This window comes from Ptychodera flava, unplaced genomic scaffold, assembly GCF_041260155.1.
Source record: "Ptychodera flava strain L36383 unplaced genomic scaffold, AS_Pfla_20210202 Scaffold_83__1_contigs__length_492613_pilon, whole genome shotgun sequence".
Classification (NCBI taxonomy): Eukaryota; Metazoa; Hemichordata; class Enteropneusta; family Ptychoderidae; genus Ptychodera; species Ptychodera flava.
Genome location: NW_027248405.1, coordinates 236392 through 380570, shown reverse-complemented (window position 1 = coordinate 380570; position 144179 = coordinate 236392). Strand labels below are relative to the sequence as shown.

The 144179-nt window shown below is 37.5% G+C and overlaps 4 protein-coding genes and 3 long non-coding RNA genes across 7 annotated transcripts; 3 read left to right on the top strand and 4 right to left on the bottom strand.

Annotated features, from left to right (window-relative positions):
• Positions 1 to 11474: 11474 nt before the first annotated feature.
• LOC139128993 (uncharacterized) lies at positions 11475 to 12445 on the top strand. Its single transcript, XR_011551484.1, has 2 exons — positions 11475 to 11614; positions 11989 to 12445. It is a non-coding gene; the product is annotated as an uncharacterized lncRNA (long non-coding RNA).
• Positions 12446 to 17268: 4823 nt separating this feature from the next.
• On the top strand, positions 17269 to 19820 carry LOC139128996 (uncharacterized). The gene is made up of 3 exons (XM_070694672.1): positions 17269 to 17426; positions 17851 to 18987; positions 19364 to 19820. The coding sequence occupies exons 1-2, from the start codon at positions 17269 to 17271 to the stop codon at positions 18770 to 18772; spliced, it is 1080 nt and encodes a 359-aa protein (XP_070550773.1). The 3' UTR covers positions 18773 to 18987; positions 19364 to 19820.
• A 6467-nt stretch (positions 19821 to 26287) lies between these two features.
• Positions 26288 to 47488, bottom strand: LOC139128989 (uncharacterized). The gene is made up of 3 exons (XR_011551479.1): positions 47377 to 47488; positions 39104 to 39444; positions 26288 to 28107 (listed from the first exon to the last, which is right to left on the bottom strand). It is a non-coding gene; the product is annotated as an uncharacterized lncRNA (long non-coding RNA).
• Positions 35281 to 37076, top strand: LOC139128992 (uncharacterized). Its single transcript, XR_011551483.1, has 2 exons — positions 35281 to 36159; positions 36858 to 37076. It is a non-coding gene; the product is annotated as an uncharacterized lncRNA (long non-coding RNA).
• A 14727-nt stretch (positions 47489 to 62215) lies between the features above and the next one.
• LOC139128986 (rho guanine nucleotide exchange factor 12-like) lies at positions 62216 to 86883 on the bottom strand. Its single transcript, XM_070694663.1, has 9 exons — positions 86766 to 86883; positions 71065 to 71190; positions 70499 to 70616; positions 68870 to 69048; positions 66149 to 66224; positions 65089 to 65259; positions 63834 to 64077; positions 62638 to 62950; positions 62216 to 62330 (listed from the first exon to the last, which is right to left on the bottom strand). The coding sequence occupies exons 1-9, from the start codon at positions 86850 to 86852 to the stop codon at positions 62253 to 62255; spliced, it is 1392 nt and encodes a 463-aa protein (XP_070550764.1). The 5' UTR covers positions 86853 to 86883; the 3' UTR covers positions 62216 to 62252.
• On the bottom strand, positions 86884 to 119191 carry LOC139128987 (rho guanine nucleotide exchange factor 11-like). Its single transcript, XM_070694664.1, has 6 exons — positions 118822 to 119191; positions 118282 to 118463; positions 108428 to 108474; positions 90235 to 90318; positions 89580 to 89758; positions 86884 to 86989 (listed from the first exon to the last, which is right to left on the bottom strand). The coding sequence occupies exons 1-6, from the start codon at positions 119024 to 119026 to the stop codon at positions 86928 to 86930; spliced, it is 759 nt and encodes a 252-aa protein (XP_070550765.1). The 5' UTR covers positions 119027 to 119191; the 3' UTR covers positions 86884 to 86927.
• A 1267-nt stretch (positions 119192 to 120458) lies between these two features.
• Positions 120459 to 134321, bottom strand: LOC139128995 (flagellar attachment zone protein 1-like). Its single transcript, XM_070694670.1, has 3 exons — positions 134230 to 134321; positions 132958 to 133033; positions 120459 to 121174 (listed from the first exon to the last, which is right to left on the bottom strand). The coding sequence occupies exons 1-3, from the start codon at positions 134242 to 134244 to the stop codon at positions 120459 to 120461; spliced, it is 807 nt and encodes a 268-aa protein (XP_070550771.1). The 5' UTR covers positions 134245 to 134321.
• Positions 134322 to 144179: the final 9858 nt, after the last annotated feature.

The window sequence follows — 144179 nt, the reverse complement described above, 5'->3', positions numbered from 1 at the left end:
CTCCAAATATTAAAGGAATCGTACTGGCCGTTTTGAAGAAAAAGCTTGGGATGTAAAAATTTGAGGACGATGCCTCACATTCACCTACTAGATAAGCTCTGCGTCGCTAAAAGCAAAGCTAAAAACAGTAACAAATCGAGAACAAAAGACGTGTTGATCTACAATACAAAATAATCTAAGATTTGGTAGCAGGCTATGATCAACTAAATGTTACTGGAGCATAAGCCTTCAATGCAAAAGGGTGCAATGAAGAATTGAAGCAGAAAGCGACAGAAAATTCAGAGTGAAAATTTCAGAAAATTCAGAAATTCAGAGTGTACATTTTTCACTCTGAATTTTCTGTCGCTTTCTGCTTTAATTCTTCATTCCACCATTGCATCTGATAAGGGAGACTACACGTATTTGAAAACTTATTCTCCACTAACATTTAGTTGATCATAGCGTTCTACCAAAGCTTAGATAAACTCAGAACAAAAATACAGAAACTTATTAAAATTCAGTGTACACTGTAAAAATAGCGGACGCCAAACGCGTCTTTACGCGTTCAAAATGTAGATGTCGGTGTTCAAATTTGAACGGCTAGTGTTCATATTGTTAACACTAGTGTTCATATTATTAACAATGATGTTCTAAACCTGAACACGTAGTGTTAACAACCATCTCCTTCAAGTGTTCAAAAACTCAGCATGACAGAAATTTTGCAATACTGTAAAACAATTAACAATCTTTAGTGTTTTTTACTCTACTATGGCTATATTAAATTTACTACTGCATCGCTGTTAGGCAAACGTACACGGATTTTGATGTAACGAATTTCCCACTAAGTGAAAAATATCTCCGGTCTAAAATTACTGAAAGCATGTTTTTTCTAAAAAGAAAGTACACAAAATAATTTTACACGTTTATTACGGGTTGAAATTTGGAAATTTGGAAAAGAAAATCAGATAACCACCATGAACGTTTTAATTTTAACATCGGCGTGCAAGAGGCGTTCTACTCTTTAACACTTGGTGTTCAAGTTTGGTGCCTCTTCTTATCCCGTCATGCATCAAAAACGGAAGTTGCGACATTTTTTTGTAAACGCACGCTGAAGTCGTGATCGTGCGGAAGCAAGACCAGAAAGGGTAAGTTTTCTCTCCAAAATAGTAAAAGGTGTTGAATTTTGAAGCATCTGTATTATTATCCTTTGAAATTAATTGTATTGTACTTTGAAAAAGCTAAATACGTGAAGAAACCTTTTTTTCTTTCAGTGGCTTGTATACCATACACTAGTTGTAAATACGCAGCGGTGTTTTGGGCCATGGGGTATCGATCGCAGTCGGGTCAAGGGTCATCACCGCAAAACTGTGGCGATGACCCTTGACCCGAGCGCGATCGATATGCCACACACCGCTGCGTAATCACAGCTAACACATGTCTTTTAGTAATCACAATCGCATATAAAACATTAGTTAAACATCGCAGAGTGTACACTCTATTGTTTCAGCATATGAGAGTTGGCCTTTCTTTTACTTTTCATCAGTTGATGACAAGAAGAAGCCAATATTTTGTAACAGTATCGAAAAGAGGCACTGTATGCCAAAGTCACCCCTTTTCCTTAACCTAATAAGGCCATCTTGTCTTTCATTTAAAGTCTCATGTCGCCATATTACCTATTGTTGCATTATTTTCAGGATGTGAAAAGTTGGATTTACCTGGTAATCGAAGAGTTATTACAGAAGCTGATGGTATAGAAATTGAAGAAGATGAGTGTAGAGGTAGCTGTCTGGGAACAAGCTTGAAAACCTCAGTTCATCTCTAATGTAGATTTAAACTTCCGAGGGTCAGTAACTGAAATTTGATAAGTTTCTGTATCTTTGTTCTGAATTTATCTAAGCTTGGTAGAAACGCTATGATCAACTAAATGTTACTGGAGAACAAGTCATCGTTGATGACACAGTCCCCACTTGTTAATGGGTACTTTGATTACAGGTCCTCAGAGAGGATAGAGTCCTCTTCATTAGGTCTGTGATCAAAATACTTTTTAATAAATTCGCTTGATACATGTCTGAGTTGTGGTTCAGGACATGAAAAAATCGTAATAAAATGGCCACACGGCGGCCATATTGGATCTTATCACAAAACAATTCAATGTGCATGTGTGTGACATAGGTCAAAGTCCTTGTACAACTTTGAATAAATCGGTTGAGATATGCCTGAGTTATGGCTCTGTACATGAAAAAATCCTAACAAAATGGCTGCATGGCGGCCATATTGGATCATATCACAAAACAAATTGATGTGCATTGCTATAACATTGGTCAATATCCTTGTACCAACTTTGAATAAAATCGGTTGAAACATGCCTGAGTAATGGCTCTGTACATGAAAAAATTGTAATAAAATGGCCGCCTGGCGGCCATATTGGATTGTATCGCAAAAAAAATTGACATGCATATGTATGACAAAGGTCAATGTCCTTGTATCAAGTTTGAATAAAATCGGTTCAGATATGCCTGAGTTATGGCTCTGTATATGAAAAAATCGTAACAAAATGGCCGCATGGCAGCCATATTTGATCGTATCACAAAACAAATTGAGGTGCATATGTATGACATAGGTCAATGTCCTTGTACCAACTTTGAATAAAATAGGTTGAAACATGCTAGAGTAATGGCTCTGTACATGAAAAAATCATAATAAAATGGCCGCCTGGCAGCCATATTGGATCGTATCACAAAACAAATCTATGTGCATCTGTATGACATATGAAGTAATCAGGAGCTTGTACCAAGTTTGAATGAAATCGCTCCAGGCATCTCTGAGATATCTGCGTGAACGGACGGACGGACGGACGCACGGACGGACGGACGCACGCACGCACGCACTCACGGACGCATGCACGGACGCACGCACGCACGGACATGTCCAAACCTATAAGTCCCCCTGGACGGTGTCCATGGGGACTAATAAGCTTTGAAATACGTGTAGTCTCCCTTATCAGATGCAATGGTGGAATGAAGAATTAAAGCAGAAAGCGACTGAAAATTCAGAGTGAAAAATGTACACTCTGAATTTCTGAATTTTCTGAAATTTTCACTCTGAATTTTCTGTCGCTTTCTGCTTCAATTCTTCATTGCACCCTTGCATCTGATGAAGGACACGTCACGTCTTTGAAGGCTTATGCTCCAGTAACATTTAGTTGATCATAGCCTGCTACCAAATCTTAGATTATTTTGTATTGTAGATCAACACGTCTTTTGTTCTCGATTTGTTTCTGTTTTTTAGCTTTGCTTTCAGCGACGCAGAGCTTATCTAATAGGTGAATGTGAGACATCGTCCTCAAATTTTTACATCCCAAGCTTTTTCTTCAAAACGGCCAGTACGATTCCTTTAATATTTGGAGTACAGGTTTCCAGAGATTACCCTAATCATATATGTTCAAATTATGGTGAAATACGCAAATTTGTATTTTTGAGGCGAATTTTGCTTTTTTTGGCAAAAATCTTCTTCTCTCTTACTGGTGGTTCGACGTCTTCAATATTTGGTAAACATGTCCCTAAGAATGACCTTCGTAAAATTTGTGCTAGTTGTGATGAAATATTCAAATCTTTATTTTTCATGGCAATTTTTTCAAAAAATCTTTAAAAATCTTCTTCAAAACTACTTAATGAACAGCTTTGATATTTTTGACATAAATCTCTGCGGATAGCTTTTTCAGATTGTTCAAATTATGCAGAAATATGCAAATTTGTATTTTTGAGACATAAAAGACATTTCAGACATTTTTAAGACATAGGGAATTATCAGAATGTGATATATTCAAGTTATGATGAAATCTGCAAGTTTTTATTTTGGGGTCAATTTTTACCATTTTTGGACAAAAAATTTGTATCTTAAAATTACCCGTCTGGTAGCTTTGATATTTGCTACACATGTGTTTTGGGATGATCTCAATTTGACATGTCCAAATCATCGTGAAATCTTCAATTGTGTATTTTTTGCAGTGTTTTCCTCTGACAAACTTTACAAAGTGGCCATGTTTATTTTCCAATTTTACACTAAATAATTGTATTTTAGTCAACTAATTTTTGTAAATTTTTAGAATAAATTATTTTACTGAATATCAGTGGTCTGTTATGTTATTTCCAGGCTTGAACACCCCTGAACGCCAAAAGTTAATGTGTTCAACAAGTGCATATTATGTGTTCAATCCTTTAACACATTATCGTTGAACTGCGTCCATGCGATCAAAAAGTGTTACAGCCCTTTGAACGCGTAAATGCGTTCAATTTTGAACACATTTAATGTGCAACGTGTGTTCAGATATGGAACACCATGTGTTCAATATAATGTCTGATGAACACATAGCGTTCAAAATCTGCACACGTGTGTTCAAAAATTGAACGTTGGTTGAACACGTAGTGTTAATTTCTGAATGTCTAGACGCGTTCAAAAAGTGTTATAAAAAGGCGTTTAATTGGTGTTCTATCCTTGAACACTTAACTTTACAGTGTAGTTGATGTTGTCAAACAGTGCTTAAAATGTATAACCAAAGGTTTTCAGTTATATGAAGACACTTGGTCGTGAAAACAAGAGCAACATTGGACGAGCTATCTCACTGTGCGTCCTACCTCCATGACATGCGCATTGAAGTATAATTTATAGAAAGCCGAATATACTCCGACATCTGACTTTCTTGAAAGCTTTGAGAAAGTCATTGAATGCCTTTCATCGAAAGACAAAAATTGCATAATTGTTGGAGATTTCAACATTGATACGTCTTCATCGTCTCATTTAAATACTTCTTATTCAACACTTTTGAATTCGTATAACTTCCATCAAGTAATTAACACCCAAACCAGGATAACTGATAATACATGTACCACAATAGACCACTTGATTACCAATATAACAGATCACTTTTTTGAATGCGGTTCCATCGAAACTGACATTTCAGACCATCTCTCCATATTTGCAATTGTAAAAGGATTGAAACATGTTTTCAAACAGCATACGCAACACACATGTTTCGACTTTTCTAGTTACAGTCGTGAGTCTTTTTTTACTGTCTTGAGTAGCACTTCATGGCAGGAAGTGTATGATTGCAGTAACGCGGATGATGCCTACAATATTCATGAAAGTTTGACGTTATTGCGATTAAACATGTACCCTTGACAACAAAAAAAACCACCGTAGTAAGTCAATTCGGAAACCATGGATAACAAAAGGCTTGCTTATTTCTATCAAGAAAAATTATTTGCTTTTCTCAAAGAGTAAGAAGCATCCTATGAACGATAGTGTTATAATGATATATTGGAATTACTGTAATGTCTTAACCAAGGTTTTAAAACACGCAAAGAAAATGTATTATTGTAATAAAATTAATCTGTAAGTGGGAATTCTGGAAAAACATGGAATGTTATAAATGGAATTCAGTTATTCAAGCTATTATCCGTTTTTAGCCGCTAATAGCCGTTCTTAGCTAGCTATTAGCTAGCTACGAGCTAACCAGTGAGCATTCCCTAGAAGGCTCAGCTATTCAGCTATTCAAGCTATTATCCGTTTTTAGCCGCTAATAGCCGTGCTTAGCTAGCTATTACCTTGCTACCAGCTAACCGGGAGTCAGTCCAAGAAGGCCCAGCTATTCAGCTATTCAAGCTATTATCCATTTTTAGCCGCTAATAGCCGTTCTTAGCTAGCTATTAGCTAGCTACAAGCTAACCAGTTGAGTGAGTTGTGTAGAACCAGAAAGTACTATAAAGTTTTGTGGTTGTAATAAAAGTAAAATGAGTAACCGATCCGAGCGCAACTATTTATGTATTAGTCATGTTTTATTTTAATCGTTCATGCTAGTTTTAAATATTAAGAATGTATCCGAAACTTTATAGAACCATGGAGGTCTCTTTCTACCTAGAAAATAATATGTGACCTCAAAAAATGTGAAAAAGCAATAGTCATTTGGATAATTTTTTGTAATAAATAGAAGTTGGCTGTAAAACTGCGAGTTGAACTTCGAACGGAAAGATATTGTAAGAAATACAACAGCTGTCACTGTTCTTCATAATGGCAAGTCTAGCGTCCAAACGATTTTGTACACATCATATAGAATTGAATTTTTATGACAATCATACAAGACATATAGATCTCTGAAGCGTACAACGAAACGATTAACTGTGTGAGAACAACAAATTGAAAATTGCCATGATGTGTGTCGTTTATTTGTCAACAGACGATAACATAGTTTAAATTTCGAAGGTGTGATGACATTTCCCGCGGCCCGGTTCATTCAAGACTCGCTACTCAGCTAACCAGTGGATGACCTTTGAACCTAGAAATTACTATCGGGTTTCGTGGTGGAAATGAAATGAAAATGAGTAACTGACCTGAGCGCAAGTAATTATTTTCAACTTTTTTGTATTTAATAATGTGATGTTGAAATCGTAAAAGTTAATAAATGGTAGTTTTGAATATAAATAATGTATCCGAAATTTGGTAGAACCTGGAATATAATATCAATCTGTGGAGCTTGAAAACTGTGAAATAGCAATAGTCATTTGGAGAATTATTTTTCTCGTAAATAGAAATTGGCTCTAAACGGTAAACAATAGAGTTGAACTTCCGATGAAAAGATATTGAAAGAAATACAACAGCTGTCACTGTTCTTCATCAAACTGCAAGTCTAGCATCCAAAAGAATTTGTATTCCACAGTATGATGATCAAAACGATGAAAGCCATATAAAAGTGAGTAGAGGCGCCCACAGTGCCAAATGATCTGAATAGCTGTTAGCAAGCTAATAGCTTGCTACAAACAGCTAATAGCGGCTAAAAACGGCTATTAGCTTGAATAGCTGAATAGCTAGGGTTTAGGGAAAATTGAATAGCTGAATAGCTGGACATCTGCTAAATATCCCGCTCCATTGCTAATAGCTAAATATCCGCTAAATATCAAAGCTAATGGCTATTAACTGTTCTAGCTGAATAGATGCTAAATATCCCGAGTTAGAGCTATAAAGTATATTAGCTCAATAGCTGCTAATTATCCCGACTAATGGCTATTAAATATTATAGCTCAATAGCTTCTAAATATCTCGATTTTTTCTATTAACTATTATAGCTAAGTAGCTGCTAAATATCTCGGCCAATGGCTAAAAAGTATTATCACTAAATAGCTTCTAAATATCGCGTGCTACAGCTATAAATTATCTTAGCTCATTAGCTGCTAAATAGCTCAAATTAAGCTATTTTGGCAATCCAGCAATTCCGCACCTTTATGTCGTGGAGATGAACAATCTAATGTCTCCTGTATGTGAGTAGAGACGAGTCACATAATCTCTACATCTGTTATTTCAATTTTATTTACAAGAGATAACTGGTAAAAAATCCATGAGGAGCTGACTGATCGGCTGAGTGTTGTACTATAGACCACTGTAAGTTGCTTTACTTCAAGCCATCTGAGTAGAACCTATATAAATTTTGATCATGACAATGTTTATCGCAACGTAAACCATGAAATGGTTACTCAGGATGTAGTACAACAAAAGCCTTTCGAGGAACGAGTTTTGACCTGACTTTTGTTGTGTTCATATAACGAATACTGGCAAAAAGAAAAAGGACTTCCTATGTATTTTGCAAATGTTAGTAGCACCCCAAAAGGCCGCACCTCCAGAGATTGAGAGAATGAGAGAGTTAGATTTCTCAAATTTGTGACATTTTTCTTTCTTTGGTCTGTTATGATCATTTCGTTTTCTCAAGGCATTACTGGATCATTTCGTTTTCTCAAGACATTACTGGATCAGTTTTTGTTGCTTCTTCTTCACCTGCCGACAAGTTTTTAAAGTTGATGAAGCCTGCTACATATAATGATATGACAGATATCTGATTAATTGTTCTAAGAAGTGTACTACTTTGTATTGAACCTGTTTTAAACCATGGCACATTCAGTTCACATCTGGTTATCAAATCAAAGGTATTGGTATACGTAGCTAGTAGGTTGACAAATCATATTGTAAGCCACTCATTTGATGATCCATTACAATCTGCTTATAAACCTGGGCACAGTACAGAGATTGCTCACTTAAAGGTTACGAATGACATTGTATTAGCACTGGACGCAAAACGTGATGTTTTCTCAGTTTTACTTGATCTTTCTGCTGCGTTTGATACCGTAAATCACGGTATATATGAAATCGTCTAAGGGGCCGTCTTAGTATTCCAGGTAATGTCCTCAGCTGGTTCAATCTTATCTTTCAAATCGCACTCAGTGTGTTGTTGTTAATTCTACCAAATCATTGTACTATCCATTTGAAACTGGGGTTCCCAAGGATCAGTTCTTGGCCCCATACTTTCAATGTATACACATCTCCTTTAGGAGAATTGGTCACATTTTCAAAAACAGCTTTGATGTTGCACAATAAATAACCATTTCAAATATATGTAAACACAGCCAAGAACACATACACAGAAACACACACCCACACACACATACAGAAGTATGGACTGCGGACATGTGCACAAATGCAAAAACCATACTCACAAACTTAACAAACACAATTGAAAAGTTGCACATTAAATTTTGCAAGCACATACTTAAAAAAATAACAAAGCATCCAACATAGCATGTTTAATGGAACTGGGTAGATATCCTCTAATTGTTTCAAGCATAACACAAATGGTCAAATATTGGTTAAAAATAAGTAAGAAAGCAGATACAACACTGACTCGTGAGGCTTATGATCTGGGTTGTCAACTGGACAATGAACATACAGATAATTGGGTGTCAGGAATTAAACGATCGTTGCTGCTCGTAAATATTGGAGATGCCATGAATGTAAAGATAGAAAATGACAAACAGTTTAAAACTAATTTCAATGTAAAAGTTAAACAGCTATTTGAAAAATGTGCATTTGAATTGATTCATGATGATACCAGACAAGGGCACCATAAAAATAAACTTCGCACATACAGAGAGTTGAAAAAAGATTTCTCTCTCGAAAGCTACCTTCATGTTATAAAAAAACAGATCACAGATCAGCCCTGTGCAATTGCAAGTTACGCATTAGTGCACACATACTACACATAGAAACAGGTAGATATAGAAACCTTGATGTCATAGACAGAGCATGCCCAATTTGCCAAAACAAACAAGTAGAAGATGAGATACATTTTCTTTTTCATTGCAAAGGCTACACAGACATTAGACATGATTTTTTCAGTAAACTAAACATTTGTAAAAACGCATTCAGAGACACACAAGACCTTGTAAGCATCTTTTCAAGGACAGATAAAGCATCACTATGTGAATTGGGAAAATACATACATACATGTTTTAAACTCAGACAAGACAAAATGAAAAAGACAAAGTAAACTATTTATGAACCTTAAATATGTTGACCTCATGTATAGATATTTATAGTTATATATATATTATATATACTCTTTCATTGTTGTTTTTGCAAAACCTTTATTGTACTTTACGATCAAGATCACAACTGAATACGATTTCAATAAAGGCTTACTTTACTTTACTTTACACATGAACATACACAATATCAGAGTCAATAACCTTCAACAAAGTTGGTTGATTTGATACATAATTGGTTGATTTGATACGTCTCAGTTGAGTTGATACGTTATTGTTTCACTTGGCTACATTATGATTGATTTGATACACTCTCTATTTATCTATCCGTCGATCGATCGATCTATCCATTGAAATACATATCATATATATAGATTTATTATATATATATATATTTATATGTATATATAATATATAGATAGATCTATCAATCATTCTATTAGTCAAGCAATCGATCAATTCATTCAATCGAACAGAAAGATCGATCGATTGATAGATCAGTGCATCGATCAATCGGTCGATCTATTGATCATCAACGGATTGATCTACAGATCGAGGATAGATTTATCCTATGAATCTATTCCCATGAATCACTTAATCCAATACATTGATACATGATTTGATACGTTATTGGTTAGGAAAAATTACTACGTTATCTGTTAGAAAAATTTACTATGTTATCGGTTCATTACTACGTTATCGGTTGATTACGTTATCGGTACATTTTTAAAACGTTATCGGGTTTGATACGTTATTGGTTAGTTACTACGTTATTGGTTGTAACAAGGCCTTTCATCCAAATATTGACCTACTAAGTGGTTTTATGTCGGAGAAAGGTCAAATATATGCTTGAATATAAGCTTGCCATACAAGGAAAGTTGATTTTTGAATTTTGAGAGAAAAATGGCAAAATTAGGCCATTTGGTGACTTTTTACCTGCTCTGGCGGAGCCCCCCTTTTTGCCTGAGGTACTTGAATAACCAGAGTATTCTGCATGACAGGGAAATAGCAAATACTTGTGACACCTTGATGTCGAACCTCAGCGAAAATACAATTTGCATTGCCACACCAGACATCTGCCATTTGACTGCATTCTGTCTGGTAGTCATTGAGGACCCCTTCAAACTCCATGTCTAACCAATCAAGACATGTGTCGTGTGCTTTGCTTTAATTAAAGCTAATGATTCAAATAAATTGACCGTGAGCCACTTACTTTTGAGTGATATTGTCGGTGCGCTTGCTCAAAAAATGTACACCAAAGCAAATCACTGAAAATTTAACAAAAGCAGGGGAGAGAATAAAAAAAACATCAAGTTGATCATTCTCAATCATAGTCGAGGGGAAAGAAAACAGAAAAATTTATCTATGAAGTAATCCTAACAATTTTTAACCACAGTAGAATGTCAAACACCAAGACTGAGTACTGAATTTTGTTACTGTAAAATCAATGCCACTGTTTGCTGTAACACTGTCGCAGCCAGGATGCGCCCTTGTGACAATGTCCCCCAAAGTCTAACCCGTTGTCCTGCATTCCCACATACTGCTGGTCACCTAAGGCGCTACTGATAATAACCTTTTGTAGTGTTACCCAGTTGTTAAACTCGGTGGACTTACCAAGTCTTTGTTGTACTGGGTTGTTCATTTCATGATTATTTGAGGTTTATATTTCAATACTTCAGAGCTGTGATTAGGAGTAATTAAAATGCTGCACTTGATATTATAACTTGCTTGTAGTCTGCCTGAACTCTCTTATTTGTGGCAGATACAATACATTAGCTGATCAGTTGCCTGAAATTCAAGCATGGTGAAGTGGTCCTGTAGCTTGAATTTGTTTTGTGGAACTAATTTGTTACAAAATAGTAAAACATTTGACTAACGACAGACGCATGTTGTCCCAGAATGTGCGAAACGACCCAAAGAATAAATGGTAGGAGACATAGTGTCCCCTAGTTTAAATTCCTGGCTGTAACACTGCTGTCATGAAGAATCCAGTTTGACTCTGTTTCTATGTATCAGGCTTAAAAAGCAAAATGTCACAGCAAAAAACAAGGCAAAACAAGAGTATCAATCATTTTTTCTTTAATTGTATTCTCAGCCAGGTATATAATTGTGACGTGAGCAAATTAAAACACGTGCGCATGCGTATTTGCTATATGACATTCCGCCATTTTTGTTTTAGTTGGAGTTTGAGTTAGCTCCGTATTTACTTTTTATCTGAACCATCTACCATGGTCAGATGCCATCAGAGTTTAATCGATATGCAGATATCTTTGGTAAGATGTTGAACTTTAATCCATGTGATTTTGTCAGTTGTTTCCAAGTTATTTCTGAGATATTTACAGTTTTCCGTACTGTAGTATTTGCCTCAGTGAACTGCCATAGAAATACATAGCGTTTTCCAAACCATGTGACTTTGTATACATCGCTGCTGTGAAACTTATACAAACTTTTCTAGTTCATTGTTTGAGAGTATTTCAGAGTTTACTGCTAGGTTTATCAATTCGAGAAGTTCTTATTGACTCCGAGTACTTGCCGATTTGAGTTTTTATCATGTTTGATGGATTTGAAGAGTTCTATGCAAACACTGTATAGTTTGTGTGTTACCGCGAGTGCCATAGCTTTACACTGCATTTACCATTTGCTTTAGGTAAGACAGTCGATCGATTCAGACTAGAGTTGCTGTCATTCAAAGCCTTACCTGTCACAGTCAGGGTGAGTGTTTGTGAAATGTATTTTTGTATCACATTTTTACGAGTATTTAGCAGTGAAGTTTATTCATCTGTATGCCTATAGAGGTTATGCTATACATTTCCATATATACCGTGACTCGCCACTGAGGGCGCACAGTCCTTTGCTTGTCCGTATAGTGCATCTACCTGGTGTTTGACTTGTATTGTAAAATTCCTCTATGAGACTGATATCACTGTTGTGCTAGTGTCTCACAGCATGCTATATTGAAGTGATATTTATACAGAGTTTCTTTCTGTTTTTCCTTCAGGTTTTTTTCCTTTTAGTCTTATGTTATAAACTACTGTGTTTGTAAACAAACCAGTGCTCTGCCTTAGTTTCTGTGGAGTCGGAAATAAAAGAACGTGTTGGATTCAGTGATCGTGTCTGTGTCCAATAAATGAGCGTTACATTTTGGCGTAGTCGGCAGGATTTCCGAAGAATTACAGTGTGATCTCTGCAGCAGGCCCTGCACTGGACAGACTTATGTAACCCTGATTGTGGATGTGAAGTAGATATCAAGCCAAAGTAGATTATAGCTGATTGGTATTCTTGATCAACTGATACTGGATGATTGCAGCATCGGACGTACATTTTGAATTGGATATACGGACACTGAAATTCAAATTGTTGGACTATAGTCTCGTTTGCCTGCAGTTATTATACAGTTAGTATGGGATGTGATCCCTGTTACATTGCAGAACTGGCTCACAATTTTTATTTGAATTCTGTAGAGACATTGTATGACACTGTCATTGTACATTAAGGTTGTACATGCTTCATTTTTGATGAGTAGCATTAAGGTTGTACATGCTTCATTTTTGATGAGTAGCATTAAGGTTGTACATGCTTCATTTTTGATGAGTAGCATTAAGGCTGCACATGCTTCATTTTTGATGAGTAGCATTAAGGCTGCACATGCTTCATTTTTGATGAGTAGCATTAAGGCTGCACATGCTTTATACTGATATAACTGTTCACATAGATAACTGTTACAGTTGTATGTACTGCATTTTTGACACTATTGATACTTTTGCATAGACACTTTTAATAGTTGGACACTACTTCAGTGCAAGTGTTTTATCAGTAAGACTTCATGGTGTATTGCTGCCACTGTGCTGTGCCACTGTATTGTGCACTGTTGTTGTATTGTGTTACTCAATACTCTTGTGTTGCTCCTGGTGCACTAACCATGTCTGATGAGGAAGAGATTGCACAGTTGAAGCAGGAGTTGGATAACTTGAAAGCAGCTTTCTCCCGTAAAGAAGATGAAGTTGCTGCAGCGACTGCTGATGCCAAGGCAGCTGAGCAAGAGGTCAAGCGACTGATTGACAAGGATAGAGTGAATCATAATGCAAGCAGTGGCAATGCAGGTGGTACTCAAGGCAAGATGGTGTACATGGCACCAAGTAGAAAACTCGACAGGTTTAAAGGGAAACCAGAGACTTCTACAGAGCTTTCTGTTGATGATTGGATTGAGGATGCCAAGGCTATCATTTTATCCAGGAATTTGACAGAGAGTGAGCAAGCCGCTTTTATCATAGAAGACCTTGCTGGTAAGGCGAGACGTGAAATTCTTGGAAGGGGGAAGAGCGTAACTTCAAGCCCACGAGAAATCTTCACTGTGCTTTCCAGAGTGTTTGGTGACGGTGACAGTTTGCCTCAGTTGCAACAACGATTTTATTCCTATAAGCAAACAGAGAAGGATGACATTATTGCATGTTCACTTGAACTAGTAAATTTGTATGACCGCATCATACAGTTGGACCCTTCATTCAAGCCTGGCCGCGAGACTCAACTGAAGAATCGCCTTGCCGAGGCAGTGCATGAGGAGTCCATGCAAATGGAGTTGCGAAGACTTAACACTGACCAACCAGATCTTTCGACGCGAGAGATCAGATTATACGGCTGATGGGACAGAAAGGGAAATGCCAGAGACAGAAACGGGACGCAGCAGTTCGTGAAGCTACAGTGGAGGGTGATGTGTACAGTCTAGTCTTGAAACAAGGAGAGCAGATCGCCGCTCAACAGAAACAGATAGAATCACTCCTCTCTGTGCTTCAGAACAAATCTGGCAAGTCCACTGTCAAGCGACAGGTTGTGGCCACAGATGGGAAGCGTCACTGTTGGATTTGTAACTCTATGGACCACCTACGGAAGAACTGTCCCCAAAAGAAGTCACGTAGTGATCTGTCTACAGTTACAATTCCGTCCCAATCTGCACCAAAAGCCCAAGATTTAAACGCAGACAGCCTACTGCTGTGAGCCGCGTGGTAGGCGAGTCATTGATAGATGGAGGCTCACTCATACGCAAAGCTGTTGGGGATTGTCCTGAGATTATTGTCAAGTTGGGGCATGCTGAAGTTGGATGTTTGGTTGACACAGGTGCGGAGGTGAGCACCGTGACTGAACGTTTCTTCAAAGAGCACCTCGCTCAAGATGGAAAGTTAGTAGATGTCACGTCTTTTATCCAGATCTCAGCATCCCAAGGCTTGGAAATTCCTTCATCGGATATATCGAGCTTCCTGTCACAGTATTGAACCACACTTTTCATGATTTAGGATTTTTAGTTGTACGTGATCCTGTAAACACCCCAGTCGAAGCACGCAAGACACGAATGCCAGGTGTTATTGGCTGTAATGTGTTTAGAGATATGAGACAGACACTCATTGACAAGTATGGATATGACTACATGGACAAGATGTCAAAGCTTGTCAGACCTGATGAGCTTAAACTACTACACGCATTGGAAATATGCAAACCCTTAACAGTAAATGAAGAAGCTGTTGCAACTACCACAAGTTCAAGTGTCAAACCTGTACGCATCGCTGGTAGGAAGCCTGTATTACTCCCTGCCCGTTCTATCAGAGTCATTGAAGGATCCGTTCGATCAGCAGCAGCAGGACAGACATACCACGCACTGATGGAGAGACATGTAGCACATGTTGCAGAACTACAGAATGGTGTAGCTGTAGGAGCAGCATATGTATCTGTGGATGGTAACGGTAGAGTCCCTATGCAGCTGGCAAATTTCAGTGACACTGATGTATACTTATCGCCACGTACCCCAGTTGGTGTGATCAAACCAGCCGTGATGCAGCCCCTTATCAGGTTTTGCGCTGTGAACGAGAACAAGGTAGAGATCAAGGCAGCTGACACAACTGAGTTAGCGACACCTGTCATAGACAATCTTATTTCTAGGATGGATGTTGGTGACATCAGTGACACCGAATACGACGAATTGTACAAAGTTATTCAGAAACATGAGACTATATTTAGCAAGAACGAAGATGACATTGGTTTCTGTGATGTTGTGGAACATAGGATCATAACAATAGATGACAAACCAGTTAAAGTACCACATCGCAGAGTACCCCCACACCAGTGGAGTGAAGTGAGAGAGTACATTCGCAAGTCATTGGAAAGAGGTATCATTCGCGAGTCCTCAAGCCCATATGCCTCACCCATTGTTCTAGTGCGCAAGAAAGATGGCAAGCTGAGACTATGCGTTGATTCCCGTTCCCTTAACGCGAAGACCCACAAAGACGCATACCCATTACCGAGAATAGACGAGGCATTAGATGTAATGAAAGGAGCCAAATACTTCTGTAGCCTTGACCTTGCTCATGGATTTAACCAAATCCCCGTGGCAGAACGCGATATAGAGAAAACCGCATTCAGGACAGGCACAGGAGGATTGTACGAGTATACAAGAATGCCTTTCGGGCTTTGTAATGCCCCGGCGACGTTCATGAGATTGATGGACAAAGCTTTCGGAGATTTGAATTTTCAAACTCTCCTGATCTACTTAGACGACATATTGGTTTTCGGATCCACATTCGAGGAAACCTTAGCAAGACTTGACTTGGTTCTTTCACGCCTATCAAACCTTAACTTGAAGGTCAAGCCTGAGAAATGTCAACTATTCCACACCACTGTTCACTTCTTAGGACATTTGGTGACCAGTGAAGGGACAGGCCCTGATCCAGAGAAAGTACGAGCCGTACGAGAGTGGCCTCAACCGGAGTCTGAGCGAGAACTCCGTGGATTCTTAGGTTTGTCTGGATACTATAGGAGGTTTGTGAAAGGATATGCCAACATTGCAGCACCCCTGCAAAACCTGCTGAGGAGCCCCTCTGCAGATGAGAAGACCGGCAAGAAAGTCAAGCAGAAGCGTACTGCATGTGTGATTCGAGACCGCTGGGATCTGTCATGTGAAGATTCCTTTAATACTTTGAAACAAGTCTTGACTTCGGCACCTATATTGGGCTACCCGGATTTCAACCTACCTTTTATACTTGAGGTTGATGCAAGCCTCCAAGGTTTAGGAGCAGTGCTTTCACAGAAGCAAGGTGACAGAATTGTTGTCCTAGGGTACGCCAGCCGCAGTTTGAAGCCTAATGAACGCAACATGAACAACTACTCCAGTATGAAGTTGGAGCTGCTAGCATTGAAATGGGCAGTAACCCAGAAGTACCGTGACCTTTTGATTGGATCTGAGTTTGTAGTTTATACAGACAACAATCCTTTGAGTTATCTACAGTCAACAGCCAAGTTGGGAGCACTGAAACACGTTGGGCTGCAGAACTTGCACAGCTTACATTCTCTATCAGGTATCGCTCTGGTAAGAGTAACAGAAACGCTGATGCGCTCAGTAGGAAGGTCAGCCATGGTAATGAACCAAGATCTGTACGGTTGGAGGAAACTACAAGTGAAACCCTTGTTAACCATACTGCAACCATTAGACTACCTCAGCCTTTACCAGATGCTGTCAGACAACAGGTTCATCACACAACTACAGATGTGTTACTTGATGAGATACGTACAAGATCTGCTAAGATGGAACCAAAGACTGTTTCTACTTTCCCCACAGTTCCAAGGGATGAACTCTCCAGACTTCAGAAAGCTGACGACCACATAGGAAGACTATGGTACTATTGGGAGAACAAACACCCGCCAACAAATAGACAGCTGATGAAAGAGACCAAATCAACACGTAAACTACTCAGAGGTTGGAAGAGAATCAAAGAAGATAATGGTGTTTTGTACCGCATTGTACATGAAACCGGACGTGAAGTTAGACAGCTATTACTTCCTGACTCACTCAAGAGTAAGTATTGTTTGCTGTACACGACCAAGTTGGACACCAGGCGTCTGAGAAGACGATTGCCCTTCTCCGGAGTAGGGTTATTGGCCCAGCATGGTCTCTGATGCAACCGACTATTGTCACAGATGTAAACGCTGTACCTTAGCCAAAGCAGGGAAGAGACTCCACCCAACTATGGGATCCCTCACTGCTAAGAAGCCTTTGGAGGTACTGGCCATGGATTTTAACCGTTTTAGAACCTGGTACCAACGGTATCGAGAACGTTCTAGTGCTTACAGATGTATTTACGAAATTCACTCAAGCCATCCCCACGCGAGACCAGAAAGCCACAACAAGTAGCGCGAGTCCTGGTTCGTGATTGGTTTGTGAGGTTTGGAGTGCCACGTAGAATACACAGCGACCAAGGTCGGAATTTTGAGAGTAAACTCATCAGTGAACTCTGTAAGGTGTATGGCATTGTGAAGAGTCGCACGACCCCATACCACCCAGAAGGGAACGGGCAATGCGAACGATTTAATCGCACACTGCACGAGCGTTTACGCACTCTACCCCTGAGAAGAAGCGTAAATGGCCAGAGTTGCTGCCAGAGTTGGTATATGCATACAACAGTACACCCCATTCGTCTACTGGGTATTGGCCGCATTACTTTTGTAATATTTTACTATTCTTTTGTAGAGAACCTTCTCTCCCTGTGGATCATTTACTAGGAATTGAGGTGGATGCCGACGACAATAGTCAGGTGGAAGAGTGGATTGCTGAGCATCACCAGAAGTTGATGGATGCATATGATATGGCCTCAAAGAAAACAGAGCGTGAAGCCCTGAGGAGGAGAGCCAGAAATGACCGTAAGGCTGATAAGACAGACTTACCAGTCGGTGCTCGAGTGTTTCTGCGGAATAGAAATACAAGAGGACGGAATAAAATACAAGATGTATGGAGTCCAGAACCATATATAGTGGTTGATCGACTTGACACAGGTGGGAACACCTATGTTGTTGAGCCTGTCGATGGAGGACGACCTAAGAAGACTGTTCATCGTGGAGAGATGTTGGATTCCAGAAGCCTTGCAAAAGACATGGAACTTGACAGTACTCCCACTGATGTGGTTAAGTCTGAAGATACGTCCTGTAGTGAGTCAGATGATGATGAATTTGACTATGGCGTTGATTGTATGCGCTGGGAGCAGTTATGTTCCGCATCACCAGAAGCAGTACCTGATCAGACCGGAAATCCAGAGGAGAAAGTAATTTCAACCTGTGGTAGTGAGCCTAGTACTTCAGTCAAAGCAGGGAAGCAGCCCTCTGACAAGAATACTCATAGCTCTGCACAACCTGGTACTGAGGAAGTGGTGAAGAATCTTACAGACAAGGTGGATATCAGACAGAGTCCAGAGCCCTTGCCGACAGAAGAAGAAACTGTAGGACTTCGACGTACGAGTCGTGAGAATGCTGGATGTCATTCTAACCCTTTTCATTTGCCCAAATCTGCTGTGAAAGAATCTACTGTTGCTTTTCAGATTGACTCGCAAGTGTTGACTAATATAGCACAGTCAAATCTTTTGATTATGCACATGATTTCTCAAACTAAATGTAATTAGCTTGTAGCTTTTGCTTGGTTGTTGAGACACCAACCATCAAGCAGGGAAGTGTGTGACGTGAGCAAATTAAACACGTGCGCATGCGTATTTGCTATATGACATTCCGCCATTTTTGTTTTAGTTGGAGTTTGAGTTAGCTCCGTATTTACTTTTTATCTGAACCATCTACCATGGTCAGATGCCATCAGAGTTTAATCGATATGCAGATATCTTTGGTAAGATGTTGAACTTTAATCCGATGTGATTTTGTCAGTTGTTTCCAAGTTATTTCTGAGATATTTACAGTTTTCCGTACTGTAGTATTTGCCTCAGTGAACTGCCATAGAAATACATAGCGTTTTCCAAACCATGTGACTTTGTATACATCGCTGCTGTGAAACTTATACAAACTTTTCTAGTTCATTGTTTGAGAGTATTTCAGAGTTTACTGCTAGGTTTATCAATTCGAGAAGTTCTTATTGACTCCGAGAAACTTGCCGATTTGAGTTTTTATCATGTTTGATGGATTTGAAGAGTTCTATGCAAACACTGTATAGTTTGTGTGTTACCGCGAGTGCCATAGCTTTACACTGCATTTACCATTTGCTTTAGGTAAGACAGTCGATTGATTCAGACTAGAGTTGCTGTCATTCAAAGCCTTACCTGTCACAGTCAGGGTGAGTGTTTGTGAAATGTATTTTTGTATCACATTTTTACGAGTATTTAGCAGTGAAGTTTATTCGTCTGTATGCCTATAGAGGTTATGCTATACATTTCCATATATACCGTGACTCGCCACTGAGGGCGCACAGTCCTTTGCTTGTCCGTATAGTGCATCTACCTGGTGTTTGACTTGTATTGTAAATTTCCTCTATGAGACTGATATCACTGTTGTGCTAGTGTCTCACGGCATGCTATATTGAAGTGATATTTATACAGAGTTTCTTTCTGTTTTTCCTTCAGGTTTTTATTTTTGTAGTCTTATGTTATAAACTACTGTGTTTGTAAACAAACCAGTGCTCTGCCTTAGTTTCTGTGGAGTCGGAAATAAAAGAACGTGTTGGATTCAGTGATCGTGTCTGTGTCCAATAAATGAGCGTTACATAATATACAATAGTTTGTTGCTCTAGTTACTGTTCATCACTGAGCATTTCAATGGTTGTAAGGCAAATAGTTGAAAAATTGAAAACCATAGGTCATGCTTCTACTATATACGCTTTGACAAAAGAAAGATCTGTAAATACATCAAAGAAAGACCAAACTATATTAAGTTCAACATCTCAGTTTGACTGAAAATCTGCAGAAAAGTTTCCTTGATGAAACTTTCATAATTTTGAGTCTCCTGAATAAACTCATAAATTGCCCCTTATAAAGATACAGTAAAACTGTTTTCGAAGCAAAAGTGTTGATACAGTATGAACACATATTGAATTGGTGCATACTTTACAAATAAAAAATACAATTTAGCAAAAGAAACCTACACAACCCTTGATAACAACCAAATGCATTTGCTATTTTCCATATCTGCATAGTCAGGGGTACAGAAAACAAGGTAACATATACTTCAGTGATAAACTACCACAGTGGCAGGTATACCAGCAGACTGTGACAACACACTGGCAGGTATACCAGCAGACTATGACCACACATTGGCAGGTATACCAGCAGAGTTTGACCACACACTGGCAGGTATACCAGCAGACTATGACCACACACTGGCAGGTATACCAGCAGACATGACCACATTCTGGCAGGTATACCAGCAGACTGTGACCACACACTGGCAGGTATACTAGCAAACTGTGACCACACACTGGCAGGTATACCAGCAGACTATGACCACACACTGGCAGGTATACTAGCAAACTGTGACCACACACTGGTAGGTATACCAGCAGACTGTGACCACACACTGGCAGGTATACCAGCAGACTGTGACCACACACTGGCAGGTATACCAGCAGACTATGACCACACACTGGCAGGTATACCAGCAGACTTGTGACGACACACTGGTAGGTATACAGCAAACTGTGACCACACCCTGGCAGGTTTACCAGCAGACTATGACCACACACTGGCAGGTATACCAGCAGACTATGACCACACACTGGCAGGTATACCAGCAGACTGTGACCGCACACTGGCAGGTATACAAGCAAACTGTGACCACACACTGGCAGGTATACCAGCAGACTATGACCACACACTGGCAGGTATACCAGCATACTGTGACCACACACTGGCAGGTATACTAGCAAACTGTGACCACACACTGGTAGGTATACCAGCAGACTGTGACCACACACTGGCAGGTATACCAGCAGACTGTGACCACACACTGGCAGGTATACCAGCAAACTATGACCACACACTGGCAGGTATACCAGCAGACTGTGACGACACATTGGCAGGTATACCAGCAAACTGTGACCACACACTGGCAGGTATACCAGCAGACTGTGACCACACACTGGCAGGTATACCAGCAGACTATGACCACACACTGGCAGGTATACCAGCAGACTGTGACCACACACTGGCAGGTATACTAGCAAACTGTGACCACACACTGGCAGGTATACCAGCAGACTATGACCACACACTGGCAGGTATACCAGCAGACTGTGACCACACACTGGCAGGTATACTAGCAAACTGTGACCACACACTGGTAGGTATACCAGCAGACTGTGACCACACACTGGCAGGTATACCAGCAGACTGTGACCACACACTGGCAGGTATACCAGCAGACTATGACCACACATTGGCAGGTATACCAGCAGACTGTGACGACACACTGGTAGGTATACCAGCAAACTGTGACCAGTACACACCATATATGCATCAGCAATAACAAGTGCATATATTTGGAGTGAAATTTCAATGCTGAGAAACAGGAGAGGTCAACCAGTGCAGTACAACAGACAGGCTACAGGGCAATACCGATCACACGGAAATAAACAATATCAACATCGTCAAACAAAGCCACTGCATAACAGTACTGGGAGGGAAGATGCTGTGCAAAAATAAAAATGACCAGATAGTCCATTCGCTGATAACTCTTTTGAAAAATTTTGTATAAGTGTGCATGATACTGTTAAAACAACCATGTTACTAGTAGAGTAACAGTCGTTAGTTGGCCATTGTTATGTGTTTATCGGAGACTTATCGACAACAGGTGGATAACACCTTAACTTTTATGACTTGGAACATTCAAGGAGTCAAGCAGAAGCTGAATGACCAAGACTTCTTGAATACTATTAATTCTTTTGACTTTGTAGCTTTAGAAGAAAGTTGGTTAGATTCTGTAGACAATTTTTCCTTGTCTGATTTTAGTTATTTTCGTAGTGATAGGAAAAAAAAGAAAACAGCAAAACGGAACTCTGGTGGTACTATATTTCTGTTCAAACATAAATATAAAAGAGGAGTACAGAAAATCTCTACGATTATACCTGATACAATATGGGTCAAACTAGATAAAACTTTTTTTAACTTTGAAAAAGACATATTTATCTGTGCAACATATTTCCCACCAGATAATTCATCCATTTACAAAGAGAAGGTAAATACTCTCTTTGAAGATATTGAAAAGAAATAATCAATTACTCATCCGAGGGTGAAATAATTATTATGGGTGATTTCAATGCACGTACAGGAAGACTTGATGATTACGTTACAGATGACTCAAGAGACCATATTACATTACCAAATATGTATGCTATAGATAATTTCAGAGCAAGATTGAATAAGGATAATAATATCAATTCATATGGAAGGAAACTTATTGACCTCTGTTTATCAACAGACATGAAAATTGTCAATGGCAGAAAAATTGGCGACTTGTATGGAGATTTTACATGTTACACATATAACGGCTCAAGCCTTGTGGACTATGTAATTGCACAATCAAGTCTTCACTTTAAAATTCAATACTTGAGAGTTCACCAATTGACCACTTATCAGACCATTGTCCACTATCTTTTGCACTCACTGGGCAAGTCACAACTGAAAATGTGGACAACAGTACAGGTCTTAACCCCCTTCCCAAAAGATATTTATGGGAACAAAGTTCAACTGAGAAGTATCAAGAGGCTCTCCAAGCCCACCAGTCAGTTCCAAAATTACTCAGTATTTACACACTAATTATTTGACTGGTAATATTGATGATGCTGTACAAGGCTTGAATGATATAATTTACACGGCTGCAGACATGTCACTCAAAACCTGCACTCATAAAGTTGTAAAGAAAGGCAATGTGAAAAAGAAAACAGGTCGTCGATGGTATGACAAATCATGTTTTATAATAAAACGTGAAGTTAGAGCAATGGGTAAACTGATTGTGAAATATCCAAATGACCCATATGTGAGAGGTCGCTATTTTCAACTTAAGAAGGAGTATAAAAAGTTAATTAGAACTAAAAGAGAATGTACCAGGAGAATCTTTTAAATAATATCACGGAAGTGAATGGTGGTAACTTAGATCAATTCTGGAGTGCATTGAAAGAATTAAAAACCAACAATTCCTTACCAACAAATGATGATATCAGTAATAGTATAAGTGTTGAGGAATGGATCAAGCATTTCTCAAATCAAAATAAGAAATATAACCATAGTTCAAATTTAGACAAAATTATAAAGGAGCTAGAAAGTAAGGAAATTAATGAAGAATTGAATGGGGATATTACTTCCACTGAAATCATGAAGGCAATTAAACAGTTAAAAAAGAAAAAGTCGCCAGGTGATGATAAAATAATCAATGAAATGTTAATAAGTGGTCAGTCTGTCCTTCTGAAACCAATTACAAAACTCTTTAATAGTATTTTAAATTCAAAAAAGTTTCCAGACATTTGGCGCACTAGCATTATAAAACCACTTTTCAAATCAGGGGATAAAAATAACCCAAATAACTACAGAGGGATAGCTCTATCAAGTTGTCTCTCAAAACTTTTCACTTCAGTTTTGAATAACAGATTACATAAATATGTTGAGAGTCATGATATTCTAAGTCATATCAGGCTGGGTTTAGGCCTGGATTTCGAACAACAGACAACATGTTCATCTTAAAATCGGTTATTGATAAGTATATTAGTAAATCAAACATTGAAAATGCGAAGGATAAAAGGAAAAAGATAAATCGGTTGTTTGTAGGATTTGTTGATTTTAGAAAGGCATTTGATAGTATTTGGCGTCAAGGGCTCTATTATAAGTTACTAACACACAATATTAATGGCAATATTTATCAAATAATTAAAAGTATGTATGACGAAGTCAAATACAGTATAAACTTAATGGTGGAATCACACGACAGTTTCAAATCAATGCGAGGAGTTAGGCAAGGTTGCAATATTAGTCCCATTCTTTTTAATCTGTTTGTTAACGATTTATCAGGTTACTTTGATGATAGGTGTGAACCAGTTAATTTAGGACAGTCCCTGATCAATTTCCTATTATATGCTGATGATCTTGTATTAATTTCTGAATCAGAGGCTGGATTACAGCGTTGCTTTGATAAACTTCATTCATATTGTAATGACTGGAATTTAGAAGTCAACACTAACAAAACCAAAGTCATTGTTTTCAACAAGAATGCTAGGGTCCTTCGTCATAAATATAACTTTTATTATAGTAGTATGAATTAGAAATTGTTCAAAGCTACAAATACTTAGGCATAGACTTCAAATGTAATGGGAAGTTCGACATTGCAAAAGGACTCTATACAAGAAGGCACTGAAAGCGTTCTTTTATATTAGAAAAGTGGTCAGTTCATCAGCTAACATAAATATTCATGCATGGATTCATATTTTTGACCATGTTATTAGGCCTATACTAACTTATGGATGTGAAATTTGGGGAACTGAGAAATATTCAGATAGGACACCAATTGAAAAATTGAATCTTAACTTGTGTAAAATACTTCTCCAAGTTAATCAGTCAGCAACTAATTTAGCAGTGAGAGGTGAGATGGGCAGGCATCCTCTTTTAACTTTTATCAAGAAAATGATGGTTAAATATTGGTATAGAACATACACTAAGAAAGAAATACTTTGATCCATGAGGTGATGGTATTTTGTACTAACAATAACATGGCCTGGGCAACTGCAATGCAAGAAATTACAGGATTGGAGAGTGTTGGTAATTTTTGGCAAAATGATAAACATAGTGTGAAAAACTTAACAGATAAGATAAGTAATGACTACATTTTAAATGGAAAAAATGAAGTTAATGCAGAAAAGACATCATCAGAGAGAATAACAAATTGCGCGTTTATAGAAAGTTTAAACGGATTTTAAAATGGAAAAGTATTTAAGCTGTATCAAGGATAAAAATGACAGAAAATACATTACCAAGCTGAGAATAAGTGACCATAATCTGATGATTGAGAAAGGTAGACACATGAGACCAAAACTAAAAGCTGAGGACAGAATTTGTAATAGGTGTGATACTAACTCAGTTGAGGACGAATTTCATTATATCATGTGTTGTCCATGTCATACACAATCACGACAAAAATTGTTAGACTCGATAGCAGTCAACAATGAAAACTTCAACAACTGGGATCTGCAAGCCAAATTTTGCTACATAATGAGCAATACAGATAGCATGATATACCTCACAACATTTTATCAAGAAACAGATATTTTTTTAAGATTACCCAACATTTCATATTCTGCATAAAGTTATATCTTATATTTATATATATATATATTTATTATTTTTTGATAATATCCTTTTCTTATTTTGTAGTATTAGTTCTTGACTATGTTCACCTTTGAGGGAATAACGTCAATAAAGCTTATTATTATTATTATTATTATTATTATCCATTGCTGAGATGGATAATTGCTATGATATCATAACAATATATTAAAATTCTGGCGTGAAACATCAAAAAACAAATATTTCCCTAGCAAAGAGCTAGTGTGTGTTCCATCATGGTTATTTTCAGATGTCAACTAATTAGATCGATGGTTTTCTTTGTGCCATCAATATACTTTTATGATATAATGATTGATGAAGCATGAGGACCCTGGCTCTCCCCTTACTCCTTGGGCAAAGTGTTCCTAATGAAATAAACACACTTAATTAACCAATGCATAGAGGTATTTATGTATGTTTGCAGAGTGAAAATACTCCCAGTATTTCCTGACAATGAGGTCCCGCCTGATTGCTGCAAACTACACAATGTCAGAATTATGAGTAATACGGGGACAAAAGACATCTCTGAAAAAGACATTAAATCAATAAAGTTGAAAATAAAATCAAGAATTTAGTAAATACATGTTTCTAACTCCTTAAATGGCCATCGCCCCCTAAACAATTGCATAATTCAACAGCAAGAATGTTCAAATCAAATGGTTTGAAATATTCAAAATGTTCAAAAGTCATTACAACGTGAACCCCTTGCTTTGAAATAATGTATGAAAGCTTAGAAGGAGATGGAGAATTACATAATAAGATACCAGATGAAAATAGCATTAGTGTGTACCAATGTGTGATAATATCATCTCATTGACAAATTGGGCATTGCGATGGTTTTTAATAAACTTTAGTCTAAATAATTTGTTCTAGAATATATCTGCAAAACACATGGTAAAAATGTTACAGGTTCATTTTGACACATTCCGGCTAGAGATCACTAACTACCATTAAGGTAAAACTTTATGAACTGTAATCATGTTTTTGGATTTTGTCAGGCCTCATTGATTTTGGCAATATCTGTATTTCTATAGCATTTAAATTTCAATAATATTCACTGTATATAGATGGCACATAACAACAGCAACAAAACTAAAGAGATGGACCAAAAACTAACAGGGCGAGTACAGCACAGGAAGAGTCTCCGCTATGTGTAAAAATGCCATTGTTTTGCCATGAAATCTACATGTGGAATTTGTAAGAGAAACTTTCTTTGCATGTTTTATTCTCACTATTATTGTGTGCTACCTTGTTACATATGATTTATCCAGAAAAGTAAAATGAATGTCCAAATTTAGGAGTTTAACCCTCCAGGGCATTTTATAATTTATAGATCGATGAAGAGTTAAGAAAGTTACAGAGCATACATCACTTTGCAATTATTTTGTTTTTGGATTTTTCATAAAATTTCAAGGATGCGATGATCACTGCAACATGATGTTTTGGGAAGGTAGGAGGGTTATGAAAGGTTGACGGTAGAAGTATGGACCATCCACATGTATTTCTCTTACTATTTACAACTCTTTAGTGGGTGACGTCTTTGAAGCAAATTCCTATATACACTTTGAGAAAAATTGTGTACGAAATGCCTTACTCGCTTTGCATATTATTCATTTTTTGGCTACAAAGAACCAAGAATAATTTAGCAAAGTGATATAGTTAGCATTCTATAGTACTTGGCAAAACAGAGTTGGAGAAACAATATAGGACATTTTCTGTAATGCAGTGGTCTTGCAAGGGTCTCCCTGATTGGCCTTCAAACAGGTGAACATTAGAAGCATGAATGATATTACCAATGAGAATAGACCTTCCAAACGCAATGGACATAAGTTTTTCACAGCAAGGATGAGTCACAACTTTTCTTAATTGTGTTGAATTTCCAAACCTTTTCAGCTGTGTGTGCAAAGTACACACATTCTGATAAATGAAAAGGTGTGAAACTGAATAAGTGATAGCTGTTCACCTACTGACATAGATAAGATCACTTGAATATTGCAAAACTGACAATTTACGAATTTAAATTTCATGGTACATTACAAGTTTTGCATGGTCGTTCTAAACTGAATATTACCATGGTAACTGTCTGACAGGAATTATGCTATGGTATACACATTATCTTCCATTGTTGAAATGTTCTCAACATAACAATAACAAACATATATGGCTACAAACAAATGTTACCTCTTTTCAATGTAAACTCCTTTAATCTAACAGAAATCTAATTTGAATATGGACACGTTGACATTCAAATAGTCTGTTCAATAAAATTTTCTCAGAAAGTGTACCCTACATCTATGAATATCTAAAACAAATTACAATGAAATATTTCACTACATTTATCTTTTTGTCTTTCTCACACTTGACATAAAATTCAAGAATCAACAGCTATGAATGTCCATTCAAAAAAATTGTTTCGAAATTGTACATGATTATGTAAAGATCTGTCGTTTTTACTTCTCCTGCAGAATGACTATACAACCAATACACTAAGTACAGAAATGATTTCTAAAAATAATGGCACAAATGTTTGGAGTGTTTTATCACATCTTGGGTCTCCATGGATAAATAATGGTAAGAACAATCTCCAAATCACTCCACTATGGTGAATGGCAGTTGTGTCTTGCTCATCTTGTGGAGGGACTATATCACAACATCTGTCAAAAAGACAAACAAATGTACTAAAATTCTGATATGTTGATGCATACCACTGTAATGTAATGTCAAAGCTTACCAAATGCAATATATTCTTAGCTTGAAAGCTTATATCCCGTAGAAAACTGAACGACTTATCAAGTAGTTATTGTGTAGTGACTAGGTCTGTACCGACCCAAAACGACCTATTTTTTGGAAATAAGTGGTTGGAACTTCATACATAAGTTATTCTGACACATTTGGGTAACAATCAGCCAAATCCAAGGATTGGAGAAGAGCACATTCCAAAGAAATACACTAATCGAGGGAGAGAGTATAACACTAATGGCTCCTGGAATTACAAATACAATGCAAACAACAATCACAACAGCAACAGCAATAACGATAAAGGAAAGCACCTCGTGAGGGAGTTTTTGATGAACATATTGAATTTTATCAACAATTGAATACATCATTGACATCCGTCCTTTAGATATGTGAGGACCTTGAATCAGGTATCTTTATGTCACAATACTTAACTTCACTGTCACTACTTTTGAACTCTTGACATGGTGTGTTCCTCAATAGCGAGAAGTACACTGAAATTTACTACATGGAATATTTATGGAAATTTAGAACAGAAAGTTAGAGATAGCAGTTTTTAAGTAGTTTAGAAAGGTTTGATTTTTTAAGTCTAGTAGAGACAAAAACAAGAGTTGACTCAAATATTAATATTTCAAAATATAGTTATTTTCATTCGGCTAGAACCAAACAACATAGAAAGGCACGCTCACCCTCTGGAGGAGTTGCATTTTATTTTAGAGATATTTTTACTGCTGGTATTACGCAGATGGAAAGTAGTTCTGAAGATTTTATTTGGGTTCGTTTAGATAGTAAATTTTTTAACTTAGTTGATGATATCTTTATTTGTACCCTATATTTTAGTCCACAAGGGTCAAGTATTTTTAGCTGGAAAGAGTCAAACCAGTTTCAGCTGTTGGAAAAGATATTGCTAAATTTTCAAAAAAGGGGGCAATTATTCTCACTGGAGATTTCAATGCACGTACTAAGAATATACAGGAGGTTGCAATTTATGAACAAGACGACTATCATTTATCAAATGCAGACATTGCATTCAAAAAACGAAATTCACAGGATATTTCAATGAAAAATTATTATGGTGACCAACTTTTAGATCTGTGCATGGCCACCGATATGGTAATTCTTAATGGGAGATGTATTGGAGACAGTATTGGAAAATTCACCTGTCACCAAAGGCATGGCAGCAGTACTGTGGACTATAGTATCGTCAGTACTAACTTATTTAGCAAAATTCTATTTTTTAAGGTTCACCCACTTAACATTTCTATATCAGATCATTGCCAAACTGAATTTCAGTTACAAACTAACGCCTACTTAAATAATGTAGATACTAATATAAAAATTAATCAAGATAGACGTAGCAATGATTTTACTTTTGTATGGACAGCGACTCTAGGTATTACTTTTATGAAGCATTACATAATTCACACATTGCATCACTCATTAATAATTTTAACAAAACAAATTTTGATGCCACAATACAGTCAGTTAATACAGCTTGTGCAATGTTATCAAACATATTCCTACAAACAGCAGGAGCTAGTCTCCATAAACGCATTATAAGGAAAAAAAAGGAAAAAAGGGCAAGAAGTTAAGCACCTCTAGGAAACCAAAGTGGTATACCAATGATCTTGGTAATTTAAAAAATGATGTTTACAAATTATCAACTAAGTTGAGCAGAGACCCATATAATACTGAATTACGGAGCTCGTGCTACAATTTAAAGAAACAATATAAACGTCTAGTTAAAACAAAGAGAAGAGAATTTAAAAGTCAGATTTTAAACAAATTAGACAGCTTGGGGAAATCAAACCCAAATAAGTACTGGGAGCTGATTAATGATTGAAATCAGATTCACAAAATAATAGCAGTGAACACACACCAATTGAAAAAGAAAGGTGGTACAGTCATTTTAAGGCACTTAATGCAAAGGTAGATTTGCCATTAATAGATGAGAATGTCATGATAGATCAACAGAGGCTGGGAACACAGATCTCAGCTTTGGACAAACCCATTTCTGAATTAGAAATTCAAAAAGCCATCAGTACTTTAAAGAACAGGAAAGCCCCAGGTATGGATAAAATAACAAATGAAATGATAAAAGCAAGTAGACATGTATTAATTAAACAAATCAAAACTCTTTTCAACATAATCTTAGCTAGCGGTCACTTTCCTGATGCATGGAACACAGGCATTATTGTACCGATATAAAAAAAAGGAGACAAAAATGACCCGAGAAATTACAGAGGGATAACATTGCTAAGTACAATTAGTAAACTTTTTACTTCAGTTCTAAAACAAAGACTAATTACTCATATTAAAAATGAAAACCTTATAATTAGGGAACAAATTGGCTTTATGCCAGAGTTTAGTACATGTGATCATATATTTGTTTTAAAACAATTACTTACAAAGTATCTGAGTAAGGGGAAATATATCTTTGGCTGTTTCATAGACTTTCAGAAAGCCTTTGATTCAATTTGGCATGTGGGGCTTCTACACAAACTAATAAAGTATGGTATCACAGGGAAATTTTATAACATCATTAAGTCAATTTATTTAAATTCGAAGGGTTGCATTAGGGTGAAAGAGGGACTCACTGAACAGTTTCCCATGGAGAGAGGAATAAGGCAAGGTGACGGCTTAAGCCCACTGCTTTTTAACTTATACATTAATGACATAAAAGATTCGCTTAATTGTGTCACCAATGACCCACCAACTTTATTACGGAGTACTTTATCATGTCTACTTTATGCCGATGACTTACTTCTACTATCTGAGACACCTACGGGGCTACAGAATGCTATAAATTCAATAGGGCATTATTGTGAAAAATGGCATTTAGGCATAAACATTCTCAAATCAAAAATCATGGTTTTCAACAAATCGGGGAAAATTTTCAACAAATTTAAATTTACTATACATGGTAATGAGTTGGAAAATGTGTCAACATATACTTACCTTGGCATAAAGTTAAATATTACAGGAAAACTAAACAGAGCACAAATTGATTTGAAAAACAGAGCTATGAAGGCATGTTTTAAATTGAGACAGTTACTCTTTGCAGAGTCAAATATTCCAATTAAGGTCCATTTACAAATGTTTGATGCCATGATAAAACCTATTCTGCTATACTGTACAGAAGTATGGACTGCAGACATATGCACAAATGCAAAAACCATACTCACAAACTTAACAAACACAATTGAAAAGTTGCACATTAAATTTTGCAAGCACATACTTAAAGTGAATAACAAAGCATCCAACATAGCATGGGAACTGGGTAGATATCCTCTAATTGTTTCAAGCATAACACAAATGGTCAAATATTGGTTAAAAATAAGTAAGAAAGCAGATACAACACTGACTCGTGAGGCTTATGATCTGGGTTGTCAACTGGACAATGCACATACAGATAATTGGGTGTCAGGAATTAAACAATCGTTGCTGCTCGTAAATATTGGAGATGCCATGAATGTAAAGATAGAAAATGACAAACAGTTTAAAACTAATTTTAATGTAAAAGTTAAACAGCTATTTGAAAAATGTGCATTTGAATTGATTCATGATGATACCAGACAAGGGCACCATAAAAATAAACTTCGCACATACAGAGAGTTGAAAAAAGATTTCTCTCTCGAAAGCTACCTTCATGTTATAAAAAACCCAGATCACAGATCAGCCCTTTGCAAGTTACGCATTAGTGCACACATACTACACATAGAAACAGGTAGATATAGAAACCTTGATGTCATAGACAGAGCATGCCCAATTTGCCAAACAACACAAGTAGAAGATGAGATACATTTTCTTTTTCATTGCAAAGGATACACAGACATTAGACATGATTTTTTCAGTAAACTAAACATTTGTAAAAACGCATTCAGAGGCACACAAGACCTTGTAAGCATCTTTTCAAGGACAGATAAAGCATCACTATGTGAATTGGGAAAATACATACATACATGTTTTAAACTCAGACAAGACAAAATGAAAAAGACAAAGTAAACTATTTATGAACCTTTTATATGTTGACCTCATGTATAGATATTTATATTTATATATATATTATATATACTCTTTCATTGTTGTTTTTTGCAAAACCTTTATTGTACTTTATGATCAAGATCCCAACTGGGATACATTTCAATAAAGGCTTACTTTACTTTACATACTTATTTTGTGATCATACATACCTAATTGTTTTACGTCCGGAGAGCATAACTACTTATTTTGTTATCTACTTGGTCAAAATAAACAATTACGTTTAATTTCCTACAGACTTATGTGGTTTTGGGCCGGTGTCGCGTATAATTCTGCGCTATATAGAATGGTGACAGTGACAGACATACGCTGCATATTCGAAATGTGTGATTATATAGTTGATTTTGATTTTGAAGTTCAACAAATTGTGTGAAAAAAACTACCATTTGACATTGATCGGTACAGAAAATCAATCACTGACTTTTTATGTACGTTTTGCAAATGATCATTTAACTCCACAGAAAAAACGATTCGTGTTCGTAACGGCTACATGGACGATCTGCCAAAAACGCTTTGCGAAAAATGAACGTTGAACTCGACGTACAATATGGATGAACTTGTTTCACGTTCATATCTCCCTTTAAAAGCATAGTCTTTCAAAGAACTGCAACTCAAAAATAACGTATCTGGTTCTTTTGTGTTTTCTTACCGGGCCCTGGTTTTTAATGAACTACGAGTCCGACCACAGAGTAGGTTGAAAACTTACGACTACGTATGATGCCCTATTCCCAGCGTAATAAGCATAGTTTCAACATCGACTCACGCCGGACGTGCGCGATGAAAGTCATCATCGGGCCAAGTTTGTAAGTCACAAGACTTGAATGTCGGAGCCGTTGTTGCAGAGCGTTGTGTTGATCTGGTAAAGGTTTAATGGATTTTCTGTCGTTTAGCTTTTCAAACACGAGCTCGCATGGGGCTCGCATACGGCTGTGTTCGATCACGTTGCTGGCTGAGTGCGTGGGTCAGACTTTGAACCCAGGACTTTAGAATCACGCCTGATGATGTCATAGATCATGTGAAGACTTCTTTATGATTGGTCAAGTTGCCAAAAGGTCACGGGTCAAATCTTAAGCGGCAAATTAACGATGCGACTCAGGTTCAAAGGTCAATTTTAGCAATTTTTTTTTTATTTCAAATTTTGAACCACTGACACGTGGTCTTTCTTTTGGGGAAAGGTGTTGGGTCACATCGTACCGGGAAATTCCTGAAATATTACTAAAATGGCAAACTATCAGCTACACCGCGTGCCATTATTTCCCTTTTGTCTTAACGGTCGCGGATTACCGACCACGATATCTTTGATAAACACGCAGAGATTATGTATAGGCTTGGCGGTATAGTGCGCATGCGCTAGCTTCAACGTTATGCTCAGCGTTTTGAACTCCGCATGTATCGATACGGCAAACACGTCGAGCAGACCTAAGCCGGCGCTCGCGCGCTCCGTACCGTCGAAAAAGCAAGCAAGGTCCACAAAAGTGGACCTGAAAAAGACGGCAACGTGCGCAAAGGTCGATTTAAATGTAAAACAGTCCGACTTTGGCTCATACTCCCTGCAATAACGATCAAGAATGCAGTGAAGAGTCAGATTTGGCCGAGGACGCAGACGATAACGGAGACGTGCTCAGTTCAACAACTATGAAAGTATTTGACACGCTGCTTTTCGAACATATTAGGCTATACTGATTACATACCCGAGTCCAAAAATTAGCCTGAGCGAGATGAAACTTCTGTTAGTTGCGATAATTTTATCACTCTTGCTGTACATGCTTGGTGTTAGTATCGTGTTCTTTTATATTTTTAAACTCGAGTTTTCTAACATGCAGTCTTTTCGCGTCTGCTGAGAAACCTTGAACAACACCGTACCCGACATCACGCGACATTTATGTCAAGGAGTTTCCCAAGCCAGTGCAGGAGTTCATACACACATAATGTAGATTCACAAGAGCAAGTTCACCGATCTGCTAATTTTTCGAAACGAAATGCAAATATTTTTTATTTCATGCCTTTTCTTTCTTTAAATATATAACCCAAAAATTAAATTACGTCAAACGTGAATTGCGAGGGTTCACAAATGATTCTTTTGTTCGTGTTTCTAAACTTATCAATTACCCGCAGACTCCACAGCTGCTAGCTGGACCTCAACACTGAACGTAAAACAAACCCGGCTCAAATTCTAGAAGTGCTGAAACTAGCAATTTTTGCCATATGAGGTCAGTCATCGAAAGTTTCACTAAAAGTAAAAATCTCCGAAATAATTATGTTTGCGCTGGTATTGCGCAAGTCGAGTGACTCCACTGTAGACTAGTCGATACTCTGTCTCTCGGAACACGCTGTCGATGACAGCCTGCACTGTTCTACGCTACGGCGTGATTATCATTAGTTTGATAAAATCGGTACAAGAACACAGAGAAATAGAGTTTGAAAAAATAACACGAGTCAATCTCTCCCGTCGCAACGAAGGGCGACAAGTTTGCAGTGCGGTGCAAAAGCTAAGAAAATACAACAGACATTTTATGTTGTCAAGAGTTACGTGTGTTCGTCTCATCTTGAGGTAGGAAAACTAGCAAGTGACGTCCCGTTCGCACAGTGTCAGCGCAAACATGAACTTGACAATCACTTTTCACAAAGAACATGCATAAATTGCCGATCGCGAGACAGGAAGTAGACAACTTGAGTCGAGAACAAGTGAATGCCCGACGCGATCGCGCGACGACAGCACATAAGTCTCGATCGGATAGACTTTTTTACGCAAGTTTCGACATCTTCGTCTTGACTGTGAACTCTGGTAACCAGATTGTAACCGTTGAGACAACAGTATACAGTTAATCTACTAGTTAAACGTTCCAAAAATGGATTAAATCGCTAAGCACCCCTCTGTGTTTGTTGTGTAAATACCACCCACTGCTGGCACTAAGCATTTGCCAGTTCAGTGTATAATTTCTTTCTATTTTCACACGATCTGCAATCCTAAACATATTCAAAATTCCCAAAACTGACTCTAAATATTTTAACTTAGTCCTGGTGTAAGAATAGTGCGCGAGTCAGACTTCTTGGTCACAATGTGTGACGCATAGGTCGTTTACACAAATCGTCGATTTTCTCAGTTCCGTTTTTGGCAGTGCGTACATTATTCAAATAAGTATAAGTCGGCGGCGCCTGGACAGACTAGCCTGATTTTTCACCTGTGGATAGTGAATGAATATATCTGAAAGACCGTGTCTCAGATTTCCGATAAAGGGCCTGGAAGTGAAGATATCCTGACAAACGTGAACAAAGGCCGATAATTTATGCAAAAAACGTCAAGTTGACACTTTGAAGGTGCATTGTGCGAAAACAAAAGCGAATTTCAAAAATCCGGGACACGGTTTTTTGCAAAGTATACCCAGCCGTCGATTGCCGTAAACAGATCACCAAGGCCGATTGGAGATTTGTACTTACACTTTTTTGAGTAAAAAAACTAAAAAACACGTGTTTTTGAGTAAAACAGCCGTATGCGCACTGTTTTTGAAAAACTAACAAATTTTCTGAACTCTTCGGTGACCGAGCAGATAAAAAAAGTACCACATGTCGGGTGTGTGACCACGTCTTCTTTGTGAAAATGAGGATTGAAAATAAGTGACAATGAAACTGAGTCGCTACCTTAAATCTGATATGCACTGGTGGGACGTTAGGACGTTTTGAGTGAGAGAGAAAATCGTCACCTCTTTCCGCTCTGATTTTGACACAGTTTCGCGTAAAATTACCGTAGGACATAATCATTCCGGGTATGTACAGGTTAGCTATGGATATTACGATGCGTTGATGGCCCTTGGATGACCGATTCTGAGATCGACCGCGATATCGTCCCATAGAACACGAACACAACCCATATGCATAGTTCGATCGAAGCATGGAGGTAGCAGAGATTGAAGAGATCGTTTAAAAATTCGGTAAGTAATTTCCAATACGCCTTATCCACGAGTTGTCTCTGTAATTTTCGCAGTTTTCACTTCTTTAGTCGCGCTATATTGATGTCATTCTTGGCGAACCCTGTTCAAGTATACGAAACGAACGGACGGTGTTGGCAAAAATTAAACCATGGACTATGGAGGTTGGTACCTCAATATAGACAGTGAAGTGTTACTCCACACTGTCTATCTCTGTGTGTTAATTACAAGGAGAGTTGTAGTAACGAATAGAGCCGGGCTCTATATCTGTTATTTTTAATCATTGATTCAAAATTTTGACCGGATTGATGATGTACAACAGATACTCATATATTTTTATTATTTAAACTTTGACCTGGTTTTAACTACAAAGGGATACTTTTTGTTTTTAAAACATTTTATGAGACGATTTACATTTCTTCTGTTTGAGATGTGCTGAGCCCCAATCACCACGGGTCAGTAGTTGTAGTTTGGAATGGTGTGTCACTAATCAATGGGGAAAATGAGGCTGAAAAGCAAAGATTTGGTAATCACAACGAACATAATTTATGTCATGAGTGTTTGTATCAGAAGGTAAATTATTTTATATTAAATATTATAATTTCATTTCAGCACATGAATGCTCTTTCCATGAAAACAAGCAATTTCACTTTCCACATGTAATGACATCCTTGTCTGTTATTTATCATTTTTATTCTCAGTGTATCTATGGGCAAAGGCCAAGAAGCTGAACAGACCAATGGATCTTGATACAGGAACATTCAATGTGAAGTTTCAGAACAAGATCGGAAACATAAGGATGGCATCGAAAACAACTTTGGATAATGTGAACAATCAAATGCAGACTTTAAGACGTGTTCTGTTGGGTTTTTCACATGAACCTCCCCTTCCAGTATGAAATAAAGAGCTTGCAAACTTGACATCAGAGAACTGCTTCTTGTGTTGTCTTGTTGCTTCTTGTGCTGTCTTGTTCCCTATGTTGAGGTAAGACTGGATTTTTTAGTTTCTTACATGGCAAGTCTACCCACTGCAGTTCATTACAAAATGATTCTGAACCGAGTAAATTTGTAATGGATGGAAGTATTGGGAAGGCTACTATGTACACTGTCCCATGAACTCTGCTTGAAGCTGCCCTCTGTCTTGGGTATCACTGTCCATTTTTCAGTTGTTGACTTGGTATATCAAGTTTAGAAGCATGATAATTTTGATCATACATAAAATGTTGGATGTGGCTGCATCACTGTTGTCAATCCCTGGTTTTTTGCAATTTTTCATGCATCGAGACTTGAATATATAGGCATCATTTATGCTAATTTTTAAGAACATACATACTTATTGTCAAGAAGTATGTATGCTAATTAATGTAAATTTTACATACCAATTTTACCTGCTTATATATATGCTAATTAATATATGTAAAATTTACATACCAATTTTACCTGCTTATTTTTACGCGCTTTAAGTAGTTATTGTTAAGTGGTTATGCTAATTTTTAAGTCTGTAAGGCCGATGCCTTCCTAGCTAATTTACATTTTTCGGCCTATACACATACTTAGTAGTATGTACAGACCTAACTTTGGCCATAGACAAAAGGAACAAGTCTGTAACGAAACAAGTAGGTATCTGCCACAAAAACAACTTATATACAGGCTTATTTACAGACTTATGGATAACTTAAATAAGTATGTGAGTTTTATAAGAGTTTGCTTCATGTCGTCAGATGTCCCTTCATGTAAAAAATGTCCATGTCAATGTCCGTTCATTAAAATGTCCCTTCATCTCACAAATGTCCCACCGTGTCAATTGTCCCTTCATGTCATAAATGTCCCTACATGTCATAATTGTCCCTTAATTCATCTCAAATGTCCCTTCATCTCACAATTGTCCATTCACGTTAAATGACCCTTCATTTTAGATGTCTCTTCAATGTCAGATAAGCTGTCATGACATGTCCCTTTATCCCCTTTATCCCTTCATGTCACATGTCCTTTATATCAGATATCCCTTCATGTCACATGTCCTTTATATCAGATATCCCTTCATGTCACATGTCCTTTATATCAGATATCTCTTCATGTCACATGTCCTTTATATCAGATATCCCTTCATGTCACGTACATGTCCCTTATATCAGATATCCCTTTATGTCACATGTCCTTTATATCAGACATCCCTTCATGTCACATGTCCTTTATATCAGACATCCCTTCATGTCACATGTCCTTTATATCAGATATCCCTTCATGTCACATGTTCCTTTAACATCAGATATCCTGTCATGTCACATGTCCTTTATATCAGATATCCCTTCATGTCACATGTCCTTTATATCAGATATCCCTTTATGTCACATGTCCTTTATATCAGACATCCCTTCATGTCACATGTCCTTTATACCAGATATCCCTTCATGTCACATGTCCTTTATATCAGATATCCCTTCATGTCACATGTTCCTTATATCAGATATCCTTTCATGTCACATGTCCTTTATATCAGATATCCCTTCCTTCACATAAGATATCCCGTCATGACACGTCCCTTCATGTTAGCTGGCATCCCTACTTAAGATATTTCGCCATTCATAATTGCAATAAAACATTTCAATGACTCATGATAATTTCATTTATTCTCAGATCTAAAAATTTCACTTTGGGGACAAGTGATAAAAATAAAATTGACTTTTTCAGCAGCAAAGAAAACTTGAAACTATAAATATATACCTAATAAATATTCGTAACTCAGCCGTAAAATTGAAAACTTTGAGTCACAAATGTTTAGCATTCAGTATTTATCTATATTTTCATTACATTTATAGACAGTTTGTTCCAAACCCGTTTGTTGAAAATAAAAATTTATGTTTTTTAACTATATATTTGATTTTACAACTGAGAGTATCATACCCATGATATTTACTTTATCTGTGATAAATGATTGTCATGGTTACCTGATATTTCTGATGATGATTCATGTTGATAAAGTTCTTCCTCGATTTCTTCTGGATCTTGTACGTCCCTCAGCTGCTGAAGATGATCCAACTGAAATGAAACTGTTTGGACGACTGCCTCCTGTCTGACTATGTGGCGAGGCTGACCTTGACCTGCGAATGACCTGGGGTGGACATTGTTCACTGACTGATATTGTCAGCTCTTTCACATCTTCTGTTATTTCTTTGAGATCTCCTGAGTCTTGATTTTCTGTTGCTTGCTGTTCAAGATTACCCTCAGTCTCTGCTTCAACTACTGGCGTTGTTGCTTGGTTACCATGTTCTTCCATAGTAATTACACCCTAATCAATAACATTACATCAAATTATGAATCAAATCAGCATAGAATTCCATGATGCAATGAATCAGCATACTATTCACTGTTGCATGTGTGAGCTAAAAAACTTTCATACTTTATACCTTCTCTGGAGGGCGCTGTGCCATACCTTATACTTACTCAGGAGGGCTTTTTTTGCAACGTGACTTTATTGCAGACTTTGATACAACACTTTAAACCCTTTATCACATTTTTTATCCCCAGAAATGCGGCCGGTAGGTACAAAGTTGGAGAACTGTGACGAACTATTGCGCATGTCTTTCAACACTGGAAATCATGACACATATTTTATTTATTTTAGTCACCGTTAGCAGATAAGACGAACGCTAATGAACCTTAGGTACACATTCAGCTAACTCGTGTCTTACTTTGCACAAGTTTTGATTGACAGTGATATTCAAATATCGGCATCCCCTGGGTTGACGTCCTCACTGGCCACGCACAATTACTCACTAAAATTGTTCTGAAAAGTTATCGGTTTGAAAAATATGGAGTCGTTATGTATTGATCAGTTATTTACCCCCGCTGTAGAGCATTTCCATTTCATAAATTTTCATCAAAACACGCAAAAAACCGCAATCTCTGGAGCTCTCAAGCTGAATCAAGCTACTCGGACGGCGTCTCTTTGCATAATGATCGTCCTTTCAATTGTAATCCGGTATTTATAACCAATAATAACAGAATGATGTCTTCCCTTTAACAAACAGATGACAGTCAAAGGTAATAGAGGTTGACAGACAATTGGCGACACTATCCCTTAGCTGAGTGCATCTGTTACTGTACAGTAGTTAAATTTGATGACAAATTGTCTTTTTAAAACTAATTCAACTACCCAATTGTCCAATAACATATTATTTAGCAAGCTATTCATCCTTGGAACACAAAATGCATGCTACAACTTCATCATAGCTGTATGACTCAGCACTGAAGGGACAAATGGAGTCATTCTTACATACATCACTGTTGGGACAAGGGAAGTTATTTTTTACATGCAGCACTGTAGGGACAAGGGAAGTGTTTGTTTACATACATCACTGTAGGGACAAGGCAAGTGTTTTGTTACATACAGCACTGTTGGGACAAGGGAAGTTATTTTTTACATACAGCACTGTTGGGACCAGGCAAGTTATTTTTTACATACAGCACTGTAGGGACAAGGCAAGTTTTTGTTACATACAGCACTGTTGGGACAAGGCAAGTTGTTTTTTATATACAGCACTGTTGGGACAAGGGAAGTCATTTTTTACATGCAGCACTGTAGAGACAAGGGAAGTTATTTTTTAACATACAGCACTGTAGAGACAAGGGAAGTTATTTTTTAACATACAGCACTGTAGAGACAAGGGAAGTTATTTTTTACATGCAGCACTGTAGAGACAAGGGAAGTTATTTTTTAACATACAGCACTGTAGAGACAAGGGAAGTTATTTTTTACATGCAGCACTGTAGGGACAAGGGAAGTGTTTGTTACATACAGCACTGTTGGGACAAGGGAAGTTATTTTTTACATGCAGCACTGTAGGGACAAGGAAGTTATTTTTTTACATGCAGCACTGTTGGGACAAGGCAAGTTATTTTTTACATGCAGCACTGTAGGGACAAGGGAAGTTATTTTTTAACATACAGTACGTTGGGACAAATGAAGTTATTTCCTAGACTTACTGTTATGTAGTCATTTCCCCCACACTCATCATGACCTGAGTTCAATTAGTCTAGAACATTCTCAAGGTCACTGCCCTTGATGACCTCACAACCTTGAATTCAATTAGTCATGTTTGGAATGTTCTGGAAAGTTGATTAGTTGTGTAAGGGAGATAATTTTAGAACAGTAATTAGCATGTCAATAAAAGTTCTAGATTGTTCTTATATGCCTTTATAAAAGGGACGTGCACAGCTTCCAGTCAGACTTTTGGGATCGTGTCTCTTGTGTGTTACTAAACTCCAGCAGTAGTCATTCTCAAGACTTTTCAAGACCTTCACTGCCAACGCTGGATTTATACTGTGGACTTTGTGCAACTACAAGCCTGCAAGCCGAAGGACTGTTCATTCATCCAACTGACTGTTACAACTCTGAGACTGGAGCTTTGCCGTCCCAGCTGAGATAAGTAGTCTGTACACTTTTAAAGCTTGTACTCTATCCCTGACTTAACAATTAGTTTTATTTTCGTAATAAATTTTGTTTAAACGTTAACTGCTGAGTTCACCCTTTTGTTCGTTTTCTCTGCACGTAACAAAATTGGGGGCTTGTCCGGGATACGAATATTTTGAGCCGTTTGACAACATTTTGCCTGCCTTTTTCAAAACTACTGTATACTGTGAACTCAGCGAAATTTAATCATGGCGGAATTTAAACCAGAGGAAATGGATGACCTTGATCAGGACACATTTGATTCCCTCAGAAAAGACGACCTCATAACACTGGCCAATTTCCTTAAGGTAGAAGTTAAACGATCTATGCGCAAGCGAGAAATACAGTTCAAGATTGCAAAACATTTAGTTAAATCAGGCCATTTTGAGGAGTCTGCCTTAAAAGATTATGAGCCCGAGTCTACCTCTGAACTCAGAAAATTAGAATTAGAAATGCAGACAAATTTGGAGATCAAGAAACTAGAATTACAAATGAGAGAGAAAGAATTGCAAATGGAAGAAAGACAGAGAGAGAAAGATAGGCAGGAAAGATTAGAAATGGAAGAAAGACAGAAAGAGAGGGAATTGGAAATGAAAGAAAAGAATTGCAAATGGAAGAAAGACAAAGGGAGAAAGAAAGAGAGGAAAAGAAAAGGAAAGAGAATTAGCAGAACACCGACTGCAGTTAGAAATGAGACGTTTAGAGCTTAGAAAGTCAGGAAAATTCTTCCCTTCAGACAATTTTGACATCACTAAGCATTTCAGGTTAGTTCCCCCTTTCCAAGAAAAGGATGTTGATAAATATTTCCTTCATTTTGAGAAAATTGCTCAGAGTCTGAATTGGCCTAAGGAGTCCTGGTCTATGCTTTTGCAGAGTGCTTTGGTGGGTAAAGCCAGAGAATTTACATTCAGTTGTCAGTGGAACAGGCTTCAAATTATGATTCTGTGAAGGAATTAATTCTCAAGGGCTATGAGTTGGTGCCTGAAGCTTACCGTCAGAAATTTAGGGATTGTGAGAAGGTGAAGGATCAAACTTATGTTGATTTGCTCGAACAAAAGAACAACTGTTGATCGTTGGTGTTCTTCTGAAAAGGTCAGTCAGAATTATGACAAATTACGACAGCTTGTTTTGATTGAAGAATTTAAGAGGTGCATTCGGAGTGACATCAAGACGTTTATCAATGAACAAAAGGCAGATACATTGGAGGTTGCTGCACGTTTGGCCGATGATTATTCATTGACCCACAAATCTTCATTTCTCAGCAAACCACCCAGTCCTTTCATACAGAAACAATGCAGGTAAATTTAACTCGTCCTTTTCATCCAAGAATTTTTCAAAGGAAAGTAGAAAATCAAATGTCAACAGTTCACAAAGTTCAAGTAACACTCCCACATCATCAGATCCCAAGTCTCAATCTCCTTCTGACAAACAGTTTGGTACACTTTCTTGTAATTATTGTAAGAAAGACGGCCATTTAATGTCAGATTGTTTCAAATTGAAAAGAAAACGTGAAGGTCAAAGTGGTCAAAGTGGATCTAAGCCCACCGGCTTTATTTCTTCATCAACTCAATTAGAGTCTAATAATGTGTGCAACACATTTTCTGAGGTTAAATCCCTCTTATCCCCAATTAATGAGGTCAAGGTCAATTCTTCTCAAGATAGCATTATGGGTATTTTCGAACCATTTATTCATAATGGTTTTATATCACTTTCTAGTGATTTCTCTTCCGCTACCCCTGTCAAAATTTTAAGAGATACCGGGGCTTCCCAGTCTCTTTTGTTGGCAGATACCCTGCCGTTTTCTGAAAAGTCATTTTCAGGTTCTAAAGTTCTTATTAAGGGGTAGATTGCAATGACTTTATTCCTGTTCCTCTCCATAATGTCTATTTGTCTTCGGACTTTGTTTCTGGACCTGTGACTTTAGGTATTAGGCCTTTTTTGCCTTTTGAAGGGATTCACCTTCTTCTTGGAAACGACCTTGCTGGGGACAAGGTCATTACTAATCCACTTGTGACTGATAATCCTAGTTTAGATCAGGATCCAGAGCCAATTGAACAAGAGATACCCGATTTATTTCCTTCATGTGCCATTACTCGAGCCATGTCAAAGAAAACTTCCGAGAATCAAAATACTCTCAAAATAATGTCACAGATGTTGACTTAAATGACACCTTTCTCAGTCAGGTGTTTGACACGGATCATTCCGTTATCCCTCGTGGATTTGAAACTTCCAGTAAAACTTCTGCTGACCAAAGTCAGACATTTTCTAGATCAAATCTCATTGCAGAACAACACAAAGACCCAGATATTTTGTCTTTGTTTGACAGGGTAGATGATGAAGGTAAAACTTCAGATAGCTCTGTTTCCTATTATACAAATCTGGTATTCTCATGCGTAAATGGAGACCTCCAGATGTTTTGGTTGATGACGATTGGGCTATAAAACATCAATTGTGGTTCCAAAGCCCTACCGTGCTGAAATATTGCGCCTGGCCCATGAAACCCCCTGGGCTGGTCACTTAGGAGTCAGGAAAACTTATCATAAAATTCTCAGTCACTTTTATTGGCCTAATCTCAGGCAGGATGTAGCACATTTCTGTAAAACTTGTCACACATGTCAAATGGTAGGAAAGCCAAATCAAACCATTCCAAGGGCCCCTTTACAGCCAATTCCTGCATTTCAAGAACCATTTAGTAGGATACTAATAGACTGTGTTGGGCCCCTACCAAAACAAGATCAGGAAATGAGTACATGCTGACAATAATGTGTACATCAACTCGGTTCCCAGAAGCCATACCACTGAGAAATATAAAGACAAAGACTATAGTGAAAGCTTTAGTCAAATTTTTCACTTTATTTGGCCTCCCTAAATGTGTCCAGTCCGATCAAGGCTCCAACTTTATGTCTGGAATTTTTCAACAAGTAATGGATCAGCTAGGCATTAAACAGTATAGGTCATCCGTCTATCATCCAGAAAGTCAGGGTGCTCTTGAGCGATTTCATCAAACTTTGAAAAACATGATTAGGACCTACTGTTTTGACACAGAGAAGCAGTGGGATGAAGGAATTCATTTTTTGCTCTTTGCTGTTAGAGAGTCAATTCAGGAGTCTCTTGGTTTTAGCCCATTTGAGCTTGTATTTGGACATACAGTCCGTGGCCCACTTAAGCTCGTTAAAGAGAAATTCCTATCAGACGATGATGATTGTCTGAATATTTTGCAATATGTGTCAGATTTTCGTACAAAACTCTCTAAAGCATGTGAATTAGCCAGAGAAAATCTTGAGTCATCTCAGCAGTCAATGAAAACCAAATATGATAAAAGCACCTCAAAACGGAAGTTTGAACCAGGTCAAAAAGTTCTTGTTCTACTTCCAATTCCTGGCAAACCACTCCATGCTCGTTACTTTGGGCCATACCTAATTGATAAGAAATTGAGTGATTTAAATTACATCATAATAACACCTGACAGGCGAAAACAAAAACAGCTATGTCACATAAATATGCTTAAGCCATATTTGGATAGGGATAATCCTACTATAACTCAGCCTGTCGTGCAGTCAGTTCAAACCATTATGAAGATAGTGATACTGAAACTGACTTGAGTGAAAATACTCTAAACTCAAAGCTGGGCTCGGTCAAGCTTCAGAACTCAGAAATCCTGGAGAAGCTGGAGTCTACAAAGTTGGCACACCTCCAGCCAGAACAACAACAACAGGTGAAAGAACTGCTCCATGAATATAAACACCTGTTTCAAGATGTTCCAACGAGGACAAACGTCATCTATCACGACGTTGATGTTGGGGACAGTAAGCCTGTAAAACAACATCCATACAGACTGAATCCAACAAAAGCAAATATCTCCAGGAAGAAGTCAAATACCTGCTGGACAATGACTTTATTGAACCCAGTAAAAGTAACTGGAGTTCGCCGTGCATACTTGTTCCAAATCAGATCACAGTTATCGTATGTGCACGGACTTTAGGAAGGTCAACACTTTAACAAAGACAGACACTTTCCCAATCCCGAGGATTGATGACTGCATCGACCGAGTGGGAAAAGCCAAGTATGTGACGAAATTTGACCTACTGAAGGGATTTTGGCAAGTCCCTCTGACGGATCGTGCTCGTGAAATATCCGCCTTTGTTACACCAGACGGATTGTTCCAGTACAAGGTGATGCCATTCGGAATGAAGAACTCTCCGGCAACGTTCCAACGGATGATCAACGACGTCATATCCGGGCTAGACGGGTGTGCAGCCTACGTTGACGACGTCGTCCTGTATAGTGACACCTGGGAGGAACACATCAAGCTCATGCGGAAGTTCTTTGAGAGACTGAGCAAAGCAATGTTGACTGTCCACCTTGCCAAATCTGAGTTTGGTTGGGCTAGGGTAACTTACCTCGGACATACTGTAGGACAGGGTGAGGTAAAACCTGTTGATGCCAAAATCAGTGCCATTTCAAGTTTTCCCATACCAAACTGCAAACGACAACTGATGCGCTTTCTCGGTATGGCTGGTTACTACAGAAAATTCTGTCCAAATTTCTCCACAATTACTGAGCCTTTGACTAACTTACTTAAAAAGAAAGTAAAGTTTGTTTGGTCAGAGCAATGCCAACAGGCATTTGATACACTTAAAGCCATACTGCAAAGTGCTCCAGTGTTGTCTGCACCAGATTTCACTTTGCCATTCAAATTAGCTGTGGATGCTAGTGATACGGCTGCTGGTGCTGTTTTATTGCAAGAGGATAGTCATGGTATAGATCATCCTGTTTGCTATTTTTCACGCAAATTTAACAAATCCCAGAGAAACTACTCTACAATTGAAAAAGAGTGTTTATCTTTGATATTAGCTTTACAGCATTTTGAAGTTTATGTTACTTCTTCAAATCAGCCAATAGTGGTTTATATTGATCACAACCCTCTTGTTTTCTACAGAAATTTAAAGGCAAAAATCAGAGATTGCTAAGATGGAGTTTAATGTTACAGGAGTTTAATCTTGACATTAGACATATCAAAGGCAGAGACAATTTAATTGCAGACTGTCTCTCTCGTATTTAGAGTTTATTGTTGTTCCTTTCAAGAAATTTTACTTTAGAGTAAAACAAAATTTGAGTACTTAAATCCTTTTCAAGATTACATTGTAAAAGAAAGATTTTTCTTTGAAAAATTTTCTTTTTTTGAAGAGGGGGTGTGTTATGTAGGTCATTTCCCCCACACTCATCATGACCTGAGTTCAATTAGTCTAGAACATTCTCAAGGTCACTGCCCTTGATGACCTCACAACCTTGAATTCAATTAGTCATGTTTGGAATGTTCTGGAAGTTGATTAGTTGTGTAAGGGAGATAATTTTAGAACAGTAATTAGCATGTCAATAAAAGTTCTAGATTGTTCTTATATGCCTTTATAAAAGGGACGTGCACAGCTTCCAGTCAGACTTTTGGGATCGTGTCTCTTGTGTGTTACTAAACTCCAGCAGTAGTCATTCTCAAGACTTTTCAAGACCTTCACTGCCAACGCTGGATTATACTGTGGACTTTGTGCAACTACAAGCCTGCAAGCCAAGGACTGTTCATTCATCCAACTGACTGTTACAACTCTGAGACTGGAGCTTTGCCGTCCCAGCTGAGATAAGTAGTCTGTACACTTTTAAAGCTTGTACTCTATCCCTGACTTAACAATTAGTTTTATTTTCGTAATAAATTTTGTTTAAACGTTAACTGCTGAGTTCACCCTTTTGTTCGTTTTCTCTGCACGTAACACTTACCAATAATCTTGTACGGTAGTCATTCATACACCTTGATATGCTGCTGATTTTTGAGTATATGATAATGAGATTGAGTGTCTCCAATCTCCCCCTGCCTGCTCATTTGATGTATCTGTTGTGGCACAGAGAAGACAAAAGAGGAAAATCTTCATATTTCAAGACACAGAACAACATATGGACTGTACAAATGGTAAATCATCCAGGGATTTTTAGAACGTCTTATGAAGTATAAGAAGATTTATATCATCTTTTGTGCAGATGACGCTAAAACACTAAAGCTACGTCTCTATTTCAATATTTTTTGATCAAAGCTGATGAAAGTGTCGAAATTCGAAAGTTTACTGAAATACTTTCTTTTGCTCCAATCTGTTATCATTTAATCAAGTTGTTATCCCTGGACATAATGAACCAATTTTGAAAGTTGTTCATTCAAAAGATGAAAATTTTGACATAAATCCTAATTAGAGAAATTCATGAAATATGCAAATGAGCACATAATCAGAATGCCAAGCTCCATCACATTTAATGCATACATAGACCTAAGTGAGATCATCGGTAGCAAAGTTTGTTCGAAATCAGTACATTCAATATTGATATAAGGCCGATTACAGAAAATAACAAACAATGCAATTAAGCTTAATCTGTGAGCCATGCCCACCAACTTTAGCATCATAAGGTCAAGGAACAGTTACAGTTACAAATTTGGCTTGGTAATTCTTTAAATAATGAGTTTATACCATGGGCATCATCTCTGCATATCCTCTACTATATCCAGGGGTCACGCTAGAGCTCGCCACATTCGCAAAATGCGACAAAAAGTGCTGAGTGGCGAATAAAATGTCTTCTTGGTTCGCCACGCCAATGAAAGTGTGGCGAACTGGCCTCAAACTCAAAAACCCCGGTCAAATTCACGGTGAACAATGCGGTACTATCAGGTGAAGAAATCCGTGTGACTATAACTCTCGCTCTCAGTGCCACGTCTGGTCTACAAGACTCGAGAGTGGTTGCGTATGTACACATTGCTGAACTCAGCAAGCCATAAAGCTTTTCCCTTTACCCTTTGAACCCAGTTTAGTGCCATATAAGGACTAAAATAATGACATCATCCAGCCTAACAATGGAGAGTTCGTGAACTTTCCGAGAAGGGGTCAGTGGCTTACATGAATTTTTAATCAGGTCGGCGACCCCAGGCCCGCTGCTGTACACTCAACGAGAGTCGAGAGACCAGGCTCAGACACAGAAGACGATTATATCATGTACAGCTATTGCTCTCTGAGGGATAGAAACGGTATATTTTAGCACTTTTTTGAGAATATTCTATGGAAAAATGGAGCGATTTGTTTGCCAAATTGATTGCGATTGAACGTAGCGTTGGATGGCAGCATGGCCATCATTGCATGACGCCGTTTTCTTTCATTGTGCACAATGAAGAAATTTGTAGGATTTTAGTTAATCTGAAGTGTATTTTGTTAAACCCCATGGACACTGTCCGGGGGGACTTATAGGTTTGGTCATGTCCGTGCGTGTGTGCGTGCGTCCGTGCGTGCGTGTGTGCGTCTGTGCGTCCGTCCGTTCACGCAGATATCTCAGAGATGCCTGAAGCGATTTCATTCAAACTTGGTACAAAGATTACTTCATATGTCATACAGATGCACATCGATTTGTTTTGTGATACGATCCAATATGGCTGCCAGGCGGCCATTTTATTACGATTTTTTCATGTACAGAGCCATAATTCAGGCATGTTTCAACTGATTTTATTCAAAGTTGGTACAAGGACATTGACCAATGTCATAGATATGCACGTCAATTCTTTTTGTGATACGATCCAATATGGCCGCCAGGCGGCCATTTTATTACGATTTTTTCATGTACAGAGCCATTACTCAGGCATGTTTGTACAGATTTTATTCAAAGTTGGTACAAGGACATTGACCAATGTCATAGCTATGCACATCAATTTGTTTTGTGATACGATCCAATATGGCCGCCGTGCGGCCATTTTGTTACGATTTTTTCATGTACAGAGCCATAACTCAGGCATATCTCAACCAATTTTATTCAAACTTGGTACAAGGACATCGACCTATGTCATACACATGCACATTGATTTGTTTTGTGATACGATCCAATATGGCCGCCGTGTGGCCATTTATTACGTTTTTTCATGTCCAGAACCATAACTCAGACATGTATCAAGCGAATTTATTCAATGTTGGTACAAGGAGATTGACCAATGTCATACCCGGTACACATGCATGTTAATTTGTTTTGTGATACCATCCAATATGGCTGCTGTGCGGCCATTTTGTTTTGATTTTTTCATGTACAAAGCCATAACTCAGGCATATTTCAACCGATTTTAATCAAAGTTGGTACAAGGTGTCATACATATGCACATTGATTTGTTTTGTGATTCGATCCAATATGGCCACCATGTGGCCATTTTATTACGATTTTTTCATCTCCTGAACTACAACTCAGACATGTATCAAGCGAATTTATTCAAAAGTATTTTTATCACAGACCTAATGAAGAGGACTCTATCCTCTCTGAGGACCTGTAATCAAAGCACCCATTAACAAGTGGGGACTGTGTCATCAACGATGACTTGTTGATTTTCAAGTGACTTACAATCGATAAGCTCATGCAAACTGTTGATATCGTGGCCTTATCCAGCCTGTCGCGAGAGAGCCACGACGGTTGACCTAGTTTGTTTACAATTTATGTGTTGTTACTGTTAACATCGTGACATATTTCCTACGTTGCGTCGCGTCTGACATGTGTCTGTTGCATCTCCACAAGGTGACTGGAAACCATATTTTGTGAGTTCAAAGCCAATAGCGAGCGGCGAAACCACAAAAAGGGCCTTATTTTAGGAGTTTAATGTACCCACCTTACATACGGCCACATCATACGTCATTTGAAAGCTTATATATCTCTACTTTAAGAAAATTGACGATGTGGAGCTGCCAAGTAGGGCCATAACCTCCTAATTTGCATAATTAACAAGGTTACCCAATTTGCATAAATGCGATATAATATTTGAAATTTATTGTTAACTTCTCTAACGATACGTTTAAACTATCGAGTGATATATCAAATGAAAGGTCTTTCCATGTAGAATACACAATGGATATTCAAAGAGATATTGAAATTGATTTCACTGAAATATTTTCATGTTTATATGGAAAACATTATTTTCCCCTTTTGAATAACAATATTTTAAAATTTTAACACATAAGGCTAGCTACAACACACAGCCACATCATACATCATTTGAAAGCTTATTATCTCTACTTCAAGAAAATTGACAATTTGGAGCTACCAAATCGGGCCATAACCCCCTAATTTGCATAATCAACACGCATACCCAATTTGCATAAATGCGATATAGTATTACAAATTTATAGTTAACTTCTCTAAACATACGTTTAAACTATCGAGTGATATATCAAATGAAAGGTATTTGCATGTAGAATACAAAATGAATATCCAAAGAGATATTGAAATTGATTTCACTGAAATATTTTCATATTTATATGGAAACAATATTTTTCCCTTTAGAATAACAATATTTTAAAAGTTTTAACACATATAGCCCTATCATACAGCCACATCATACGTCATTTGAAAGCTTATTATATCTCTTTGAATAAAATTGACAATGTTGAGCTATCAAGGAAGGCCGTACCCCTTTTATGTGCATAATTTACACTGGTAAGCACTTTGCAGAAATGAGATATAAAATTAGAAAATTCATTGTTAACTATTCTAAACATACTTTTACACTATCGAGTGATATATGGTATTTGGTAATGGTATTTGCATGTAAAACACAAAATTGATATCAAAAGTGATATTTAAAGTGATTTTACTGAAATATTTTCATATTTCTGTTGAAATAAATATTTCCTCTTTTGTACTTTTAAAAAAATTAACTAAAGTATCAATGCAACCACAAGCATTATGATGTGAAAAAAGTGCGTAGAACATGGAGAACAAACAGCTGAAATTAGTTCTGAAAATTATTACTTTTTTGTTGAATGTATGTTTTAAAACATATGAACACCTCTTCTTGTTTACAATATTATCCAATACCGATGTCTAGCTTTTATAGGTCAGAGGCTGATTCTTTGAATATGCCTTTTGTTTGGAGTATAATATAGCCATTCACAGCATAAGGAAACTTTTTAATGTTACTCAAGAATACCAACATTTTCTTGTAATGTTGTAACCATGAAAACAGGATATATATAACATTTTGATTTTAACATATATTGTAAATGATTTGAACGCCAACATTATTTCGTAAAGATGTGTTGGGAAAATATCACCAATTACTATTAAGTGCAAACATAAAAAAGATCCACATGAACGACACTATTAAGTAGCTCTGTAGCTGAAACAATGTGTCAGAGTAAGCTGCAGTCAAAGTAATGGCATGATTCATGATCCAAATCATTCATGTAATTTCCAGTAAATCTAGTAATTGTAGGAATTCATCATCCTCTTCTTCACCAGCATTGTCATGAGTAAAACGGTTGCCACAGTTATCGCTGCCTTGGCAGGAACAAAGGTCTGTGCAGGGAAGATTAATTTGACAGCAGACACAATTGGTGACATGTAATGAGAGAAAGCAGCTCCACACATCGTTCATATCTTAGTTGTTTGAATTTTGTGTATGATATTGTGTATATTGTAAGTGTATATTATGTTATGTTTGGCCGTTTTATGTATAGTGTTGATTTGCCATGGCGAGACGTAGCCCTAATCTACGTGTCCTGCCCTATGGGGTAGCAAGACTAATGTGACACTGCGATCCTTTGATGCTATATAGAGTTGTCTTCATCAGTCCTTCATTTTCTTTTGGTGAAACATGTGCACTGATTGAATGATCGAGTTGTTCCACTGAAGTTCAGTTTGTTCAAGTACGGAAGCTAGAATGTCTACTGTTCGTTCAGGCTGTATTTGTGTATGCTCATTTGAATCGGAGATCGGACTGTTGTAGGTTTTGTGAAGTTTGGCATCATCGTAACGTTTATATTTCCGTTTCTTATGTATGTGATTAGGCTACGCTCACAAATAACGGTGGGGCGGAGGAATTCGGGTTGGATTCGAAAATTTTGGGACATTGTAGAGGGGTACGTGGAGTTTTTGATCTGCATATAGGGGACCTGAAAATGTTTTGGTTCCCTTTTACTTTTTACGATTCCAAGGTTTTGAAAGTAATTTAATGAAAATTTAATAACATTTAAATGTCATCCGATCGTCCAAAGTTAGTAATAATTAAACAAGATTTAGAATCGTTTTGTCGCATTTCATTACTTTTATCTCAAAAATATCTTGTTAGCTCACGTGTGTAAACACGTGGGCTAATGTCATAGCGATGTCTGTCTGTCTGTCCGTGTGTGTGTGTGTGTGTGTGTGTGTGTGTGTGTGTGTGTGTGTGTGTGTGTCTGTCTGTCTGTCTGTTTACACGATAACTCAAAAACGCCTGAACGGATTCAAGTCAGATTTGATACACAGGTACCATATGCTACTTGCAAGAACTGATTAGATTTTGGTTAGTGTGGCTTGCATATCAATGAAGTTATGCAATATCGTTTTTTTCCGTACAATGGTTTCCCTATGGAGACGGTAATGACAGAGTAGACATATATCAAATAAACTGCACAAAATTTCATGAAACTTTTCACAGATGACAATCTCAGAACATTATGATGGTACTGTGAGTGTCATGTCAATTACCTTCTCATTTGCATATTTAATGAACTTTTGTTATTAGTGAGATAACTCTGAAATTCCTGTACTAAACTTGATGATACTTGCAACAATATTGATCTGATATATATCTAATTATACTTTGAAGCATTGGGCAGTGTCAAGTTAATAAATAGGTCATTTGCATATTTTATGAAGTTTTGTAATTAGTCATATAACTCCGATATAACTTGACCAAATGTGATGAAATCTGCTGCAGATACTGATCCGACTGATATCTAACTGTAGTGTAAAGCATTAAGTAGTGTGAAATTAATTAAGGGTTCATTTGCATATTTAATGAAATTTGTAATTAGGTATATAACTCTGAAATTCCAGCACCCAAGTCTTTGAAATTGGGTACAGATATTGTTTTGATAAATATCTAATTGTACTGAGAAGCATTTGGCAGTGTCAAGTTAACAAATAGGTCATTTGCATATTTTATGAAGTTTGGTAATTAGTGATATAACTCCAAAATAACTGCACCAAATGTGATGAAATCTGCTGCAGATACTGATCCGACAGATATCTAATTGTGGTGTAGAGCATTTACTTGTGTGAAGTTAATTAAGGGTTAATTTGCATATTTAATGAACTTTGTAATTAGTGATATTACTCCAAAATTACAGCGTTAAATTTGATGAAACTTGCTACAGATGTTGATCTGATAAATATCATATTGTACTGAGAAGCACTGAACAGTGTCAAGGTAATAATTAGCTCATTTGCATATTTCATGAAGTTTTATAATTAGTCATATAACTCCGAAATAACTGCATCAAATGTGATGAAAACTGCTGCATATACTGATCTGACAGATATCTAACTGTGTTGTAAAGCATTTAGTAGTGTAAAGTTAATTAATGGTTCATTTGCATATTTAATAAACTTTGTAATTAGGTATATAACTCTGAAATTACGGCACCAAATTTTGCGAAACGTGCTACAGATATTGATTTGATAAATATTCAATTGTGCTATGAATCATTGAATAGTGTCAAGTAAATTTAGGGATTATTTGCATATTTAATGAACTTTGTAATTAGTGACATAACTCTAAAATTACAGCATTAAATTAAATGAAACGTGCTACAAATGTTGATCTGATGGATATCTAATTGTCATATGAAGCATTGAGCAGTGTCAAGTTAATTAACAGCTCATTTGCATATTAAATAAAGTTTTGTAATTAGTGATTAAAATCTGAGAGTACTGTGCAATGTTGAAAAAAACCTGCTTCATATAGTGATAACATATATCTTATTGTTCTCTGAAGCGCACTGCTATTAATGAACCTGTTGTAAAACACGTGAGCATATTCAGTTCATATCTGTGTATTTTGTATTGTCTTGTTGTTGCATGATTGTTCTAATGTATCGTAATGTTTCGCGTTAACAAGGCCCTTGAATGTTGCCGTTTGGTTTCATGAACCGCAATGTATCTGTTTGTTTGTGTGTGTTTTGCAGTCGAGAATGTCTCTTTGTTGCACCGATGACCTTTATAGATAATGAGGTCTAACGATATGATTTCTTGAGAAGAGCTTTCGAAAATTTGAAAGTATGATGCATTTGTTTATGTTTGATATGAATTAATTAAGCTCGTGTTGAGTTTCAATGAGAATCACATCATCGTTCTGAATCTCAGTCAGAGCGATATTTGTTCAGTGTGTTGCTGAATTATTCTCATTTTGTCTTGTGAAATGTAATGTCGGGAATTTCTGGTAAAACTGAAGATCCCGTACCACACCCAAATACATGACGGTAAAATTCACTGTTGACTTGAAAGTGTTGTTTTTCAAGATCATTTTCAGCATAACTATCATGTATTTGTTGTTGGTTTTTTGATTATGCAATCATTTGATGATCTTTCCTGATTTAATGCTCTGTCGACTGATTCCATTGCTTCATTGTGCTGTGTATTAGTGTACATTGAAACAATGTCTAGTGTTACCAATGTCGCATTGGCCGGAACTTTTATTGTCTCAAGTTTCCATGTAAAATCTGTCGTCTCTTGATATATGTTGTTTATTTCTTCACGATTTGTTTGAGAAAATAGTCAATGAATTCTGATCTGTGAAAGGTTGGACTGCATCATCCACTTATAATTGGGCGGCCCACGAACTTTCCTGGTGGGCGTCATTTTGTTCACTTGTATTTTTAGCATGAGGTACCAACTTGTAAGTGGTGCTAGTATTTTACTGTTAACTGGAATAATCTCCATGGCTAATTAACACTTTATATAAAACAGCCAAACATAATATACACTGACAATATACACAATATCATACATAAAATGCAAGCAACGAAGATACGAACGGTGTGTTGAGTGTTGCTTTTCCTTCATAAATACGGTAAATGAAATATGGTGCCTTCCGTCTACATATTCCACATAACTGAACTGAAAATACAGATGTAACACAGATGTAGTAACCAATGATGTCTCCATCAAAACAAGATTTCTAGAGAAATTGAAACAAAATGACATCAATAAAACAAAGGGCCATTCACACACAGCTATTTATAACAAGATTGGAACTAATTTGAGATAATTGGATGGTGAAGTAATGTCGGTTTAATTTGCAAATTTAAGCTCATCTGCTTTTCTTTTTACTTGTTTTTAAGAGTAACTTGTAAATTTCAACACTCGACTATAGAGTGCAAAACACGTTTTAATTGCAAAATATGAAGACACAATTATCCGAATTAGTTCCCATTGGTTTTATGTATAATTGTTGTTTCAGCTATATGGGAATTAGACAGGAAAAGGTTCCAGTTGCGTATCCTTAATAAAAAAATCAATTGCAAAACAAATTCAGATATTTATCCCCATAACGTGAGCATTATTCGTATTTACTACACAATATTTTGAATATTAAAAACGAGTCAAGATGTTTACGATTTAATTGAAAATATTCAATAAGAATATTTTGAATACACGTTTGGAGTTCATGATTCTATTCTACATGCAAATACCTATCATTTGATATATCACTTGATAGTTGAAAAGTAAGTTTAGAGTACTTAACAATGGATTTTTGTAATTTTATATCGTATTCATGCAAATTAGGTACCCGTGTGCATTATGCAAATTAAATAATTACAGCCCTATTTGTCAGCTGCATATCGTCATTTTTCATGAGGCAGAGATAATAGGCTTTCAAATAACGTTTGATGTGGTTGTGTGATGCGGTTCTATGTGTTAAAATTATTAAAATATCGTTATTCAAAAGGGGAAAGTATATTGTTCTACATTAGTACGAAAACATTTTAGTAAAATCATTTTAATATCTCTTTGGATATCCATTTTGTATTCTCCATGCAAATACCTTTCATTTGATATATCACTCGATAGTTTAAAGTATGTTTATAGTAGTTAATAAATTTCTAATTTTATATCGCATTATGCAAATTGGGTACCCATGTAAATTATGCAAATTAAGGGCCACGTCCGTACTTGACAGCTCCACATTGTCAATGTTCTTGAAGTAGAGATAGTAAGCTTTCAAATGACGTATGATGATGCTGTACGATTTGGCTTTTTGTATTAATTTTTTTAAATATTGTTATTGAAAAGGGAAAATATTTTTTAATATAAATATGACAATATTTCAGTGAAATGAATTTAAATATCTTTTGGATGTCTGTTTAGTATTCTACATGCAAATACCTTTCATTTGATATATCACTCGATAGTTTAAAAGTATGTTTCGAGTAGTGAATGAATAATATCTAATATTATATCGCATTTATGCAAATTGGGTACCCGTCGGATTTATGCAAATTAGGGGCTACGGCCGTACTTGACTGCTAAATGTTGTCTATTTTCTTCAAGTAGAGACAGTAAGCTTTCAAATGATGTATAATGTGGCTGTATGATGTGGCTGTATGTGTTCAAAATTTTAAAATATTGTTATTGAAAAGGGGAAAATATTTTTTTCAATATAAATATGAAAATATTTCAGTAAAACCATTTTAAATATCTTTTTGGATATCAATTTTGTATTTTACATGCCAATACCTTTCATTTGATATATCACTCGATAGTTTAAAAGTATGTTTAGAGTAGTTAACAATGAATTTCCTAATTTTATATCACATTTATGCAAATTGGGTACCCATGTGAATTATGCAAATTAGGGGGTTATGGCCCTAATTGGCAGCTCCACATCGTCAATTTTCTTGAAGTAGAGATAATAAGCTTTCAAATGATGTATGATGTGGCTGTATGTAAGGTGGGTACATTAAGTGTGAAAAATAGGTGAGCCTGCCGCTCGCCTATAAGTGAAAACACTGTATTTAGGCCGTGGGCTAGAGGGGGTCTACGTGCACCCCCCCCCCCCCACAGGATATAAACAAACCTGTATTTTTCAGAAGCCTTGGGATCCCTAGAATACGAAATGGAATTTTAACAGAAAAAATATAGGGACGCAATAGCTGTTATGGTCATGTTTTGACGGGTACCGCAAAATCACCATTTTCCAAGCCAAATGCATTTTCGTCAAATCTGTCTTCTTGTAAGTCATGTGCTGAGCTCATTTTTAACATAACCTCACTTGTTTGGTATCATTAGAAAGGGAATTTATTCTTCTTTAAGATGACATATTGTACTATGCAATATTTTCTACAGTTTTTGTGAAATATGACCAAAACTTACCCCATACCCAAAAATTTAACATTGCAAATTACAGTAAATCTAAAATTCTACCAATTTTTTAGCTTGGCACAATAAAAAATGCAATGCTTTGTATGAAATCTGTTTTATTTGATACAGGGACATGTCAGAAAAATGAAATAGACTTTTAACAGAAAAAATATTGGGACTCTACAGCTGTAACAGTCATATTTTGAAGGCTACCGCAAAACCACAGTGTTGCAGATTTGCATGCATTTTTGTTATATCTGTCTTCTTATAAGTCATTTGCTGAGCGTGATTTTGAATATAACCTCACTTGTTAGGTATCATTAGAAAGATAATTTACTAATCTTTAAAATGACATATTGTAACATGCAATATCTAGTATAGTTTTCATGATATATGACCAAAACTTACCCCATACCCCAAAGTTTACATTGAAAATTGCAGTCATAGCTAAAACCAAATTCTACAATCTTTTAGCTAGACACAAAAAATCTGGCCGTTTTTGCTATTAAATATGTTTTATTTGGTACAGGGACATGTAAGAAATATGAAATAGACTTTTAACAGAAAAATATTGGGACTCTACAGCTGTAACAGTCATATTTTGAAGGGTACCGCTAAACCACAGTGTTGCAGATTTGCATGCATTTTTGTTAAACTTGTCTTCATATAAGTCATCTGCTGAGCGTGATTTTGAATATAACCTCACTTGTTAGGTATCATTAGAAAGATAATTTACTAATCTTTAAAATGAGATATTGTTACATGCAATATCTTGTATAGTTTTCATGATATATAACCAAAACTTACCCCATACCCCAAAGTTTACATTGAAAATTGCAGTCATAGCTAAAATCAGATTCTACCATTTTTTAACCTAGACATATAAAATCTGTCCGTTTTTGCTATTGAATCTGTTTTATGTGGTACAGGGATATGTCAGAAATATGAAATGGACTTTTAACAGAAAAAATATTGGGACTCTACAGCTGTAACAGTCATATTTTGAAGGCTACCGCAAAATCACATGTGTTGCAGATTTGCATGCATTTTTGTTAAATTTGTCTTTATATATAGGTTATCTGCTGAGCTTGTTTTTGAATATAACCTCACTTGTTAGGTATCATTAGAAAGATAATTTACTAATCTTTAAAATGACATATTGTAACATGCAATATCTAGTATAGTTTTCATGATATATGACCAAAACTTACCCCATACCCCAAAGTTTACATTGAAAATTGCTGTCATAGCTAAAATCAAATTCTACCAATGTTTTACGCAGACATAAAAAGTGGGCAATTTTTTTATGAAATCTGTTTTATTTTGAACTTGGCCATATCAGAAATACGAAATGAACTTTTAACAGAAAAAAATATTGGGATTCTATGGCTGTAACCGGCATATTCTGCGGGGTACTGCAAAATCACAGCAGTGCAGACTCATATGTGTTTTTGTTAATTTTGTCCCATTGTAGGTCATCTGCTGAGCTTATTTTATTACATAACCATGTTTATTTGGTACCATCGAAAAGGTAATTTAGTAGTTTTTAAAATGACATATTGTTATATGCCATATCTTATATAGTTTTCATTGAATATGACGAAAACTTACCCCATACCACAAAGTTTATATCGAAAATTACTTTCGTAGCTACCGTCAAATTCTACCAATTTTCTAGCTAGACATAACAAATAAGGCAATGCTTCATATGAAATCTTTTTATTTGCTACTGGGGAATGTCAGAAATATGAAATAGACTTTTAACAGAAAATATATTGGGACTCTACAGCTGTAACAGTCATATTTTGAAGGGTATCGCAAAATCACAGTATTGCCAACTCGCATGCTTTTTTGTTAAATCTGTCTTCTTATAAGTCATTTGCTGAGCTTCATTTTTGACAGAACCTGGCTTGTTAGGTATTATATAAAAAGGTAATTTACTAGCTTTTTAAAATGACATATTGTTAATATGCAATAATCTTGTTTAGCTTTCACGGTTACAGCCATAGAATCCAATTTTTTTCCTGTTAAAACTTCATTTCGTATTTCTGATGTGGCCAAGTTCAAAATAAAACAGATTTCATAAAAAATTTGACCACTTTTTTATGTCTGCGTAAAACATTGGTAGAATTTGATTTTAGCTATGACTGCAATTTTCAATGTAAACTTTGGGGTGTGGGGTAAGTTTAGGCCATATTTCATGAAAACTATACTAGGTATTGCATGTTACAATATGTAATTTCAAAGATTAGTAAATTATTTTTCTAATGATATCTAACAAGTGAGGTTATATTCAAAATCATGCTCAGCAAATAGCCTATATGAAGACAAGTTTAACAAAAATGCATGCAAATCTGCAACACTGTGATTTTGCTGTAGCCTTCAAAATATGACTGTTACAGTAAATGTTGTAGAGTCCCAATATTTTTTCTATTAAAAGTCCATTTCATATTTCTAACATATCCCTGTACCAAATAAAACAGATTTAATAGCAAAAACGGCCAGATTTTTTGTGTCTAGCTAAAGAATTTGTAGAATTTTGTTTTAGCTATGACTGCAATTTTCAATGTAAACTTTGGGGTATGGGGTAAGTTTTGGTCATATATCATGAATACTATACTAGATATTGCATGTTACAATATGTCATTTTAAAGATTAGTAAATTATCTTTCTAATGATACCTAACAAATGAGGTTATATTCAAAAACAAGCTCAGCAGATGACTTATAAGAAGACAGATATAACAAAAATGCATGCAAATCTGCAACACTGTGGTTTTGCGGTAGCCTTCAAAATATGACTGTTACAGCTGTAGAGTCCCAATATTTTTTCTGTTAAAAGTCTATTTCATATTTCTGACATGTCCCTGTACCAAATAAAACAGATTTAATAGCAAAAACGGCCAGATTTTTTGTGTCTAGCTAAAAGATTTGTAGAATTTGGTTTTAGCTATGACTGCAATTTTCAATGTAAACTTTGGGGTATGGGGTAAGTTTTGGTCATATATCATGAAAACTATACTACATATTGCATGTTACAATATGTCATTTTGAAGATTAGTAAATTATCTTTCTAATGATACCTAACAAGTGAGGTTATATTCAAAAACAAGCTCAGCAGATGACTTATAAGAAGACAGATATAACAAAAATGCATGCAAATCTGCAACACTGTGGTTTTGCGGTAGCCTTCAAAATATGACTGTTACAGCTGTAGAGTCCCAATATTTTTTCTGTTAAAAGTCTATTTCATATTTCTGACATGTCCCTGTACCAAATAAAACAGTGGCAACAATACTTGACTTCGTAGTTCAACTTCAAGTAAAAATTATAATAATATAATAATAATATTTATTGCTTGCTTGTAAATATAGGATTTACATCACATTTGTGGCAATAAAAGTGTGATACAAAATAAGTTAAAATTTTCTTCAATAAAGATAAAGTATTACAGTATAATAATAGTAGCTAATAATAAATATAACTAGGTATTTCTTTGTTTGTATAAAGTAAAAATATAATCTGCAAGTTGTTCATTAAAAGAGAACTCTTGTTTTGTTAGTAGAGAAATAAGCTGATTTCAGTATTGTCGTTTGGGAAATTGATTTTACTGAAAAAGTTCTTTCTTTGGACTTTGTATTTCTGACAGACTAATAAAAGTGTGTTTCATCTTCAATACTGTTGGTGTTACACTGATTGCAGTATCTTTCAGTAATTGGGGTTTTTGGAACAGTGTGTCTTCCTTTTTCAATTGCTAGATCATGATTGCTAATGCGAAGTTTGGTGAGTAATTTTCTTTTCTCACCTTGTAACTGTGTTAAGTAGGGTTCTAATCTAAATTATGCTTTATTTTGGCATACATTCTTAGTTTACTATTTTCATCAGTGATCAATTTTTTCCAAAAGACCTCATAATTGTTTGTTAAATTTGTTTTCATTAATCCAGTTATAAACTTTGTGGTGTTTAAGTGATGGAGCTTTATCAAGGAGAAAGTCCATTCCATTGTCTTTAATTAAAGCACTTAAACAGTTAAACCAGGATCTATTGTTAGTGTTGTTTACCATTTGCTCCAGAAAAGCTTCTTTAGCGAGATTATAATGTGGCAGTTGTACGATACGAAGCCAGTGTTTAACAATATTAAGTTTGATCTCAAGTAGAAGTGGGAATTGTCCTAGTTCACCCCTCACAGCGGCATTACAAGCTTGTCTATTACACTGTAAAATGTTCTTACAAAATTTGAGGTGAGTTTTTTCAATTGCTGATTTATCCCACTTCTTGTAGTCCATGAAATCTTGTCCCCAAATCTCTGAGCCATACAGTAAAACAGGTTTAATGAAAACATTGAATAGATGAAAATTTGAAATATGCATTTCAAGATATATTGTTACATCTGTATTGTATGAATATACATACCTGTTGACCCCAGATGTTGACTATGTGATATAGTGGTCATGTGGTCATTGGTTGCTGTTAGCAGTCTGTTATTTGTAACATTACATCATGAACAATACGCTTGGGATCATGCACTTCGTCTTCGTACTGTGACAACTGAGAACAGAGACAATCAAATGAGTTGTCATAGCAGACGTTCATCTAGTACACTGTGTAACACCTCAGTAATGTGTTCAACAATTGTTGTGACAAAGAAAACTTTACAACTTCTTTACAAATTAATAGATGAACCAAACCAATATCTTAATTTTGGGTTAACAAATTAATTAAAATTGAATGAATATTTGCAAAAAAGTGCTTTTGGAGCAAAATACGCTGTGTTGGGTATAGCGCCCCCTTAAGACCAAGAATACAAGAATAGAGGATTCTTAAAGTTCTCTAAAAATGCTACATCATCACTCACCTGCTCACTGTCATCATATTCTTCCATGGGCAATCCCAATATTTCTGAAATAATTCTATTTTTTTCAATCAATGCATTGTGTAACGTTTCATCGATTTTTCTGAGTCTTTGTATTGGAGAAAGCATAGTTAAAGCATCTGGCTTTTCAAATTTCACTTGATGATTGGTCACAACCACATCATCTGGATTAATCAGCCTTGGTGGGTTTTGGATTTCTACAGGATTGACCTTGTGTTCATATCCAATGTGGTCAAGGTTGTCCAGGCTTCCACTCTTATTCTTGACATTAAACTTTTCAGTGTCACTAACAATGCTGCAGACAAGAATTTTGGATAAAGATTGTAAGAATCTCTATTATCAACTTCAAAAGAATCATTTCACTTAAAACACTTCATTACAATAGTTAATACAACAAGGCAAAGGATGAATTCTGATTGCAACTCTTCTTATTGAAGCATTTAAAACTCAATTTGTATTAAAGCCATTACCTCCTCATATTGTTTTCACTTCATGTAAGGGATTGTCTCTGATTGTCACATAAGTTCAAGAAACGAAAGTCCTTCACTTACATAAAAAACCCCTCCCCCTTAACGAAAATACAAAATGCGAAATGCTAAAGTCTGCTTGAGAGTACAATGTAGCATTTTGCTACAGGTACTGAGGAATATGTTTCCCCCGCCACATTACATCGTGAAGTAATCAATCAAAATAGAGTATTAACCACCGTCAGTATGACACAAATGAGTTGGAAATAGTTACAGCAAAAATTGTTGATACAAGTGTGCAGTTTTGGTTTATTGTTACACACAATGTAAAGAGAACTTGCAATCATAATATAAAAGAGAGAAAGTGAAGTTCACTAATTAAATGGCGCTCAACCTTGACCTGTATACAGGGAACTGGGGGTGAAAGGAATAAAGCTTTTGGTGTATGGAAAATTTTTCGCCATGTTAGTCTGCTATTTTGTTTTTCTCCATTAGAGTTTACATACGAATGGCAGCTGTTTTGAATTTCAAATATCGTCCCAAAATTTGCATGGTGGTTAGTGATTTTTATTCTGGATTTTGAAAGAGAAGGTCAAAAGATTCCTTGAGGAAAGTTTGAGCAAAAGTTTTAAATCTTTCACTCTGGAGGTGCATAAGTCTGGATAAATTTACAAATATTCTTTCCTGTCTCGATAAGTGAGACAAACTTACTTTGCTAACAACGATGGCTTGATTTTTTCTTCATCAGCTTCATTGAAGTCTGGTGGCGGAGGAAGATGACTTGGTGATGTAACCACTTTTCCACCTCTTCTTTTGTTACTTAGTTTGTTCACTCCATCAGCCTGCTGTGTGATTTTGTCTGACCAGATTTTTCTTTCATTTCCAGTTGAAGCCACAAGCTCATATATCTGTGGTCCCACTTGTGAAGTACTTACCAAGAAAAATGCTTTCTTATCTGGATAGATAAAGGCATAGAGGCTTGGCTTAGTTGACAGTACTTTTGTGAGAATTCTGTTTGGAATAGATTTCCAACCTAATACGTACTGCATAAAAACTTTTGTTTTAAATTTTGGGATCAGTGAGTGAAGCATGACGTAGTACCATACAGCATAGAGATAACCAGAGTGCCTACATACAAAATACACACGGCAGAGGATAAAATAATTCAGATAGCAAAGTTGGTAGGACCCTATCAATATCCTTTACAATGTGTCCTTCTTTGCTGAGAGTTATCTTCCCTTAATCTCTTCTACTTCCCTGGCTCTGTGAAAAGAACCATTCTCATAACAGTCTAACAAAGCAAACACATCCATTTTTTACTTCTTAAAACAATTATAATGATCCTGTGTGTTACATATTTTTTGACATCCCACATAGGGATTATAGAATATAGTATGTAACTTTGATGTGAACACATCCCTGCAGATTATTCTTCCAGAAGATAACACACTCATCAAACAGCGGTCTACACATCGTAAACCACCAGTCTAAGTTCCTTACTGTTTTCCATGGGAGATAAGAACTCAGCAAGTGATACTGACAGTGGCTTATTAACTTTGCTATCTTACCATTTTGTCATCCTCTGTACTAGTCATGATAAAAACAATAACAACTGACCACTTTTACAAAAATACTTTCCAAAGGTTGAAGGTTTTTATCAGCAGTAACTAAAGAGTGAAAACATAGACGTTACCTACACTTTACAATTATGAAGCTGAACAATTGTACAATGAGTTTTTAATTTTGACCAACTATAATTCAGCATGATTAATCAAACTGTAAGGTCGCTAGGATGACAAACGATACTTAAGGTCTCCATGTTAACCACACTGCAATGATCTACCAATCATACTATGAACTCTCCAAGCTGACCAATAACATCAGTTGAGAGCTTAGCAACACAAACTTGTGTATAGGGATGGTTTACTAAGCTACATATTGGAAGCAGTTTCTTTAGAAGTCATACCCGTGGCAACATTTCTGCAGAGTAAATTGGTTAGTTTGATGATAGGACTGTGTGTGTTCTTGACTTGTTCCTGTCCTGTCTGCGTTGTAGTGCTATGACACTTTAATATATATCGGTTATCATCTTTTTGCAGAAGAACTAGAAGATCTTCAAGTAGGAGTACATGGAGATCTGAAAGTTGATCAATTACTCTGTTAGATACACTGTGATTTAGAATCATAGAAGTGTGTGGCCATATGACTTTATACATGCTATGAATTCATAGCTATTGTTCCAAGTTGCTAATTCCTATACTGGCACAAATTGATATGCATATCAAAATGATAGTCACCTCGGCGTTATGACTCTTGGTGTGAACAGTTATTTTAAAATGATCGCTTGGTGGCAATGTTTTATTGTAATATGAAACAAATTGACATAGCATGTCACGGTACACTCTCCTTTACAACCTTTGAATGTCATCTATTCAAGTGTGTCAATGAAATGGTTCACAACATGAAAAGATAATGACAAAATGGATACTGGGTGGCAAAATAGATTGTCATCCTAATTGACATCATGGTAAATTGTCCTTGTACCAAGGTTGAATGAATTTATGCAGGCATGTCTGCATAGTGGCTATAGAAATTGAAAAATTGCAACAAAGTGGCAGTCCGGTGGCCATATAGTATTACATTATTGACATGTAAATATATTTTACAGTATATTGTCTATGTACAAAGTTTGAACAAGATCTGTTCTTACATTCCTACGTAGATGACTCTTGGCATAACAAATCAGAACAAAATATCAGCATAGTGGCAATGATCATATCACAATATAAATGTATATGCATAAGTATTTCATGATGTATTTCATAATGCATTGTTCAAAGTCAGAATGAAATCAGTCCACGCACCTTTCAGTAGTGGCTGTGGATCGATGGATGGACAGGCTGAGACAAACCTTTAGATCCATTGACATGCCCCCCCCCCCATTTTTGAGAGTGAAGACTTAAAATAACATCATAATGATAACAATGAAAAGAGAGTAAGATACTTAAGCATAATAGCAGTCTTACCAACTGACTTGGCACGACCTTGCCTCCATGTCAAAGGACCGTCATGTATCAACTTCCGTGCCATCAAATCAATATTCTGTCATTCAAAACAAGAAAGTAGATTAGAGTGGACAAAAGCAGAAGTATTTCACAAAAATCTCCTGAAAACTCTAGCAATATTACTTCCCTGGGTAACATGACAGTGAAGCACGACTTAAATGGGGTACAGTTGTCAGAACTGCGCTCAAAGGTTGTGTGGGACCATACAACTGTAAACACTGTATCCAAGGTACGATGGTGATTGATGGAAGTTAAAACATGTCTGTCATAATCTACATCATATAATTGAAATGTTGCAGCTATGATGATGAGGTACATCTAGATATCGTGCACAAAATAGATTGTTTGCGTTTGATGAATATTACAAATTTCACTGCTATGGTGTTGTTTACTTAAGATGCTGACTTGTTCTGTATGAATTATTCAAATTCTAAAGGAAAAATCACAATGACAATGTTGCAAAGTCAGAGTGTGGCTTCTATGGAGAGTGTGGCTTCAAATGCAATACTTTGTGAAATACTATGCCTTTGTTTTAAAGGGAAACAGTCGTTGGAATTGCGCCTGTGTGAGTTTATTGTTTATCATGGACATGAATGACAATAAACAATGGCGGATGTGACTTTTGAGTATAACTCTTCTATTTAGGTGATGGTGACAGAGAGCTACAGTTTTGCATTGTATTTGTACTAGAAAAACTGTCGATGTTCCTGATGATGCGGTCATGGGAACATCAATGTCCAATTATTTTAATATCTTTTGATAGTTTCTTTGATCTGAAATGTAATTCTACAAACATTAACAACCCATTTCACTCTTCTAACATTTCGATTTTAAAATTCTCTTAATTGGTGGAGGGCTAATATATGAGCATGGGGTTATACTTGAATGAGTTCAGTAATGGAGATCAGTTTGTTCTTTTATTGTTTTGTTTTTCTTTCATTATATAAACCTATGCTTGTATTAAATCCCACCTAGATTCAGAGTACTTAAAGTGTTTATAACTGAAATTTGAGATATTTCATTGCATACTTGTCTAACTCAAGGTGAACTTTGACCCTTACAGTCAACCAAGTAAACTCATTGTTTGGTCTGATAGTTTTCTAGTTACGGACTGGTCAGTTTCTTCAGCCGGGGGGGGGGGGGGGGGGGTGGTGGATTCATGGGGGGGGGGGCCCTGTTTTTGACTTTGGTGATAGGGGGGGTCACCATGTTTTTGAAATGCCCAATAGGGGGGGTCAGTGTGTTTTTGAATTTTGACACAGGCTCATCATTGCCTAAAATGCTAGTGTCAGCCACAAATTTCATCATTCAGTTGTATTTTTCGGCGCGCCCTTTGGGCGCGTAACTTTAATAATCAGTCATATTTTTTCAGCACGCCCAACTTTAACATATCAACATACATACATCAGAGATATCTGTATGTTCAATATTTTTCAGCGTGCTCTTCAAGCTCATTACTTTTATATATCAGACATTTTTCAGCATGCCCTTCAGGTGCATGACTTTAATATACAAGGCATATATATCGGAGATATCAGGATGTTTCATATTTTTCGGCGCGCCCTTCGGGCGCCATACTTTAATATTTCAGAGATATCTTGATGTTTGCTAAGTGAAAGTGTACCATTATGAAATCTGCATTTCATATGAAAAGGATGACAAATTCCTGATACTTTTCTGTTCTCTCTATGAGAATTCAGTATGAGAAAGCAACATGCACAAATATTTCACAATATATATTTGATACAGTGACTTATTTTAGAAATAGAAAAATGACAAGATATCTTTCCTTCTCATTGATGCTATTATTTTCCTTTGTGTCACTGGTTTTCTGTAGAAAGATGCTTTTTTATGAACAAAATAACAGTTAAAAAAGGCAGTTTTTGTCATTATTACCTGTGCTTTTATGGTTTCAATGTTACAAGAAAAGGTCCTCTCAGACACTGTACACATCAGATTTGGCTAAAAAAGCTCTCTATGGCTCCTCAGGAGATTTAATTGGATGTTGGCAAGTCTTAACACCCATAAAAGTTTTTGATTCACTGCTTTTTCCTCTTTGATATTAATGATTGAGATCCATTTCTGTACAACAGTTCAGGACATCTGGTTAAGCATAGAAAGTGTGAAATACATTCACAGCTCATTCAAAATACAGCTCATTCAAAATGTACTGTATTCAAACTTTAAGATTTACATTTTGAAATACCTATCTTACAACTGACATGTCAACAATTTCATTAAAACATAGAATGACTATATTTAAAATATAAATATATGTAAAATGTAAAATATAATATATATATATATATATATATATATATATATATATATATATATATATATATAAAATTTATGTCACCTTTTGTTTTACCTATGTCGCATGCGGGGGGGGGGGGGGGGGGGGGGGGTGGGGGGGGGGGGGGGGGGGGGGGGGGGGGGGGGGGGTTCACCCTGTTTTCGAAATTTGAATAGGGGGTCACCCTGTTTCAAAATTTGGAATAGGGGGGGTCAACCAGTTTTTGATGACGGCAAAAATAATCCACCGCCCCCCCCCCTCCCAGGCTGAAGGAACTGACCAGTCCCTTATAGGCTCCATAAACCTGTCTACTGACAGATATGAAGTGTAGACAGAGGAAAAGGAGCCAAAAATGAGTTGAGGAAGAAAATTAAACACAAACTTACTTTGAACTCAGACACAAAGGTATGACTGGACTTGTCAAATGGAGTCTTGTCCGTCTTCTTTATCAGATCTTGAAGTCGCAATTGATTTTCAGCTTCCCTCACTGCAGTGTTCACATGTTCTAATATATTTTTGCAACAATTTCTTGCTTGTGTGACCTTCTCATGATCTGGTGACTTGTCTGACAGATAGAAACAACAGAAAACAATATGAAGTTTCCATTCTTTAGATATATGCAAAATAAGGATGTACTTTGTGGTGCAAAGTTTGATTAAAACAATGCAATACTTGACAATTCATTGAAATATTTATATCACTATGCAATATTTGACAAGTCGATTCAACATTTCAACTGACTGTCAAAACTAAGATGGTTCAAGCTTAAATAGTTCTTGGTGCATGCATGACATAATTATTTATACCACAGGGAGTTAAATGTACTAAAAATTACAATAACTGTTTTGTGAATAATGTAGTTTTGTAAACACAATTTTTGTATTGAAAAGACGATATTAAAACACTTGGGTACACCAGTATGGTTTTTACAATGATCTTGACAGATGAAATGTTCATGTTGATTCATAAAAAGCGACTTAGTGGCTGATACAGCTCAGTAGTGATATTTAAGAGAATTTACAGTGGGCCAGGTTGTCGATCAAGGAAATATTGATCAACATTGGAAATATTAAGGAATATGATATAGATTGATTTTTTGGGAGAGAGAAATTTGGTTTTTAGATTTTTTAAGTGAGTGGTTAAATTATATCATTTGTGGAATCTTGCGCTCCCAACAGTACTACGTCTAATCACGCACTCCCCATAGTACTACGTCTAATCATGTACTCCCCACAGTACTACAATACGTCTAATCATGCACTCCCCACAGTACTACAATACGTCTAATCATGCACTCCCCATAGTACTACGTCTAATCATGTACTCCCCACAGTACTACAATACGTCTAATCATGTACTCCCCACAGTACTACAATACGTCTAATCATGCACTCCCCACAGTACTACAATACGTCTAATCATGTACTCCCCACAGTACTACAATACATCTAATCATGCACTCCCCATAGTACTACAATATGTCTAATCATGCACTCCTACAGTACTACAATACGTCTAATCATGTACTCCGCACAGTACTACAATACGTCTAATCATGCACTCCCCATAGTACTACAACAATATGTCTAATCATGTACTCCCCACAGTACTACAATACGTCTAATCATGTACTCCCCACAGTACTACAATACGTCTAATCATGCACTCCCCACAGTACTACAATACGTCTAATCATGTACTCCCCACAGTACTACAATACGTCTAATCATGCACTCCCCACAGTACTACAATACGTCTAATCATGTACTCCCCACAGTACTACAATACGTCTAATCATGTACTCCCCACAGTACTACAATACGTCTAATCATGTACTCCCCACAGTACTATGTCTAATCATGTACTCCTCACAGTACTACGATACGTCTAATCATGTACTCCCCACAGTACTACGATACGTCTGATGACAATGACAAGGTTAATGATCCTCTCTGATTTTTATTTTGAAAGGAAAGTAAACTTTGATCACATTGGGACTAATAAACCATACATACTTTGAGTGTATTTGATAATATTATCCAATAGTAGAGGATATTTTGTTAGCCGCTGGAAGACACATGGAATAAAATCTTTTAACTGTAACCTCCGACAGACTGGATTATTTTCAGCATCCTGCAATAAAAACAACATCAAAACACTTCAGTAGAGAAAGAGGACATCTCAATTAAATTCAATATTCATTTTTCCCAGGAAAATCCACTAAGTTTGTTTGCTGCTATACAGAGGAGTGCTTTTTTCACATTTTTGTACAGATTTTTAATTTTGACTGGATCATATTTTTCAAGGAATATGTTCAAAAGTTGATGATATGCATATGTTTTCTGGCACAGATTTCACAACAAACCAGCTTACATGTTCTGGCACAGATTTCACAACAAACCCTAACAAGGTATTCAACCAGCTTACATGTTCCTCCACTGAGTCAATATCATATATGTACATTAATATCTCATACTCCTCTTGACTACAGGGGTTCACATGTAATTATCACTTGCAACAATTCAATACATTCACTCTTTGAGTAAACACATGAAAGATACTACAGGAACGTATTATTTACCGCTAAAAACTTGGCTAGTTTGTCGTCCTTTTTCTGCCAATGTTTCAGTCTGTCCAGTGTACAGCCTTGATACCTGCAGAAGTTGGCACATGCTTCTTTGAGATACTCTCCAGGCTGACCATTAAACTAAAAAATGAAATAGAAATCAAACATCAATCCCAAGAATTAGCAAAAACAATTTTGCATTCAAAACATTGCAAATACTGTTATTCAGAGATATCGAAACGTTTTCAATATATTAACCGATTCTTTATTTTGATTTTGTGTATTTGTGAGTAACTGTAGACAGTAATGAACAAATATTAGATTTGGGTTTTCATTTTCGGGTGCGAAATCCTAAACTTACCCAGGCACAGTTGGCACAAGTCAAAGTTCACAAGAGAGATTTACTATTGAATCATACCCAAAACCTTGTAGCTTATGAGCACTTCATAGTGTCAGTAACTATGTCGTTGCTTCCACAATTAATGATATGTTATGTCACTACATGACTTTCATCATATAGATTTGCATAATGATTTCCTTATATGGTATTAGGTCTAATTCAATAAAATTCCTATTCAATTGTTTATTCTACCACGCAAGTTTTTTAGAAAATAATAAAGAAAAAAACCATGTCATTTTAGCGCTCAAAATCCAGCATTATTTTTCGCCGTACAGCGTGCCGTACAGTGGCGCACAGTTTTCTCAGGCCACTACTTCCTATGTTAGAATGGAATGGCTCGTTACAGAGGTTAACCACACCCTAGGATGCCCATATTTGGAGACGAAGTAGGTTGAAAGGTCATCTTGCTCGCAGTGACTTTGATCTTTCAAATTTGGCTCGCCTAAGCTGTGTATGTTGTTCAGCGCCTAAACGGCGTTTTGTAGGTAGGTTTTCTCTAAAAATGCGGGGACAATTTTCAGTGATCATAGTTAGTATACCAAACAGCAAGTGTTGTTCTAAATTTGTGGAAAGTTTGAAGCATTTTCATGGCCGTTTTCTGATGTAATCTTTCATTTTCATTCTTGTTGTCATTTCCAAACCGTGCCATGCACAGAGCGGCCATTTTACGCAGGCCAAGTGAAAACCGGAAGTGTTTTGTGATATCACTCGAGAACGCGGGTCGTATATTTGCATATGTTAATGAGATTTTCTTTCAAATGAGCGTCACTTCCACTACGCATACGGAGACCGTTACGCTGCTTTTCCCGAGATCATAACTTCACAGGATTAGCTGTAAGACGGTAAGTTTGTCAATCGAAATTAACTTGCAAGATTTTCCTTCCATGAAAGCTATGCTGTTTTGGTCTTTTTATGCACTATTTAGCGTGCTATTTCGAGAAATCGGAAAAATTGTGGTCGTTGTTCGACCCGTACAACGTGATTTTAGGGTAAATTTAACACTGCGTCATTTTCGTTCGCGACTGCAAGTTCCCGAAATAAAAACATTTTTGAACGATTTGTCACGTTTACAATTCGGTCAAAATATTTTTTTGTCATCTCAAGACTTATTAATCGTCTCTTTCGCCGTTTCAAAATTGGTTGTGATTCCACGATCGCGCTAAAATCCAAGATGGCGTCACACTGATTTGTTTACAACTTACGTAGCGTCGCGTCGTAGCGTGTACACAAGGAAGATTGATTCATTAACTCTAGTGAGGATTTCACTTTGACAGCTTTGTCTTGGTTAAGTTTTTTAATAACCGTTTGTAAAATATTAGTCGTTTATGTTTCGTTAGTATTCGTACTCTGTGGCAATGATCGCAAAATTGCTCGATCTTCAACCCGGAAGTAACTTATGTCCCATGGCTACCGATCGTACGTACGTCAAATATTTAGGTATTTTCAGTGGAGCTGTTCTTGGACAAGTCATTTGTCATATTTTTCTGAAGAAGTTGCCTTGATAATATTATGACTATCCAGCCTGTCTGAAATGTTACAGAATGTAATTACATTGCATTTTATGTTATTTTTCCTTCAGGTGCTGCATGGTTAAGGCATGGAGCCAAGCTCCATGGTCAAGGGCATCGTACTGTGTACTGGCTTGTTTCAGATTTATACAACTTTCTAATACAGTTGTCAGAAACAAGATCATCAATTTCCAGGCGCTGTTTTCTACCGCTATACAGGTTTGAAAATAAAGTAAAATTTATTTAATCAAATACAAGTCGTATGCATAGATCACTATGCCTACCCACACAAATCGAAAGCATTGGCTTAAAAGGGTTTTTAGTACCCACATACTAAACAGTGCCAGTAAACAACAATTGCTTGCTGTTGACAAACTGTGCAAAGCAGCTTCTCAGTCTGAAGAAAATCTGCCCATATTGCTTGTCAAACAACAGATAAGTACAATAGTAAAGAACAGACTGAAAAAAGTCAATGCTCCAAGTCTACCCCAACACTGTCAGCCCTACAAAAGACATGTCAGATATTTTGCTAGTCTTGCCAAAGACAGATATAAATTATTTGTCAAGCAAGTGCAAAGTAAGCAAAAGGAGTCTTTTGTACCCAACATTCCCCAACATCTTATCCTGTCACTATCACATTTGATGTGCATAAAACATCACAAGACAAAAAAATCACAGTTTGGAAAAAAGTGATTGTCAAACATGTCTTCTTGTTGTTGGGGAAAAACTTGATGGAGAGTCAGAAAAAATTACTATTATCTGACTTGCAAATAAGGCTTGACAGAATGATCAAGTATCTGACACAGCAAAAACAAAGACGTGTCATTTTTTCCAGAGGCATCAGTGTTACTGTCCACTTTGACTGCCAGATACATTTGGTATTGTCTGTTCAAAAACAAAGTCAAGGGAATATATCCATTCACATGTTCTGGAAAAATTCCTGGAAAATTTTAGTTCTTCAATAGACTTGAGTAACTTTGTTGTTGCCAGTCTAGATAACCTTGACATTGGTCAACCATATGCTGGCATAGCATCCTCCTTTAAAAACAGGGGTATACATGCTACCACATATCAAGCAGTTGAGCCAAACCTGCAAAAATAAAAAATACCGTCAAGGACACTATGTGCTCACATTCGGTTTGAATTGGTCCATTCGAGAAATATTTAAACCAGGAAAAACAAGAATGACAAAAGCAAATAAGGTCTGCAACTTAGGTACTGGAGGTCATCTCTAGGAACATGCATATCAACTTCTATAGCAATGGGAGAAGCAGATCCTAAATACATAAGCAAATGTCAACAACAAAAAACAGAGAAGGCTTTATAAAAAGAAAAGGTGGGCAAGGGATCTGGTAGAAAAGTAACGCTACATCATCAATCTTCTGGACCCTACCCCCTCCTGAATATCAAATGTTCCACCCCTTGGTATTACATAAGACCAAATGACAGGAAGTACATTTACAACCTTGGAGATTTTTAATTAATGCCATGAGTGTTATCATTCTAATGTAAACAGCACTTAAGGTAGTTACAGATAGTGAAATGCCTTCCACTGTGGGCGGTGATTACAACATCTGGAATTATCCTGGATCCAAATTTCTCATCAGTTCTTGTATGTCTTACATAGAAAAGTTACAAAAATTGGTCCAAAATGAAAAAAATCACATTAGCTTTGTTTTCTGGATCAAATTTTCCAACAAATTGATACCAAATATGACAAAATTATGTTCACAGCCTTCAAAATTGTCTCACATTATATCCTGGGTTGGTGTAGGTCATTTAAGGTCACAAACTGAGAAAATTACCTAAAATATACAAATTTTGGGGTTTCCCAACACTTTGAGCAGAAAATTTATCTAATAACATCTTTCGGGACTTTATACCAAATTACAAAGCTATCAAACAAGTAATTTTGAGATAAAGTTTTCTTGACCAAAATGACAATATTGTTTTAAAAATACAAATTTTTATATTTCTCAGGACAATTTCCACATATCTAACTATTGTCATCTCTGTACGTCTGTGTACCAAATATGAAAGCTGTCTGTCCAGGGTTTTACAAAGGAAATACTGTTTACGATTTTTTGACCAAAAATGACAAAATTGCTCAAAAATAGTAATTTTCCCAATTTTGTCATAATTTCAACAAATTAGAAGAGTAACACCCTTGCAAAGAGACAACCTAAATTTGAGAGCGATTGGGCTGGCGGTTTCAGAGAAGAAGAATTTTTACTGAAAATGAGAAAAATCACAAAAAAATTCAGCAAAAATACAAAATTAAGGATATCTTCACAATATTCATAAAACTCCATAAGGTTCACCTAAGGTACTTGCACACAAATTTTCAAAGCAATCAAAACAGCAGTTCTTGAGTTATTAATTCTTAACCATTTTCACATTTGTAAGCTCGTTTGCATAATTTTGGCAATGCAGACTTCATTTGAACAAAATCCCATCTATAGCCCAGGATGCATCCACACACCAAATACCAAGCTGAAACGTGCAGCGGTTTGCATGTTTTTGATGTTGACGGACATACTGTACATACATACATACATACATACACACAGACATACAGACGCCATCGACTTCAGCCTATAAGATAAACTCACATTGGTATAACCAAATGTGAGCTAAAAACACTGTAGAAGACTTTGTGAGGGGATCAGCTAGACAAAGAGAGTACATGTATAGCGATTTCCAAGAACTTATTTCAGGCAAAGATGAGCACAGTCTTTTCCGATGTGTTGCTCTACATGGATGTGCACTGGTCAGAAATGCATATGAAAATAAAGATGGCAGTCCTCAGGATAGTGTGAAAGAATTAGAAACTAAACTGATTCATGAAATAAGAGCAAAACTTGGACAACAACTCATGTCTTCAGAGTGTGTTAATTACTTTGAGTACACAATTCCTGTGAGAGAACAGGAAAGTCTGATCAGAATGGAGGATAATCAGTTTGATATAGAGTCACGTGCACTGCAGGTGAAAACTGGGAAAACAGCAGGTGACTTTGCTGAGATTGTCTGCCTGTCCTTTGTACTGAAGTGCCCTGTTCTTGTTTATGACAAGGAAAACAATTTAATTCACACTTTTGGGTCAAAATACAAGGCAGTTCAGCCTTTCTGTGTCAAAAGACATACTTATGGTGTGTATAGTCTGCTGTTGGCCAGTGAAAGAAATTTTGATGACTTTGACCTCATAGATATCAACACACCAGATGATATATTCCAGCCATGGTACACAACAAACATCAGAATACATGGCCCTGACTGTTTGAATTGGAAAATGAAAGATGTGTTCGGTGTAAAACTGTTTCCAGCTGCAGAGTCGGATTCAGAGGCACCCAAACCAAAAAGAAGGAAAACAACATATTCTGATATTCAGTCTGTCAGTCTCCAGTCTGAGACTGATGGTCTCCTTCCTGAGGTCTCCATGTCCTCTGGTTTCCCAGTTCATACTGGTGTAAAATTGGAGGACTTTCAATTGAATTCAGTGGAAATTTCAGCATTGGAACACATTAAGAAAGAAAGTTTTCTGTACTGTTTTCAAAAAAATTCTATTAAGGAATTTGATAGTGACCTGTTGCTGCCAAACTTTAGGGGATACCTTTCAAAACAAGGCAGTGAATTGCCAGAGAAATCAAATGTTGTATATTTAGGAGTTCTGAACGAGCCATGTGACAAGTTGGATACAGTCAAACATGTGGTTGAAAAATTACACACTATTTTTCAAATAGGAAAACAGCTTAAGTATCTTGTTGTAGTGGGAGATGGCAAAACGTTTGAGTACCTTAATAAGGTAAAATATGAGTATAAAGAAGAGTTACATTGGCTGTTACCTTTTCCAGGTGACTGGCACATCCTAAAAAATACACAACCTGTGTTGTTTAAATTATATCTTGAGGCTGGGCTGAAGGAGGTTGCCAAAGCTTCTCACACTGAGGGTGTTGTAAATTCTCTGATACAATGTCAAAATTTTAAGAGATGTCACCAATTTATATTGAACACATGGGAAGCATTTTATCGCTATCAAATAGATGCCTTTATGAAGTGTAAAGAATCAGTATCTGACACTACACTCGATTGTAAAAAAATCATGGAAGATGTATGGGAAACAACAGAAAAATTGGAGAAACTACATACGGAAAACAGTGATATAGAAAGCATACAATCATTAATAAAATCCATGCACAATACTGTATCTAATTTTCATGGGGAATTCATGCAATTCATACACAATAGAAGTCAAGTAGATGCAACTTTCAAATTTTGGTCTGATTTTGTTCACCAACATGGCATGTCATATATCTGCATGTATTTAGGAGTCAGAAGTTCAGACTGGGATTTGAGAATGGCAGCACTGAAATCCCTGGCTCCATTGTTTCATGCCTATGATCGCCCAACTTATCTTAGACTAATTCCCAAACATCTACTTGACTTACTAACCATGCCAACCAGTGTACTTTCACACTTGAAATCAGGGGGCTTCACTGCTAGCATAACTGGCTCATCATGGAGGGAGATAGCTCTAGATGAAGCTCATGAGCAAATGATTAACCTGAGTGTTAAATCCACAGTCCACAAGCCTTCCCCTGAATTTCTTGACACTATGGCAGTTTACCTCCCCCACAGGGCATCTTGTCTACAAAATTTACAAAAAGAGTTACTGCCACCCAGTTTTGAATACAATCCTGTAAGGTACAGGGATGACCAGAAAAGTGTCAAGGAAAATAATGATGCCCTTTGTCGAAAATATTTGGCAAAAATTGTGACTAGCAGAGCATTTGATTTATCATGTGATTCAAGGGGGCTGGTAAAACTATTCAGTGATGACTTGGCCACTGGTGCAACATTTGAGGACCTCACAACATTTTATCAAGTAGGAGAGCAGTCTTTCAAAGACTATATACACACACGTCTACTGGGTGTACCCAGTACAGATCCGCCAGTGAGAAAAAGGAGACTACGGACATTCATAACAAAGTCACAAGTTAAAAGGAAAGTTCGTTCTAATGATGCTGACAAAAAATTAATAAATACATGTATAAGACGTCAAATTGCACATTCCATCAAGCAAGGTGAACCAATATCTGAATTTTTACAATTTATTGCATTACCTAGAGCAATATGTGAGGCTGATGGGTCTATGCACCACCAGGGCACAAAATCAAATGCCACAAAAATATACATGAAAAGATATGAGAATTCAAACATCATTGTACCATGCCTTGAATCAAACTGGAGGCCTGACCTTGTTTTGCTAGAGGGCATGTTTATTATTAATGAGCACCAATAAGGAGCCATCACCTGAAATTAAAACACTATGCCATGTATCTTATAAGAAGGTGGATTATTCCACACCTTCGAAAGGGATGTACATCAGTGCATATTTTGTTTGATGACCCCATGCAATGAGTGACCCCCTACCAAGCCCCAAAGATATAGAAAGAGGTAGAAGGTATGGCAGCAAATAAGTGTGTAACATTTATGAGATATTAACAATGGAATCATATTCCCAAAGAAAGTTGGATGGCATTCCTGTCTGAGGGGACAATTAAAAGTACTCTTATTAAACTACTTAACATTAATATACCAGTTTTGATTAAACCATTCCTGGGTTTGACCCAGAATGTAGTTACAGTTGGTGGCTTAGAAGGTGAGATGCGAGGAAAGGCTTTGTGGGTAACAGCCAATACTGATCCAAATGAAATAGCATGTTACCATGGGAACCACGAGGAAACTGATACAAGGCTATGGCATCATGCTGTTGTTTCAGGTGCTAAAAACATTCTGATATACTCACCTGACACTGATACATACCATATTGGATTGCCTTACATGCTAACTGAATTATCATCAAGCCAGGTTTTTATTCAGCTACGTGCACATGCCAATGATAATTCCTTCCTTGACTTGAATAAACTGTCTAATAGTTTATTACACGATCCGGATTTAGTGCAAGTAGACTCGAGCAACAGGGCAAAAATAATCCAGATTGTGTTCATAACATCTGGTTGTGATTTCATTTCATATTTTGTTGGCTATGGCAAAGCGTATTTCCTTAAAGTACTATTCCAGTATGCAGAATTCATAACTGGTGGGAAAGTTGCCCCCGGAACCCTTGCTGATGTCGACAGTTCTAACATGGACAAAGGGTTACTAGCTTTCTACAGACTAATTGGTACACTATACTTTCAAAAACACTACAGTCAATTTTCATCTGAGTATTCCACACCTTTTGATTTGTACAAAACAGTCAAAGCAGATTATCGGTCAGATGAATTACTTCAGGTGCACAAGACTTGGCTTGATAAAATCAGAAATACAATACAAGTGCGAGCACAGTATGAAGATGAATTACTGCCAAATAGTACTGCCCTTCAATTTCATTGGAAGCGTACATGCTTCATTTCAGAAATATGGTCACAGGCCCATAAAAGTAACATAACACTACCCCCATACAATGATTCTGGGTACAACATTGAACATGGTAGGATTTTCCCTGTATGGGATTCCCCAGAAAACATGTCATTGGTGGAAGAGCGTGTGTATTTCTTCACAAAGGGCTGCAGGTGCAAAAGTGGATGTAAAACCAAAATATGCAAATGTAAAAAGGTCAGCAAATTGTGTGGACCAGGCTGTTCATGCATTAACTGTGAAAACTGTCATACAACTGTCTTAGCAAGCCAGATAAATGCAAATCAGAATGAAGACACTGATGATATGATCTTTGAGGAAAGCAGTATTCATGAAACAAACATTGAAATTGAGGTAGAAGATGAGGTAGAAGTTGAATATGATATAGCTGAACAAAGTCTACAAGAAATAGCTGATGATGACTCAGAAGAAAATGAAGATGAAATTGTGATTGGTGGATTGGAAGAATACTTGTAGGGAAGACTGGACAACTGTGTTGAGAATATTTTATTTCAAAGCCAAACAATTGATATATTAATTGATATTGTTCATAGATAGAAGAAGTAAAATTGGATAAATTGAGACATTATAATAAACTTTCATTGTCATTATTTTATTATGAAATCACCGTCCGGACGGTGATGAAATAGACAGCATGTTATATACACGAGTCGGAGTAATCGATGTTTAATGAGCAAGGCCGGCCGGCGTGTACGCAAAACAAGCAACTGTGGTAAATCACACGTACTCATTAAAAGCATATAAGCTGGCAGAAATTCAAATTTAACTAGCGGTTAGGTAAACTAGCTCATCTACTGCGAAAATATCGAAATTCGACGCGAGACCTGAGAGACAGAGCGTCTGGATCGCATGTGAAAGACGCTTGACCATGTAAACAGAAGTTGACCTTTAGCGGTCACATGATCTTCAACACTGCGTCATTTGCGTTCAGTACAAGGTAGGCCTACCATATTTGGCACAGATAAACTTTGAACCTTAGTGATCATGTGGTCTCAGTATTGTTGTATCTCACGGCCTCTATAACCTCTTCCAAAAGGTCAGAAGATACTAAACAATGACGTCATTTTGCTAAAAATACAGTACAAAGCGATCGTTCGAAAAGTCACCTTAAAATGCATAAATTACACGGCAACAGTATTCTATTTGATAAAGGAATACATAGTTTCAAGTTTTGTGAGATATTTTTTCATTCTAAACCGCAAAAAATATTCTAAACCAGGCTTTTCAAATACGTTCGCGGAGAGCGAAAAAGTACATCCGCCATGTTGTCATTTCCGGGAGATTGAAAACGAAGCCCACAGCATAATTACGTATGCAGTTTTACGACCCAGGTTCTCGAGTGATAGTGAATAGAGTAAAATTTTGGTCGGTTTTACTTTTTATAGTCATTTTATCATTGAAATATAAACCAGTACACCAAAAACTGTGTGTTAAGGACAGTTCTGAGTAGTTTAATTCAAAGTCTATGCGTTTGGAATTTACCGTGAATTTTGCCGTACGTACGTAGTTCGTTGAACAGCCCTATACTGCCTACGCGACGATCAGCTGTTTTCAAACCCTGGTAGTTTTAGGAACATTAAACAGTGTTCATTTTACATCTGTTGATGTTACACAAAACTTACAAAATGATATTTAACAACAGAAATGAATACTCTTTCAATGATGTATGGGAATAAAGTCAGCATGCCATGGTAATAACTGTATGTAAATAACCTTTATTTTTAAACAGCATTAACGTAAACTGGGGGAAATGATAGCCGGCCTGCATACAGGTCTGTGTGTTCCTGGCGTTATGGTGGAGGCCGTATAATGCTGGGAACACACAGACCTGTACGCAGGGCTAGGGAAAATGACAGCAATGGTATTGGTAGTGCAGGAATCAAGAATTAAAAAAACAAGTTGAGAGAGAGGGCAAATGAAGAGAGAATGAAAAATCTATGGAAAGAACCAAGAGCAAAGAAAAAAAGTCATAACCCTGACTCTAGATTTTAATGCCAAAGGAAAATTGAGTACAACAAGGTGACAGCTTTTTGGAGGGGGTGTAGTATTCTCGTGTAAAAAACGGACAGGTCTAGGGGGATTGTTGTGTGAGTTGATCAGTTTAACAATGACTTATTTTATTCATATACCTATGATTTTTGGTTTTTTGAACATCAGAATTTTTCAAATGTATCACTTAAGAAATTTTACAGATTTAAAATATATATTTTTCTTATTACTCAAGTTTAACCGTCCAAAATTTGGTACAGCTTGCGTAAAAACTCTGAGAGTTAAAGCTGTTTGAAAATGGGGAAAATGGCTATTTTTACTGACATTCAGTCCAATGTTTTTTTGCTCTCGTTGATTGTCAGTGTATCTCAAATACAAAATTGAAGTAATTTTACAAATCTTTAATGCCTGTATTCTTTTGCATTATCTCTCAATATTAACTGTTCAAAATTTGACAGAGCTAGCTTAAAAACTCTGAAAGTTACAGTAGTTTGAAAATGGCGAAAAATAGCTTTTTGACTGGTATTATACACGGAGCACGGTGCCGTCCAATTTTCAACTCTGTCTCTCAAAATTTTTGGCATTTTCAAGTCCCTGTGTAAAGAAAACAAAGCTCCTTATACCTTACTCTTACAATATATTGCACAAAAAGTATATCAAAGCAGATTAGTTAGAGAATTAATGTTATTATACAACAATATTTTTACATAGGGATACCCACAAATGGCTCTTAGCCATATGTTGTATTTTTTTGACCATTTGTCAAAAAAATCGAGCATGTTTTAATTCTAAAAAAAAATCATAACTCTGGAAGTAGACAAGATAGAACCATCATTCAAACAGTTTTTTGAATCCTGAGACAAGATCTTCAAGAAAAAATACAATTCAAGTAAGTTTAACCAAGAACAAAAAAGGTCCTGTTATCCCTATCTGTATGTATGTATGTTTTTCATATGGATTTCTCAAAGAAGGTACACTTTCTATTAAAAGTACATAACAAAAGTTATCAAGAACAATATTACCAAGTGAATGCATGGCTTATATTGAGGATACTGCTTCAATAAGGGATTTTTACAGTTGAGATACAGCAGTTTGAAAACTGGAAACTATTCAGTGTGCAGCAACTGTCAGTGTAGTGTAATGTCGCAAGTTTTCAGTGAGCGTCTGGCATCCCTAATACAGACATACAGACGCCACCGACTCACCATACAAGCTCTTTTTGGTATTTATATACACACCAAATATGAGCTAAAAATATACTGCAAAACTTGCCTGTTTCATTGACTACAGAACAAAATTTGCAACCATCTTTCTAAAACAATTGGAACTATCACAAGAATGTTGAGGATCTTTTGCTTCTTGTCTGCCATTGTTTTTGCACTGAACTGCAGTGCAAATCAACGACCACTGATCTGCAGTGCAAATCACTGACCACTGAACTGTAGTGCAAATCACTAGCACTGAACTGCAGTGCAAATCACTGACAAATGTATGCAAATCACTGACCACCGAACTTCAGTGAAAGTCACTGACCACAGAACTGCAGTGCAAGTCACTGACCACTGAATTGCAGTGCAAGTCTCTGACTACTGAACTGTAGTGAAAATCATTGAACACTGAACTTCAGTGCAAGTCACTGACCACAGAACTGCAGTGCAAGTCACTGACCACTGAACTGCAGTAAAAATCACTGACCACTGGACTGCAGTGGAAGTCACTGATCACTGAACTGCAGTGCAAGTCTCTGACCACTGAACTGCAGTGAAAATCACTGACCACTGAACTGCAGTACAAATCACTGACCACTGAACTGCAGTGAAAATCACTGACCACTGAACTGCAGTGAAAATCACTGACCACTGAACTGCAGTGAAAATCACTGACTACTGAACTGCAGTGGAAGTCACTGATCACTGAACTGCAGTGAAAATCACTGACTAATGAACTGCAGTACAAATCACTGACCACTGAACTGCAGTGAAAATCACTGACCACTGAATTGCAGTGGAAGTCACTGATCACTGAACTGCAGTGCAAGTCACTGATCACTGCATATGAACTGCAGTGCAAGTCACTGATCACTGAACTGCAGTGCAAGTCACTGATCACTGAACTGCAGTGAAAATCACTGACCACTGAACTGCAGTGAAAATCACTGACCACTGAACTGCAGTGGAAGTCACTGATCACTGAACTGCAGTACAAATCACTGATCACTGAACTGCAGTGAAAATCACTGACCACTGAACTGCAGTGGAAGTCACTGATCACTGAACTGCAGTGAAATCACTGACTACTGAACTGCAGTGAAATCACTGACCACTGAACTGCAGTACAAATCACTGACCACTGAACTGCAGTGAAAATCACTGACCACTGAACTGCAGTGAAAATCACTGACCACTGAACTGCAGTGGAAGTCACTGATCACTGAACTGCAGTGCAAGTCACTGATCACTGAACTGCAGTGCAAGTCACTGATCACTGAAAAATCTCGAAACTCTTTATTTATATACTGTACTACGTAATTTCCCGCATTACAGGTTTATTATCTATAGAATTGTAGCAGCTCTAGCGTTACCAGCAGAACTTCTATGTACGAAATGTCAGTGTGCTGTAGAAAATTATTTAACCCACTTGCTCACTTCCTGTATTGACACTACTGAATTGAGAGATGCTTTCTGGAAAACATTATTTGATAAGGTTAATGTACATTTTGCTGTCACTTTATTTAACTTAGATGATATTGAGTTTGTTTCTTGTATTTCACAGGATAACAACCACAACTTTCAACAACCACAAGAATACGAAATTTTCCAAGAACTTGCCTTTGATTTTATAAGTGCGTGCTTGGATGATTGATAAGCGTCCGATCAGGTAAATCAAATACATCGCAAATGATTACTTATTAACTTTTGATGTAAACGAGCTTCAGATGTTGGAATAATTTAAATAAAATCTTAATCTTAATCTTTATTTCTTATATAGCGCATTACATTAAAAATAATCTCAATGCGTTTTACACTTAAAATCAACAAAGAGAAGGATGAAACATAAAATTGTTTTAAACTGACAGTAAAAAAGCAAAGGTAAAATTAGCAACATGTTATAAAAACTCATCATAAAAACTACAAAAATTATGAATAAAAAGACGTAAAAAGGTGAGTTTTCAGTTTACTTTTAAAAACATTGAATGACTGAACCGCTCAAATATGTGATGGCAGAGAATTCCATAAGTGAGGTGCACAAATTGAGAAAGCCCTATCACCGTAATACACTGTGTTTCCTATTGGCTGATATAAATTTACAACACTGGAGTGAGAGCGAAGTGTGCGCTGAGTGTCACGGACTGTAAGCAATTCACCTAAATACTTTGGAGCGTGACCATTGAGTATCTTATAAGTGATGCAAAGAATTTTGAATTCTATCCTTTGCTTAACTGGAAGCCAATGTAATCTGTAAAGACAAGGTGTGATATGATCTGTTTTTCTTGTTCTAGTAATTAAACGAGCTGCAGAGTTCTGAATCGTTTGCAGCTTTTGAATTTCATAAGCTGGCAGGCCAAAAAGCAAACTGTTACAATAATCTAAGCGAGACGTGATGAAAGCGTGAACAAGTTTCTCCGTAGTGCTCTGATCTAAGATGTTACGAATTTTCCCTATCTTCCATAACGCATGGGAGGCTGCAGCAAACATTAACAACATGGGCCGACATACTACCGACTGTATCCATGGTAACACCAAGATTACGAACTGCGTTCGAAGGCTGTATGGTGACATCACCAATCTGTACATCACAGCGAGTTACCGGGCCGACACCTTTGAATTTAGATGAGAAATGTACAATCTCTGTCTTCCCGTCACTGAGAACAAGCATATTTTCTCTCGTCCACCCTCGGATATTCTCCATACAAGACTCGATAACATCGATCGGGACACGATCGCCCTCACAAGTGATATAAGATTGGGTGTCATCTGCATACATCATACAATTAAGCCCATACTTGGTCACGATATCCTCTAATGGTGCAATGTACCGGTATAAGCTGAAAAGAATTGGTCCAAGGACCGAACCCTGGGGGACACCGCATTCAAGGAACTGTGCCTCCGACACAATTGACTCAACACAGACCGACTGCGTACGAACCCGAATATTTTCGCTTAATCAGCTGAAAGAATGACCTCAAGTGTAATTTCCTCTATATATTCCTTTTTTTTCTTTGGTATTTGTATGAGTTTATTTTTTGTGTTGTAACTCTTCTCTTTCTTGAGGAGGAATAAAGAAACAACAAAACAACAACAACTGATCACTGAACTGCAGTGAAAATCACTGACCACTGAACTGCAGTGCAAATCAGTGTCTGACCACTGACCTGCAGTGCAAGTCACTGAATACTGAAATGTTCAATACATGTGTATCCACAAGTATATAAATGGGCTAACTGGTATGACTGACTTTCTTCAGTGGATGCACTTACGACACAGAGCATCATTAGGCTAAAGTAATTAAATTCTTTGTTTTGCGTCCACTCTAAATTGGAAAAGATACGCGTCTAAGCGGCTGAAAAACACACACAAGAAATAAACACAGTGTAATTTGATTGCAGCAAATAAAAAATTGTGACAAAATTTTAGTTCAGAAAAGCTAAGCGGTTATGTCCTAAAATTTCCTATCCAAATACACTGTGTGTTTTTCATGAAAACCTTTAAAAACCTAAGCGGATGGAGACCCAAAAAAAAGAATTCAATTTCTTTGGCCTCATGGAATTTCATTAAATATGCAAATAAGCTATTTATCAGTACTTCATGGTTATAACCATTCAGCATGAATAAAGCCAAGGCATAATGACTGATATACCCTAGAATTTCAGTCAAATGCAGTATACTTACTTATGAAAAGGCCTAAGATTAGTAAGAACAGAATGTCATTAAATATGCAAATTATCTAATAATTAGACTGTAATGCTCATAATACTTACAACATACATAGACCAAAGTGTGATCAATATATAGCAGGGGTCATGTCAAAATTGGTGCACTTTTACTTATCTCTCATTTCACTTGTCTATCATTGAATTACTTGTTTATCATTGCATCACTTGTCTATCTTGACTTACTTGTCTATCATTTAAATTACTAATCTATCATTGGATTACTTGTCTATCATTGAGGTGCTTGTCTATCACTTCAATTTCTTATCTACCATTTGTCTGATTAATTTCACAGGGCTAATTTTAGCTATCCTGCAATGTTCAAATTATGAGTCATGTTAGGTATTTCAAAATCTGAAGTTCCTTCAGATTACATTTTCTGAATTTTCCAATCTCTAAAAGCGTATGCATTCATTGATGAAAAAGAACAGAACAATAGTGAACTTACCCTAGCAAGTAGTATGTCGCCTACTGAGTCAATCACATGACTTGTTTTTCTTTCTTTCTTCATTGTGACATTCAGTGATGTGTGCATCTCTAAAAGGTCTTCAAGACTAGGAAACAGCAGTCGTTCATATCTGGAGTCAAAGCTGTTCTTGATTCATGGGTTTCATAAATATCCTATCCAAGATCTTAAGATTTGTACATGAGTTTTTTCAGTGTGAAAAAGTTCTGAAAGAATCAAAAGATAGGTTTCAGGTATTTTAGACATTGGTTTATTACGAATGTTTTACAGTCAAGGATGTAATGACACCAAATTAAAAGCAAGATTTATAATGCTGAACTGGTTGTGTGATGCTTATACGGCAACAATATTGACTCTGAAGTTGTTGTGTGATGTTTACGTAGCAATATTAATAACATTCTAGTATATCATTCATTTTTAGCACTGAAAGAGAAATAGGGTATTTACATATCATGATAAAGATAGAAGTCAGTGAGACATATCTGCTTTCTAGATACAATAAAAAATAGCGTCAATGACACTGTAGCTCCCATCCTGGACTATTTAGTGTTTGTTCACTGGTCAGATATTTGAACATGTGTGAAAGGATAAAGTGCATGAAGTGAAAATACTTAAATGTAATGTACTGGAGACAGTGAAATATGTTTAATGTATTTATTCAGAATATAAAATGGAAAAAATACAGAATTAGATATATCGAATACTGTGATACAACCATTAACTCAACAAGTCATTTACAATGACATAGTCCCCACTTGTAATAGGAGTATTAGTCTTGATGGGTAGGAAAATGTGGTCATTAAGAAGTATCACTGGAGTGTATATGTTGAGATCTATGGGCACATAGGTCTATGTCATTGTTCCCAATTTGAAACATATGAGGCATGTCTAAGTTAAGGTTCTAAATCGGGAAAAAGATCAGACCTCTAGCAGTATTGGCCAGCCAAGAAATACATAATACATATGGGCATTATAAATGAGGTACAGATGTGACATCTTAAGGTCTAATATCCTATCAATATTGGAGGGTATAGAACTTGTGGTTACTGAGATATGCATATATATGTATAATCAAGGTCAAAGGTCACCGAGGTCACATGACATTTTAGAAAAAAATATTATATTGCTAATTAATCCCTATATGCCAAAAAATCAGATCTCTAGCTCTATTCGCTTGCCCAGAATTAGATGTGTACATAATTAATGAGGTAAAGCGTGTGTTGTCATAAGGTCTCCAATCGTTCTAAAATACAAAGGACATAGCACTTGTGGTTACTTATTTATTGACATAAACATATATTTTAGGTAAAAGGTCATCGAGGTCACATGACATTTGGTCAAAAAATTTCTCCCCTATAGTTATCCCTATATACCAAAAATCAGACATCCAGCTCTATTGGCTTGCTCAGAATGAGATATGTGCATAATTATTGAGGTACAGTATGTGGTGTCATAAGGTGTCCAATCATACCAAATATGAAGGGTGTAGCACTTGTGGTTACTGAGTTATGGAAAAATATGTATATTTGAGGTCAAAGGTCACCGAGGTCACGTGACATTTTGTAAAAAAAATTGTATTGCTAAGTTATCCCTATATACCAAAAATCAGACCTCTAGCTCTATTGGCTCGCTCAAAATTAGATATGTGCATAATTAATGAGGTACAATATGTGGCGTCATAAGGTGTCCCATCATACCATACATGAAGGGTGTAGCACTTGTGGTTACGGAGTTATGGACAAATATGTATATTTGAGGTCAAAGGTCACCGAGGTCACGTGACATTTTGTAAAAAAAATTGTATTGCTAAGTTATCCCTATATACCAAAAATCAGACCTCTAGCTCTATTGGCTCGCTCAAAATTAGATATGCGCATAATTAATGAGGTACAATATGTGGCTTCATAAGGTGTCCCATCATACCATACATGAAGGCTGTAGTACTTGTGGTTACTGAGTTATGGACAAATATGTTTATTTGAGATCAAAGGTCATCAAGGTCACATGACATTTTGTCAAAATATCCGAGATATCTGCGTGAACGGATGGACTCACGGATGGACGAACAGACGGATATGACCCAATCTATAAGCCCACTGGACTTCATCCTTGGGGACTAAAAATTGTGTCACTGCATCCTTTTTGCAATATGAATACGATGAGAAACTAAATTTTTATTTTTCATGGCCTTATACATGGGAGTCTATGGAGATCTGCCTTATACATGGGAGTCTATGGACGTGTAAACTAAAAATATGCAAATTCACCACGATTTGCCCAAATTTGGGAAAGGTCACTCCCATGCACTTCCATACTAAGTTTCAAATCAATCGGACTTGTGGTTTCAGAGAAGAAGATTTTTTGACCAAGAAGAGATTTTTGACCAAAAATGGGAGAAAATTACAAAAAAATTCATGAAAAATAGCAAGTCCAAGATACTGACCCAAGATGTGCACAATCATTTCATGTCAGCCCAAAGTACTTACATGCTAATTTTTCATGTAATCTGCTCAGTGGTTGAGTTTTTTCAATTTTGACTGTTTTTACATTTTTTCACTTAATTTGCATATTTTTGGCAATGACAACTTCATTTGAACAAAATCTCATCTACAGCCCATCATCCATGTACACACCAAATATCAAGATGAAATGTACAGCGGTTTTGGAGTTTTTGATGTTGACGGACAGACATACAGACATACAGACATACAGACATTTCCCTAGCCTATAAGAATAGCTTCCATTGCCATATATACATATGGCTATGGGAGCTAAAAAAACAGCTGCTAAACTCACCATTAATAACCTCTTGCCTCTTGATTTCTTTAGGTTTTAGGGATTTTAGGATGTCTTTGTCAATAGTATTCTGCCAGTTTGGAGTATCTTGCTCTGCCTCCATGTCAGAATCATGTTCAATTACCCGTATTTGGGAGACAGTTTCCATGGAAACAGATGTAGACGGAGACTCTTGACTTCTGGAAAAATAATTTTCAGTTACTTGTGCAATAATGTACCACCTGGCTAAGAGCAGATGAAAGGAAACAGACCGCAGATCACACCACTAAAATCTAATCAAATCCATAACTTTCAATGATGGATGCTAAAAATTTGGAAGTTGCGACTCGAACAAAATCTGTCTATGGACTTGTACATTGGAATTACAGACATCGTAAAATTAACAGAGTGTCAATCAAAAGTGAAATCTTACTGTATGAATGAGTTTGAGGTGCAGTCTTTACTGTCAAGTCTCAATACAATTGAAAATTTATCCATAAAATCAACTTTATCATCTTACACCTAATGTAAGTCTTAACCATGCAGAACAAATAACATTTCAGTTGCATCATGGTTTTTATCGCCATTGCATAACACTCATTACACAACCTTACTGAAGGTATCTATCTTTGAAGTAGCAAATGTGGAGCATATATTTTGGAACTTGGGAACTTACTTTGTTGAGATGCTTGATGAAGAGCTCCCTCTAGAGTTGGCATTAGCAAACGTTGTGACTGCAGCTTGATCTACATCCACATCACTGCGAAAAAATAGACATGAAAGATTCATACAGCAAGTAAGCTCTGAGCATCATTCTAAATACTTTCTGACACTCTCTCTTTGCAATGTATGAAGAGAAAAAATGAAAAATGCAACTAAGTAAAGAAAGAAAAGCAAAATGAGAAGAAAGAAAGATTCCCAATTCAAGTGCATTGAAACCCGTAATTATATGAAGTATTTGCAGCACTATTACCACACCAATAGAAAAAAATATCTTAATGATTTGAAAATTCAAGAGACTGTATTTTTATCATTTTTATTATACATTAAGAGTTTTGTTGTGAATTGACAGATTCTTTGTCCAAATTTCAACACACAATGAAACTATAATTCTCTCACCACGTCAATGGTCAGTTAATGAATGAAGGCCCAAGTCTGTATGGCTTGCCTCTCTTTGGTGATCAAAATTATTTTTTCTTTACTTTCTTCTCCTGCTGGCTTGCCTCATAAAAACTAATATCATTACCTGGCAGACAGCATTCACTGAGTAAAAAGCTATGGATAATTTCTCTGATAACTAGATGGCTCTTTGAGGTTCAGTCTGTAGTAAAATATGCATTCTCTATCTTCATATATAGTGCCATTGACTATTTTACAAAGTAATCTTTATCCAGTGTAATCTAATCTAATACATTACAGTACACAAACTTGTTGGATTATCGATAATTCTGTTCTTTGTGTTACAACATGAATTAATTGTCTATCACTTCAAACTATTCAGATAATTATTGATTTTGCTTCCCCATCTTATCCAGAAGATCTTCAGTTTTGGTTTTTTCACAATGGGCATTTTTTGAGGTTGAGGACAACTTTCAATTGTAGCAGGCGAAATGTACACTGTTGCCTGTGTCACGAAGGTAGAATGGAGATGTGAATACTATCTAATTCTGGGAGAGGCACAGCATGCTGTTAATTTTGGAGTCAGCTGGTGATGTCATTGATTTTGGAAGTTGTTGTCATGTATCATTGACTTTGGAGGAGGCATTGAATGGATAATGGTTTAGTTTATTCTAAGACAGCTGAGCATCTGTCATAAAAATCATTGACTCTAGGAGAATTCAGAATGTCATTGACTTTAGCATGTTTTACATTGTCATTGATTTTGAAGCCGACTAAGTATATCATTGACTTGGAAGGCACCATGAGTATCACTAATTGAATAGCTTTGGACGACACCATGAGTAGAAGACACTGTATCATTGACTTGGAAGACACCATGAGTATCATTGACTTGGAAGACACCATGAGTATCATTGACTTGGAAGACACCATGAGTATCATTGATTTTGGAAGACACCATGAGTATCATTGATTTTGGAAGACACCATGAGTATTCTTGATTTTGGAAGACACCATGAGTATCATAGTTTTTAGAAGACACCATGAGTATCATTGACTTGGAAGACACCATGAGTATCATTGATTTTGGAAGACACCATGAGTATCATTGATTTTGGAAGACACCATGAGTATCATTGATTTTGGAAGACACCATGAGTATCATTGATTTGAAGACAACATGAGTATCATTAATTTGGAAGACACCATGAGTATCATCATTTTTGGAAGACACCATGAGTATCATCGTTTTTAGAAGACACCATGAGTATCATTAATTTGGAAGACACCATGAGTATCCTTGATTTTGGAAGACACCATGAGTATCATAGTTTTTAGAAGACACCATGAGTATCATTGACTTGGAAGACACCATGAGTATCATTGATTTTGGAAGACACCATGAGTATCATTGATTTGGAAGACACCATGAGTATCATTGATTTTGGAAGACACCATGAGTATCATTGATTTGGAAGACAACATGAGTATCATTAATTTGGAAGACACCATGAGTATCATCATTTTTGGAAGACACCATGAGTATCATCGTTTTTAGAAGACACCATGAGTATCATTAATTTGGAAGACACCATGAGTATCATTGATTTTAGAATGAGTATATTGAAATCATAGGATTTGTGCCGCTGAATGTTTTAAAATAGGAAAATCGAGCTCAACGCTTACTGTGGTGGCCTATGGGAAATGAATTAGTGGTCTTGTGCCTAATTGACGGCCCAAAGGAAGCCCTATAGGGGGACATATTTCAGTACGTATATGATGTCCTATGCTGAAAAATAACAACCTTTTGCACTTTCTATCACTCCAAACAATACTTGGAAATATAAAGGTATGTAGAAACCAGCTCAGACACTAATTTTGATATACTTATTGGGGGGCCAAAATCCCTGCTGGCGGCCATATTGGACTCAGTCAGGAATAGCGGTATGGCATAGCTTTTTGTCAATTTCTCTCCTAATTCAACTTAATTTGTCAAACCAGTACTTTTATTGTTTAGACATACAATTTCTTGCTTTTTTATATCAAAAATTCGTGCAAATCCATCCACAGCGGTTTTCTACAGAGAAATTTATTATTCAAAATTTCCGTAAAAAGTCGATGAAAATAGGCCTAGCCCCTGAAACCGGGGTTTAATTTCGGGGAGAGATTCTATTTGTGAAATCATTATTTCTTTGGGAAGAACACAACTAAGCAATTGTAAAAGTATTCTGATATGAGTGTTTAGGACACAAAATTTGTTTACCAGGAATGTGTTTTTATGTCATATGGTGTCATATGGTTTGGTACAGAGGTGACGCAAATTGCTGCCATAGGGCTGATGAATGTATGTCTTGAGGCAGGTGTAGCAATTGAAGTGTAGGGTTGAATTTTCTTTTATTTTAGTATTTGAGTCATATCCACCAGTACTTTGATTGGTGTTAAAATTGTGCACTTTTGTCAATTTAAGGTTCACTATATTGGCACAAGATCACTAATTCACTTCCGGGTTCGTTACCCACGAAGATAGTTCGGAAGAAAAATAGTGCAGACCTTGAAGTTTTGATATCTGCATGGATGCTTGTTTAGTTTGAAATTTAACGTGAAGAATTTTTGTAAAGATATTTTTCTGCCTGAATCAAAATGCAGACTGTTGTGAATAATGGCTGAAGCATTCAGTGGTAATATGAGGAGTTCTAGGGCTAATAGAAATCATAACAATAAGCCTGAAATTTGTCAAAAACACCACTGAGGGCGCTATTTTCATCGCTATCTCAAAATTTCCGTGGACTTGCCCACACGAAAAATTAATCAGTAGTCAAGCTGACATTGACCTAACACCTGTTAAGAGGATTTGTGCCGCTGAATGTTTTAAAATAGGAAAATCGAGCTCAACGCTACTGTGGTGGCCTATGGGAAATGAATTAGTGGTCTTGTGCCAACTGTGGAGCTACCCACTGGGGAAACGCTTATGAACATTTAAGGTAGCTTCCACATTTACCGGATATTTTATGTCGAAAACAAGGAAATTTGTTATTCCCTTAAAAGTATTCCTGTAATATTGATTTTCATGTGTGAAGAATATGGTCTTAAAGCTTCTATTTCTGGCTGAAATTTTGTGATTAAAATTTACAAGAGGAACAGATGCACGTTTTTGTGTTTTGAGATTACCGCTTGATTGGCAAGGGATTAAGCTAAGCCGCAGCTCCACATTATTGTCGCATGCACTTGGACAACATCCGCTGTGAAAATCCCATTGACACCTACTGTAACTGCGTGTGTCAAGATCATCATCACTGATCGTGTGTATGCGTAGTGATTAGGCGCAGAACGGTGGATCGTACGTTTTTCTCATAGGGGTGGCCGCTCCCGAAAGATGGCAACTTCTGAGTATTAGCAACACAACGAGGCCACGCGTGACATTTTGACGATTTTATTTCAGGTTTAGTACGGATCACAAATAGCAGCATATATCGAGTGTTACAATCTACAGCATGAGTAATGGCAGGACCTGTAGTTATTATCAAATAAAAGTGCTAAAAAGTCATGGTCAAGTTTGCTTGTCAGAGATCGCCCGCCCATTGACGCGTATGACATTTTGTGACATGGAGAGACCGTGTTTCAATGATTATCAGAGCAGACTAGTTTTGATCAGAATCCTAAGACTCTATTTGGCAGCGTAATCTGAGTCAGACGAGTCGTGTCTGCAAGCCATGTATTTGTAGTTGCTTTGCCACATACCAAATGTTTTATTTGAGACACTTTTGCGCGTTTGAAAAAGCACCCGGAGCAGCGGTTGGAGAAGCTCCGGCCGTCCCGTATACATAAATGGTACGTTCCACTTGAGGCCACATGGCGATAGCAAATACATGAATACCACGACGTACCCGTATATGTTCAGCATCGTGAAAGGAAGAAAACGAAAAAGGGGTCATCGAAAGTCCAAAACAACCACACCGATGTCCATGAGTGTAAAAGATAGCCTGAGAATGTCAGACCAAGGATTATACTACAGCCAAACTTTAACACCCATGGCTGATTACCGTTGAGAACATTTGTAACGATACCGATGACACAGTTTTGGGACAGCCCTCGATAATATGATGTTCTTGTCTTAATGTTCAAGTTTTCTCAAATTCTCTCCCTTGACTTTGTTGCCACTGACTGGCATTTGGCTATGTCAGCCAAAATGACTCGAGAAACGGTCTTTCACCTCAGAAATGTTGTAAAGAGCGAAGGCAAACTATTGTCTTAGAAAAGCTCGGAGTTGAGTAAAGGGTGTTATTAAATCTGTTTTCAAGGCGCATTAAGTTGGAAAAAAATAGCAGCTGACTGAATCACAGCATGGAGGTCTTTATTACCCTCATGATCACAGACACTGCCAATCTATACCTACATATAAATACAGGTTCTTTTAGTTGTGGTGTCAACCAATTTTCGCTTTGTCACACATTATCGGGATCGCTCAATCAGAACCTTCCGCGGCTATGAACCCTTTCCGAGATCGAATGCTGACATAAAATTATATTATATTTACGCTTGTGTAAAGATGTGTCGAGATGCCGTAGCAGTCCCGACAGGACGAACAGTTAATACTCTGTCTACATCTTACAGCTAATCCGTCATAATTATGCATAATCTCTTCCTGGGCACTCCTCAAGTTTATTCAGTCATTGACCACTGTGTACATTATGCTCTGAGAGGGTACATCGCTCCCGAAAATCGCTCTTTTTAGCCTTATTTTAACCGCTGACACTGATTTCAATGAGTGAATATACTGTTTTGGCTAAAACGTTGATAGCACTATCTTGTTAGTTCCAGAGACCAGCGCTGGAACTGTTAGTTTTGCTCACTTTCCTTCTTTCTTTCTTTCTTTCTTTCTCTCTTTCTTTCTTTCTTTCTCTATTTCCGGTTTTACAACCATCGAACATGCTATACACAAATTTTACCTTAATTACCCAGAATGCATTGCGGCACGCTTATGGCGTCATCGCTCAGCTCGGACGGGTTTACGGGCATTTCTTGTTTGTTTATTTATTTATTTTTTATTTGGCATTGCTCAACTATCATATTGCGTTCAGTTATTAATAATTCTAGCTTTCTTTCGCTTTGTTTTTTGCTGCTTTTTGATTTTATTTTTCTCTGAATACTCGCCGTACGTGGCGCTATACTGTTTCGCCCGAATGCTCATGAGACAACATGGCGGCGTATCGATCACCTCGCTCGCACAGAGAGAGAGAAAGTAGCCATTCCCTAAGTTTACAAGCGCGGCTGGGTACATCGTGTACCTAGGAGAGGTGGGTGTGCTCGAAAACGATGATCAATGCAAAATTTGGACTCAAAATCGGCTGTTTTGGCGGAGATACTGCCCACCGTATTTCTGAGGAGCCACCAGCGGTTTTTCGTATATCAGTCTGCTGGGCTGTGGTGGGAGGCCGTTTAACGCCGGTAACACACAGCCCTGCCATGCAGAGCTAGGCATTCATAGTGAACGTACTGTCTGTCATGCACCGGCATGCGTTGGCTGCACGTAAAAGCAACTCAACTTTCCAAGATCAAATCGTCAGTATCTTGTGAAAACAGCGATATAGCAATGAAAATTGTTTTAGTCTGTGCTTTTAATCAAATGAAAATGCATGTGGCTCAATTTCAACGGCCTAGGTCCGATGTTTCCTCTCGTCTGATCATCGTCGTAAATGACACGCCTCTTTACGGCAACAACTCAGCGCTACCCGTCAAGCGATTGATTTTTGCGGAGCGAAAATTATTGCTCTGGCTCGCGAGAATGTCGTCTGATAAACATTTCCGTGCGTTGTCGCCCCCGTATGTATCTGTTGCGTTTTTACCGTACATGTAGGCATTTGTAATCTGTGTACTGTAATCCCCGGACTGCCTTGCTTTTAGTTGTTATGGTGTTCACTGCTATCAGCCCTGAATATTAAAATCCAAAGCACTCTTTCATTCTGCACCTATCTTTGTCACACATTCTCTTGTTTCTTCCGCTGCTCTGGTCTCTGGAACTTAGCTTTTGCTTGCAAATGCTTTCTAGTTTTGGTGTTTTATCTGTCTAGTAAATTGTTTATTGTAGGTCTTTAGAGTCGAGTTATCGCTACTTAATTAGACGGCATTGTGAGACTAATCGGTTGATAAACTTTGATTCAGCACTGTGAAAAAACTAAGGCTTTTTTCAAAAATCTGAGACACAGTTTTGTAGCCAGTATTCTGAAGTGCAATTACTCGTTGACACCTAGACAATAGCCCCCTTCCACTCTGACTTAAACTTTTTTACGTCAGTTTACCCAATTTCTTTACACTTTCACTAAAATCTTCATGAAAATTCATCGCCCATTAATTTTCTTGATCAAACAAAAAAATTCATAGAAATAGCTTTCAGGTGATATATAATACTTGGGTAGAAATACACAACTTGATGGCAAACTTCACGTTTGAAAAGAGGTCGTCGCAAAGGCGGAAAGCTACCTTAAAATGTTGTATATCAGTTACATGAAAGCTTTATAACATGATATTCTTGCAATATTTCTTGTACTTAAGCAGCTGTGTTACCAACTCAAGTTTTGAAATCAATATTATGATGCACATATGTGCAAAATGTGTTAACTTACAAAACAAATTTAGTCTTTGCAATATATCACTAAAATATCACAGCAATCACACTAGCAATCTGATTGTGCATATTAGTAAAAGATGCAAACAGCATTGGCCAGGATACTTGCGGTAAAGATGAATTCATTGCATGGTCTTTTGAACAATTATTTTAAACTAATTATGAAAACCTTTTTGCTTAAAAAAGTAGATGACATAGACATGCTATCAATTAAAACATTTAAAGCGGAATATATTTCATTTACACTTATGATCAAGTTTTCTTTCAATTTCTGAATGTTGAAGCTAAACAAGTTAGATGATGTAAATTATTTCACACATATCATACATGATTTCCCTTAACCCTGGAAAGGATGTAAGCAAAAAGTCAGTTAAAAATTACTTTAATCCAAGTTTCACGAAGCAAGAAGAATAACTAAATAGTACAGAAGTAGCAAAGAATGTGTAGCCAGTGTAAGGGAAACAGTGTTAAAATAATTGAGAGTATACATCTGTAGTTTGCTTGACCACAATGTTCACTGCTGTCAAAAGCTTGAAAGAAATATCAATGAGGCAGACAGAAAAGCTGCAGTTGTCTGCAAGTCAAACTTTTCAATGAAGCTCTAAAAAATACAATCTCTTACATTAAAGAAAAGTAAACTATGGCGTACTGCTTCAACACATGCATGAAAATCCTGAAAAGCTGATCTGAAATGGTGCTCACCACTACACTAAACTACAAGGCCTTTTCTCATAACGAGCAGAAATGAGCTAGGATACTTTAACAACACTGGAGACGATTTGTTTACATCTATCGCCGGAGCCACTTGTCCCGTTTCAATGACTGAGAACTATATATAAGTCTTTTAGATGCATCGATCGACACATCAGAAGTTCACTTGCACAGTCGCTAAAAATAGCTCATGAAACACATGGCGCGTCTCCTCATGGGCGGCGATCTCATCCAAACTTTCAACTGAGCAAAACTCGGCAAAATCACTGAAATACTATACCAAACATACCTGTTAAAATAAAGGAGAGTATACATCTACAGTTTACTCGACCACAACGTTCACTGCATGCTGTCAAAAAGCTTGAAAAGGAATATCAATGAGGCAGACACAGAAAATGTGCAGTTGACTGCAAGTCAAACTCTTTAATGAATCTCGTCAGATATCGCGAGATTCTCAGCAGTGAAAGTCTGACACTGGTGGCGCTGTACCCACTCTCGCTAACAGGTTACTCACTCGTATTAGGTAGGTACATATAGTACCTGTATACAGTATATATATACACATCAGAAAAGAATATAATAAAAATAAAAAATTTGTCTTTGGTTGCACACTCCCTGCTTTCTGGAATATCGTCCCGATATTCACAAAGAAAATTCAGTCAGGGATTAACCGTTCTATACAATGTCAATCAACGCGGCACAAAGGCGTTCCGCAGAGTCACCTTGGGCATTAAACTTCACAGATGTGAGGTAATCTGCTTTGACCATCCACTCTGGCTTACTGCAAACCTGAGTAAGATTCAGGCAATCTGGTGGTCGTATTGTCCGCTTTGATCTCCTTAAGGGTTCCCCTTCCACTTCTTGCATGGGTTCGAAGTGTACTTCCTCCTGAATTTCAAACTCCTTGTGTGGCTCAGCATCCTCCTGTAGACTCGGGTCATTTGATGGCTCCAAACTTCTGCTCACTTCATTCTCAACAACACATTGTACTTCTGGTAGTGAGGAATTCTCAATCGGAAGTGTATCTGAAGTAGTCCCTTGTGGACTGGCGCCACTAACCACTGATGTGGGCTTTTTCGCAACCATGGCCTGTTCCTCCTCTTGGGGCACAGTATCTGGGTCTGACGCCTCTTCAGGTTTGAGTACCCTCTCCTCTGGTGCATGATAGACTGGGACGAAATGAACATCCTGATCACCATCCGAGTCTGACAAAACTGTACTACGATCCTGTGATTCTTCTGCCTTGCTTGTTGATCTTGTATAATCAACAGTCTCTTTGGGTTCTGCTCTTTGATTCCCAGATGGGCAGGGCAATGAGAAGCATGGTAACAGTAGGTTGCGATGGAGAGTTCTCTCTCTTCCAACTCCAGACTCTGGCCGGACTGTATACACAGGGAGGTCAGGATTGGTCTTGCAAACCACTACATACACATCTCTTTCCCATCGGTCAGCAATCTTGTGTTCCCTCGTATGCTAACATTCTTCACCAAAAACCCGGTGACCATGCTCTCCAACACAGCTCCCCTTGCCCTACTGTCATACCTCTTCTTGTTGTATGAGGACTTCTTGGCAGCAGCCCTTGATGCAATCGTATATGCACAATCCAGTCAGTCTCTGAGGTCCTGAGCATATTCACCATATGTATTTGGCAAATCGCCCTCAGGTTCCAATCCAAGGTACACGTCGATAGGTAATCTGGGATGGCGTCCAACATGAGATAATAGAGGGCATAACCAGTGGAATCGTTGCTAGTACAGTTGTATGCATGCACAAGTGGACTGACATATGATTTCCAGTCCTTCTTCTGGTGGTCCTCCAAGATGCCAAGCATATCAAGTAGTATACGGTTAAAACGCTCTGTCTGTCCATTGCCAATGGGTAGTATGGGGTTGTTCTTGACTTCTGGACTCCTGTTATTTGGCAAAGTTGTTGAATGACCTCAGACTCAAAGTTTCTTCCCTGGTCTGAATGTAACCGGGGCTTGAAACCCATAATGCACCATGAAGCTGTTGAAGAGATGCCTAGCTGTAGTCTGTGCGGTCTGGTTCTGGGTTGGGATTGCAACTGCATAGCGTGTGAAGTGATCGGTGATCACCAGAATGTTAGATATACCTCCCTTGGATTCTTCTAGGGTCAGATAGTCCATGCATACTAATTCCATTGGCTGACTGGTCTGTATGTTCACCATGGAGCAACTGATCTTGCACCTGGGGGCATCTTCCTTCTCACACATCTCTCACATGACTTGATCTTAGTCTCAACGTCATGTGCCATGTAAGGCCAGAAGAAGCGAGATCTCACCAAGTCTAGTGTTCTGTCCTTACCGAGATGTCCAACATCATCATGCAGATCTCTGAGGACCATGGCTCTGTAGTGTCTAGGGAGTACTAGTTGATGCACCTTGTAATATGACTCCTATACAAAACACCGCTCTTGAAACTGAGTCTCTGCCATTCATTGAGATAGCGCTGAACCTCTGAACTCTCAGCCTTCCTTTTTGTTCTGGTTGGAAGTTTCCCACTCTCCTTGAGGATGACGATGCGTTGAATGGCGGGGTCTCTTTGCTGTGCAGCCACCCACTCATCCTGGTCAGTGTGGGTAAAGATTCACTCCCTGGCAGTGTTGGGGGACAATCTATGGTCTCGGGTACTGCTGTATTTGAACAACCAACCATCTCTACCAAGGGAATCCTTGCAGTCATATAAGACTGACACACAGCCTCTACCGATTCACATGGCACTTCACTCCCTCCTGTCTCATAGCGACTGAGGGTATCCTGAAGTGAGTCAGAGTCGGCCTCTTGGTTAGGAGTGTGAGGCCGGCGAGATAGGCCATCAGCATCAGCATTTCTTGTTCCTGGTCGGTAAGCAAGACTGAAGTTATACGTTGAAAGTGCGGCAAGCCATCGATGACCAGTGGCATCTAACTTTGCACTGGTTGTTACATAGGTTAAGGGGTTGTTGTCAGTAACTACCTTGAATGAGTTCCCATACAGGTAATTGTGGAACTTGTCAGTTACTGCCAACTTTAAGGCTAGAAACTCAAGCTTATGAGCTGGGTAGTTTCTTTCACTTGGAGACAAACCCCTACTCGCATATGCAACAACTCTCTTCCTGCCATCTTGTTCTTGATATAGAGCAGCACCTAGACCATTAAGGCTCGCATCTGTGTGGAGCTCAAATGGGATGCCATAGTCAGCATAAGCAAGTACGGGTGGGTTTGATAACCTGTGAATGATGTCATTGAAAGCAGTCTGCATTGGTCTGTCCACACAAACTCAGGAAGTGATGAGTGTTTGGTTCTTCTTCGGTCCTTGCACTTGCTTGGGAGTCCAGCTGTCAAATCATTCAATGGCTTCACTATCTTTGAAAAACCTGGGACAAACGTCCAATAGTAACCGGCAAAACCTAAGGACTTGACCTCGTGGACACTCCTCGGAACAGGCCATGTTTTCAGGGCTTCAACCTTGTCCGGATCAGTCTCTACGCCATCTCCTGAAACCACGTGCCCAAGGTACTTGACTTAACTCTTGAAAAGTTGGCATTTGGATGCCTTTACCTTCAGCCCATACTCTTGGAGACGATCAAAGGCTGCCTCAAGCCGCTGAAGGTGTTCTTCAAAAGTGGATGAGAATATGATTATATCGTCCAGATACACAAGGCATATCTTTTGATTATAGTCTCCCATACACTTTTCCATGAGCCTCTGAAACGTGCTTGGAGCATTGGTCAACTCGAATGGCATACGGTTGCACTCGTAGAATCCAAAGGGTGTGGTAAAGGCCGTCTTTGGTCTATCTTTGTCCGCCATTCCAATCTGCCAATAGCCGCTCTTCAAATGAATTGTTGAAAACCACTTGGCTCCTTTCAAGGCATCCATACTCTCCTCTATTCTTTTCATGGCATACGAGTCTTTGACGGTCTTGGCGTTCAACCTTCTGTAATCAACACATAGGCGAATTGACCCATCTTCTTCTTGACAAGCACAATGGGGGCTGCCCATGGGCTACTTGACTCGCGTATGGCCCCACTTACCAACATACCCTGGAGGAGGGACCTCACTTCATCATACATGGCAGGGGATATGTGGCGATGCCTTTCACGAATAGAATGGGTATCACTGAGTGGTATCTCATGTTGTACAGCTGTACAATAATCAAGATCATTGTCATGTTTTGAGAATACATCAGACTTCCTCGCTAGTAGCTCTTGGGCCAGCTGATATTGAGTAGCACTCAAGTGGTGTAAGTCTATATTGCTGCCTGGTGATACCTTAGCACTCAGGTGATCACTACAATTACTATCCTGTTTGGCGGCCGTCATCTGTTGTTGAATCTGAAGCTGGTATTGTGAAGGTGATCCGGCCCACGTAACAGCATGAACTTCACCAATCACATCCCCTGGCCCAACAGTTACTGTCTTGTTAGAAAAGTTCTGCAATTGCATGGGTACCCTACATTTTTTTCTGGTACACTTCATAGTTAGGGCTGATGGGTTGACAACAAGACCACCTGGAAACTGTCTCGTCCCTCTGGGTTCGACAGTAACAATGTATTCATCTCCCTGAGGGCCCGATTTAGTTTTACCCATAATGTTGACAATGCTGATAGGTTCAACTCTAACTGGGCGCCGCAGCTGGGCTCTCACCACACCAAGATTACCTTCTTCACCACAGAGATTGTCCCTGGCATCACAAGGTGATTGTAAGCATCCTGGACAGCAGCTGATATCCTCAAACTTTGGACAGATGAAGCCTTTTGTTTGCACAACCTGGAACTCTTCCTGTACAAGTTAATGAGGTTGGTGCCAACACACAATGGTACTTCTTGGTTGTAAGCTGTATCCAATACAACCAGCACCAGCACACTGTAAGTCTCATCAGTACCAAAGACATCTCTTGGAAAGGAGATCTCAGCCTCTATGTATCCAGGAATTTCACCACCTGACCTTGTGCTCCAGTTATGGTTAACAGCTCTTCAATGGGATGTATCTCGCATGACGACAAATTGTTCTTGTAGAATGATTCACCGACCGTCATTACCTGAGAACCAGTGTCAATTAAACTGCGGTAGCACACCCCATTAATGAATGCATTTTCTTCATTAGGATCACCCACAATGCGGTTGAGTACTGATTGACGGTGAACGATGACGTTTGCTTGGGCTTGCTCATTGGTTCTGCCTACCACCCGCCCGCCAGTGGAGGCAGCTTGGGGTTTAACTGACCAGATTGCTCGGAACAGAAGGGGCGTTGTCCACCATCTTGGGATTTTGGAAACCTCTGTCTATGTGTCCCTCCTGACCACATCTGTAACAAATTACAGGTCCCCGGATGCGGCCAGTTCCTTCTGGACTTCTACCTCTCCTTCTTGTGCCAGCATTTTGTTCAGGCAGATTTCTTTCTCTTTGCCTACCTCTACCACGACCCTGCTGTGAGGGCATGTCTTGAGGGTTAGCGTCTGAACTCGTACCATTACCCTCCATCCTGTCAAGTCTGGCTGCCAAAGACTGCATGTGTTGCTGAATTTCCTTTACTACTGAGTCCTCCTTCACAGCATTTGCCTTTTCAGGGACAATGGTCTGATTGGAGATACCAGCACATGCAGGTTTGGCATACGCAAATGTTTCCTTCACTTCTTGTTCTGCTAGGCGGGCGATGCGGAGCAACTCATCAAACGATGTTGCCTTATCATAGCGATGTCTGGCAATATTTTTTACTCGTTCATCACGCAAACCCTTCCAAAATACAGTTCTGAGAGCTTCATCCACCGCCACTGCTGCTATACCACCTCTCTCCTTGGCCTTGTTAATTGCTAACTCAAGGCGACATCCATATCCAGCCACTGTCTCCTTCTCTTCCTGTTTGCTGTTATAAAATTGCTGTGGTAGAGTAGCACCAGTTTCAACCACACCATATATCCCACTCAACTTTTCCAGGATAGCCTCAATGGTTACATCTAAACCCATGTGCATCACAACTCTACCTGCATCTCCGCACTGTGACTTCCTAACTGCTGTGGCCAGCGTCTCCCTGCTATGTGTTCCATCTCTCTGCAAACACTCAATTTCGTATTTCCATGACTCAAAGTCTGAGTCACCTTTATTCTTTGGGTCACCAGAAAAGATTGAAATTCTTGGTGGCTGAAACAATGCAGCTGGTAGCATGACTGTGGACTTGTCAGTTGTAACTGGACACGACACTGCTGGGCTACCATACTTTGGTTTAACTCCTATACCAGATTGCCGACTGACAGGGGTTACTTCATGTCCAGCTTTACGCAGAACTTCGATCATGCGGTTCAATTCTGCCTGGTCGACGTCACCGGCATTGGTTACTTCACTCTCGTACTGTAACTTTTGACAGGGTGTATACCTGGTTGGCATGACGACTGGTCTGGATGTCATATTGCTGCTCATTGTCTTGGGTATGGTGTCAGATGCTGATGGTGTGGCCTCATATCGGAGTCTATCGTACAAACTGACAGGCACCCTAGAATTGTCAACTTGCTACTCAGGAACAGTCGGCCATTAAGTTTCACAATTGCTTCTTGAGCTGTGGCCTTGTCAGTGAACTGGCAGAAAGCATGGTCACTACGACTAACTGACTCTGGGTTGACCGGCCTGACAATATGGCTGACTGTACCGACAGATGACAGGAATTCATTCAACTCCGCACATGTAGCACTCCCTGCAATGCCCTTAATATAAACCGTATGGTCCAACAGGGCTCTAAATTCGCTGGGTGTACAGGTATGTGGAGGGGTATCCATCATTGCTTGTAAAAACACAAGTATGTCAATCAGATATTGAGCAGGTATTTATCGTAGAAAAAACAAAATATATAGTTTACAGAGTCTCTCTTGTACTTTCAACTAGCACAGCAACAGTTCAGTTCAAACCTCTTTATTTCTCTTCAGCGACGTACAACTTGTGGTTCACTTTAATAGTTGACTGGAGTTACCATGGAGATAATGCTCGATACATCACCTGTCAAACACTGCGACATAAACTTCATAGGGCACCATATGCTTGTGTACTGCAACACTTTTGCAACGGAGCCCCAAATTTCGGCGCCAAATTATGTAGCCAGTGTAAGGGGAAACCCTGTTAAAATAAAGGAGAGTATACATCTACAGTTTACTCGACCACAACGTTCACTGCTGTCAAAAGCTTGAAAGAAATATCAATGAGGCAGACACAGAAAATGTGCAGTTGTCTGCAAGTCAAACTTTTTAATGAATCTCGAAAATCAACGATCTCTTACAACAAAGCAACGCCATGAAAGCTTTGGCGTACTGTTTCAACACATTCATGAAAAACTGAACAGCTGATCTGAATTGACGTTCACCACTACACTAAACTACAAGGCCTTTTCTCAATAACGAGCAGAAATGAGCTAGGATACTTTACCAACACTGGAGACGATTTGTTTACATCTATTGCTGGAGCCACTTGTCCCGTTTCAATGACTGAGAACTATATATAAGTCTTTTAGATGCATCGATCGACACATCAGAAGTTCACTTGCACAGTCACTAAAAATAGCTCATGAAACACATGGCGCGTCTCCTCATGGGCGGCGATCTCATCCAAACTTTCAACTTAGCAAAACTCGGCAAAATCACTGAAATACTATGCCAAACATACCTGTTAAAATAAAGGAGAGTATACATCTACAGTTTACTCGACCACAACGTTCACTGCTGTCAAAAGCTTGAAAAGAAATATCAATGAGGCAGACACAGAAAATGTGCAGTTGTCTGCAAGTCAAACTCTTTAATGAATCTCGTCAGATATCGCGAGATTCTCAGCAGTGAAAGTCTGACACTGGTGGCGCTGTACCCACTCTCGCTAACAGGTTACTCACTCGTATTAGGTAGGTACATATAGTACCTGTATACAATATATATATACAATCAGAAAAGAAAAAAAATAAAAAATTTGTCTATGGTTACAAATGGAAAAGAAAGTTGAATGGACACTTACTCTACAGACCTGGTGTGTCTCAGGTGACTACATTAGATCCAAGAGGGATAAAAGAAAATATGGAAGGAGGGAGAGGTTAACAGAATGTGACAAGCTGAATTGCAGAATGAATTAGTCTGAAAATTTTATATCAGGATTAAACTTTCATGGAACATCTAGATGATTTTGCTTTACACATGAGATGAAGAAGAACAGACTAGCATAATGTCTAGAATACTTTGTCATGATTTAAAGGATTAGCAGTAGGAAGGAAAATATGAAAGTCTACGGTAGAGAGCTAAAAAGATCATGTAAAACAGAAAGATCTTGGTGACTTCTGTCTGGGGAACTGACAGAAATTTAGTTTCAATCAACAAATTTTACAGCTGCACTCTTCTAAGTTGACGAAATCAAGAATCTTTACATATGAAAAGTATCTGAGCAAATTAAAGCTACGAAAAAGAACGGGTACATAAAGTTAATTTCAACATCCTAAGCTACAGATCAGCACCACTTGTACACAAATGAAATTGTCAATGTCGGCACAGTATTGTACCCGATGTGCCTTCTGAAATGACACCAAACAAGAATTTCTCACAGCATTCAGGATAACGCAATCCAGGCATTATTGAATTTGAGTTCTTGGAGATGTATCATAAAGATGTAAAATTTTCCAATAACAGCATTGACCATTATCATACAGAGTACAAGGAACAAGATTAGGTCCCTCCAACAACAGCCTTTGCATCAACCTTTTTTTATATTTCTGTGGAGCAGAAGATCAATGATGAAGTGATGGTCTGTAAAAAATGTTAAAATTGCTAGATGGTGCACTAACGCTCGACCAGTATTCAAATAACCAGGATTCAGCACCACACATGAAAATTAACTGTTAACTATATGTTTGGACTTGGGGAAAGTAGACTGACTGACTGATTGGAACCAAAACAAAAAACAACAGAATGCAAGTTGTCCTCTCATTTTTGGGCAGAAGCCCTAAAACAACACAATATCTTTTTGTTGGTGGCTTTATCATACCATTTTTTTTTCCTAAATATATTATCACTTTGGTATACACACTAATATTGTGATTGCAACAAATAAGTCAAACCTCTTCATTAAACACAGATTATAACACAAAGACAGTCGTAAATTAAAGAGGCAGGAGAATTGACAGGGGATTTGTACACATCAAAAGTATGTTGGGGCATTTGAAGGGATTAGGGGACTTAACGGGAACTCTCTGATTGATATGAAATATGTGTTGGATTGTCAATTGATCAGTGATTTTTGGCATATTTTTGGAGGTTTGTTTTGTGTAACTACTGCAGTTTCTTGTTCTACTCCCTGACGCATGATGAACAGGCCAGTTTTAAGCTTATCAATACAGCCTTATGTGTAGAGTCAGCATTGTTATTGTTCGAACTTGAATTCAAGTCGGACTAGAATTCACTTGTCATCAATAACAATGTTTACAGTCTTTACACATATATATAGTATTTTGCCCAATAGAATATTTGTTATTCAAGCATGCTGTGAAGAGCTTAACAATAAACTGCAGTTGATACACAGAACAAATCATACATGATTCGCCAAAAGGTACAGCCAATGTCCCCTTTATAAACTTATGTTATTATGTTCAGGTTTTCTGATAGGTTAGGGAAGTCATCTTGTTACAAAACCTTCAATAAGTGATTGCTTTGTTCTATTTTACAAGATACAGTTTTCCTGTCTGAGAAAATATGTCAAACCAGTGCTCCCTTCTGTGGAAGAGAAAGATACATGCACACCAAAAATCTGTTCATTTCAAAATTCAGGCAGGTTTTATTTTGACAGGGGATTTAAAAGTTACAGCAAGTCAGAAGAGGGCATTTGAAGGCATTTTGATTTTGGATTTTGGATTCCCCAGCCTTTACCACAAAGCCTGCAGAGTCAAATAAACTATGCACAATTTGAATGAATGAATGTGAATGAATGTTTCTTAGGTGAACACGGCTTTCAGTCTTTGTTTTTTACATTGTGAATGAACCATGTAACAGGTACAGACATTCTGAATAAATGGTTGCTACCAAGGTATCCAGAAAATGGGACACTCTATTACAAAGCAGAACACACTTCAGAAAGAGGATAATACAAGAATGCAAGGGAACCGGTTAAAAGTGTCGTGAGAAGATTACATAGTAATGAGACCAGAGAGAAAGGGTCCAGCCAATCAGTGTACTGTAAGTGCACCGTACTGGACCACAAACGCCAATCACTCCGGGCAGCATATTGTGGGTCATTTTGAAACAGGATTTATTAGTTTGGGCACAAAAAACCAAAAACACATAATGTGGTTATTCACATCAGTTTCATGTATGGCTAAAACCAGGTCTAATGTTTGTTATACTATGGATGGACTTCAATTTACTGTGATTAGACATTTAAAGTTGTCAAAATGTTGTGCATACACACCTTTTTGTTTTCTTTTCTTGAGTTTGACTTTTTCTTCGTAAATCCTCCTGATGAAATCAAAACAAGGAAACACATATAACACACATCATTCTGTGTTATGGTAAGGAGTTACAAATCTACAAATTCAGTGCTTGACTTGTACAATTGTTGCCAACAAATCACTGAATGTCTCACACCAATCAAGGAATAAAACACAAAAATAGCTCTGTGTTACATTCATATCAATGTAAGTTACAAATCAATCAAAATCAATGTGACAAATGAAGTGACAAATGTCAGATACCTCACAAACTGTCACTGTTACACTTAAGGTAGAACACACCCGGGGGACAGATATTCAAACTTTCAAACTTTTAATAGGGAGTTCAGTGAAAATTTTAACTCCAAGATGGCTGTTTCTTTTATAGATAGAAATATTTATGTATCAGAGCAAGTAATAATAAAAAAAAATATCAAAATCGGTTTTCAAGATACGTGCATTGTAATGGGTCAAAATTTGCCAATTTTCCGTCAAAATGTCCTTAAAAATGTCGTAAAAGGCAAATTTCTGAAGTTTGCAGGATCAGAAACATCAAATAATACTGATATTTACAAGTACTTTCTTCATTTTTTCAAAGAATTTTACCTACTCTTATAAAAATTGCAAGATTCATGAAAGATTAATTCTATGACTTTTACACAAGCTTAACTAAACTTGTATAAAACTTTATCTGACTTAGTCTTTTTTTTTGCACGGCACCATGGGAAAATTTGGATTTTTGCAATCTTTGATGATCCGTATCTCAATCAGGATTCATCTTATTGTAATGGAATTTGAAATATATTTGCAGATATAGATAATGGCCTTAGTTTTTGAAATCTAAATTACAGTTTAATTTCCAAGGAGGTCAAATATGGCAAAAACTAGCATTTTATATAGCAAGTATGGTGGCCATATTGGATTTCAAAGGCGGCCATATAGAATTGACATTTCCTTGGTGGCAGTATTTGTTTTAGTACTGGCAAGTCCCTGAAAATCAGTTAAGTCACTCTGTAGTAAGTAAAAATAGGACTCTGTAGTGCCTGTGATGTTTTTAAACGTTATAAAGCTAATATCACTACAACTAAAAAAAGTAAATACAGTTATTTCTAGTAAGCAACAATTGACATCACTCAAAGCCTTGGATCAGCCTTTTTTTTTGCCTGTGTTGAGCAGAAATAAATGATGAATAAAATGACTTAATACAGTTGCTAGCTAATTATTTTTACAACAGCAACTCCCTGGTAGTCCATTGACAAGAATTTCATTTTAAACTTTGGTATGACATGCCTGGAAATAATGACATACTCACTGAATGACTAGACATTGTCGCACCACATACACATGCAACTTAAGCAAATTGGGAAAGATCACATTATCGGTACTGCTGTCAACTATTAAAATGGCTTTATTGAAGGACAAGAAAACACTCCTTTTTAGTTTGCTTTACATAAAATACCTTTCCTTGAAACAATCATAGCTCTACCTCATCTACTCGTGCAACTTGCCATGCTCGTAATATATAAATATATATATAAATATATATATAAATATATATATATATATACATATATATATATATATATATATATATATCACAGATTTATGAAATACAAAGAAAAACAATTTAGAATCTAGGAAAGAACACTCATGGGTATTCAGTTCTAGGCAGATAACGGCAGTCACTTGGAAGACGTGTCATTTTCTGGACATGACAAACAGTCTTGTAACTCTTCCAGTAAATCTTCGAGTTGCATGCATGTTATCATATACTATACTGTTATAAATATATAATTTATTTTTAAAATGCTATCTGAAGGTTCAAGTGAAAAAAAGAATTATAAAAATGCAAATGATTCTGACAAAAGAAACAAAATCCATTTGATAGCGTGATTCTAACCTTTTTATTTGACATCAATGAATCAAGAACTTAATATCGTTTGAACACAGTTCAGGAAACTAGGTCAACTCAGTCTCATGCACGGAACGATCAGCTGATCGAGCGACCACCTAAAAGAGTTTACCAAACAGAATTGACAAACGCCGACTAAAAAGCACATTTGACATGAATATATTTCCCTGGCTTTGGAGTGTTGATAATTTTACAAATAAAAAGAAATGAACGCTTTGATCAGTTGATCCCGGTAGTTTGTGTCGATAATGTAAAATTCGCCGATTAAAAAGCAAACATGTGCAGAAAAAAACACCAAAATAGGAATATTCACAGATTAATATACCTTTCGTGAGTAATTTACAGCCTAAAACCCACATTTCATCGTACATAGGGCTCAAAAACGTACACGGCAAATCAGAACGGCCTCTGGCAACGAAACCCGTTCTGAAAATGACATTGACAGCTATGAGTTAACGAGCTATACCATTTTTTGTCTCCCAATGAAACCAAAAAAATCCTGTCTCGGAAAAATAGCATAGGAGTGAAGAATATTTTATTGTTCCTATTGTTTTCATGTTTCTGAACGGAAAATGATGAGGGAGTAAATTTGACAGTGCCGAGAGAAAACCGTAGCTCTAAGCAGATCGTGCATTGTTCGCGTTGAACAGTGGCCGGCTGTTTTTGCGCCCGATCACCGTACTACAACTTCAGTCATGATGAGAAGAAATTTTCATTCAAAAAGCCAGGGTAGATCTCGTTAATAAAATTTACCAAAAATGTGTTCTGTAACTAGTAAAAATGATGATCTTAACTGATTATTTCCAACACAAATCCATACCTGCGATGTATAGAATAGTAAAACCTTCTGGAAGACTTTGACTTGAATATATTTACATGTTGGCTATGATGTACCCTACATTTCACATATCATCTTACAGTTCATTTTATTTGCTTTCATCTGAGGCAATTTTAAAAGCTCTACACCATTGGCTACATCCTGGCTTTTTCGTTTACTAAAGATACGTCTTTTCGGTGCCGCTTATTGTTGAAGTCATGCACAGACAGACTTTGGCCCACTTTCCCGGAGGGAGAAAGATATCAAAGAACGACACCAACAGATAAAAGTTTAGAAGCTCGAAGAAACGAGAGTTCACTCAATTTTTTTGACATTTTAATTTTATTTACGAGATCGAGAAAGTGAAATATGAAAGGTTTAAAAATACCGCAATTATACGGTGTCGCTCAAATTTGATCAGAATTGGTACATACCAAAGATCAACAATAAGTGTTATTTCTATCTGTTCAGTGCAGGAAAATTATACGTTGATGTTATGACAATTTCTGCACAGTACAACCAGAAAAATAACAAGAAATATTTAAACCAGAAAATTAAGAATGACAAAAGTAAATAAGGTCTGAAACTTTAGGTACTGAAGGTCAACTTTAACAACATGCATAGCAGAGAATCTTTCTACCATGGATTTCGAAGAAGTGGCTACTCTGAAAAAAGACGTACGGTCGGTATGTGATCGTTTTCAGAGTGAACTGATTGATACGCAAAAGGCTGTTGAATTACAGTGTCACGATAGGGTCATCGCAGAGGTGCGTGAATTGAAGAGGCAGTTGTCATCTATACGTACTACTCTAGAGAAAAAGGTAACGAAATTGAAGACAAATATAGTACAACTGCACGTTCAGTGGATGATATCACGAGCAAACTTTCGTACGTCGATGAAAAAATTACTGCCGTAGACACTAGGTTAGGAAAAGTGAGTACGGTGAAGTCATATGCTGAATGTTTGCGCACGCCGCCTCCTTCCGTCTCCGAGTGCCCTCCTTCGAGTAAAGAGTAAATTCGAGTAAATTCGGACCGAATTGTCGGTAAGACTCCTGTACATGTTGCTACATTCGTGTCCACGTCGTCTGATCATGATGTTTCTATCACGCAAAACGCGATATCGGACAATATCGATTCTGATACACTGGCCGCGAATACAAACTTTCCCTCCGCGTCACCACAGCCAGCTTCTGATGTACGCGTGCCGCGTCAACCGCGATCACAACCACCATTCTCTCCACGTGTACCAATTCGATCAGCCTTTCCAAGTACCGACCGTAGTTCGGATTGGCGTCGTGATTACAGACACAACGATGCAAGTAACGGCAACGCTGGAAAAAGTCAGCTGAACCATGATGTGATCATCTTAGGTGACTCTCAGATAAAATATATTAACCCTGACATGTTGTATAGAAATAAAAAGTCGATCAAAGTAAGGGCTACTAATATCGATGAGGCGTACACATACATTCGAAATTTACCTGAACAAGAATTTGTAGAAAAAATTATTGTTCATATCGGTACAAATGATGTTGGTTATAAACACGAAGATGATATTGTTGATGGTTTGATCTCACTATGTCACACTGCTAAAAATGCGTGTCCTAATGCGATCGTTGTTGTATCGAGTATTTTGCCTTTTTGGGGGAAGTACTCAGTACTTAACAATAGCATCACTTACATCAATGATTGTGTAATGAAAGCCTGCTCGTCCCTTGATAGATGCATCTTTGTAATGCATAATAAGCTTAGCAGAGCCACAAGCAACCATATGTATCATGCTGATGGTATCCACATTAATTCAGAGGGTACTCGCCTTTTGGTTGGTGATATTAAATGGTCAGTACATGCATATATAAGGGGGGATCAAAGTCGTCGACGTGTGTATGACAGATACATGCATTCAGAAGGGGCAATCAGATCACATGGGTATGACCCAAACGTACATGATAACTTACCTGGGAATGGTCATTTGTCTTCAAGGTATAGGTACACAAGTAATCCTGGCTACAGGGATTACTTCCAGAGGCGATATTATTAATTACACCAGGGAATCTTAATGGCCCTTAATTGTTATCTTTTATTGCCTCAGAATTCTTTTGATACTTTCACCTTTGTAAATCACTATTTGTAGCCTCACCTTTAGCCTGGAACCAGCTTGAATTCAGCCACTTTACCAAATTACCATCTGCTTTTGTATTTTTGCACTTACGGCTGTACTAGGTTGTTGAACAGTTCTTCGAACTTTTTTCGTGCTAGTTTGTGCAGATTTTGCTGCTAAATCTTCACTATTGGCATTTGCTACTTTTAATCTTTGTGTTGGTCATGTGTTTTACTGCACAAAGAGACAGTTTTATCAATGTTAAATCTCAGCGTTCGTTTTTACATATTGGAAGTTGGAACATACAAGGTTTATCTAACAAGTGTTTAGACTGTGATTTTGAACGAATTATTTGCAATTTTGATATTGCTTGTATTCAAGAAACTTGGCTTTCTAGTTCACGTAATGTAAGTTTAAATGGTTATAATTATTTTCGATCCGATCGTAAAACGCGTCACAAACGTGGTAAGAGAGCTGCTGGGGGATGTATAGTTTTCTTTAAATCTAATCTCCAAGTGGGCATTCACAAACTGGGTTCTAAAATTTCTGATCTTCTTTGGATTAAGCTTGATAAGAATGTTTTTGCATTGAAAAAAGACATTTTTATTTGTTGTGTTTACATACCTCCACAAGGATCTGTTATGCACTTAACTAATGACTATTTTGAGATTCTCCAATCTGAAATGTTGTATTATTCTAGTTTTGGAGATATCATCCTATTGGGAGACTTTAATGCCAGATCAGGCAATCTGCAGGATTTTATAAAATATGATGATATAATGTATAGTCCTGTGCCTGATGATTATACACCAGATAACATTAATGAGAGGTTTACTATGGATGATGGGAATTCTTGTAAAAACAACTTTGGTAGACAACTTATTGAAATGTGTATTGAAAATAGTTTATTAATTCTATACAATGCAAGATCGAGGTACATGAATATTCCACATTGATTAAGGATCATTAGCATAGAATTTTAATACAGAAACAATGCTCATTAATGTAATCTGCATATGTGAATATCATTATACCTCGCATCTTGCACTAATAGAATAATTTTTAAATGGTAGGACGATTGGCGATCACAATGGAAAACCCACTTGCTATAAGAGTAATGGTCACAGCATTGTAGATTATTGTATTGTTGCTAAACATTTCCTTAGTTCTGTTCAGTATTTTAGAGTGTATGATTTTACGCATCTTTCTGATCATTGCCCAATAGGTTTCTGCATTGAGTTAATTCTGATTTGTTTGATGTTAACAATCAAGATGTATGTAAACCTTGCCCAGGTAGATACATATGGGATGATGACTCTAAGCAAAGATTTATAGATCGCCTTCACTGCCCTTCTATTCAGAAAGAGCTTAACCAATTTAATTCTGTTTGTGACACAGCATCTTGTGATGATGCAGTTGCTACCTTTGAGTCCATTATTAAAAAAGTCTCGGACAGTTCATTAAGAAAAATTACACCAAGGGTGAAAACCAAGAAATCAAGGGCAAAAAAGCAAAGTTGGTTTGATAAATCTTGTTATTTAGCAAGGAAGGACTTGCGTGAGGCATGTAAGTTATTGAGTCGCTTTCCTAGTGACCCTTTCATCCGTGGCAAATGTTTCAAATTGAAGAAAGAGTATAAAAAGTTGATCAAACACAAAAAATCTACTTTTAAAAAGAATCAGATTGCACAGCTAGAAAATGCACATACTAACAAAAGTACTGATTTCTGGAAACTTTGGAAAGAAGTAACAGAGGTGCACACAGAAAAGAAAGGAGCATCTTCCATCTCCCCTAATATTTGGTATGAACATTTTAAGAAGTTAGGCAATTTTGATTCTGCTGAAATAGACACGTGGTCGAAAATGGTTGTTACTGATTTAACTGGTTTAGAAATGAGCAACAATGAAAATTTATGTCCCATCTTAAATTGCTATTTCTCCAATTCAGAATTACAAAAAGTACTTTGCAAATTAAAGTCTGGGAAATCCCCAGGAACGGATGGTATTTTAAACGAGATGTTGAAATTTGGGGGCCATTCCCTTCTCAACTCACTTTGTTATTTGTTCAATGCTATTCTTCGATCAGGCAGCTTTCCAAATTCATGGAAAACTGCCTTTATAGTACCAATTTACAAATCAGGAGACAAGAATGATCCTTCTAATTATAGAGGTATTTCAATCAATAGTTGTATTGCTAAGCTTTTTACTTCTGCCCTTAATTGTAGACTTGTTACCTTTTTGAATAAGAAGGGAATTAATACACCTTTCCAGTCTGGTTTTAGAGCTAAGAGAAGGACTGCAGATAATGTTTTTGTCTTAAAATCAGCTGTTGACAAATATTTGTATTCTTCAGATAAGGGAACAGATTGTATGCCCTGTCACAAACGTATGTTCTGCTGCTTTATTGATTTCCATAAGGCCTTCGATAGAGTATGGAGGACTGGTTTGCTTTGGAAACTTAAAAACTATGGTATCAATGGGAATTTTTACATGCTTATTAAGTCTATGTATGAGAATGTCAGTTATTGTGTTAAAACTAATAACAGTTTTACTGACAACTTTATGTCCAATATTGGGGTTAAGCAAGGCTGCAATTTAAGTCCTACTTTATTTAATATTTATTTGAATGATCTTCCTGGGATTTTTGACTCTGTTAATGACTGCCCTATCAAACTTGGTACACTCTCTATTAGTTGTCTCTTGTATGCAGATGACTTGCTATTAATGTCTGAATCACAAGCAGGATTACAAAGTTGTCTTGATAAATTGTATCATTTTTGTTCAAAATGGAAGCTTACAATTAGTACTAAGAAAACTAAGGTGATTATTTTTAATAAAACTAACAGGGTTCTCAAAAATATTACCTTACTTTATAATGGTATACCACTTGAGTTGGTGAATGAATACTGTTACCTTGGCTTTGTAATAACTCCCAATGGTAAATTTAAGGGCAATTTTCGCAACCTCAAGTTAAAAGCAACAAAAGCTTTGTTTAGCCTATACAAGGAATGTCTCACAATAATGGTTTCCCTGTCAAAGTTGCATTAGACCTTTTTGATCGTTTGATCGTACCATTATGACTTATGGATGTGAAATTTGGGGAAACGAAATCAATGATAAGAAGAATTTTATGAATGATGTAAGTTTTCCTTTTACAGGTATTTACTTGGTGTTTCTAAACAAGCTCCACGAGCTGGTATTGTTGGTGAATTGGGTAGATACCCCATCCAGTTCACTGTTATACTACATATGATAAAATATTGGCATAGATTGGTTTTATCAGATGATATTCTACTATGTGCTGCATATACAACTGCTAAGCACCACTCCCAGTGGTTTGAGTATATTAAATATATTCTGGATAATTATAGTGGAAGATCTATCTGGTCAATATCTGTAACATTAATTTCACTGTTAAACAATTCACAGAGAACTGAAAGAAAGATATTGTGTCTCATGGATTAATGATTTACATAATGATGTAAGGACTCAGAGTGTGGACAAAATAAACTAAGAACGTACAGAAAATTTAAAACTTTATTTACTTTTGAGGAATACTTGATGGATATTACAAATATTAACTGCAGGAAATTGATTACCAAGTTTCGTATTTCTGATCATAATTTACAAATTGAGATTGGCAGAAGGTCAGTCCCAAGAATCCCGTTAAATGAGAGAATTTGTACTTTTTGTAAGTCTTCTGTAGAAGATGATTTCATTATATTATTAAGTGTGACAAATATGTTCATTATAGAAATAATCTTTTCACTAGTATGAAATTACATTTGAGAACTTTGAATATTTAAGTGACAGAGAGAAATTCCTGTACATCATGAATTTTGAGGACAAGAAGCCTCTTTTAAGGTATATTTCTTACACTACAGATTCATCCCCAGCAGCAGTCTTACCTGAACATGTGTGTAATGTTTGATTGTTTTGCTCTACCGCACTTCCCGAAGTGTGTTGTTATGCAATAAAATATTATTATTATTATTATTATTATTATTATTATTATTATTATAAAATAGACATCCATGGTTTCAGCAGATCTGTTAATATGTCACAGTTCATAAACAATGACAGGAAATGACCAATTAGCTGTTTCAGTTACTGCTACCATTCCCAAACATAATAGGTACCCTGCATACAAATAGGTTAAAGGTCAAAATCCTCTTATTCAGATGTGTGGGCTGATTCAGTTCACTGCCACCACTCCTGCACACTTGCAGTATTTCCCTTTTTCTTACCTCATTTGCACATTTTTGACACTGATGTGTTCATTTGAACAAATTCACATCTCAACCCCTACATCTACCTGTACATCAAATACTGAGACGGTAGCTTTGGCGGTATGGGAGCCTTTGTGTGTGACGGACATACATCCGCACATACATACCCACAAATATACAGACATACAGACGCCACTCAGACTCATCATATGAGCTCTTTTTGGTATTTATATTAAAACCAAATATGAGCTAAAAATCGATCAGATCGTACAGTGTACGTTGGTTCATACGGCGGTCATATGGGATTCTGAAATCCCTACTTTTAAAATTCTTTTCTGATATACCACTTGTGGGGGTTCATTTTAAAGCTCTTGGCGTGAGAAAACTTCATTTGAATAGATTTTCCAAATTCAAAAATTTTATTTTTCTCCAGAGAGTTAAAACAGGAATGGCGGCCATTTTGAATTTAAATATCTAAAAATCTTGGGTTATTTGTTTATCTAGTACCCAAATTTGCGCGGTGACATCCAATTTTTATTCTGATTTTGAAAGAGACTGGTTGATAGATTCCTTCAGGAAAGTTTGAGCAAAAGTTTAAGTCTTTCACTTCCTAGACACATTCTACCTTAATAAATGTACAGCTGAAACAATTGTTAATATTAAATCACTGTTATACATAAAGTACTCAATGTTAAAAGCAAATAACCTCTAGTGTTACACATTCAAACATGAATCACTAAATGCTACAGTTATTCACAACAGGAGTATACTCACATGAGGTCTGAGACTTCCAGATCTGACAACTTTGTTATACTTTTCATGCCTTTCACCATCTGCAAGTACCTCAGGGCTTTCACTTCTTGGTGTTATAGGACTTGGAATTTCCTTTGTTTCCTGTAGTTCCTCCATCCATTTCTTCCACAATCTTACCCACTTTATTGCTGCCCTGAGATGAGCTGCCAGTTTGTCATAGGAAAACAATCAGATGTTTCATCCTAATTTCTTCTTAGTTTTTAATTTGCCACTCAGTGTTGACAAAAATTGCAATGTTGAAAAAAGAAATCACAGTCTGCAGAGGTATGAGCAGCAACATCAAGGAACAATTCTCTAAATCTCTGAGGCCTTACTATTCTTCAAGGAAGCAGCAAATTTATTGCAAAATTTGTCTTGACTTGTGCATGAAGTTGTGGCAGTGTCTGTACCTTTGTGGTTGTTGCAACAATTTTAATTTTGGATTAGACAGCTAACTTTCACAGTAACACTGTATTCTCTTGATTGGTTAGTCAATTTAACTAATTGATTGGTTATACTCACCTAAATCATCATCTTCTTTGTCATGCATGGATTGAATTTGCGGTGATATATGAGAAGTGCCCACACCTGGAGGTGTCACTGATGCATGTTGTGGTAGGGGCTGGTCAACTGGGTGTGGTGTTGATGGTGTCAATGGTGTTGAGAATGAAAATAATCTGTCTCTGTCCTTTTCATCTTTTATCTTTTGTGCCTCTTTGACTGTCATAATAGTAAGATTACACAAACTTATGTTTTATAATTCAACTTTATAGTGGTGTTTTACAAAACAGATTCCTCTATATATAATGCACAGATGTTTACACAAATTAAAATCACTCAATGCAAAGCATAACAAATAACTCATCTTCAACGTTTACACAAACGGTGACAAGTTTTTCATTTTTTCTATGATTTCTGATAAACACGCAAGATACTGATTTCAGATCTCAGATCAATTCTTTCATGAAATCTGTCACATCATTTCACACCTTTTAAGGTTCCGAGACAAGAAATTGACCTTTTTAATCTAACAATTCTGTGAAGCTTAATAAGCTCATAACCCCCGTAAATTATACATTTTCTGAAAGCCTAGATATAGGGGAACACTTTGGTAACCACAGTGTCACCATTGTTTACATAACTATCACGTGACAGGTAATTTGCATAACCTTTCAAAAATCAGTTTTCCCTATGTTTTGTCTCAATACTTCAAAATATCTTACTCAAACTTTCTGGAATGCAAGCTGTCACAACGCTCTTCCAAAGTGTGTCTCAGATTTTTTATATCTTGCTTAGTTTTTTTGGAGCACAATTTTAAAGAAATCAACTAGGGTTAAATTCACCGCTCTGAAAGTTTTTCTGGCATAAAAGAAGGTCTAAAAAAATTCTGAGATAAACTTTGGAAGATTCTTAAGACAGCTTGCACACACACAAATTTCAGCCACAAATCTCAAAGCATTGAAACAAAACATCTGGAAAACTGATTTTTGAAAGGTTATGCAAATTACCTGTCACTCGATAGTTATGTAAACTATGGTGACACTATGATGACCAAAATATTCCCCTATCTCTAGGCTTTCGGAAAATATATAATTTACTGGGGTTTTGAACTTATTAACCACCAGAGAATTGTTAGTTTAAAAAGGTCAATTTCTTGTCTTGGAACCTTAATCAACCATTGTGCAGTGTATATAGCAGACTCTAACAAAGTGGAACCTCACAAAGGTGATAAATCTAAGACCTCTAGACAAAGACATTCTTGATATCAAACGTGGACGGTCGACACAGATAGTTTAATTTATGCAGTCCCGCTGTTACTGAAAGCAATATTCAATAACTTGGTGCAAAAGGACATATCGGTTGAGTGGTATGGCACTAGGTGTTCGATTTTTCAAACAGAAAGATAAATGTTGATTGATAAATCGATGCAAATCGATAGTAAAATTATCAGAAACCTCCACTCATGTCGTATGTCCAAGATTAGTAATTTGTTATTCTCAAAGTTTTGCCACATGGCCTTTAACTACTTCTGAACCTATGATTGACCTGTCACAGGACACAGATTTTAAATATTTTTTTTTTTCCCATCATTTGAGTTATCGGCATTTTCTTACGCTAACTCGTCACGTCATTATACACATCCATAGGAGTATGAAAATCTATAACATACAGTCAAAGACAGAGAAAGGTACAGTGTCTGACACTGTACCTTTCTCCCTTTGTTTCTGAAATTGTTCCAATATCTGTTCTAATTTTGCTACCTTACCCTGAAGTTCCTTGATCAACTCCTTCTTCTCTTCAAGTTCAGACTGTAATTTCTCTCTCTGCTTACTGTTCCCAATAACTTGACTGGCCAATAAGTGCTCATCGCGTTCTAACGTCTCTGCCATTTCGTTACATCTCTTGTCCAAAGTAGCCTTCTCTAGCTTCGCCTCTACCAGTTGTGTTTCAAGCATTGCCCTTTCTGCCTGAAGTTCCTCGATCAACCTCTTATTTTCTTCGAGTTCAGACTGTAATTTCTCTCTCTCCTTACTAGTCTCGATAACTTGACTGGCCAATAAGTGCTCATCGCGTTCTAACGTCTCTGCCATTTCGTTACATCTCTTGTCCAAAGTAGCCTTCTCTAGCTTCGCCTCTACCAGATGTGTTTCAAGCATTGCCCTTTCCGCCTGAAGTTCCTCGATCAACCTCTTATTCTCTTCGAGTTCAGACAGTAACTTCATTCTCTCCTTTCTAATATCGATAACTTGACTGGCCAAACACTGCTCATTGCGTTTTAACATCTCTGCCATTTCGTTACCTCTCTCGTCCAAAATAGTCTTCTCTTGCTTCGCCTCCTCCAGTTGTGTTTCTGCCTCAAATTTACGTTTCATGGCTGGAAATGAAATCAATGATATAAATACTTACACGATAAATGAAAAAAAAAATATTGTTGACCTGTGATAGTGAATATTCAAAATGTTTTATTCATTCACTTTAAACAAATAGTTGTGACGTAATGTCCCTGTCACAAAACATCACGGCATTTGCAAGTGATACAATCGACAACATAAACACAATTGGAACTATTTTGTGATTATAAGATGAACAGTGTCACAAGGCTTGGTTGTTTTCCCGATAGTGCAGAAGTCCGCCCACTCAAACCTTTGTGACTGGGTTCTTTTCTCTTTGGGACCCCCAGTGAAAGTGTAAAATCAAGACAAACAGGTTTCCGAGTTTATGAGCGTATTTATTTCTGAAGCTCAAATCATATGGATATGGTACTATAGCACACAAAATATCACAAAGAGAGAGTCACCAGTATTGTGACTGCTAAGCAGACAACAAGGTGCACTGTATGTATGAAATATATCAGAAAATAGAACGACACGACACAACATAAAACCGTAAAGGCAACACAAGGACATAGAACATGTAACGAGTTACAAATAGGTGGTGGTTTCATACAACTTGCCCTACTCTTGCTAATGGCTTGTTGCAGGCTGTCGAGTCCTTGGCAGTTCAATATCACACGGTTGCACACAGTGTCTCAATGTTCAGGCTTGCTCACAGTGTCTCAATGTTCAGGTTTACCCGAGGTGTCTCTCAGAGTCCATGTCCAGCGGAGTTTAGTGTGGTCAGTAGTGTGGTTTCACTCATCTTGTAGGCTCATTTTCAGGCACATGGTCGCACAGGCCTTCCAGTCAGGTATATATCATTCTGGTGTTATCAGTTCCTCAGTGTAATTCGTTCTCCTCCCTGCTACTGACTGGAGCCTTTATATATGCCAACCCAGGTGCACAGTTCCACCCACTGTACTATTCATCGGCTAGGATAATTAATTCATAGTCATTGTTCTCACTGCTCCACTGTCTATTGTTCTGGCCGGTGACCCGAATATTCATAAGTTGTCTTGGAGCTCTCATCAGAAAGTTATACAATCAGCACTAACTATCTCACCACCTCTATATACACGTACATAGTCCTGACTGCTATAACCACCAATCAGAATGACAAGAGACAAGACACATATAACACAGACAAAACCACACGCTGCAGGGCATGAGATTTGAGGCGAGCGATCGCTCCGCTCGCCTAGCGCTCGCGCAAATCAAAATCCACGGGAACGATTTCCGCTCGCGTGGCAACTTGGACAGGACTGCGACATGTTCACAGAATGAATGCACTGCAAAAAAACTGGCGTCTGAGCACGTGTTCATCATCGGAATGACAGGCTACAGCCTGCAGACTTTCAGCTTCTTTTTTGTAAAAATTAATTAAATTGTAGCGAACATATGAACAAGAGAAACAAAGGCCATGCGTACGTGTGCCAATACCGTGTCTTCTATTTCTAAGCTTTGCTATACACGGTCCCTACAGGGGATTAGCCGTGGCCGTGGCTAGTAAAACTCATCAAATTGTGTTGCTTTATATGCGATGTCTGTACAGAGTACGCAACCAGGACTATATTGAACACGAATTTTGCGATCATCCCTCATTTGTTCGTACTTATTTTCTTGAAAAGCGTTTAGCTGACTTCATAATTAGGAAGAACCGTATTCTCGATGAATTAGGAGCACAGAGATTTCGACAAGAATTGAATATGCAGTTTGGAGAAATATTTGAAGACGTTGATGCACGATCGCTGCTCTCATATTATGCGTACTATGAAAACCTCCTCGGAAATACGGCGCGCAGTTTCTCCGCCGAAAACAGCCGATTTTGAATCCAAACTTGCACTGATCTTCGTTTTCGAGCACACCCACCTCGCCTAGTACACGATGTGCTCAGCCGCGCTTATAAACTTAGCCAAAGCCTAGTTTTCTCTCTATGCGAGGGAAGCGTTCGTATCCGCGCGGCCATTGTTAATCTCATTCAACCCATGAGCACTCGGGCGAAAACCAGCCTTACAAACAAAAGAGCATCACGATATCGAACTTCAAAAGTAGACGTTCTGAGAGGAGTGCAACAAGAGAAAATTGTGAAGTATGTAAAACTTCTGAAGCGATGAAAATTATTTTGTCAACAGAAAATGATCATCGTAGATTGTAATTAGCTAAGAGGTGGTTATAAATAATGTTAATTACAGAGTGCTATATCGATAGTGTTACCGGTATATCATAGCACAGCAAGTTGTCTGTATTTTGTGACTTGTCCAGTGATCAGGACTGTATTGCCGATACTGGTTCTTACTATAATAATACTTACATTAAGTTCCTATAACAAACAAATATAACAAAAACAAAAAATAAGAAAAAAAAGTAAAAATAGATATTCTCAATTAGAATGCACAAGACACAATTAACGATTTCATAATTCTTTTTATTTGCTTCACTCTCCCTATGCATTTCAGGGGAGTAGTTTTATCACTCTCGTAACACTCCCGCAGATAATTTTAGGAGAGTGATTTTCAGCTCACCAGCACTTTTTAAATCTCATGCCCTGACGCTGTTGATACTTTGTGATAAACAGTGAAAGTCACAGAATATGCTCTCTAAGAGAGGGTTTACTCAAAGCATTTAGTAATTATCAATTTTTCTAGTGAAAATATCAAAACTGTAATTATTGAACTAAATGTTAAAGTAGTATAAAAAAATTGTAGTATTTAAAGCCATCTGCTATTCAAAAATTGTAAGTTTATCCTTTTTTGACAATTTTATACGGATATTTCATCTCATTGATACACATTCTTGAGAATGTCAAGATTAAAGGTCAAAACTTGATGATTGCTGTATTGTTTAGAGGACTTATATACATTTGAAGGTTTTGAGATCATATCTGATTGGTTCATTACTATTTCAAACAATGTTTAGGGGTCATATCTAAGTGGTCCTTTAAAAAGATTAAGGGACACATCAGGGTGATCCCCGAAAGTTTCAAAGACTCATGTGGGTGGTCCCTCAAAGTTTCAAGGTCACATTAGGATAGTCCTTGAAAGATTCAGGGACACCTCAGGAATGGTCCCTGAAAGTTTCAGGACTCATCCGGGTTGTCCCTGAATGTTTCAAGGACTCATCCTGGTGGTCCTTGCAAGTCTCAGGTTCACATCAGAGTGGTCTCTAAAAGATCCAGGGACATATCAGGGTGGTCCCTGAATGTTTCAAGGACTCGTCTTGGCAGTCTTTGAAAGTTTCATTGTCAATTTAGGATAGTCCCCGAAAGATTCAGGGACACCTCAATTGGTCCCTGAAATATTCAAGGACTCATAGACTTAGTCATGTTCACGCTACGATCACAGTTGCTGACATCATTGTCGAGATCGGGAACAGCACTGTCACTCCACAAAGGACCTTGGTAACAGACATCAAATTCATCGGCGATATCCAGTATTCCGTTGCTTTCCATGTAGTCCTGTCATTAAATAATTGGGTAATGGACGTCCTACATTCAGAATCGGTAACCTTTCCCGACAAAGGAATTAGTGCAGTGGACCATGGAGGTAGCAGAGACCTCTCTCTGCTACCTCCATGAGTGGACAAAGTTAATTCGAACGTCACGTCGTTTACACAATCGACTTGAAACAATACCGAGTCTCACAACAATGTGACCCGTGACCTTTATTATGTTAATTAGCAAGGACCATATTATTTGGTCTACGATTCGGAGTCTCGCTTAACGATAAAAGCATCATTGACTACATCTCCAAAACAATCATGAAGACTGTAACATACAACCACTGTATTTTAAATGGTGGGAAAACTTTACAGCATAAAAGAGCAACATGTACCTTACCTAGGACCTTACACAATCGCGCAATGCGCCCTAGGTGTCCCTGTTGATTAAAATGGAATATGCCATCATGCAAATTGTTTACTGTTCAGACCAGTGTCGCGTCGCCTCGTGACAGCATACTTCTACAGCGAGTACATTGCCATTAATCGTCAAGACGCTCGTTTAAATCGACTGAAGGTTCAGCCACTGCCCAGTTCATTACATTCATCACCAGTTAATCACCAGTTCATCACCAGGGAGAACATGCCTTGTAGATCTCGTCGCATGATTAATACGCAAAGACGTGTTTCGGCGCCGGCCGACCAGTCACACATCGGAGCCATGAGGACGCCGGTTAAGCCATTACATAATCTTAACTTCGAGGTGCTGAATATTGACGCTTATGTGCAGGAAGTTGGACCAAATCTTTCCAGTGATTCCTCTGCCTATCAGCTTTACCAAGTAATGCTTGTGAATGCACAAGCTGATGAGCGAAGGTCACATCAGGATAGTCCTTGAAAGATTCAGGGTCTCATCTGGGTGGTCCCTGAAAGTTTCAAGGACTCATCCAGGTGGTCCCTGAAAGTTTCAAGGTCACACCAGGATAGTCCTTGAAAGATTCAGGGTCACATCTGGGTGGTCCCTGAAAGTTTCAAGGACTCATCTGGGTGGTCCCTGAAAGTTTCAAGGTCACACCAGGATAGTCCTTGAAAGATTCAGGTCACATCTGGGTGGTCCCTGAAAGTTTAAAGGACTCATCTGGGTGGTCCCTGAAAGTTTCAAGGACTCATCTGGGTGGTCCCTGAAAGTTTCAAGGTCACACCACGATAGTCCTTGAAAGATTTAGGGTCACATCTGGGTGGTCCCTAAAAGTTTCAAGGACTGATCTGGGTGGTCCCTCAAAGTTTCAGGGACTGATCTGGGTGGTCCCTCAAAGTTTCAAGGTCAAGTCAGTGTGGTCTCTAAATGATTTAGGGTCTCCTCGGAGTTGTCCCTGAAAGCTGCAAAGACATCTCTGCACAGCCCCTAAAAATTCCAGACAAAAACTGTTGGTTCCTGCCGTTAATATTTTAAGGTTTCAACAGACAGATGATATTGATTACATTTCTTTGCATCTACCAAAAATAGTTCATTTTTAATGGAAGAGCTGAAATAATTCAGTGATTTTGTAAAATTTTCCAGCATTAATTAGCACTCTCACAAGAAAAGGGTAGTTTAATCAAATTTACCTGGTCTCATTTCCTTGTATATGAAATAAATAAATGTACAAGTCATTTTCTTAACATCAACCAAATCATTTGAACGAGAGCTCACCAAAAAAACATACACTACAGCAGAACTGATTTGGTTAGAGGTAGAAGGCCATTTTCCCATCTAAAATTTAAAATTTTATCATGCATCCTTTGGTGAGAACAGTAAATGCCTACAAATCAACCTTGGATAGGGAATTTCTAGTTTGACTTAAACCAAACAAAATCGACAAATCAGTTACGTTTAATGCCTTCTCCTTTCCTGGGCGTGCGAAAAGCTAGACAAAAATGTAAAATTTGTTTGAGATGTATTTGATAATTGTGCAATTATCAATAATTTATGAAATTTGCCCCCGCCTTAACACAAAAAACACTGTTAGATTGATGATTTTTTAATAGATTATAACAAAATGCTCAAGGTCTTATAATCACAAATAGTTCCAATTGTGTTCATAATACAATGAACAAGAGACATCGGATACAGACTATTTTAAAATATGTTGTGAAATAGAAATACAAGCGACCTAGCGGCCGATATAGCTCCGCTGTGTTTATGTAGAGAATAACTATTTTTGACACATGTTGATGAAGAAGGTGGAAAATCTTTGATAGTTCAATGCAGTGGCCAGAGAAAAGTGGCTAAAATAAGCTGCAAAAATACACATTGAAGATTTCATCATACTTTGAATATATCACATTGGATCATCCCTAAGATTAAGAACATGTCAACCAAAGCTATCTGATGAGCAGATTTGTGAGAATAAAATTTTCTGACCAAAAATGGCAACAATTGCCCCCCCCCAAAAAAAAAAATTGCAGATTTCATCATAATTTTAAAAGATCAAATTTAGTTCATCTATAGAAACCTGTATACCAAATTTCAAAGCTGTTACACCAGTACTTTTTGAGAAACACATTTTTTGACCAAAAATGGGAAAAATTACCCCAAAAATTCAAAATTGCAGATTTCATTATTTCAATAAATATCATTTAGTTCATCTATAGAAACCTGTATACCAAATTTCAAAGCTATCAGATGAGTAGTACGGAAAGACACATTTTTTGACCAAAAATGGCAAAAATTGCCCCAAAATACAAAATTACAGATTTCATCAGAAATTCAATATATATTACTAAGCTCATCTGTAGAAACCTGTATACCAAATTTCAAAGCTATCAGACCAGTACTTTTTGATAAACACATTTTTTGACCAAAAATGGCAAAAATTGCCCCAAATTACAAAATTGCAGATTTCATCATAATTTCAATAAATATCATTGAGGTGATCTGTGGGAACCTGTATACCAACTTGCAAAGCTATCAGATGAGTAGTTTTGGAAATACACATTTTTTGACCAAAAATGGAAAAAATTGCCCCGAAAATACAAAATTGCAGATTTCATCATAATTTCAATAAATATCATTTAGTTCATCTGTAGGAACCTGTATACCAAATTTCAAAGCTATCAGATGAGTAGTTTTGGAAATACACATTTTTTGACCAAAAATGGCAAAAATTGCCCCAAAATACAAAATTACAGATTTCATCAGAAATTCAATATATATTACTTAGTTCATGTATTGAAACCTGTATACCAAATTTCAAAACTATCAGACCAGTACTTTTTGAGAAATACATTTTTTGACCAAAAATTGCAAAAATTGCCTTAAAATGCAAATTTACATATTTCTGCACAATTTGAACAAATCTGAAATAGATCATCCCTAGGGACATATGTACCAAATATCAAAGCTATCTGACCGGTAGTTTTAAAGAAGAAGATTTTTAAAGATTTTTTTACCAAAAATGACAAAAATTGCCTTAAAAATACAAATATGCAAATTTCACCACAATTTGAGCAAATCTGACTCAAGTCACCCTAAGTAAACTGCATATCAAATTTCAAAGCAATCGGACAAGCGGTTTAAGAGAAGAAGATTTTTTTACCAAAAACACCAAAAAATGCCCCAAAAATACAAATATGCAAATTTCACCGCGATTTGAACAAACTTAAGTGAGGTCACCCCAAGTGAACTGCATATCAAATTTCAAAGCAATCGGACTTGCGGTTTCAGAGAAGAAGGCAATTGTTGACAGACGACGGACGACGGACGACGACGGACGACGACGACGGACGACGACGGAGAATCAGCCTATTTGATAAGCTCCGCGTCGCTGACAGCGGAGCTAACAAGGTAACTGTGTAAATAGGCTTACATTCATAATGTGTACAACTATGTCGCCAATATAATAACCTTACACGATTGTTACAATCTGCAATTTGTCAATAGTTGCTCACATTCTAATATTACTGCAAGGTATCATTTTGTCAGATGTGTGCTATTCATGATTCTCTACGTATATCGATTGTCAAATGAGAATCTTTATAAATTGCAAATGATTTGAAGCAATGAGCTGTGAAGTCGAACATTCTGACATTAATGTTTTCCCTACCTCACTTCAAGTAAAAACAAGGTTGTAGGAAAGTACAGTGAAAATTATTTTATTCTGTACATTCAACCTTGTCGTATTAACCCTTCAATGCTTCCCTGTCATGGAATAGGTTAATGAGAAATATACATAACATAAGAATTAGAGTTTTTGTTCTCATAATAAGAGCTGTGCCCACTAAAATTAAAGTTGCACTCTCAAAATAAGAAAGTTTAGTCCATAAAAACCAGCAAATAGCATTCTCTTTGTAATGCATAAAAAATTGTGATGTCATTGTTACACTCACTCGCAAGGGAGAGAGGTACATCTTTCTCTTTGCTAACGCCGCTGCCTTGATTGGGTCAGGAACTTTCTGTCGCTGTTATCAATAGTTCATTAACGTGTGCAATCTTTCTCATCCACGTCTATTACTGAAATGGAATGGATATTTAGTGTCTATAGACTTCTCAACTGTAGTATTTATGAAGTATGTTTCTGATTAGTCCCCGCGGACAAAGTCCGGCGGGGACTTATAGATTGGGTCCCGTCCGTGCGTCCGTCCGTCTTAACAGTTTTTCTCAGACACTGCTGAACCAATTTTGTTCAAACTTGGCACAAAGGCATAGCACTATGACTGACAGATGCACGTCGATTCATTTCGCGATACGATCCAATATGGCCGCCAGGCGGCCATTTTTATGCGATTTTTCATGTCTTTCAACCATAACTCAAACGTCCCTGCACCGATTTCATTCAAACTTGGCGCAAAGGCAATGCACTATAACATACATGTGCACGTCAAGCTCTGTTGCGATACGATCCAATATGGCCGCCAGGCAGCCATTTTTATGCGATTTTTCATGTCTTTCAACCATAACTCAAACGTCCCTGCACCGATTTTGTTCAAACTTGGCGCAAAGGCAATGCACTATAACATACATGTGCACGTCAACTTATGTTGCGACACGATCCAATATGGCCACCAGGCAGCCATTTTTATGCGATTTTTCATGTCTTTCAACCATAACTCAAACGTCCCTGCACTGATTTTGTTCAAACTTGGCACAAAGGCAATGCACTATAACATACATGTGCACGTCAAGTTATGTTGCGACACAATCCAATATGGCCACCAGGCAGCCATTTGTATGCGATTTTTCATGTCTTTCAACCATAACTCAAACGTCCCTGCCCAATTTTGTTCAAACTTGGCACAAAGGCAATGCACTATAACATACACATGCACATCAATTTATGTTGCAATATGATCCAATATGGCCGCCAGGCAGCCATTTTTATGCGATTTTTCATGTCTTTCAACCATAACTCAAACGTCCCTGCACCGATTTGTTCAAACTTGGCACAAAGGCAATGCACTATAACATACATGTGCACGTCAAGTTATGTCGCGACACAATCCAATATGGCCACCAGGCAGCCATTTTTATGCGATTTTTCATGTCTTTCAACCATAACTCAAACGTCCCTGCACCGATTTTGTTCAAACTTGGCACAAAGGCAATGCACTATAACATACATGTGCACGTCAAGTTATGTTGCGACACAATCCAATATGGCCACCAGGCAGCCATTTTTATGCGATTTTTCATGTCTTTCAACCATAACTCAAACGTCCCTGCACCGATTTTGTTCGAACTTGGCACAAAGGCAATGCACTATAACATACATGTGCACGTCAAGTTATGTTGCGACACAATCCAATATGGCCACCAGGCAGCCATTTTTATGCGATTTTTCATGTCTTTCAACCATAACTCAAACGTCCCTGCACCGATTTCATTCAAACTTGGCACAAAGGCAATGCACTGTAACATACACATGCACATCAATTTATGTTGCAATATGATCCAATATGGCCGCCAGGCGGCTATTTTATGCGATTTTTCATGTCTTTCAACCATAACTCAAACGTCCCTGCACCGATTTCGTTAAAACGTGGCACAAAGGCAATGCACTATAACATACACATGCACATCAATTTATGTTGCAATATGATCCAATATGGCCGCCAGGCGGCTATTTTTATGCGATTTTTCATGTCTTTCAACCATAACTCAAACATCCCTGCACTGATTTCGTTCAAAATTGGCACAAAGGCAATGCACTATGATGACATACACGTGCACGTCAATTTATTTCACAAGATGATCTAATATGGCCGCCAGGTGGCCATTTTTATGTGATTTTTCATGTCTTTCAACCATAACTGAAACGTACCTACACTGATTTCATTCAAACTTGGCACAAAGGCAATGCATTTATCTATTTTGCAATACGATCCAATATGGCCGCCAGGTGGCCATTTTTATGCGATTTTTCATGTCTTTCAACCATAACTGGAACATCCCTGAACTGATGTTGTTCAATCTTGGTGCAAAGATACTTCCTGCTGATGTAGTGTGACTGAGTGTGATGGGGACTTATAGATGAGTCCCGTCCGTCCGTCGGTGTGTCTGTCCAATCGCAGCTATTTCTCACACACTCTGAAATGGATTTTGTTCAAATTTGACACAAAGGCAAGGCACTTTGGCATACATACGCATGTCGCATTATTTTGCAATATCATCCAGTATGAGGCCTGACAGCAATGCATGCAATATTTTATGTCTTTGAAGCATAATTGAAACTTCCCTGAATCAATTTTGTTTCAGCTTGGCACAAAGATGAAGTATGTATGTCAATTTATTTCATGATATGATCAACATGATTTGACCAACAGGTCATTTATTAAGTGATGCTCAGATTACTTTATTTTGCAAGTCACCAACCTGACACAAGTTGCATCAATGTCCTTATACAGTAACCTAGATACCAAACATTATAACACACTAGACAAGCGGGGACTGTGTCATCAACGATGACTTGTTTCATTAGTTTTTATTTTGAGTAAATGGATTTCCTATCGGCAGTGTTATGTAGGTCATTTTCCCCCACACTCATCATGACCTGAGTTGAATTAGTCTAGAACATTCTCAAGGTCACTGCCCTTAATGACCTCACAACCTTAAATTCAATTAGTCATGTTTGGAATGTTCTGGAAATTTAGTTAGTTGTGTAAGAGAGATAATTTTAGAACAGTAATTAGCATGTCAATAAAAGTTCTAGATTGTTCTTATATGCTCTTATGTAAGCACATGGGTATAAATAGGGACATGCACAGCTTCAGTCAGACATTTTTGGGATCGTGTCTCTTGTGTGTTACTTCAAGTCTTTGGAAACTCCAGCAGTATTAATTTCAAGACTTTTCAAGACCTTCACTGCCAACGCTGGATTTATACTGTGGACTTTGTGCAACTTCAAGCCTGCAAGCCAAAGGACTGTTCATTCATCGGACTGACTGTTACAACTCTGAGACTGGAGCTTTACCGTCCCAGCTGAGATAAGTAGTCTGTACACTTTTACAGTTTGTATTCTATCCCTGACTTAGCAATTAGTTTATTTTCGTAATAAATTTCGTTTTACACGGAAACTGCTGAGTTCAACCTTTTGTTCGTTTTCTCTGCACGTAACAGCAGTCATATGTTGCATTGTATTGCTATAGCTGAGCTGTTCTTTGTCATTCCTGTCTTCAGCTTTTTGAATTTAATCATGAATAAGCCCTGAATACATTATTATATACGTATTTGAAGAGATATTGTGATTTTTGTAGATACAAGAATGATATTTTTACACTGTTATCTAGAAAAATTGCACAATGCTGTGCCAGAAAAAATAGAGGAACACAACTAGACCGACGGAAGGGGTCACAATTAAGTAAGTACACAAGAACGTTACAAGTATACTGCCTTAATTTCCAGACATTGTTCCACGTTGATAACCGATTTCGAGTAATGCAATGTAAAAATTAAATAGATCCATAGCAGAGGGGATTTACTCTTTGTTATATTTTACACAAAGATGCAGAAACAGTATTTTATTAACATAATAAAATTGATATGGTATGATACAAGGGACAGTATTACTATTGGTCGCCTGCCCTACGGCTGTTGCTTATCCCATGAATATAAGTAATTTAAGAGATAGTTTTGAGGATACAAGCACTATTTCGAGAGTTAGCAATTAAATGCAATTTGTTTAATTGCGGAGTGACTTCAGAATTCAGAATTTGCGTGGTAAATTGACTTTGATATTTGGATCATGTACTTTTGTGTTCTGCGAACGGGTAAACTAATGTGAATGAAAATAATCTTGATGTTCACAAAACAATATTCCTTACGGATATAAAAGACTACGATTCCGCCAAGATCCCCGATCATGATACTTACTATCAATATCTGATGGTTCGTTTTGTGTACCCGTGATGTTGTTCTCTTCATCATCGATGTTATCGCCCATTTCCTTCTGTAATTTGATGAGATATGTACTTCGTCAGCTTGGTGAATGAAGTAAACAGTAAGAAGCTATTCGGTTTGTAGGCTATTGATGGACACATTTTTTGAGAATGCCAATAATCTGTGGAAATCTAATACAAATGGTAGTAGAAATCAAGAACACAATGCAATGAGGAGGTTCGTTTTGAGACTATTATGTCGCGAGGTATCATTGACTGTGCCAGTTTGCCTCGTGAATGACCAAGGATAAGAATTAAATAATGACAATGAGGGCAATATAACTATTTTGGGTTTACCTAACTGATGATGCTCTTGGCCGCAATATCGCTGATTGCCGAGCCACAGGCGAGGGTATCATCAATATTTCTGCTAGGGGCACCAGCCTGAGGGGAGGCCACAAATCGTGATATCGTCCGATCTTCACGTATTATTAATTTTATTACACCGAACATTTGAAATTTTCACAAAATCAAGCTTTTGTAATGTGCGCATCATACGACAGGTTGAAATGACGCGCAAATTTTTGAATGATGCATTTTAAATATTTCGGACAAGAGTTTCTGGCGCCTCGTACACTTCAAACTTGAGTTGGAACGTCAGCAGGTGAGAGTCGAGGGCAATAGTAAATCAAACCATGTTATATCGTTGTCTTGGAAAGTCATATTTCTGAGAATTAGCAAACATACTATCAGTATTATTGGTGAGGTTTAATAAATTAAATGTTTAACAGTGACATATGATGTAAAACCAAAGAAGAACACATATTCATTATATCTAAAATGAAAAATGTAGTCAGCGTCATATAACGTTAACAGGAACGTGAAAAATCAGTTGAAGTACAGAATAATAATTATGTGTCATTTAGTAAATAAGTACATTAAAGATTTTGTCTGGTGTATGTTTAAAGATGGAGATGATCAGAGACTCAGTATTTTAGTGATCTAAAATTGGACTTGCCAGTTGATGACATTCAATAACAACTTTCTTCTTGGTGTATATTTTCTTGATATCAGTAAATTATTTTCAGCTTTGCAAACGTTTGGGTCTTAAATAGATATTAACGGGAATATCCATTCTTTGTATAAACCAATTTATTTATTTGTTATCATCATGCTTAATAATGAATATGAAATGAAGTCATGCTTATGAATAATGTGAAAGAAACTAAAGTAAAAAATCTTGATAAAGCATAAAACATAATCTTACTTTTGGATTACACATATATAATGCTCCAAAGACAGAACATATTGTGATACAACCAGCTGCGAACGTGACCCATCCAACATTCTGTCCTGTTGTATCTTTACCATGTAAATCTGAGTATAATTAAAATGATTTCATTAGATACACATATCAACATTGATCTTCATGGAAACATTGCGTCATAGCCTTTGCCACAAGTTGTACTATTAATCAGACAACTATTTATAAAAATCGCGGGCTAGGGACGCTCAAATGAAGGGATGTCTCTGAAAAAACACAATGTTGAATACTAGAAAGCATTTGCAAGCAAAAGCGAAGTTCCAGAGACCAGAGCAGCGGATAAAAAGAGAATGTGTGACCATGGAGGTAGTCTCTGCTACCTCCATGGTGTGACAAAGATTGGTGCAGAATAAAGTGCTTGGGATTTTAATAGGCAAGCACGTACCTATAGTGAGGGCTGATAGCGGTAACAACAGAATACAACTAAAAGCAAGGCAGTCCAGGGAATTACAGTACACAGATTTCAAAAATGCCTACATGTACGGTAAAAACGCAACAGATACATACAGGGGCGACAATGCACAGAAATGTATATCAGACGAGAGGAGATCGACATCGGGCCTAGTCCGTTGAACTTGAAAACCAAGGCCACATGCATTTTCATTTGATTAAAAGCAATTAACGCTTCATCTGTTAAGAGTTTTACCACTGACTAAAATAATTTTCATTGCTATGTCGCTGTTTTCTCACAAGATACTGACCGTTTGATCTTGAAAAGTTGAGTTGCATTTACGTGCAGCCAACGCATGCCGGTGCGGTGACAGACAGTTCACTATGCTATGCCTAGCTCTGCATGGCAGGGCTGTGTGTTACCGGCCTCCCACCACAGCCCTGCAGACTGATATAGAAAAAACTGCTGGTGGCCCCTCAGAAATACGGCGGGCAGTTTCTTCTCCGCCGAAACAGCCGATTTTGAATCCAAAACTTGCATTGATCATCATTTTCGAGCACAACCACCTCACGATGTGCCAAGCCACGCTAGTAAACTTACACGAAGCCTACTTTTCTCTCTCTATGTGAGGGAAGCGTTCATATCCGCCGCCATTGTTCATCTCTACACCATGTGGAAGGCGTATGATGTAACAGTATAGCACCACGTACGGCGAGTATTTAGAGAAAATAAAAAGCAAAATGCAACAAAAAACAAAGCGAAAGCTAGAATTATTAATAGCTGAATGCAATATGATAGTTGTGCAATGCAAAATAAAAAATAAATAAACAAACATACAAGAAATGCCCGTAAAACCCGTCATAAGCGTGTCGCAGTGCATTCTGGGTAATGAAGGTAAAATTTGTGCATAGCATGTTCTATGATAGTAATACCGGAAATAGAGAAAGAAAGAAAGAAAGAAAGAAAGAAAGAAAGAAAGAAAGAAAAGTGAGCAAAAACTAACAGTTCCAGAGCTGGTCTCTGGAACTAATTAGTAACCATAAAATCGTGAATGGAGCATAATAGTACAGCTCAACATTGAGTTACTCTTGCCAGGGTTTCAATTCATTTGTCATTGTTAACATGTATCTTGATAGACCATGGCTATGCATGATATCATTTTGAAAATATTTTTCTTTCCAGTAAAACGCGTATTAGGCTACTATTTTTCACTGATTGCTAAGGTGAGAACATCTAATCACCGACTTCAATCTCAAGCGACCATTGGCAGAGGTTAATTAAACACGTTTTGCACCCAACCGTAAGTGCCCTGTAGTAAAACATAACAAGTCTACAACAATAATTTTTAAACGAATTGTCATATGACAAAACAATGATCACAACGTTTGCTGAATGACATAGTGTTTTATAGTCTTGATGGCAGAGTCCTCACAGAAGCGTTAAAAATGAAAGAGCCGATGCAGGTCTCTTATGTTGGAATTTCTTTACTCCTCGCTAATGACAAGCTTTACAAAATCAAAAGAGATCTTTTTTCTCTCTTCTGCCATTTGTAAGACCCACATTTTAATTCAGATTGTGCAGTTATCTTTTGTATAGAATGACGACGGGTGCTTCTTTAAGTCAAGAAAGTAAATTTCCGGACATTGTATTTCATCTGCCAATGTATGTTATGCTCTGTCACTTATATAATTAAACAGTACACTACCTTGGCTAGATAGTGTAAGCTCCAATTTGCATCTGCGGTACCGCCAGCTTTCAATCGTTATCCTAAATTTGGGATCCTTTATATCAAACGTCTTCTTTTTTTCTCGTTTGTCCATAGATCTGAGTGAATCAAACGAGTAAGTGAATTATTCTTGTACATTTCCCACAAGATTTCAAGTGATTCGACCGTTTGACATAGTACAACTATTGATAAACTATGATGAAGTACTCGTTCACATTTTATTCCAATACCGTTCAGGCAGTTCTCAGAATTAGGCAGGTCTTTACATGACTGAATTTGTTGCAGCAACATATTTTCTGATTTCAGCATTTCAGGCGATGTCCTACCAGAAGACACGTCAATTTGAAGACTCCCTACAAAAGAATAACAAGATGCAGTGTATTAGATAGGTGAAGGGTAATGTCATTATGCAAAAGGATAATTTGTCCACTTCCCGAGAGAAAGCGTCATAACTATTTGCAATAAAGTCAGTTACTTAGCATGGTTCCAAACATTATTTCATAATTTTATTTAATTTGTGTTCTGTATCTGCTATCTATGTGTAATGTCTTACAGAATAAATTGAAGCGGTAGTGGTACTATAGAACCAAATTTATTTCAAGTCAATCAGAAAAAAGACATAATGTTCAATTGAATACTGACAAAAAGCAAACGAAGAGGAACAAAATGCTGCAAGAAACTTCGAAATTGGCAAAGAAGAGACCAAACGGCACCTTCCACGGAAGCAGGTTTCAACTTCTTCCAAGAACAGCAATAAACATTGCATTGTTCGCTAGGGACAACATAACGTCCAGTCAAATGGTCTGTGTGTTACACGCGCGCCTGAATGAGGACAAAGACGATGCGACTGTCGCTGTAGGAAAGTATGTGTCACTTGTGAATAAGGCAACTATACAGCATTGCATGATGATTCCTCAAGCCCAGGTGAGAAGACTCTCAGACAAAAGCAGAACCCCAAAATAATTGGGCAAAATAAAACCATTTTATCACACCGAGTGGAGGTCAACAAAGAGTGTACCAAAACATGTTCACATTCACTCATTGTGCCATCTTAAGAAGATGCAAGGTACACAAATATTTGTGTATGCCCTGCTTGATCTACAATCTGATTCCTGTTTCATAAGAGAGGATACACCGATGAAAGTCATGAAATCCAACTGAAACTTTCCACCATGTCATACAAGAAATTCCAGCAAGCCACCAGCAAGATTCAAACATCTGAGACACTAACACAGTGGCACCACTTAATTCTTAAGTTACAGGGAAGTTGAATCCATTCAGAAATGATGTCAAAATTTGCCTTTTGATCAAGTGCAACAGTATCCGTGCCAAAAGCCCAGAAATGTTATATTTGGCAAGATGACACTCTCTATGCAGTCAAGACTATTTTGGATGCGATGTTGTTGGCACCGTAAAGAAGTCAACGAACCAAAAAGAGTACATGCATACAAACTTGTAAATACACTGAAGAGAAAGTGTCACTTCGCCTTCAGAACATATGAAAAGAACTCAGTTCACTCCAGGTGATGCAGATCTTCGAGTTTGACTTCAGTGAAGGGAAGACTTATGAAGAGGTGTGAAGGCGGACAATTGCTGACAATGGTACATGAAGAGATAAACCAAGGAGACGACGGACACTTTGAAATTCCTCTTCCAATCGCAAAGGATGAAGACTTTTGCACCTCTTCAGACAAGAACCGATAGCATTCACTTGCCACATTGGAGTAATATTCCAGCAATTTGGGGTTGACGTTAAACACTGTAATTAAATGAGATTTTTTTTTACGAGAATGGCAATCTGTATCAAGAGCTAGCGAATACAGAATGACGATTCAGCTGTTTGGAACAATGTCCTCACCAGGCTGTGTAAACTTCGCCCTCAAGATGACAGCTGACCTGTTTCAAAAGGACAATGGCAACGATGCTACCGACTTCAATAGAAGAGACTTCTACGTCGGTGATTGGTTGTAAGTCAGACCGAGAGCCACCAGAGGCAATTAACCTGAGTGAGAGCAAGCCAAAAGCAGTGCAAAAGAGGTGACTTCAAATTGCACAAATGCATATAGAACACCAAGGAAGCCATCAACAGTATTCCGCCAGCACAACGAGCTAAGGACGTACTAATTATCGACCTTCGTTGCCAGAATCTACCAACTGAATACATTTTGGATGTGCAATGGTGTGTTGTGTCTGACACATTCCAGTTTCCACGTTGAGCTGAAGTACAAACCACTGACAAGACAAGGCACTTTATCGACTGTAAGCTCGGGGTTCGATCCCGTTGGACTTGTATCCCTGCATTTTATTGACAGTAAGCTCGTCACTTTGAATCCTGTCGGACTTGTATCCCCACTTCTCCTGGGAGGCAGACATATACTGTAAGAACTGTGCAAAGACGGTGCAGAATTGGACGACCTGATTCCAAGAAAACACCACGATTAAGTGGGAGGATGGGAAAAAATGTTACAAGCCCAACAACTTTGGTAACTTAAAGAAAGCAAAATTATTGTTGTATTTTTACCGAACACCAGCCATTATAGGAATGGTCAGTATTATTACCTGCGAATTATTCATGATGAAGGCAGGTTTGCAGTTCTCTTGTCATTTGACAATCGAGAGAGAGTGAAGCCAAACCAATAACAGTTCCATGATTGGAACTTACAGCAGCTGTAATTTCAGCCAGAGTTGGCGCCTTCCTGAGAGATAATCTATAGTACGAAATATCAGCTTCACTATTGCTAATAGCAAAGAGATATTTGGGTTATGTGAACGATGAAGGAAAGAGTTTTCCACGTCTTTGTAGTAAATTAAGTTCATCAGATACGAAAGCATTCATCTCCAGAACGGTGGAGATACATTGGTACCAAAATTAATCCAATAGACTTAGCTTCAAGAAGCATGAATGCAGACTAGCTACTTACAAGTACACTATAGTGGAAATTAAGGACAGCCTTCCTGCCGACATCAATATGTCTCAGACAACCCAACTATATCCAAATGATCCCTAAGTGATGAAGGAAGCAACAGTCATCACTTCCAAGTGGAATATGGAAGCCATGAAGATGTGATGACAAGATAAGAGTACTTTTCCAGCTTGAATGCAGCTAAAGAGCTATAGCTACATGTATGCATTTCAGAGGGAAACTACTGAGGCACAGCATACAAATAGCAAAGAAACAAGAACACATGGAGAACAAGAAGAGAAAATTCAGAAAGTAATGTATAACCAGTTGATGTCAAAGCAATGTGTGAGGCAGAACAGTTCATCAAAAATGATACAGAAGAAAGCTTTTGCCCAAGAGATCCTGATTCTGCCACCAGCGAGAGAAGAAATTGATATAGATAAAAAATCTGACGAAAACAATCGTAGATGTCCTGTCAAGGAGATGGGTTCCCTGTAATGAATTGATCCGTATCTCGACGATGGAGGAATTTTACGAGTTGGTGGTAGAATTCGACGTGCAAATCTTCCATGAGAAATAGCAGAACCTGTGTTGCTGCAAAAACTAGAACAGGTCACAAAGTTATTGATTTCTCATTACAGCGAGAAAATTTACCATCCAGGATGTGGTATGATGATGAAGGTTCGGTTATCTGGGTATTGGATAATTGCATCCACTGCCGCTGTGGGCTCACTCACATGGAGATGTGTAAAATGTGGAAAGTTTTGACAGTGAATGTCAGATCTACCCATGGACAGGTTCGAACCAGCGCGGAATGTGTCATATTCATCCAGTCTGTCTTCCAAGCATACCATGAGCCTGTCTTTGTCCAAGTCCGATTATGATCGAGGCATCTTTAAATGTAAGTAATGGGACAGCCCTCCCAGAGCCACGACATTCCAATTAATTTTGCTTCATGTTCAGCATCAGGCTCTATTACAGTGCATGGGCATGCAACCCCTGGCCTTGAGTGTAAGGGTTGGTCACAGTGGTGCTAGCGAGATGCCTTCCTTTTTTCCCTGGCTAAGGGTTCATAATCCGCAAGCCTGTTTGTCTTAATGGGAGGGCTCTTCTATCTTGCAGGCTACATTCTTCTTTGCTTCAACAATGGCAACTTCATTGCAGCTGAAATGCTTTTCAGTAGTGGCATACTCAGCTTGTTGTGGAACCCTGTGAGATTCCTGGCTGAAGAGGTCCCTGGTGTCTAAATATTTGTCAGAGCTGATAAAAAAGTCCCAGCCATTCAACTTTGCACCTTTGACCAGGAAGGGGCCTCACACACGTTTAGCCATTTCCAAGGCGCCTATTTGCTCCCCTTGTACCTGAAGTCTTTGTGGTCACTGATGCTGAACTCCTGGCTTTGTAACTAATCTTGTCATTGTGATTGCACCGAAAGCGTCATCGTCAGACATTGCAACTGCATCTCATGAGAATACACCTTGTGGTGAAATACATGGGTCTGGTCTTGGGCAAGGTTGGAGGCCAACAATTGGCCTTGGAAAGTAACCCTTAAACTGTTGTGGCTCACCAATCAGCAAAGTTTAAATGTTTGGGCCAGTACTAATGTATGTGAGGGTCTTGACAACTACGTCTTCGCCTTCTTTGTCTTCCTTTGGGCAAGGAAATTGTTCTGGGGTGTTCATGAACATTTCTGTCCTGGTATCGTAGATTTTGAGCCAAGACAGAAGCATTTTGAGATCACGCACAAGTGGTGCCCGTGCCTCATTCATCCACTACTGGTACCACTGGGTGAAGACCCTTGTTAAACTTGAACTGTTGTGGTAGTAAGTCATCCTGCTGATATGTATTTCGCATATTTTGCCAGGACTACCATAGGCTACTCTTCTGCTAAATAGCCATTGAGCCCATAGCAGGAACGAGAGCAGCATACCATTTTTTGATGTCCACGTCAATATTAATTTAGCCTATCAACTTGTAACCACACTTGTAGGCTTCTCTTTCAACATACTAGGCCACCTTGGAGGCATCTGTAAAGACTAAGGTATGCGTGATGGTTCTACAATTTTATACAAAGTCTCTCTCATATGTTTTTTGTGTCATATACCAGCTTCAGTACCCAATATTCATTCAGATAACATAACCCTTCACGGTCTTCTGGATGTCGCACATCTGTTAAGACCACTCTCTTAAAAAAGTTGGTCTTTTTGCACTCTAGCAAAAAACCAAGAATGTTGAAGTATACGAGCTCGCTTATTAGCCTTTTGCCAGAGTTTACTAGGAGGATATGTGTGTTTGCACTCTGTGGGTTGCACCACTGAAGCTCAATGGTGAAGCCAGATAGTTCTTTGTGTGTCTGAAGAAACTTGGGATACTAGGTTTGCCCGTTATCCTCATGTACATTGTCAGCCTATTCTCTTTATAGAATAAAAGCCCTGTAATAAAAATGGCGCTGAATTTTTCTCTTTCAGTATCAAAGATGTCAAGACATGAAGAGAGCAAAAAGAAAAAAGAGTGATAGAGAGACCTTAACCTTGTTCATCAAGACGAGTCTTGAGGTATGCCCTTGAGGCTAGTGGTGCTTTACACGTCAGTTACTGGCAAATTTGCCCAAGATGCCCACCATGAACAAAAAACTAACGATGATGCTGATAAATCCCGGATAGCTGCAGCACTGTTTGCAGCCAGTCTCTTCTGCCTCTGGTTAGTTGTTTGACTACTCCTTTGCGACTTCTTGTGCTCTCCCTGAGAGGCCACAGCCCACATCACAAACAGGTGGGTTACCACATGTAGCACCTAACGAATCATAAATTTTCATCGGTAAAGAGCAAGTGATGGCCAGTTCTGCAGTGATAAGCACTGCTCTGATGGTGATTACTTCCTGTCAACTCTGTTTATAGCTTCAGATCTGAATTGTTTAGAATGTTGGCCATTCTTTCATAAACTCCCTGATATTCACAATGTAGTACCTCGATGCTTTGGTCAATTTTCGCTAGTTATGTTTAGAAACTCATGTGTCACCTAAGTATGTTCACAAGAGGGTCTGGTACAGCTCAGCAAAGTTTTTGTTTGCAAGGGTTATTTCAGTTTTAAACATAAGGTTAAGGGCATTCAATTAGGCAATTCTATCCTTGATTGCCTCTATCCTTTCTGTATTGCTGCATGCTTCCTCTTTGAGCTCGTAAGGTAATATTACAACTGACCAACATTCTCTGGGATGAGTCTATTGGCTTCTATTCCAGACTGTGGAGTTGCCTTTTGTTGGCAAATATATTAACATCGATTTAGGCCACATTGTGTGCAGCTTGGTCGTCTTCCTTGACATTTCTTATTATTCTGTCCCTTCCTTTTGTCTTCTCAAAGTCGTATCTGCATATTTTCTTTTTCCACCACTATATGTCTGCATCAAGCCCTTTAGTACAGCTTTCCATTTCTAACCCTTGCATTGAGTCGTAAGAGTTGTGCACCTGCTGGAGTGATTCCCTTTTCAAGGCATAAAGAGTAACTACCTGTTGTTTGAGCTCCACTCGATGTGATGTCAGTCGGCCTACCTAAGGATTAACCTCATTTTAGGCTACTTCCCCCCCCCCCCGAACAGTCTTTTCCTCCAATGTCTCACTGGGAGCATCCTCATTCACTGCCTTCCCAAGCTCTGATAACTTGCCATACAACAATCTCTGAACCACAGGCAAAGTCACAAAATTCCACAAGGAACAAATTTTGGGAGAACTCATCATGTGGTCACTCATAATCCAAGCCAAGCATAGCTAGGCGAGACCTTGTACATCTGGTGCCAACAATTGGAGTCCTGTGTCATGCTCGTGCCCAATTATTTTGACCTGGTTTTTGCTCAAGAGATAAAAGGCCATGCAAAAACAGCATGGTGCACAATGTGGTCAAAACCTCACAGGCTACGATAACAGTGGCAAGAGCTTCTTGTACGAGCACATCCACCCACTTTAACAGCACCATTCCCTTTGCAGAAAAACAAAATCATCAACAATGAGAATATCAAAATTTTCTCTTAAATCATGAAGGACTTCTTGCTTCATTCACAAGGACACAGATGGTGATCCGACTAGACAGTGAGTTGCTCCCAAATCCAGGCATTGAAAGCATTAGTGTGACGATAGAAGGGATTGTGAACAAAGCCTTTACCAGAGTATGACCCCTTGTATTTCTAGAAAGAGGCTCTGCAAAGGTGGTTGAAGACCAAGACATCCTTGTTTGTTTGGTTTATTTCTTGAAGAACAGTTTCGCTCTGTTTGTGGACTTGAGAAGCCTCAAGCACGAAAACTTCCGAGGTACAGGAGTATATACAGCTGAAAATACGTTGAAAAATACACAGCCTCCACAGATTGCGACATTAGGTTTTTTGTGCAAATCTACGTGCTCAAATTGAACTAAACTGTATCGATAGTATCCTTTTCCAAGTATGGGCCACACAACATGCAGCAGATGGAAACGATGATTGGTGGATTTGGGTAGACACTGTCTTCAAAATTACAGTACCCACTGATGGCAGCAAGGCAGACCACCTGATGAGCCTGTTGACGGAGCCTTATTTTCGGAAGTTTGTGTATATGCCATCATTTCTTTGGTTTCCTCTGTTGCAGAGGTGCAGGCATCTATCCACAGTCCTTTGATGACAGCGGTCAGCTTGCTGTGTAATTGTTAACCTTATTAGCTGTGTTGTAGTTGATCATGTGCTCCTAGACAATTTATAAAATCCACCCTTGTGTGGCTCTCCCTCTAATTTTGTCCACAATAATTTTTTTGTAATCAAGAAGGGTTGCAAAGGTCTTGTCGGCGCTAAAGTCGATATTCCATTCTCTGGCGAGATCTAGTTAGGGTTTGCTTGTTGGCTTTATTGTTC

What these genes read in the sequence shown, in the direction of transcription:
- LOC139128996 (XM_070694672.1), top strand. Translation starts at nt 17,269, where the DNA reads ATGGTCTCTGATGCAACCGACTATTGTCACAGATGTAAACGCTGTACC. An exon ending in TTTAGAACCTGGTACCAACG is followed by an intron (nt 17,427 to 17,850) that starts GTATCGAGAACG and finishes ATTCTTTTGTAG; the next exon opens with AGAACCTTCTCTCCCTGTGG.
- LOC139128986 (XM_070694663.1), bottom strand. Translation starts at nt 86,852, where the DNA reads ATGCACACATCACTGAATGTCACAATGAAGAAAGAAAGAAAAACAAGT. An exon ending in TATTATCAAATACACTCAAA is followed by an intron (nt 69,049 to 70,498) that starts GTATGTATGGTT and finishes TCTATCTGTCAG; the next exon opens with ACAAGTCACCAGATCATGAG. An exon ending in AAGCCATCGTTGTTAGCAAA is followed by an intron (nt 62,951 to 63,833) that starts GTAAGTTTGTCT and finishes TCTTGTCTGCAG; the next exon opens with CATTGTTAGTGACACTGAAA.
- LOC139128987 (XM_070694664.1), bottom strand. Translation starts at nt 119,026, where the DNA reads ATGACAGTCAAAGAGGCACAAAAGATAAAAGATGAAAAGGACAGAGAC. An exon ending in CAAGAAAAGAAAACAAAAAG is followed by an intron (nt 90,319 to 108,427) that starts GTGTGTATGCAC and finishes ATTTTTTCGCAG; the next exon opens with TGATGTGGATGTAGATCAAG. An exon ending in GAGGCAAGAGGTTATTAATG is followed by an intron (nt 86,990 to 89,579) that starts GTGAGTTTAGCA and finishes TGATTCTTTCAG; the next exon opens with AACTTTTTCACACTGAAAAA.
- LOC139128995 (XM_070694670.1), bottom strand. An exon ending in CGAACCATCAGATATTGATA is followed by an intron (nt 121,175 to 132,957) that starts GTAAGTATCATG and finishes TTTCATTTCCAG; the next exon opens with CCATGAAACGTAAATTTGAG.